Source organism: Trichosurus vulpecula, chromosome 4 (genome assembly GCF_011100635.1).
Source record: "Trichosurus vulpecula isolate mTriVul1 chromosome 4, mTriVul1.pri, whole genome shotgun sequence".
Taxonomy (NCBI): Eukaryota; Metazoa; Chordata; class Mammalia; order Diprotodontia; family Phalangeridae; genus Trichosurus; species Trichosurus vulpecula.
The window spans coordinates 192,941,253-193,063,148 of NC_050576.1; the positions used below are offsets into that span (position 1 = coordinate 192,941,253).

The 121,896-nt window shown below is 42.1% G+C and overlaps 1 protein-coding gene across 2 annotated transcripts; it reads left to right on the forward strand.

Moving 5' to 3' along the window:
* The first annotated feature begins 32,850 nt into the window (after window positions 1-32,850).
* On the forward strand, window positions 32,851-121,631 carry WNT3 (Wnt family member 3). 2 transcript variants are annotated; one of them, XM_036758210.1, is made up of 5 exons: window positions 97,678-97,809; window positions 100,667-100,908; window positions 108,374-108,639; window positions 109,255-109,743; window positions 121,416-121,631. In XM_036758210.1, the coding sequence occupies exons 1-4, from the start codon at window positions 97,796-97,798 to the stop codon at window positions 109,732-109,734; spliced, it is 1,002 nt and encodes a 333-aa protein (XP_036614105.1). In that variant the 5' UTR covers window positions 97,678-97,795; the 3' UTR covers window positions 109,735-109,743; window positions 121,416-121,631. The 2 variants fall into 2 exon arrangements, with proteins under 2 accessions (XP_036614104.1, XP_036614105.1); XM_036758209.1 differs by lacking the exons at window positions 97,678-97,809; window positions 121,416-121,631 and adding an exon at window positions 32,851-32,930 and having other exon boundaries at window positions 109,255-109,734.
* Window positions 121,632-121,896: the final 265 nt, after the last annotated feature.

Sequence of the window (121,896 nt, forward strand, 5' to 3'; positions counted from 1 at the left end):
AGACTAAGTTTTGGGTCTCTAACAGGAATGTGGAGTTGGAAGTGTTGTTAGCAGGAAACAAGCTATTCCTCGTCCCTCCGGATGTTCCTCCCTCCACCTTGGTGGGGCAGGGCCACCCATTCCCAACTCCTCCCTTCAGCTGACCCCGGAGGTCTGTCAATTCCTTTCTTTCCACCCCCGCCTTTTTTTATTTCACTCCCTCCCTCAGGGTTAGATGGAGCTTGTGATTCTGCCAGGAGAGAACAATGTGAAGAGCAAAGGTCCTGAGGAGCCCTTTCTTCTCCTGATCTCACTGTTTTAACTTGTTTGTACCCAGAGAGGAATTATGAGGTCTGGGTTTACCTGCTTTGTTTGACTTACATAGGGAGTTTATAAAAATATGAAAAATCAACATGATTCTCTCTCTTATAGCTCCTGAGCCCCCAGTCAATATAGAACTTTTCTACAAATTAGATTAGTGTTTTGAAGCCTCTCTCTCCTTTTCACTTTTATTTTGTATACTTATTCCTCACCCTTGGCTTCCCTTTCACAACATTTGAAGCACATGGATCAGGAGTTATGATCAATCATTTCATATAGTCAGCAAGCTCCAAATTAATTAAACAAAAATTATAAATGTAATTTTAAGGAATAGAGCTAAATTTTGGAATGGGAGGGGAGAGAGGGTTATGGAAGGAAAGAAGGCAGCAGAATAAGAGGGAAGTTTGACATTGATGGGACAAGCCTCTTCAACTTCAGGCTATCAAATCTGGCCATGGTGGACAAAGGTAGTGGTGGCAATGGAGGAGCTGGAAATCTTTAAACACCAGGCATGCCACCTGTCTTCTGACTCTCATCTGTCTCTCCAGCCTCCATACCACCTCCTTGCTCTCTCACCTGACTTCCAATCAAATTGGATGTTCAGCAGCTCTGTTCACTCTTGAGTCTCACATCCATCTTCTCACAAGATTTCTATCCTTCAAGTCAAGGGAAGAAAAGACTGGATTTTTCCCGGAGACAGCGATAGTCTTTATAGTTTCCAAAAGCTCCTACAGACAAGCACTAGAAACCTTTCCCCGCACCGCCCCCCGCCCAAGAATTGGCCTTCAATGCCTTCCATAGAGGTCTTAGGGCTGATACATATATACATACATACACACACATACTTTTTCAAAGCACTTTCACATGAACTCATTCGTTTTTTCTTCATGAATGGCCTTTTATGAATGGCTTATGTTCTTTATGAACCATGAATGGTTCTGGAGAAGGAAATGAAAGAGACTATATAGAAGATTTGTACCTCTCTGTTACGAACACTTTCTTAAAAAAAATTGTGGGGGGGCAGTGTGTGTAATGGCATGTAAAACATCAACTAACACTACCAAGAACAAAATCGACTCTTTTAACAGAGAGGAAAAGACATTAATTAATGTGGGAGTTACCCCTGAGTTAGCTGTCTGTGTATAGTCAAACTATCAATTCATCAGAGTTGTATTGAAGCTCTGGCACACATGCAATCTGTCAGCTTGTTCAGATGACTGACTTTCTGACATGTAGAACCTAGGAAGCTTACTTCCTTGAGAGTTGTGATGATGCATAAGGCAAATGCCTTAGAGAGACTGGTGTAGATATTCTGTAACTGGTTCTGATCAGCTAACCACTTGGTAGACTTTTTAGCCCTTAAAGGCACTTTTAGGGTCTCCCGTTCATGCAACAAGATCATTCAGAATTCCTTGGAAGATGTAACAACAGAAATAATGATCTTCTGGTAAAACAAAAAACAAATGTCAGATGAAACCGAAAACAGGGAGATGTTTTGCTTGCCAAAGGTATCCACCACTGTACTAGAGGAGACCTAGTTTGAGGAGGGATTCCTTGTGGATGGCAAGGTCCTCTAAATTCTCTTTTTTTTTTTTAATTTTTATTTTTAGTTTACAACACACGGTTCTACATAATTTCGAGTTCCAGATTTTCTCCCCTCCCTCCCTGCTCCCTCCCCAAGATGGCATGGAATCTCATATAACTACCACGTATAACTTCGCATTGAATTCATTTATACACTAGTCAAGTTGTGGAGAAGAATTATCACCAATGGAATGAATCATGAGGAAGAAGAAACAGAACCAAAAAAAAAAAAACCCTAAAAACAAAAACAAAAGAGAAGAAAAAAATGCGAGCATGAAGTGTGCCTCAATCTGCATTCAAACTTCATAGTTCTTTCTCTGGATGTAGATAGCATTCTCCATCGTGAGTCCTTTGGAGTTGTTGTCCTTGCACCTTGTGTTGCTGAGAAGAGCGAAGTTTGTCAGGGTTGGTCCTCATGGAATCCATATATCTATGGTTGTGTACAATGTTCTAAATTCTCTTAGTTGTGCATGACAATATGCCAATTTCGCCAAGCTCCAAGATATTATAGAGCTTCCTGGAAGAAATCTGTAATAACTCAAAGGAGCTTGGTCTGTCCATCCACACAGGAAAGATCAAATGGACAAAGAGTAGCTATTGCCCAGATTTCAACATGCATTTGGATGGACATTCAATGGAGCTTGTTCAAAGGTATGTATATATCTGGGACCAACAGTGCAGATTGACAATGAGTTGGACGAGTGGAAAAGGAGGAAACTTTTTGGAAACCACAAAGTTCTTTTGCTGACCCCAAACTTCCCATGAAAACAAAGTGCCTGTTGCTTCAATATTGACATCCTACCAGTGTTGCTGTAGGAAAGTGAAATATGTTAATACTACCTTCTCCAAAATAGAAAGATGAGCATCACCCAGATGGCATAGTGGATAGAACTCTGGGCCCAGAGTCAGGAAGACCTGAGTTCAAATCCAGCCTCAGACACTTACTAGCTATGTGACCCTGGGCAAGTCACCTAAGGTCTGTCAGCCTCAGTTTCCTGGGGATTATAATAACACCTAGCACTAAGAGTTGTGGTGAATTCCAAATGAGATAACATTGGAAGAGCTCTTAGTGTAGTGCCTAGGACATAATAGACACTTGATAAAGGCTGTTTTCCTCACCTCTGTTCATTCTACTTTTCAGGGCTCTATTTGCTTAGCAGATCTCCCAGCTGGAAAGAGAAGATGTCAAGGACCTAAACCCCCTTTCCTGGTTTAGGCTGGGGGGAGGGGAGAGGGAGATATGTTGGAGGATTTTTGTTGTTTAGTGACAATCAACCCCATCGCTACTCTGCTTCACCCTCTTTCTTTTGACCTCAGTGGCCAAGGTACTCAAAACTATTCATGTTATGTTGGCTTATGTAGCTGTCATTGACGTAGCACTTTACAAGTGTTCTCATTTTATACATAGTATCTCTGGGAGGTAGATGCTACTGTTATTGGCTGGCTCTCTTTACAGATGAGGAAACTGAGGCACGGAGAGGTTATGTGACTGGCTTAGGGCCACACAAGCTAGTAAGTGACTGATGTTGGATTTGAAATCAGGACTTCCTGACTCTGAAGTTCTATCTGCTGCACCACCTAGCTGCCATGGCTACCTTGATATAGAAGACCATAATGACTTTCTCCTTTGAAGCATTCATTGTGGTTACTGTTAATGGTCTGAGCCAGGATAGGTCTACTTCCATAGGGGAAAGGGAGGAGGCATAAGCATTTATATAGTGCCTACTATATATGCCAGTCACAGTACTAAATGCTTTACAAATTTACAGATCTCATTTGATCTTTACAACAATCTTGCAAGGTAGGTGCTGTTAGGATCTCCATTTTACAGTTGAGGAAACTGAGGCAAACACTGGTTAAGTGACTTGTCCAGGGTCATGAGTACAGATTTGAACTCAGGTCTTCTTGACTCTGCACCCAGCACTCTATCCGCTGTGCCACCTATCTGTTCCCACCACAGAATGATCTGTTTGTCTTTTTTCCATCTGGCCCCAACCTACCTTTCCAGCTTTATTACCCATTGCTCTGTGGTCCAATTAAAACTGGCATTGTTAAAGTTCTTCACACATGCTATTCCATCTCCCAGACTTTTCCCTGACTGCTCCCATGCCTAGAAGGCTCTCGATGCTCATCTCCATCTCTAAGAATATAAGCTCCCTGAGGACAGGAATTGTTTCATTCTTTGTATTTGTAGCCCCATAGCTTAGCATAGTGCCTGGCACATCAAAGGTATTTGATACATGCTTATTGGTTGTTTATTTGATAAAACTCTTTGTTTCATTCAAAGATCTTACATAAGAAGGCCTTTTCTGATCTCCCCAGCTGCAAATGCTTCCCTCACCAAATAATTTGGGCCCTTTGCATAAATTTTACATATACTTGCATAAATGTGCAGCTATGTGGTATAGTGGACAAAGCATTGGAACTGGAGTCAGGAAGACTTTTCTTCCTGAGTTCAAATTTGGACTCAGACACTTGCTAGCTATGAGACCCTGAGCCAGTCATTTAACCCTGTTTGCTTCAGTTTCCTCAAATGAGCTAGAGAAGGAAATGGTAAATGACTCCAGTATCTCTGCCAAGAAGACTCCAAATGTGGTTACAAAGAGTCATGACTGAACAACAAAGTATAAATATGCAGCTGTTGTCTTCCATGATTGATGGCATGCTCCTCGAGGGCAGGGATTGTTTCACTTTTGTCTTTGTGTCTCCAGAACCTACTACAATCTGGCCACATAATAAGTGCTTTAAAATGATTGGTGACTGACTGATTTCTTGAGCCAATGAGGAACCACTGAGAAGTCAGACTAGAGCCTTTGGACAGCTCCCTAACTCTGCCAGTGTTGAGTCTGTAACACTGCTTCATTGCTTTGTCATCATACAGGAAAGGGGGAAGGGAAGGGAATAAACATTTATATAGTACCTCCTATGTGCCAGGCACCGTGCTAAGTGCTTTACAAAGTGTCCCAACGTTTTAGTGCAGTTTTAAAGCAATCATCCACTTCCACCCCAACTAATATTATCATGGCTTGGAGGGGCATAAAGTGACTTCCCTGAGTAAGTTACAGAGCCTTAAGGAGCCCAGGAAATCAATTCAGTTCAACATTCAATTATTAAGCACCTACTATGTGCTCAGCAATGTGATAAATATATTTTGTGAGATAATATTTGTAAAGTGTATTTAGCACAGTGCCTGGCACATAATAGGTGCTTAACAAATGTTTATTCCCTTCCTTTCCCATTTCCATTAGACCCTGGGGAAAACAAAAATATAAATGAAAGAATCCTTGTCTTTAAGGAGCTCATTTAGTACTGACTGAGGGAGAAGAGAAATATGTGCACAAATGCAAAAATACATTTTTTAAAGCTTAAAATCATTTTTGGGATATCCCAATACACAAAGTCCTGAGACAGAGAGGTGATAAAGTGCATCGATCAAGTGCTACACTTGGGGTGTCAAGAATTTGAATCTTGCCTCAGACACTAGCTCCCTGTTGACCAAGTCACTTAACCTCTCTGTACCTCAGTTTCTTCATCTGTAAAACAGGGCTACAAGGCACCTACCTTCCAGGGTCATTGAGAGGATCACATGAGATCACATTTGTAAAGTGCTTTATGCACCTAAAAGCACTATGTAAATGTTAGTTATTATTATTATTATTACAAAGATATTTCCATGAGGTGGAAGGAGGGCGCCAGCAGATCAACTGACTCTAAGAAAGGCTCTTTGCACTGTACCAAGGATTCTCTCAGAATATCAGGCAATCCATGGTCCAGAAGAAGCCTGCCAATCCATCTCCAAGCCAAAAGGAAATGATTTGTGCATCAGCTGCTTGCAGTTTCTGTGTGCCTCAGCCTTCTTCCATTAGCACAGGAAAGTGAGGGGATCTTATAGGCGTCTTCCCCTGCCTCCCTCTGGTGGCAGTTGGCTGCAGCTCCTCCAAGCTTCATCCTAAACTTGGCTACATTTCAGTGACTGTTCCTCCTCCTCCTCCTCCTCTTCACCCTCCTCCTCTTCCTCTTCCTTCTCCTCTTCTTCCTCTTCCTCCTCCTCCTTTTCATCCTCTTCCTTCTCCTCCTCCTCTTCCTCCTTTTCCTCCTACACACCCCCTCCCTTTCCTTTCCAGTTGCTTTCCACTCAGATCTCATTCATCCCTAACCCCCCTGGAGGCAGAGGGGAGACAGGGGATGAGGTGGAGCGAGGGGTTCTCTGGCCCTAACTGCAGGGGGGTTGGGGGCCAGGGGGCTCTCTCTAACTGCCGAGGATAGCCCTTACACACCCAGCAACACATGTCCCCCTTTATGGCGGCGGCTTTCTCTCTCTTGATGCTTAAAGGCGACTGTGAAAAGAGCAGGGCTGATTCAGGCCGCCTTGCCCGTCTCCCTGGCAACGGGCCTGGCAGGAGGTCTTTCTTCCTCACACCCCTCCCTCCTTGGCTTTTTTTCCCCCTCTCTCCTTTTTTCTTTTTTCCCCCTTGTGTGTTGTGTTGTGTTTCGTTAAAACTTCCCTCCCAGCCACTTTGCAGGCAGTGGCCAGTCTTCTCTCTGCCTTTCCCCACCTCCTCTCTGGGCAGCTCTACCCAGCCTCCAATTGGGAGGTGAGGGGGGTGGGGAGACTAAGGGAAAGTAGATTCAAAGGTCAAGAACCCAGAGGTAAGGCATCAAGGGTTGGAACCAAAGTTTAAAGAGGGGTTGACAATCTATGGTACAACCACCAGGACCACTGTTGGTGGTCTTCCCCACAGTAGGCATCACTCTTTCTTCCTTCTCCATCTTTCTCTTCCCTCTCCCTCTTTCCCTCCTTTAGAATGCAAGCTCCTTGTAAGTAGGGAGGGTTGGCTCCTTTGTACTTTTATCCCTAGTGCCTAGCCCAATCACCCAGACTTCCAACCTCTGGAGGAGAAGGAGGAGCAGCAACAGCAGCAGGAGGAGGAGGAGGAGGAGGATGTATCTTCCTCCCATAAACACTTACACCACACATTCTGTTTTCAACTCTTGTTTCTTTTACCTTCACATCTATAGTACAGGTCTCCTCTCTACTCAGTCAACCACCATCCTAGTTCAGGCCCCCATCACCCCTTACCTGGACTATCGCAAAAGCTTCCAAACTGGTTTCCCTTCCTTAAGTCTCTCCCCACTCCAGTTCATCCTCCACTCCACAAGGTGCTCTTCCTAAAGTACAGATCTGACCCTGTCATCTCTCTATTTAATAAACTCCAGTGGCTCCCTATTTAACCTTCATTACCTATAAAAACCTCTGGCGTTTAAAGCCATTTATAGAGTGGCCCCTTTCTCAAACTTTACCTATGCTGAGGAACTTGCTGTTCCTCACACGTAACACTCAGTCTTTCATAGGTTGTTCCCTTGCCTGGAAGGCATGTTCTACTCACCACCTTAGAAACTGGGCCCACTCCAACATTCAGCTCCAGGGCTTCCTTCTGCAGGAGGCCCCACTCCCTCTAGTTGCTAGCTTTCTAATTTTTAGCTTATTAGTTGTGAGCCTTCCCTTCTAAGCTTATTTTCTATATACTCTGCATATATCTTTAATTTTTAAAAATCAGGATAACAGCAAAAAAAAAGAGAAAGTATTTCCTTATGCAAAGGGAAACAGACAAAGAGGGTTACATGTGAAACTGCAAATCTCTGTTATGTAAAGTTCACTTCTAAAAAAAGTTTATAATAAATTCAACATACCATCAAAAGTCTTTTTTTCTTTTGAATTTTTCTGTTCTGCTCTGTGCATTTAAAAAAATCCTTTGATGACCCTCTTTCTTTTCCTTTTCTTTAAAGCAACATTATTGCAGCTCTCCTCTCCCTACCAATCTACCACCCTCCAACGAAAAAAGAAACCCACAATTTTGACAAACAAGCATAATCAAGCAAAACAAATCCATGCATTTGCCATGTCTAAAAATATGTCACACTTTGTACCTTGAATCCAGCACTCCTCTGTCAGAAGGCAGATAGCATACTTCACCATCATTCTGTGGGGTCCTAGTTGGTCAGCTCATCAATCAGAATTCTGAAGCTTTTCAAAGTTGTTTTTCTTTATGACGTCATTGTTACTACATAAACTTCTCTTAGTTCTCCCTTCACTCTGCATCAGTTCTTATTAGTCCTGAGTTTCTGGGAATGTCTCCCTTTCATCATTTGTTATGGCACAAGAATATTCCATTATATACATATGCATAATTTGTTCAGCCGTTCCCACAGGTGATGGATATCCCTTTTGTTTCCAGTCTTTTACTACAATGAAAAAGCTGCTACAAATATGAACAAATATACGAATACGTATAAATATGCATACATATGCGTGTATTTTAACATATGGATCTTTTTCTTCTTTCTTTTTACCTCTTTGGGGGATAGGCCCAGTAGTGGCACTGCTGGGTCAAAAAGTATGTGCATTTTAGTGACTTTTGGGGTATAGTCTTAAATTATTTTTTAGAAAGACAAGACCAAATCTTAGCTCCATCAATAGTGCACTAGTATGCCTGTCTTCTTGTGGCTCCTCCAAAAACTCTCATTTTCCTTTTTTGTCATCTTTGACATTCTAATGGGCATGAGTTATTTTAATTTGCATTTCTTTAATTCCCTATTAGTGATTTGGAAATTTTTTTCATGTGGCTATTGATAACTCAGATTTATTATGGTTCAGGAAAATTATTACAAGTAGAGAAAATAATCATCTTAGGGCAACAGTAAAAAAAACAGTTATGTTTAAAGAGGTAAGCATGGAAGCCACATTATGCTTAAAGCCACCATAAACAATAAAGCAATATCAAAACTAATTACAAGTACACCAAATAGCAGAGCATCTAAACGCTAAAAGGAAAAATTAGCAGAATTATGGGGAGAAAGAAGTAGCAAAATTATAATGGTTGAGAACTTCAATATGTCCCTTTCAGAACTAAACAAATCTCACAAAAGGATAAACAAGAAAAAAAGTTAAGGCCCTGAATACAATTTTAGAAAAGTTAATTGTATAAGATCTCTGATAGTTCTTGGATGTAAATAGAGAGGAATATACATTTTTAAAGTATTATATAGCACCTTTTCAAAATGTGACCATGTACTAGGACAGGGGTGGGGAACCTTCAGCCTCGAGGCTACATGTGGCCTTCTAGGTCCTCAAGTGTGGCTCTTTGACTGAATCCAAACTTCACAGAACAAATCCCCTTAATAAAAATGATGTCCTAGAAGCAAGGACATTAAAAACCTGATTAATAAATGAATGACCATAGAGGCAGTTAGGTGGTACAATGGACATAATGGTGGACCTCGGAGATATGAGTTCAAATCTAGCTTCAGACATTTACTCTCTGTGTAACTCTACGGAAGCCATTTAACATCTTTATGCCTCAGTTTCCTCATTATGGTACCTGCCTCCCAGGGTTATTGTGAGGATAAAGTAAAATTGTATTTGTAGTTCTAGATAAATGCTATCTATGATGATGATGATGATGATTCATGTATGAATCATTTATTATGACACATTTATTATGCGTCAGGCACTGTGTTAAACACTGGGGATACAAATACGAGCAATCATATTCCCTGGCTTTAAGAAGTTTAAATTCTTTTTTTCAGTAAATTTTTTGTGCCTCTTTTTCCATTTTGGCCAAGTCTGCTTTTTCAGGTGTTCTCTTCAGTGGATTTATGTGCCTCTTTTACCATTTGGCCAACTCTGTTTTTTTAAGGTGTTATTTTCTTCAGTAATTTTTTTGGGCTTCTTTTATCAAACTGTTGACTCTTTTCACAATTTTCTTGCATCACTCTCATTTCTTTCACCATTTTTTTTCTTGCTCTATTGTATTTGATTTTTAAAATCCTTTCTAAGCTCTCCCAAGAATTCTTGTTTGGCTTGTAACCAATTTACATTTTTCTTTGAGGCTTTGCTTATAGCTGCTTTGACATTATTGTCTTTTTCCAGGTTTGTGTCTTGATCTTCTCTGTCTCCACACTAACTTGCTATGATCTTTTTAAAAATTGTTTGCTCATTTTCCAACCTATTTCTTGACTTTTAATTTTATGTTAAAGTTGGGTTCTACTCCCAGAATGGAGGGGACAGTGTCCTAACCTTAAGGCTTTTTGTGCTGCTGTTTTCAGATCTACCTTTAGGGGTCTGTAGGTTTTCAGTGCTCCTATGGTGGCATGATTTAAGAAGTAGTGTGGTCACTGCTCTCCTGGCCTGCTCTCTGGTCTTTACCTTGGAAAGGACCTTGTTCCCCCATAGCCACCAGCACTAGCACTCTTCCTGGCCCTGGGACTGTGACCAGGTCCCCCACTCTCCTGCAGCCATGATTGCTAGTGCTTCTCTCTGTCTTGGAATTTAGAGACCTCTGTGAGTGATACTCCTCTCCATCAGGGCCCCTGGTCCACTGCTGCCACACGTGCTATTGATCCTTTTGGCCCAATCCAGAACTGCATATGGGCAATGCAACAGGGTTCTGAACTCAGTATCAGCAAAGGTTCCCCTGCAATCTTCATCCAACTAGTCATCCAATCCCCCACCCCCACCCCCCTGCCACCAGGGTCTGTGGGCTGAGAGCTTCCCAAGCTGCTGCTGCCAGCTCCTCAGCATGTCTCGGCTCCAGGCCCAACCACCACTCTGGTGAGACAGACCCCTCCTGCTGACCTCCTAAATTGTCTTGGGCCGGAAAATTGTTTCACCTAACCTCTTGTTGGTTCTACCACCCTAGAATTTGATTTGAGGCATTAGTTTAGAGTTTAGGAGGGGAATTTGGGAGATCTCTGCAATGTTCCTCTCTATTCCACCATCTTGGCTCCAGAGAGCCCCTCAGAAACATATTCTAGTAGAAGATGACATATACAAGAGCGCTAAATTTGAAAAGTAGGGGGAAGAGAAGTATATTGTGCAGTGCGGCATAGTTTGGAGATGTCCTGGAAGTGGCATGGTGGTCTAGTTTCAGGTAAGAATAAGTTCATCTCTCAGGGCCCAGAGTCCCAGGAGTAGATATTTATTTTCTTGTGCAAGGAGTAGGGCCAGAATCTAGGCAGCATGATGTGAAGCAATGCAGAGAAACAGAAAAATTAAATATAGTATTTACTTGACCACAATACAATTTAAAATCAATAAGAAGCATTTGAAGAAAAAGTTGAAGTTTAAATGGAGATTAAATTTAAACCTATAAAATGAGTAGGTCAAAAAACTCAATCACAGAAATAACAGAAAGAAAATAACCACAAAGAGACAACATAACAAAATCTTTAGGATGTAGCCAAAGTCGTCTTTAGGTGAAAATTTATTTCACTAAACACTCTATCACACAAAAGAGAAAATTTCTTAATGAATTAGTTATGTCACTTTAAAAAAAAAGTTAGGAAAATAGCAAATGAAAATACCCCAAATAAACACAAAAATCAAAATTCTGAAAATCAAAGAGGGGATAAAATTGAGGCAAAAAAGAATTAAATTGATAAATAAAAGTAGGAACTTCAAAAAAAACTAATAAAATAAATAAATCATTGGTTAATCTGATTCCTAAATAAGAGCAAAATCAAATTTCCATTTTTAAAAAAAGAGAATTCACAGCAAATGAAAGGGAAATAAAAGTAATGATTAGAAACGAGTTTGTTTATAAGCCAACAAAACTGATAATTTAATTTAAATGAAGTCACAAAACTGCAAAATGCCCAAATTAACAGTACAAAAAAAGAGAAAACTCAAACCAATCTTAGAAAAGAAAGTTGAACAAGCAATAAAAAAAATTTCCAAAGGGGGAAAAAGACTCTAGGATGGCTTCGGAGAAACCTGGGAAGGCTTGTATGATGTAGACTGGAATGAACAAAAATAGGAGAATAATTTATATGATAAAAATAATATTGTAAGTACAAACAACTTTTTAAGACTTAAGATGTCTGATCAATTTAATGACTAACCATGATTCCAGAGGACTCATGAAGAAACATGCTATCCATTTCCTGATAGACAGGTGAGGGATTCAGAGTACAGATTAAGACATATATATTATATACACACAAGTGTGTCTGTATATACAAATACACATATACATGTATGATTTTGTACACATATGCATATATACATGTGTGTATGTGTGTGTACAGAGAGAAAGAAAGAGGAAAGAGAGAGCATCAGGACCTTTGAGGGATAGGACTTCTATCTGCTCCCAGGAAGAATCCTACATTCATATAAATATACATATATACATATAAATGTGTATATATATATACATAGATATATGGACATATGTATACACATTTACATACATACATACACATATACACATATCACGCCTCAGGCACTCCTGCCATTTGGAATAATGAGATCAGAACTAGGAAGAAGAGGTTCTTTAATATTCATTATTCAACATTATATTATTCATAGATGATTCTTTCTGGGAGCAGAAGTCTTATCTCTCAAAGGTCCTGACCATATCTCCAACAATCCCCCAGTGTCGTTTTTACTGTAACCATTTTGCTATATTATTTTCTCCCTTTCATCTTTTTCTTACCTCTTTCCATGACTTCTTTCCCTTGAAACAACTTTGACTTACAGATCAAACCATTGTTCAAATGGCCTGCTGTTCTATAAAAGCTAAGTGTTGGACAACAAAAAGGACAAATTAGGTAAACTTATCTAGATATCATATGTCTATGATGCAGAAAAGGATCCTTGGGTTCAGAGTAGATCTTAGGCTAAGCATGTGGTATGTGGAGAACCCTCGACTTGTAGTCTTGATTCAAGTCTTGATTCCAATTCAACCCAATCTAACAAACATTTAAGGGCTTACTACCATATATACAAAGCCTTGGACATACAAAGGAAAAAAAGTTTCCGTCATCTGGGAGCTTTCTTTCTGCTGAAGAGATACACCTATAATTACCAGGTGAAAAGCACCTCCTACGTAATATTTATACATATAAATACATACATGATAATTTTCTTTTGGGGGTGGGTGGAAGAACACTGATGCCTAAAGGGATGAAGAAAAGCTTCCTGCTGGAGATGGCACATGAGCTGAGCTTTGAAGGAAGTGAGAGATTCTAAGAAGTAAAACTGATGAAGAAATATATCTTAAGACTAGAATGGACAGCTTGTGGAAAAAAAGGTCAGAGGTAGATGGAGTTTTGTGTTTAGGAAACAATAAAAAGTATAGGGCAGTTAGATGGTGCAGTAGATAGTGCACTGGAGTCTGGAGGATCTGATTTCAAATCCAACCTCAGACACTTACTAGGGTGTGTGACCCTAGAGAAGTCAACCCTGTTTGCCTTGAAAAAAAAATCACAAGAAGCAATAAGAAGTCCATCTTGGCTGGATCTTACAGTGAATGGGGACTGATGTATAAAGAGCTTAGAGACACAGGCTAGGCCTGGGTGGTGTAAAGCTTTCTTTCTTTTTCTTTTGGAAGGGGGAAGGCAGGGCAATTGGGGTTAAGTGACTTGCCCATAAGTGTGTCAAGTGTCTGAGGTCACATTTGAACTCAGGTCCTCCTAACTCCAGGGTCTGTGCTCTACTCGCTGTGCCACCTAGCTGCCCCAGTGTAAAGCTTTCAATTCCAGGCGGAAGAATTTATATTTTATTTTAGAGGCTACAAGAAGTCACTGAAAGTTCTTGAGTAGGAAAATGATGCAGTTGATAGCTATATGGCCATACCTAATCAAATGAGATAACCAATGTAAAGTGCTTTGCAAACCTTAAAGCTATAATTAAATTCTGTGACTATTATGAAAGTAATTTCATTTCCTCGAGTCTTAGTTTCCTAATCTGTAAATTGTTGTTATTCAGTCATTTCAGTCATGTCTGACTCTTGATGACCTCTTTTTGTCATGGCAAATGTACTAGAGTGGTTTGCCATTTCTTTCTCCAGCTTATTTGACAGATGAGGAAACTGAGGCAAATAGGGTTGAGTGACTTGCCCAGGGTCATACAGCCAGTAACTGTCTGAGGTGGGATTTGAACTCAAGAAGGTAAGTCTTTCTGACTCCAGGTTTAGTGCTCTATTTACTTCCCCATGTAGCTGCCTCTAATCTCTATATTGGAAGGGATGATACTTGTATCCAAAAAAAAAGGGATTTCGAGGCTCAGATGATAACATATAAGTATCTTGAAACCATATGGAATAAAGTCTGGATTTGTGATTTCATCAGTATTGGGAATTCCCTCTATCAGCTTCTTCTGGTCCATCTGGGTGGAGGCTCCCAGGATCCAGGAGTTTATCCTCAGCATACTAAAACTGTACCACAGAAGAGATAGGCAGTCAGGCCCTTTAAGAGAGGAGATTCAAGCTGGATTTAGCCCCAGAAGACCTGGGACTCCAATTCTACTACTTCCTACCAATATGACCTTGGATAAGTCACTCCAGCTCTCTGGGCCTCAGTTTCCTCATCTGTGAGACTGGACTAGATAATTGCTATCTGAGCTCCAGATCTGTGATCCTATCAGTCTTCTGTGAGCACCTCTCTACCCAATCCTGACCAATCACATATACTATGACATGCGAACCGTCATCACGTCCCGCCTCAGTTGCTGTAATAGGCTGCGGGTGGGTGTGCCAGCTTCAGTCTCTCTCCACTTGAATCCACCTTTCATTCAGCCACTAAAGCGATTTTCCTAAAGTACAAGTCCGATCATACCACCCTCCTCCTTAATAAACTCCAGTGGCTCCCTATTGCCCCCAAGAGCAAATACAAAATGCATATTTGGCATTCAAAGCCCTTCATAATCTGGCCCCCTCCTACCTTTCCAGTCTGCTTGCACATCACTCCCTGACATGTACTTGTCAGTCCAGAGGCACTGGCCTCCTGGCTGTTCCACTCTGGGCCTTCTCTCTGGCTGTCCCCCAGGCCTGGAATGCTCTGCCTCCTCCATTCCAACTGCTGACCCCCCTGGCTTCCTTTAAGTCCTGATTAAATTCCCACCTTCTACAGGAAGCCTTCCCTAATTCCTCTTAACTCCATTTTAATTATTTCCTATAACATATACCCTGTGCACAGCTTGCTTTGCACATATTTGTTTGCATGCTGTTGCCCTCATTAGACTGTAAGCTCCTTGAGGGCAGGGACTGTCTTTTGTCATGCCTGGCATGTAGTATGTGCCTGCTAAATCTTGATTAAATGAATCGAATGAATGATGCTGGCCCTTTTATAGCTTGGGCTGCTGAGGAGGAATGATGCTCATTTCACTTTGGTATCAAGCATTGCCCTGGCCAAGGCTGCCCCAGCACCTTACATGCATTGCACACAGCCACAGTCAGCCACACCGTACACTGACCTCCAACACTGTGATATCATTTTGGTATGAGGAACAAACAGCAATGACGTGCATTAATTGAACATCACATGAACTTCATCGGTGGATAGAACAGGTATCTACTTTTTATTTTATTTTATTTTTGCAGGGAGGAAGGCAGGGCAATTGGGGTTAAGTGACTCACCCAAGGTCACACAACTAGTCAAGTGTCTGAGGCTGGATTTGAACTCAGGTCCTCCTGACTCCAGGGCTGGTGCTGTACTCACTGCACCACCTAGCTGCCCCTGGTATCTACTCTTTAAAAAGATAAAACTGAGGCTCCTGGAGATTAAGTGACTTGTCCAAGGTTACACTACTAGTAAGTGGCGGAGGTCAGATTTGAACCCAGATCTTGTGACTCAAAATCCAGTGCTCTTTCTACCAAACCATAGGAGTTATGGCATCATCATCATCATCATCATCATCATCATCATCATCATCATCACCACCACCACCACCACCACCATCGCCATTATCATCCACTTATATAGTGTCCACTACTGTGCCTGGCACTTTACAATTATCCCATTTAATCCTCACAACCCTGAGAGGTAGGTGCTATCATGGTCCCCATTTTATAGCTGAGGAAACTGAGGCAAACGGAGATGAAGTGACTTGTAGAGGGTCACACATCTAGTAAGTGTCTAAGGTCAAATTTGAACCCAGGACTTTCTGACTCCAGGCCCGTCTATCTACTGTGCCACCTATCTGCCTTAATTCTTCAGAAATGGTTTCATTTCAGTGTCATTAGAACATGAGGCCCCTTCAACAATTCCCCCCTCCACCTCTACCCTAGGGTCCCTCTCTCTCTGGCAACACCTGCACTCTTGCAGGCTCTTTCTCCTATTGCAGAGTTCCTTCCTAGTATCTCCATTTGAAGAAGTACCCATGCTAACCCTGCTTGCTTTTAACCCAGATCAACTCTTCAGACAACTCTTCCACATGGTCCTTGTGCAGGCACTTCCCACTTTTCTAGTTCTCTTCTATCTATTGTCTTCCTCCATTAGTATGTAAGCTGCTTGAGGGATTTTTTTGGCTTATATTTGTATTTCCTATGCTTAACACAGTGCCTGACACAGTAAGTGCTTAACAAATGCTCCCATGCTCTTCAGCATGATGTTTTCCATGTTGTTGGCAGACCCCTTCAAGGAGGATGAAAACGGTGTCAAGATCAGCTTCCACATTGATGGTAAACTATTTAACTTGAAAAGGCTACAAGCCAAGACCAAAGTGAAAGGGAAGTTGGTGCATGACTTTTTGTTCACAGATGATTGTGCACTCAATGCAGCCTCTGAGGCTGAGATGCAACCCATTATGGATTGAGTCTCTGCCTCCTGTGCAAATTTTGGCCTGACAATTAACATCAAGAAAGCAGAGGTCTTCCACTAGGCAGCAGAGCACCATTCATGCAGGGAACTATTGGTCACAGTAAATGAAGAAATTTTTAATGCTGTGGATAGTTTTATTTACCTTGGCAGTACATCCTCCATGGCTGTCCACATAGATGATGAGGTTGATACATGTATTGCCAGAGCTAGCTCAGTGTTTGGGAGTCTCCAAAAGAAAGTGTGGGAGAGAAGAGATATCAATCAGGCTGTGTACTAAACTGAAGGTCTACAAAGTCATCACGCTGACTACACTGTTATATGCCTGTGAGACCTAGACAGTCTATCAGTGCCGTGGCATTAAACTGAACTGCTGCCACTTGAACTGCCTCAGGAAGATCACCTGGCAAGATAAGGTACTGGATACTGAGGTCCTCTCTCCAGCTGAACTTCCAAGCACTCAAATATTGCAGAGAGTGTAACTTTGATGGGCTGGACATGTATTTTGAATGCCAAATGCATACTTCCTCAAAAGAGGAAGAATTTGAACAAGGTAAGTGCTCACACGGTGGTCAGAAGAAGCGATATAAGGACACTCTCAAGGTATCTCTAAAGAATTTTAGCATTGACTGTGAGTTACGGGAAATGTTGGCATAGGTCCACCCAGTATGGTGTGCCCTCATCTATGATCTATCAGCAAAGGATCACAGAAGCACAAAGTTCACACGAGCTGCACAAATCCAGAGCCACCTCCACTCTCAATGTTCTAATGGACCACTTGTGCCTGATCTGTGCTACTGCCTTCCAGACTCATGCTGGTCTGATCAGCCACAGCTGAGCACACCATATCCTGCCTCCAACATTGTGATGACACTGGTCTTCTTCAGAAATGAAGACGAACAACAACAAATGTCTCATCTAGTTCCAAGCTCTCCCTGGTAAAGAATTCTCTGAACAATCTCGGGAAAAAGGAGACATGAATTATTTTCCCTATGGTGTATAGAGCCCTCCGAGGAGGCAGGATCCTCGAGGCCCGGTCAGCTCTGCACAGAGAACAAATAAGGAAAAGCAAGCAAGGGTCAATTGGATTTACTTCTAAAAGCAGTATGTCCTTGTCAGGTGTCCTCCAGGAGGGCAGATGCAAGACATCACTCAACTGGAGAACCCTTCCCTTTCCTAGTTGGGTGCTAATTTTTCATACACGTGGCTTCTGAAAGGTGGGACACCCAACTACGATAGCCAGAGGCATGATGACAAAGTTGTCATTTAGCAGGGACAAAACTCTTGACCTAAATTGGAGGCAGTGAGTTAATATAATCAATTTTTCAGCTGGAGGCAGATTGGGAACCATGCAGAAAGCATAAGGGTCCCAGTAGACACCAGGGTACCACTGGGCAGAATAAGCTGCCTGACATTTGAATAGAAGGCTCATCTGGTCCTGCACCCAGTGCACTATGATGTCATGGCCCTTATGTCTTCATAGGCAGTGGACTCTCTCCCCAACCTCCTCCATTCTCTTAAGGGCACCAGCCTGGTTGTTCAGTTCAACAGGAGGTGTGTGTGAGTGAGTTATCTCTGAAGGGATCCAATACGTCCCATACGAAGAACCATATCCTGGGAGAATAATGGGCAAAAATTATCCATTGGTTCTCACCCCAAAAGGGAAAGCTTTTGATTGTCCAGTCCCGTTCTTTGCAGGTCCAATACTATTCAGCTGCATCCATGACCACCAAACATTTGTTAGTATAGGTAAGATATTCTTAACCTTTTTTTCTTTCATGGACCCCTTTATCATCTGGTGAAGATTATGATCCCCTTCTCCAAATAATGTATTAAATGCATAAAATAAAATACCCAGGATTACAAAGGAAGCCAAATACTGTGAAAAGAAAGATGTATTTTTTCCCATCCAACTTCACAGACCCTCTGAAATCTATTCATGGTCCCCTTGGGTACCCATGGACCCCAGCTTAAGAATCTCCAGTATTGATGAAGGATCTTATTCTCCCAGTACCAGCCTCTCACATGCAGGTGAAGCTGCTCACAGCTCAGCCTTCTGAGAGGACTTTTCAAGGTCCCCATTATTAAATTGAGAGCCTCTGAGATCCAGTTACACATGCCTCAGTTGATGGTGGGGGGGTGGTAGAGTCATTGGTGAAAGGTAAAATGAGATTCAGGACACAGGACCTTTGCAGGCGGACCCCATCATAAGACTAGGGAAGACAGGGCTTTAGGCCTGTGACTGGAAATCTCAGAATCATAACCTGTAGTGGGTTCAGAATCACTGGGATAACACCGACGACAATAACTGCTAACATTTATATAGTGCCTACTGTGTGCCAGGGACCATGCTAAGTGCTTCACAATTGTTATCTCATTTGACCCTCACCCATGACACCATGCCATTATTATCTCTATCTTACAGATAAAGAAACTGAGGCAAACAGAAAACTTTTCTGTTTCAAATACCTAAAAGTTATCCCCCCAGGATCACATAGTTGAGGCTGGATTTGTACTCAAGTCTTCCTGAACTCTACTCCCAGCACTTTGTCCATTGTGACACTTAGTTGCCTCTAGGTGCCGCTATTCTTCCCATCCACTATATTCCTCAAAATTTAATGATGTCGGTTGGATCCTGGATTTCCTTAGGATTGGTCTCCCACGCTTTGTCCCTCATATGGACAACCATCTAATCTAAGATGTCTGACAGAGTGGCCTTGCCTGATCCTGTCGACATGACATCCGTCACTGCAGCCGTAGACATCGATGTTCTTAAGAAGCACTCCTTCAGACGTCTGCCTATCAGACCATTGCAGTGTGAGGGAGAGTTCAAAATGTCCTGGGGAAGGATGAGGCAGGCACAGTAGGTACCTTCCCAGGTAAAAGTAGATTGATTCTGACTAGTCTCAGTCATAAGAATAGAAAAAATTAGCAGGTTTCACAACTCCATACCACTCACTTGGACTGCCTGGTCCACCCCATTGATAAAGTCAGGAATGAATGCAGTAATCAACATGGCAAACTTGGTCAGCTCCCTATGGTCTACTGTAAGCTGCCAGGTGCCAGCCACCTTCCTTAAAATCGCATAGGGTTGTTGTAAAGGGAAGTTGCTATATCCAAGCTCTCTGGCCTCCTCCATCTCCATTACCAGGGAGAAAATAGCTTTCATCTCTCCTAGAACCTGGAACTATTTGGTGTTAACTACACTGTCTCAAGCAACTTCAAAGGTTTCCATTTCACCCTACCGATAATAACCAACATAGGAGTTGCCATAAGCACCCATACAAGTATTGAGTCCCAAGAGCTTGTGATGCCCATCCCCTCAATTGTAAGATTCTCTAAAACTTCCCCTTGAAACTGGTGTCTTCCAATGAACCTGTCATGGGTCATCTGGCATTATAATAATCTGGATGCCCTTGTCCAGAAGCACCTCCAGGGGTGGGGAACCTTCAGCCTTGAGGCCACATGTGACTTTCTAGGTCCTTGGGTGCAGCCTTTGGACTGAGTCCAAGTTTTACAGAACAAATTCTTTTATTAAGGAGATTTGTTCCGTGAAGTTTGGATTCAGTCAAAGGGCCACATTTGAGGACCTAGAGGGCCACATGTGGCCTTGAGGCTGCAGGTCCCCCACCGTTGTCCTATACCTAAGTGGGGCTGGGGCTTTAGGGATACCTTTCTTTGAGAGTAAAGTGCCCTTACTGCCTTGGTTCTGGAAATGCAGTATAGTTTTACTAGTCCACTTCTTAGACTGGCCATCCATCCCCTCCTTGTCTATCACATAGTTTTAGGAGCCACACTTAAAGTCCTTTACCTGAGAATATTGTCATCCTCTACCCACCCAACAAAGCAGTGACTGCCAATTGCATTGCATGGAAAGACTAACTTTTGAAGACAGCCTTAAAGACAGTGATTGTCGTGTTGTTCTGCTGGATTACACGAATTGGCTTTCCTATTCCTGGATAGTGTTTGCTGAGGGATCCCTATGCCTAAAGCCTGAAGATATTTGGGTGGGGCTCTGCCTGGATGAGGGATTTAATTACTCTTATGCAGGCTGGTCCATAGGGCTTGGGGGATGTGGTAGGGAGTCATAGAATTAGTCTACCAGACCCATTTCAGGATTTTCACCTCGTCCCTTGCTGGCCCCCATCAAGAAAATGGCTACAAAAGGAATTCATCTTTATTAAGTCAGCCAGCTATGTACAACTCTCCATCCGAGTCACCTAAAAAAGGACCGAGGATAGTCCCCATCCTGGGTCTCTAAGTGCTAACTAGCTTTGCAAAGGTGGGATCAGTGAGACTGTCAAGTTCATAGAACTCTACCAGTATTTCACTTTGGCCCCATTGAACCATCCCTCTTCAACCCCTTATGCTAGTGACTCATCCTTGGTGATGGAAGCTCTCCAGCTTTTGGACACCTGTGTGAAGGAAGTCACACCCAGGGGGCAGTAATAGAGTAAATTGAGGCTCTTATCTCCAGGGTGGGTTCTCAGTTTACATCCTCCCTCCTACTCCCTTTTCGCTTGCAGCTGTGCTCTATATTTTGAACCTGGTATCTGGTAGACATCTTAAACTCAACATGTCCCAAATTGAACTCATTATCCCCACCCTGCCCCCAACCCTTCCCCTTTTCTTTATTTATTCTGTCCTTCTTCATCTCCAACTCCTGGTTTCCTGCAAGTTCTGGCTAAAATCCCATCATTTACAAGAAGCTTTTGCTAATCTCTCTAAATTCTAGCATATTCTTTCTGAGAGTACTTCTAATTTGTCCTGTATATATCTTGTCTGTCTATAGTTGTTTGCAGTTGTCTCTCCCATTAGACTGCAAGCTTCTTGAGAGCAAGGGGAGTCTTCTGTCTTTTTTTTTGTATCCTCAGCCTTTAGCATAGTGCCTGGCACATAGTAGGCATTTAACAAATGCTTGTTGACAGACTAACTGCACTTGTTGGGGTTCAACACATCTTCTACCAGGACCTCTGGATCAGAGACTGTTTGTCAAATGAAGCTTATCTGTACCTCCCTTAAACTTGTGTTGCTACTAAATCCATGAGTTGTCTCTGTACTTTCTGGGCAAAGTCCTTAAAGACTAAGGGAATGTACACAACCTTTTCTAGCTGCTATATAAATGGAGATGGATTACTTTCTTATTACTTTCACTTACTTTCATTTTCCATTAGATTGTGAGTTCCTTGAAGAAGGTAGGGGTTGTTTTCACTTTTCTTTGTATCCCCAGCCCTTAGCACAGTGCCTGGTACATAATAAGCATTTAATAAATGCTTGTTGATTTGATTTGGCTTATGCTAGAGATCCAACTTTTCTGAGGTCATGAGCAACAGTCAGGGAATGTGGACCCTGGTCATAATATCCTTCTTCTTCCTCTTAACCTCCTTAAATACCAGCAGGTTAATCCTACCAGGTGAGTGGGGACTCCCTCCCTGTCTCACTGAGAGGACTTTATGAGGTACTACTCCAATATCAGATCATCCAATCTCTAAGTCTCCCTTCTCTCTGCATTGCCTTTTCTCCGTCTCAGCCATGAAGTCAACCACAAACCTATTTGAAACCCATCCTATAGATTACAACAAATATAATAGACATGGTCTGATGCTGGCAGGTCCAATGGTACAAGCTTGGGACTGGAAAAAAAATGAGACACTTGAGGAGGGGAAAGGAATGAGCATTTATGTAGCACCTACTATGTGCTGGGTATTGTGCTAAGCATTTCGCATGGATTATCTCATTTGATCCTTAACAACAATCCTGTGAGCTGTTATCATCCCCATTTTTACAGTTGATAAAACTGAGGCAAATGGAGGTTAAGTGACTTGCCTAGGATCACACAGTTAGGAAATGTCTGAGGCTGGATTTGAACTCAGGTCTTCCCGATTCCAGCTCCAGTGCCCTCTCAATTGTGCCATCTAGATACTTATATATCTACTTAACAAAAGGAGACACTTTATAATAGCATGAACAAGAAAGTCGGCAAAGATACGGCACTGGTTCAATGGGTCCTACTCCCCTTGCCTCCCAGCTCCCGGCGGAAAGGGGTGTTGACTAGGAAGACAGTGGGAAATCTGTCAAGCTTAAGAAGCGTCAGCTGGTGATACACTATAGTGTTACGCCTTAGGCACCCATGACACTGCATTGGTTCCCTGGACCAATTAAAACCTGAGAATAGATCCATCCACAGCACATCTTGTTATGGAAACACTAGCTTATATGGCAGGGACTTGCTAGATCTTCTAGTGAATTTCTAGCTGCACAATGGAATTTACCTGCTGCCATGGGTTCTAGCCAGATTAGTAGCAGATAATGTTTTTACTACAGAGGGGAACCATCAGAAGAAGCATATTAACATCCAGCTTGTGGTTGGTGATTACTTTCGTCTTTTTGCCTTCTTGAGGACCATGATTAAATTCTTTCAAAAGACTGTTATGTCCTCATGGGCAAAGACCATTTCTTCTACCCCTTCATTCATCTATCCACAGTCCCTACCCATAGTCTTTGCATATAGGAGAAACTCAATAAATATTTATAAAGATAAGAACTTTCTTTCTGAAGTGAACCTTAGGTATTGTCTAATCTTTATTTTGCAGGTAAATAAGTTGAATCCCAGAGAATGATTGGTGACTTGCAGAAGGTCATGAGTTAGTAGTACAATTGATAAGCCATGTCAGATCTCCTCATTCCTTTCGTTGTTTGTTGCTGTTGTTTAGTCAAGTGGTAGTGTCTGACTCTTTGTGACCCCTTTTGGGATTTTCTTGGCAAAGATAGTGTAGTGGTTTGCTATTTCCTTTTCCAGTTCATTTTACAGATGAGGAACTGAGGCAAACAGGATTAAGCAACTTGCCCAGTGTCACATAGATAATAATTATCTGAGACCAGATTTGAACTCAGTTTCTTCTGACTGCAGGGTTGGCACCATATCCACTGTGCCACCTAGCTATCCCTTCCTTACACCTGTGCCAAGGTTTTTTATTTGTTCAGTGAATAAATCTAACTAGAACACTTGAGTGGGAGAGTGAAGGAGCTTATGGAACCCCTTCTTTGGCAATTTTTTTTAAACTGGAAGAGATTCTCCATGTACTTTCAATCTAAATTCTCTGTCCTCTTGTGGCCTCTCAAGGATCCCTCTTTTACCGTTGAGTCTTTGCTCAAGTTATGCCCATCATCACAGAAGTAGAGCTGGAAGGGGTCTAGTCTAATCCACTCACTTTATTAATAAAGAAACTAACACCTGGAGAGGAGAAATTGCTTCCCCATGATCATGCAGGTAGTTAGTAGCAGAGTGGGAATTTCATATGTATATTGTTTTCCTCCAATCTTGTCCCCCACATCCCATCCCTCTTTTTTTTGTAAGGCTGGTTGAGAGGTGGTTGATTGAATCAATGAATCAGTCTTCCTAGTCCTACTTTAAGTAACATATGTGACACCCTAATACCAATATTTTTTTTCTCAGGTAAGAATATCTCTACATAATTAATTTATAAATCAAAGGCATCAAACTAGTTTGAAAAGCCCTTAGTTAATTTGGAAGAAGAAATATTGCTTCCATCCATTAGATAAAATGAAATGAGACAACGTAGGAAGTGTATTGGGATTGTCTGAATAAACTTGATCATACCATGTGGGTCTTGGATAAAATAGCAAGTGAGTTCAGAATCTGAGCATTCCAGAGTCAGGACAGCTAGGAGATGGAGTAGTTTCAGCAAGATCACTGATAGTGAATTTCTTGGTGGGGGAGAAAAACTCTCTTTTTCCTTCCTCTTCCCCTGCCTCAACCAGAGAATTCAAAAGATAGGGAAACTTTTTTTTGGTGGGGAGGGGACTTTCCATTTGTATCTTAGTAGTGCTCCCTAGAGCAACTGTTTTGGTAATTGAGGACAAACAAGACACGGAGGAAAAGCAACTTCAGAACTGTACAATGAACCCAACAGAAAGCTATACCATGCCCAAGAAGAGCTTCGTGATGATTTTACAAAGGGAGAAAAGAAATTCCATCTAACCAGTGAGCATCCCTTTTGCACATAATCTCTATAAACTTGAACCTACTTTCCCCTGGATTCTTTATGTACTTGAGGCAGAGTGAGCCCCAGACTTTTGGGAGATGGTTCATGCCACCTGTACTTAATATACTAGTATAGTATATCCCTAACTAAAAGCTAATTAACTCTGACTGGTTAGTTGATAATAACTGATAATCATTTAGGGAAGCACACTAGTAGGGGCTCATGAGCAATAGCATTTGAAAGGAACCTCCAACCCCCTTACAGTTACATCTAAGATCCGGAGAGGAGCAATAGCCAGCTGCCCTTTGGGAAAGCAGCCTTTCAGTACAAATGAGGGTTTGAAATAGTGGTTCCAGAGACTGTCCTACATGCTCATACTCTAGGAAACTTTGTGTACTTCTTTTCTACCCCCTGTCATTCTCTAACCCATTGACAAAAATCTCTGTCCCATCCATCTCCTTGTTGACTTTCAGCAATCATAGAATTCACATACTTGGGAGCCCAGAGAAATAATACAATTATTTTGACTATTATAAATACCCAAATTAACTACAAGGGACCCTATAAAGGATGATGCTATCTGTATCCAGAGAAAGAACTGATAAATAGAAATATGTATAGAATGATTTTGCACACACACACACACACACACACACACACACACACACATTTGTGTCTAATGGTAGCCACCTCTAGAACGAGAGGGTTGAAGAAAAGAAAAAAAGAAAATAAATTTATATGACAACTAGTATATATTTAAAAGGAATAGCAAGTTGTGCTTAATACATTTGCAGTTTCATGTACAATCTTTTTTATCATATTATGTTATGGAAATGCTTGTTTTATTCCATAAATTAAAACTAAAACAAATAAAAATTTAAAAATAATACATAATAATCATAGTTTTAGAGCCTAAGTTCATCTTAGTCCAGAGAGGGTTGCCCAAGATTATAGCATCTTAGAGCTGCAAGGGACCAGAGAACAATGTGTATGTAATCCTTTCTACAACAACTCTGTAAGGCAGTGATCACATAACCTCTGTTGGAACACTTGTGGTAAGGGGAAGCAAACCTCTCCCCAAACATCCCATTGCATTGTTGGACAGCTTTAATTGGTAGGAAACTTTTCCTTACATGAAAAGAGTCATGTCATGCAAAGAGAACTGGACTTAGAGGCAAAAGAGACCTCGCTAGCTATTGACTTTTGGCGTCTCACTAATGATGAGACATCATCTCATTTTCTCATCCAAGGTCCTTTCTAGTTCTTAGTTTGATGATCCTATGAAATCTGCTTCTTTGTAACTTACACCTATTGGTCCTCTTGTGGGACAGAGTAAATCTATTCTGTCTAGACTGCTTCTAATTAGTGGGTAAGTAAATGAAAACTCACCTAACTCACTCCATCTATCTAGCCCCACATTATGCTTCTCCTCTCAACCAGCTATCCACTAGGAAAACAAAGTCCAGTCAAATTAATGGTACCATAGCTACTGAGAAGAATATGCTGATTGAGTGCTCCAGGGGTATATTGGTAAAGAGTTAACAACTATAGTACGCAGGAAGTGGAGATTGTACTCACAACACACTCTCAGGTTTAATCAACATTATTAACATTTTCTCTATTGCTTTTTAAATTTGAGACAATCAACAAAATAATAAACCAAATCCTGATTTGTAGCAATTGCCCATTATTGAGGTATAGAGCTGGTTCCAGCACACCCCTAAGGCTCAACTCAAAAAGCCTATGACTACTCACATCAAGACTTCCTTTCCAAGTCCCCTCTCCCCTATTGTTGTGTCTCTCCATTGAAATGGAAGCTTGACTATTATAAATACCCAAATTAACTACAAAGGACATATGAAGGAAGGTGCTATCTGCATCCAGGGAAAGAACTGATCAATAGAAATATGTACAGAATGATTTCACATATAAATGCATGCACACATACATATACATATTTGTATCTATGGGGGAGAAAAGGGGAAAAAAAGAAATTTACATGGTAACCTTATTATATATTCAAAAGGAATAGTCATATATAAAGTCATATATAATAGATTTGTAGTTTAATGTGCAATCAATTTTTTAATTTTACTATGTTATGGAAATGCTTGTTTTATTCCATAAATTAAAAATAAAGAAAAAGGAATGTAAGCTCCTTGAAGGCAAACACTATCTCAATTTGTATTTATATCCCTAGGGCCTAGCACCTGGTAGACAGTAAATGCTTATTCATGGATTCATTTATTCATTAATTTCTTCCACATAGAGAGTCATCCCCAGTCATCCTGTTCTATATCTGGCCACTGGACCCAGATGACTCCAGAGGAGAGAGTAAGACTGGTGACCTTGCACAGCCCTGCTTCACTTAAATCCAATTCGCTTGCAAGTCACGGCACCATCTTCCTGAAGTCATGGTCTTCTTTGAGAACAGAAGGACAAACAACAAAAATCTTCCACATCATAGGCCTTCAAATATTTAAAGACAAGGATCAGATCACTCTTCCATTTTCCATATTTATGTCTTCTCTCCACTAGTAGTCAGTAAGCACTTGAGGTCAGTATACCCCAATCTGTGTTTCTTAAACGTGTCCCTACAGTACTCCATAAGTAGCAGCTAACCTGATTGACTCCCCAAAACTAAGTCCCTGGGGATCCCTAGGGTTCCTGATGCCCCTGCTCGATGTTTCTTCTTAGGAAGACAGGCCCCTACCTGTCTTTGTGAAAAGAGGAACAATCCTTGTTCCCCCTAACATGCCACTCACTGTTGTGTTTGATCCCTCATGGGGTGCAAGAACTGCATAATAGACTCAGTTCTGCTGATGGGAAGCAATGGGAAGAGCATTAGATTTGGAGTTAGCAGTTTGTTTTGCTACCTGTATTGTCTTAGACAAATCTCTCTGGACCCCAGTCTCCTCAAATGAGGGGGCTTGAACCAGATAACTTCTATGGTTCCCTCCAGGTATGCATGTGCTGGAGCCAGCCCTAACCAGATGATTGTTAAATTTTCAGCATAAGCATTTTCACCTCAGAAACCAACTAAAAATCAGGGCTTTATTGTTTGGTTAATTGCCTGAACTTAAGAAAGTGATGGAGAAAATATTAATATTGCAGATTAAACTTAAAATATTCCAATGATTTTGGAGAGCTTGTTTGTTAAAAATTTACCAGCACCTTACTGCTCCCAGGTGTAAAACCATGATCTTAATTAATGGTGTGATCTTGGGTAAGTCAGATGGGTTATCTGTTACAGCTGGAAAGTCCTGTATCTATGGAACCATAGAACTGAGACTCAGTTTACTCATTTCTAGAGTAAGGGGTTAGACTAAACCCTTTCAGCTCTGGCTCTCAAAGGTTTTATATTTTTAGGCCCTTATCCTTGTTTTCTAACCTGCATTTTTCTGCCTAGTACAGTGCCTTAGGATTAGGCAATCATAAATTTAGAGTCAGAAGGGAACTTAGAAGCCATTTATCCTTGTAAATGACTTGTAAATAGTGCCTACATTATTCATGGTGGCCACTCAGTTCAGATTTGCTAACAAAATCAATTCTCCAGTTTTTTCTTTTGTCATTATCTTGGGGTGGGGGTCAGGGGAAGATTGTTAGATCTGAAAACATGGGAGTTGGAGTAGGTTGGGGACAATCAGGGGACATGACAGGGCCAGAATAAAAGCAATTCCTGAATCCCAATGAACTTTCTCTGAACCCTTGTGACCTGTCCCTACTCCCAGGTCAGTAGAGCAGCCCTGTTCTGAAAATACCTATCTCTTCTTTGACTCTACCACCTTCCTAGGCTGGTCCCTCTTATTCTAATGTCCCTAGCTTGCCTGTAGAGCCCATTGCCCTCCCTTCAGACCAACCAATCCAAAAATCTCCGAGCTTCCATGAGAGTTATCACATAAGCTCTGGGGTTCTGACCTTCTCTTCTGAAAAATATTCCAATCTGGGCATGATGGTAATTAGTTTCCTGTCTCATAGCTCCAAGTGTGTTTCCCTTCCAGAGTAGTCCAACTCCACACAGTCAACATCCTAGTTTGGTCTTCCATAACCTCTCACTGGGATTATTGCAATACCATCCTTTATCAGTCTCCTTATATTGGGGCTCCTCCCACTCCACTCCATCTTCCCCAGTTTCCAAATTGATATCCCTAAAGCATAAGTCTGGCCATGTCATTGCCCTGCTCCTTATTGCCTTTAGGACAAAATTCAAACACCTCCTTTTGGCATTTAAATCATACTCTAGCTCCTTTCTTTTCAGACTGATTTTGTATTACTGCTGTCTCCCATACTATGCTTCAGCCAAATTTAATTACTTGCTGTTTCCTATGCCCAGCAAACCATCTCCTACCTCCGAGCATTTGCTTAGTCTCTCTCTCAAACCTAGAATGTTTCTTGGCATTCCTGGCTTCCAGCCCTGACTCAGGTCAAATGCTACCTTCTTTGAGATTCTCCAAGTTGTGAGTACCCCTCCCCACTGCTTTAAATTTTTTCTCTCTCTCTCTCTCTCTCTCTCTCTCTCTCTCTCTCTCTCACACACACACACACACACACACACACGTATATTTGTATAGCTTTTGAATGGACATATTTGTGTATATGTTGTTCCTCCCTCCCCCAGTAGAACATATGCTCCTTTAGGGCAAGAAACACCTTTTGTCTTCGTAAACTTAGCATCTTGCTCCGATACTAAGGAACACAGTATAAGGAACTTGCCTGGAACATCAGAGTTCAATAAACGTTTGTTGAATTGAATTGAGTTGTCCTAATATGGTCGGACTCCTCTTCCTCCCTGCCTCTCACCACCCCCCCCCCAACCTCACACATATACCATGAATATATCCATGAATACATAGAAAAGGTCATCCTTCTAAATTTTAGTGTAAGGAGACTTTAATTCCCATGCCTGAACTCTGCCTTTACATCTCTAGAATCATGGACTCATAGGAGATAGAGGGTTTTAAAGAGTTCAGATAGTTCATTCCTCAGCCCAGACCAGTGTGGATGAATGCGGACTGGCTGTTTGTTCTCCATATTCTTAACATTTCCATGGAAGGACTCTCAGTAATGACTGGCACCTGGACTCTGATGTCTGAAACTGCCTTCCTTTGGACCACCTCTCAGAGACATCTCTCATCCTGAGCTGACAATCAGTGAGCAAAAGAATGGAGGGGGTGGGGGAAGGGAGAAGAACAAGGTGCTTTGGGGTCAGTACCCGGGCTTTGCACACCTTGAATCCATATCAGGGAGAGGATATCAATACCATTAACTTCTTGGACCTGGGACTCTGGTTTTCTTCCATGAAAAAAATAGAAGGTACAATTGTGGATAACCTTCCAGGTGAATTTTTTTTAAAAAGTCTTTTATAAAAACACTTGGGTTGGGGCTATTAAAAATGTTCAAGAACCATGACTTCTAATGCCCCCCTACTCACACTGGCTCTTTGGGTAACTCCTTAATCCAGCACCTCATTAACTAGCTCTTTCTTTTTCTCTTTTCTCTCCCCTACTTCTCTCTCTCCTTCATCTCTCAGGCTCCTCCTCCCTTCCCCATCTCCCCTTCCTCTTCTTTCATCTCCCCCTCCTCTTACTCTTCCCTTCATCTCTCCCCTTTCCTTTCTCTTTCCCTCATCTCTGCCCCACCTCCTTCTCTGTCCTCTATTCTCCTCCTTTCTTTCTCTTCCTTACATCTCTCTCCTTTCTTTCTCTCTCCCTTTCCCTCCTCTTTCTTTCATCTTTCTCCCCCATCCACCCCCACCAGACGTGCACCTTGGCTAAGAACATTGCAGAAGGCAGGACAAGCCCAGGCAGCTACCCAACCCCCCCACCCCCACCGACCCCTTCATTTGCCCCAAGGGGCCAATTCAGGAGCTGCTGAGCCTCTGCCAGAAGGACTTGGTGTGGGGAAGGATCCCCATGCAGAGAATGCAGAAAGGGCAGGAGGTTTGAAGATGGGGAATCACAAAGCTTTGGTAGCTGAGGGGGCAAGGATCAGAGGTTAGGGAGTCTGTCTGGGGTTCAAGGAATTTCTGAATCCTGTGTGGGTTCTAAGAACTGCACCTCCCCCTTGCCCTTGTCCCTTCCCTAAGGACAGGGCTCCTAAGCAGGGCCAGGATGAGCCTCAGGGGTTTGATTTCCTTCCAACTGGCAGTGAGCCTCCTGCCAATCTTATCGGGGGACGGCAAACCTTGTGCCCCCTTATTGGGCTGCTCCCCTGTACCTGTTGTGGTATATCCCTGCATTGCTCGTGATGATAGCGTGGAAGCTCATACCTTCTGGGAATCTTAGGGAGACTAAGGTCTGGAATGTGGCCAGCCCAGGAGAGGCAGGGAAGGAGAGAGTAAAGAGAATGAGGTGGGCTTTAAGTGGGGAAGGAGAAAGAGAGCAAAGTGGGAGCTCATTGCCAGACCCTGGACTTTTTGCTGAGATAGGCCTTTGGGAGGAATGGGGTTAGTGAGTCAAGTCCCCAGGTGTTGTGGGACTTCCATGGGACAACACACCCTTATGTACTTCCTCTCCCTTCCTGCACAGTTTTTCCATTATGGAATGCTACTTCTTTGTAGGAAGGCAGGTTGTAAGAATTCCCTACTGGGTGTCTGAAGGTGCTTAGAAATCCTTAAAAATATCATCAGCTTTATGACTTTTCCTGGGGAGTGAAAGAAGGCAGACAGGTTTTGGGAGGTAACTGAATGTGAACAGAGGAAGAGACCAGGGATTTGGAGGTGCTTCCAAGGCTGCTCAGACCCTGAGATTAGTCCCCACGGTAGGGAAGGTCTAGAGGTGAAAGAGAGAAAGCTTAAACTGCCTGGATCCTGGGTAGAGAAGCTGAGGTCGGTGGATAGAAAGCTAGCCAACATTTATATAGTGTTAAGGTTTGCAAAGCACTTTACATTTGTTAACTCATTCGATCCTCACAAGAAGCCTATGAAGTACTATTATCACCTCCATTTTACAGATGAGGAAACTGAGGCTGAGAGGGCATGAGCGATTTGCCCAGAGTCACACAGCTAGGCAGTTGTCTGAGACAGAATTCGAATTCAGTTCTTCCTGACTCCAGGTCCCAGGTTCTATCCACAAGGGCATATCCAGAGGCTCAGGCATCCCTCTAGAGAAGGGTGAACTTGTTTCTTTCTTGGATTGGGCCCCAAGGAAATGAAGACACAGTCCTAGGGCAAGGCTTTCAGTCAGCAATTCCCTTCCCTTGTACCCCAAAAGAAATTCTAAAGTCCACTCAAATACTTCCCTCCGGAATGGGTGGGTTTGGAAGGTTTTTCTAATTTGCCTAGGGGAAGGGGTAGAGACCTAGATCCAAGAGGCATTGGATAATTGGGGGAGTGGGGAAGGAAAGAGCCCCTTAAGGAAAAAGTGAAACTGACTGCAAGCAGGAAATGCAACTGACCCAGTGTGGTGTCAGTTGCAGGAAATGCAAAGGCAGCAGGAGGTCCCGATACTGATCTGATCCCTGACAAAATAATCCAATAACGAAGGGCACTTTCCCCTGGTGCCTTTCATCCCAAGATCTCAAAGCACTCCCCAGATCCTTCTTTAAGATTCCCAATACCCCTGGAGGAGAGTTTTATTTAGCAAGTTTTACTGGGCAATGGAAAGATAATAGGGTAGATCTGAGGCGGTAAGACGGGCTGGGGGGTTTTCGAGACCATCTTCCCATGCAGACACCCATTACTGCTTTGAAAAACCTTGGCGTTTTAAACAACATAAAAACAGAGGCTTTGGGTTCTTCCAGATCTTTCCTTGGGCTCAGGGCGCCAGAAATTAGTAGTTACCCCCAGAAGAAAAACCATCTACCATTCCCCCAACCTACCCTCACCCCATCTTCACCTCCCCCCACCCACACCACCCAAAATAAATAAATAAACAAACCCCAGCCCCACCCAATGGTCAGTCGGTCAAACCATATCAAAGTAGAGCTCTCCCTCCGGGGCCAGATGCTGGGACTGGCCATTGGTGTCCGTGCCCCCCCGCAAATGAACTTGGGGAGAAATCTAATTATCCCCAGAGGAAAGGGTTTTTCACAAGTTTGGTAGGGCTGTGCCCTTCCTAGCCCGAGACCAAGTTGTGGGGCCGGGGAGGGAGGGGAGGGAGGGGAGGCATGATTGACAGCTCTGAACTATAGACTCATCTCTTACCTTAGGCCGAGCGTTCTGATTGGTTGCCTGCTGACATCCTCAAACCCTGTTTCTCTGAGCTCTTGGAAAGGGGGGGTGGGGGGGGGAGAGGCTGGTGAAGGTGCGTTTCTGACAAACCCGAAAGTCATTTCCAATTTCAAGTGGACTTTGTTCCAACTATTGGGGGCGTTCGCTTCCCCTCTTCATGTTTGCCTGCAAACTTCCTCCTCCAACCCAGGACTAATGGATCACCACCTGCTTGGATTTCTCTTCTCCTTCCTGTTCAGTGGCACCAAGGTCTTAGCCGGTTACCCAATTTGGTGGTAAGAGTCGCCTTTCCCCCTGCTCCTCATTTTCTCTTTCATATTCTGGAGGGAAGGGGGAGGGGAGGTGATACTGGTGTTGGGGGTAAGGGTGGGAGACTAGTTCGTTGCTTCTCCTTTCTCCTCTCCTCCTTCCAGTCCCCCCCCCCCCCATGAGAAAGAAATAGGTTGCTTGAATTCCAATGCTGCTATTGCCTTCAATTTCAGAATCAAAGTCCTAGGTTCTGTGATAATCACCATTTTCTTTTCCATTAATTGTAAAGGTTGGAGAGTCCCCCCTCTCCTGTTTATGGAGGACTCTTTTTTTCATTCCTTAAATCCAACAGAACCACCCCCCCCCCCAGCCATGGTCCCCGGAATCCCTTCCTTCAATTGCAACTGAAAAAAAAATAGAAGGAATCTATCTCTGAATGCCTAGACAGACACACGCTCCCATCTCCATATCTGGGTTATTCTGGCTGAATTTGGGGCTTTGTGCAGAATTCTTATGTTCTGTCACCCCCACTCTAGCTCATCCTCTAGAAAGGGATCCACCTCCCCCCAAGAATCAATACCATTTACCTTTTTTTTTTTCCTTTTTCAAATAGCTAAGGGCTTTAAGGGACTTTTGGATAGGGGGTAGGAGGGTGGGGGAGCGGTGTGGTTTTAAAAAAAAAATCATCATATTCTCCTATGTAAGCTGTGATAATCCAGACCCTCCAAAGTGAGCGTGGCCGGCTTGAGCCGCTAACGAAGGTGCCATTTAATTTCGAGTTCGTTCATTTCTTCCTTTCTCATACTGGGGGTGAATGGGAGGGGTGTAGAGGGGAAAATAAGGTTTGTTTTATATGGAGTTGTCAAGGTTTTTTTAATTAAATAATTCTCCATTTCAAATTAATTTCTTTTCTAAAGAGAAAGAAAAGTGAAAAAGGAACAAGAAAGCCGGGGAGAAAGGGACAGTTCCCTCTCAGAGAAAGGAAAATACAAAACAAATTTTAGAAAATGAAGATGGGAAAATGAGGAGTGGGAGGCAGGTTGAGTAACATTACATTGTGGCTCTCTGGTATAGGGAGCTGTTTCTTGTTTACCGAATGACAGTCTCCCTCCCTTTGGCAGGTACAGGGAGTCGGGAGAGAGAAGGAGACTAAAACCAGCTTCTTTAAATCACTCTGGGTCTCCCCACCACCCCCCAACCCCCTACATTCCAGAAAACTTCAATTAATGAATCTTCCCCCAAGATGATGATGAAGGGCATAAAGGGGAGGGGGACGGGAGGAGGAGATTGGGGTGGAAAGGGCTGAAGAGGAATTTGGGCTGGTTGAATTTCCAAAAATATTAGGAGTGTGATTGCTTGTCCCTTCAGGAGAACCCAAGTGAAAAGTATTCATTGGGCTCTGCTGCAAAGAATACAGTTCAAAAGAACTCGAACCCTCTTTTTTCATCATCCATCTCAGAAAATTCATCCGCTTCCATCCAGTTCCCACCCTGGTTGCTTTGGAAAGGGGAAAATGACGATTTGGGCCAATATGAAGCATTGTCTTGCGGCACCCTCCCCGCCCCCTCCCCCCCCCCAAAAAAATTAAAAACAAACAAACAAGAAAAAGAAAAGGAGAATAGCCAAATTTCAAATGTGGTTGCCTATGTTCTTGTGTGTTCGTTCTCTCTCTCTCTCTCTCTCTCTCTTTCTCTCTCTCTCTCTCTCTCTCTCCCTCCCTCTCTCCCTCTCTCATTTTTTTCTTCTCTCTTTACTGGAAAAGTAGCAATATTTATGCTTGAGGGGAACAAGGGCCTGGAAGGGGGATTTGGGGGGTGAGAGAAAGGAGGGCACATGGGTTATAGACAGTAAGGACTATGCAGTCAGGAGAGACTCAAATTATATAGTCAGAAGGTCGCTGGGAAGTCATCTCTGCAGGATAGCTTGAGAGTCTTTCTTTGGACTGGCTCAGCATGGGATGCAGCCCTGCATTTGACTGAGTTGAGTGGTTAAAGGAAGAGAAGGGCTGGGGAGATGTCTTCCCTGGGAGAAGAGGCAAAGATAATAGAATCTTGTTTTCTAGGGGGTGGGCTTTTCTTGGGTGATGGAGGTTTCCGCAGTTTGTAGCAGAGGGTTGAGGGGGTAAGTAGCCTTTGAGACCTACCCTCTACAGCCATTCTTCAGACCCAAGGATGAGTTCAGTTCTTTGCACAGGCAGAGCCCCCAGACAAGGGAAGGCATGAAGGAGGGGAACCTGTGGGAAAGAGGCAAAATTAGCTCCGAAAGGCAGAAGGCGGGAGCGGGGAGGCCAATCTTGTCCTGTCCCTGTCAAAGGTACCTGGCAGACAGACCCGAGAGAGTGCTGTCAGTAATGGACAAAGCCAGCTGGGGAGGCATCAGTTGGCTAAGGAAAGGAGTGTTGGGTTTGGAGGTAGATTTTTTTAAATGGTGGTTTGAAAAGCTTCCAGTTAGAGGTTGCCACGAGAGGGAGAATTAGGCCAAGGAAAGGGCCATTTGAAAGGCTATCTATCTGTGAGTCTGCCAGGCCAGGTCCACCCTCAGTGCCGTATTCATGGTGTCAGACAAATCAGAGTAGAGAAGGGAAGCAGGGTTGCTTTGTCTGGGTGTGGAGGAGAAAGGTTCATGTGTCTCTGTGTTTTATCATGTTTGTGTATGTGGAGGGGGGTGGTGGTGTCCGTGCTCGTGTCTGTGTGTTTCTATGAGGGTCAGCCAGTGCCCCTGGGGGGAGGGGCACCTGTGTTCATGTCAGTGACTGCCAGTGTTGGTAACGGTGGGTCTGCCTATGTCCATTTGTCTGTGTCTGTATCTGTGTGTCTGTTTATACAAGATCAGTGTGTGTTGCATGTATGTGTGTGTGTGAGGGTCAGTGCCTCTGGGTGTTCTATGTCTGTATGAGTCTGACCAGTGCTTCTGTATGCCTATGCCTCTGTGAGGTGGTCAGTCCCTCTGCGTGTCTATCTATGCCCAGAGGAGAATCAGTCTCTCTTTATCTGTGGGTCAGTGCCTTTGTATATACATGTGTATATGTGTGTGACCATGTCAGTAATGTGTGTCTGCACCTGTCTGCCGGTCAGTGTCTCTGGTTCTACATCAGTGTTTGCGCCTGTTTTTGTGTCTGTATCCATATGTGACTGTGTCAATGCTATGGGTCTGTGCTTGTGCCTGTGGGGGGGGTTGGTGATTCTGTTTCTGTCTCTGTGTCCATGACAATATCGATATTATGTACCTGCATGAGGGTCAGTGCCCTGCATTGCTGTTTAGGTTGTTGTCTGTGTCTATGTCTGGGCTTGTGTCTGGACTGTGTATGTCCATGCCAATGTTATTCACCTGTGCCTGTATGAGCATCAGTGGCCCCATATGTGTTGTGTCTCTGAATGAGGAACAGTGCCTGTGATTGCATCTGGGAACACGTATGTCAATGCTTTGTGACTGTCTATGTGAATGATTCTTCTTGGGGGGAGCTTCAAACAGGAATATGTACGTGTGGATGGATGGGTTGTCTCAGCTATGAAACGCTTTTTACTGCAGTAGTCAATTCCCCTGGGAGATTCTACTGCTTCAAGGGGTATAGCTACAATTGTATCCTGGGCCCTCCTTCACTCCTTCCTCCCCAGGTCTGTGGTCAATCACCAACTTCATGAGCTATTTGGGCATAGTTGTGCGGGCAGAGAGAGGAAAAACATCATTCCCCCATGGCTGGCTCTTAGAATTTGGGTAGAGGCTGATTAGAAGAGGGAGATGGAATTGGGGGAAAGATACAGAGATCCCCAATTCCACCCCTGGCTCCCTACAGTTCTGGACAGGCAACTTCAAGTTGTTAATGACACTCTGGCCCACGTAGCCCACACATATGCCCTTGGGCGAGATTTGGAAGGGAAATTATTCAGTCAGTAGTTTGCCCACTCTCACCTCCCCCCCAAAAAAGTCAGTCCTCTTAAGACCTAAGGTTTCCCCCGCTTCTCTTCTTGACACTGAACTTCAAATCTTGCAGTGTATGCACTAGCTTGGATTTAGAATCATGAAATCAAGGAATGTCAAAGCTAGATGGCATATCTAATTCTATCCCCTCATTTACAGATAAGGCCCAGAGAGGGGAAAAGTGTCGCTTAAAGTCACACAGCAAACTAATGGCAAATCTCCCATTTCCAAGGCCAGGGCTCTTTCAGCTGCACAATGGCAGCTGTTGTCCAGTCTCCTGAGAGACTCCTGGAGTATCCTGGATCATGCAATTCACTCTTTCAGTTCCCACCCACAGCTGGTAGAGGATATTGTCTCCTCTTCCTTGGAAGAAAATGAGACCATTTTCTTAGAGTATATCCTCTAAGACCCTCCTCAAAAGACAATCAGATGAATGAACACTGACTCAGGAGTCAGAAGACCGAACTGGATGCCTGACCTTAAGCATCAAGTCATTTCATTTTTCTTGGACTGTTTTTTCATCTGTAAAATGAGAGCTGATAATCCCTTGCCTACCTCACAGGAGCATTCTGTGATTACAGTGAGGTAATAGGTTTGAATATGATTTTTAAAGGTTGTTGGAATGAGAACGAGGATTCCCAAATGAGCTTCTCAGGGTCCTATGTTAACACTGAAAGGATTGGGCCAATTGCTTGCCCTGTGGCCAACCTCAGTTTTCCTTATTGTAGAAATGGCACGGTCTCGACCCCTCCTATCCTGACTGAGACAGAAAAACATGTTCAGTCAAACCCTGTGGAGGTCAGTGAACTCAGATGTGCCAAGCACCTGGAGACTGTGGGGGAGGAAGGCCTGGGGCCAGGTGTTAACACTTGTAGCAGGCAGGAATTACAGATGGCTTGCAGTGTCCCTCAGCTCCCTGGGCTGAGGCTGCTGATCAGAAAGATAGACAGACAGACAGAGATGGACAGATACCAGATCGGATGCCCAGGTTTCCGCTGGGTGGTCTCCCAGCTAGGTTAGATCTCTCCCTAGGGGGATAGAATGTTGAAGTTAATCCAAGTTACTTGGAAGTGGGGTGAAGTCGCTTCTTCTTCTCAAACTCCATTTAACCCTTAGTACTCTAAGAAATCACGTCACTGATAGGATTTTGATTTCCTAACTGAATAGTCTGGATACTCAGAGAAACATTCTATATTTTGGGAGTATTTGAGACAAGCATTTAAGAAATGATTATTGGTCTTATGAAGTACTTGCTCATATTTTAAAAATAAAATAAAATGTAAAAAGCAAGCATCTTAAAGCCCTTTCCAAAAAAGGATGCCAAAACAACTCATCGACAACCTCAAATGGCACCCCACCCCCACCATCATCAGATCTCAAAGATGAACTTCAAGACCACGAGGGGTATTTTTTGGAGTAGATAGTGACTACCCACTGTTTAGGGAACTAGATAATTCCCTGGAAAGAACAGGATTTCAAGGAGGGGCAAGGGTTACATTAAGGCTCTGAGAGATGAGATTGTGCTTCCTATCCCAGACGTCCTATACATCTCTCCCCTCCTCCCCAGCCCCCCTGCTTCCTCATCCATAGATCCAGGTAAATGGCCAAATCTACCCATTCTTGAGCCAAGGTAGATAAGGACACAGCCATCCCAGCTTGTCCTGTCTATTCCAGGGCATCTGATCATGCTTACCTACTACCTCCCTTTCCCTCTGACACCATTGGGGAAACTGAGACAAAGGATGATGGGGCAAATCCCCAAAGTACAAGAGCTCTGTAGGAGGTGGAGGTGGGGAAGCACTGAAGACTAGGACCTGCTTTAAGCTGTTCTAGCCAGTGCTGGCCCATCAGTACTAATGAGTTTCCTCATACCTTATACCTGTTTGTGTCTGGCTTGTATACTTCTCATCGTCCATTACAATCATCTTAGTATGGTAAACTGTGAGTTCCATCAAGGCCGGGACTAGTACGCAGTAGATACTCAATAAAGATTTTGTTGAATAGCTTTGACTTGATGCCTTGGGCTGACACAGACTAGAGTAGATAAGAGTAGGCCCCAGGGGGGTGAGCTTCCGCCTGGTCTTGTTCTAGGGAGTGAGTTTTTAAAGAAACTGAAGCACCATTTCCTTTTACACGCTAGAGATAAGAGGACCAAGTTTGGTGGCTGTGTTGTGATGGTGGTGACATGGTGTCCCGGAGTGGAAAAAAAAAAGAGGGAAATACATATCTCCGGAAAGAGGATTGGCTGGAGTGGGGCAGTGCTTAAACTCTCAGGATAGGTTTATTGTAGCTCAAGCCCTGTCCATTAGGCCCTGCCACCACAGTATTGTCAGAGAAGCCACATTGGAAGGGAACACTGTCTCCATTTGCTGCCCCTGAGGGGAGGGAGTAGAGTGATAACCAAATGGCCTCCCAGCAAAACCTTCCCTCAGAAGGTTTCTGCCATTCTGCAACTTAATCAGTGGATCTCTGAATTTGGCTGGTTATTTACCAAAATGTTCTCATGTCTGTTATCTCATTTTATAGTCACATTATCTCTGTACTGGAGTGGAAAGAGCCCTGGGCTGGAAATCAGGAGATCTGAGTTCTCATCTTGGCTTGGCCACAGATTTGCTTGTGTGACTTCGGGGTGAGGTTTGGCTACAATGTAATTTGGGGTGTTGTTAGCTAGGGGTGACATGATAAGAGTGGATAGGGTAGTGATAGAGCTGGCATCAGGAAGACAAGGGCTCAAAATCTGCCTCTGATATTTACTGGCTATGTGACCTTGGTCAAGTCACTGACCCCCTCTGAGCCACAGACAACTGTCAGAAGCTATTCTGGTTGTGATAAGCCTTCTCCATGGAAGGAGCTCCCACGCCAAGGATCTCACAGGTTTTTTGACATGTTGAATTGTTTTTCCCCTACCTAGGATTCTCCAACCTTTTTTGATAACCAATCAATAAAAAATTTCTGAGCATATATCACAAAACTATGCAAATTTAGTTATTAATTATATACATGTACTACTACACTAATATATTACCATATATTCTGAAACACATGTAAAATAGACATTTAAAAAATTAGGGTAGATAATGATATTTTAAAAATAATTCCATCATATTTATTAATGGTACAAAAGCCCTTTTTGTTCTGGCTGAAGAAATCACAGTGTTTTTAGTGAGATCAGGGTAAATGGATATGCTTTTTTTAAATTTCGGTTTAACATTTTGTGATGCAGTGAATCAAAGGTCTGCTTCTAAGTTCAGTTGATTTTGATGCTTGGTTTTAATGGATGTCATAGTTGAAAAAAGAAATCTCTCAAAGAAACAGATCCAAATGGAAGAAAGTGCTTTGCTGATTGTGCTAACTAAATGACGATATTCATTTTCAGTCTTTTCCATCAATTATGTAAAGATTTTTGTTGAACTGCACTTATTCAATTACTCTCTTCCCCGATAAAAGGGGAATGTGGTCTCTGGAGTTCACATCTCAAGTCCAGAGGGTGACTGTTGCTGGGGATGTGGGGGAGATGCAGGCAAATGGCAAGATCTTCTGTGGGGCTCTGGATTCCTGATGATGGTTGGGTTTGGGAGGGTCTTGGGAGCCAGGTTTCTCATGTGAGAAAGTTCTGCGCTTGCCTGCCTGTGAGCCCCAAACCTAATGGCGGTAAAAACCAGCCCCTGCCTCTCCCTTCTTGCTTGCTGCTGCCGCCTGTTGCCTTAGCTCTGCCTCTCCTTACTGTTACTTGCCTGGGGCCCCAGCCTTTCATGTTTTCCTGGGGGTCAAGGGAAAAAGAAGAACCCTGGTGAGCAGAAACAGCTCACCTTGCAAGTAAGCATTTCCCCACCAGGTCAGCCTGACTGAATGGGGCCAGAGAGGGCCCCATTCCTGTCTTGGGATTTTGAGTCGTATATCCCCAGACCACACATCCCAACCATCCTTCCTGAGAGTGAAGCCCTGCAATACTTTCCATTCTAGGGAAACAGGGTCTGTCTGTCCCGGTTGCAGTCAGGATTCCTTGGGCAGTGTTACCTCTCTGGGATATGGAGGCTCAAGGGAAGCACACAAGCCATGCACACACACTTTAGGGTAAGGCCCTGGAAGGGGTCCACACCTCCAGGGAAATAGGATCTGTTTGTCCTCTTAGTAGCCTAGGGCCCCGGGGGGGTTTCAGCAATGTGAAGAGTACTGTCCAGGGCTCCTAGGAGGTATATACTGCTACTGTGGTGGAGCAGAAGGGAAGACAGGGGCATTAGGCAGCCAGATAGAGAATAACTCACTGCCTGCCCACCTGTATGCTTTCCTGCACAGGAAGGGGGGTGCAGCTGACCATCCAGCGTGGTGGGTGATGACAGCAGCCAAGGGAAGGGTAGCAGCGGATGCACGCAACAGCTGGGAGCTGGCTGCACAGTGGTGTTGTTTTCTGATCTCAAATATTCTTCATGCACCCCAAGGGATGATTTTTCACATCTCTGGGTACATGTACCCCCACTTTGTATACCTGTATTTGAATCTAGCACTTCTCATTTTTCAGCTGAGGAAATAGAAGCCTGGATGTAAAAAACCTCTATCAGTCACCGATCTCCCGTTTATAACGTTCTTCCAGTTGCTCTGCCTATCCTGTATTATGCTATTTCTTCTAAAGTCATATTGTGATAGAACCACTTGGTGATGTTTGGTGGTTTCTGCCTGTACACCTCTCCAGCTAAATGGGAAACTCTGACATTCTATTGTCTATTGGTGTCACCAACCTTTCTTTCCCCACCTGCTCCCCATCAGAGCCTGTAACTAACTCTGTCTCTGTCTCTGTCTCTCTCTCTTTGTCTCTGTCTCTCTCTGTCTCTGTCTCTCTCTTTTCTGCTTCTGTCTCTCTCCCTCTCTCCTTCTCTGTCTGCCTGTCTCTATTTCCTTGTCTCTGTCTTTCCCTGTCATCTTTTCACTTCTCCTGTTTCTGACTCAGTCCTTTTTGGGGAGGAATTGTTTGGCCCAGATAGGGACCCTCAAGGTTAGAAATAAGGCTGACTAGACTTTGCTGTCCATGCTGCCCACCCCCTTTCCAGGCCTAAGGTTAAACTATTCCATATTTGACTGAACAGGGAAGAAGACAAGAGGTAACAGTGGAACTAGGGAGACAAAAGCTCCGTTTCTTCTTCCCAGGCAGTGCTGCTCTCTTGGGCCTTTACTCTTTCCAGCTGAGAACTCAAGTCATTCTAGCCAGGCTCCATGCAGCTGCAGGGATTGGGGGGTGGGAGCGTGGGGGGGCTGGCTAGGCAGGGGGAGTGGCATTGGCAGCCATCTGGAGCAGCCCAAATAGCAGTTGCTCCTCTCAGGGCTAAGAGATGATTCAGAAGGTGATTTATAGATGGAAGGCAAAAAGCTTGGCTCCTGCCAGAGGCCTGCTCCTTAATTACATTCTTTGGGGGAAGTGGGTGGGAGGGGTATGGGACTCACACCTCCTCCCCCCATCCCTTACCACCACAGTCCCTTTAGGGCCTGGTCCAACCCACCCCAGTATCTTCCTTCTTCATACCCTGCCCAGGAAGGAATCCCCTTTTCTCTGAAGCAAACCCTATTGGGGTGGGAGACATCAGAAGAACAGGAGTAGTCACTGGTGAGGAAAAAGAGAATGCAGGAGTTCTAACTTAGTACAGCTCCCTCAAGGGTCTCTGGGATTTGAGAGCAGCCTGAGCCCAGAGTGCTCCATCCCTCTTTCCCTGCCCTCTCCTAATGGGGTCAACAATCTAGCACCAGAAGGAAGCTGGGGAGGCCATTTGGTCCAGCCTCCTGCCTTCTGCAGGGGAATGTTTAGGGACAGCTGACTATTCTTCCCACAGGGCACAGACTGTCCACTTTCTCTCTGGCTCCCCTTTTAAGGTTTGATTCTTCTGATGATAAGGAAATTCTGATTTTAAATGAAATCCCCTCTCAGGGCAGACTACAAACTCTCCTGCTTTGACATATATGTCTTTCCTATTGTCTGGCTCTGAGTGTGTATATTCACCTCAGGTATATTTGCCAAACATTTAACCCCCTCCCCCACCTCCCAAGAGTCAAAGAGACAAACAGGTAGATAACTGTTAGTAGAAGAACCAAGATATGAACTCAAGACATCTGACTCCAAATCGAATGATTTTAGGACCTTTGGTATCAGGGTGAAAAGAATAAGATTCTGGGAAGGGTCACTAAAGGTCATCTTTAGGAGTTTTTAATCTGGTCTTGTTATTGTCAGGTAGTTTCAGTCATGTCCAACTCTCCATGAGACTAGTTGGGGTTTTCTTGGCAAAGAGACTGGAGTGGTTTGCCATTTCCTTCTACAGATGAGGAAACTGAGGCAAACAGGGTTAAGTGACTTGCCCAGGGTCACACAGCTGGTAAGTGTCTGAGGCCAGATATGAATTTAGGAAGATAAGTCTTCCCGACTGTAGGCCTGTACACTGCGCCACCTAGCTGCACCTAGCCTGGTCTATGAACATGTATTTAAAAATATTTTATATATCTGTACATGTAAATATGTATATATGTATAATATATAATGTGCAAATGTATTTTATATATTTAAAATATAACTACATTTCACTATCATTTAAAAACATGATTCTGAGAAGGGGTCCTTAGGCTTCACCAGAGTGCCAAAGGGATCCAGGACACAAAAAAGGTTAAGAACTGCTGGAGTTCAACCTCCTCATTTTATAGGTGAGGAGTGGCTTGTTCAAGGTCAGGCAAATAGCAAGTGGCAGAACTGGGATTTGAACCCTGGTCCCCTTATTTTCCTCAGTTTCCTCATCTGTAAAATGAGCTGGAGAAGGAAATGGCAAACCATTTCAGTATCTTTGCCAAGAAAACCCTAAATGGGGTCACCAAGAGTAGGACTTGACTGAAACAACCAAGCAACCTCGGATTCTAAATCTCACGATTGTTTCCCAGCTGCTGATCAGAGCACCAAGCTGTTTTATTGAACAACTTCTTGGAGATGTTCTGGCTTTCAATTCCTTTAAGAAAATACTATTTTCAGGTTTACTGAAAGGGAGCACCTATTCAACTTAATTATTGGCTTTGCTGACATTTGAACCTCTGCTTCTAACTGTCAGCACATCCTCACTCACTTGCTCTGGTGACAATCTTATTTGGCATACAGCCTGCACCCCAGAAGGAAGGCGCTTTGAAACCTAACTACTTAGCTGCCTGTCCCTGCTCTAAAGGTGAGAGAGAAAGGAAGCAACTCTACTTATGGGGCTACTGCCTATTTCTAGCAAAATGTGTTGTGGGGAGGAGTTGGCGAGGGGTCAGGAAAGGGACACTGGACAGCTCCCCAACTCTCCCTCAGGCAGGTACTCACAAAGTGGCTTCATTATTTTCTTTGAAGTGAATTCCGGAAACATTAGACACACCTATATATCCAGTGTAAGGTCAGAAACACATTCCAGAGTCAAATAAAGAGTCCATTGCCTCTCACAGCAGCCTATTCTAATTTTTAGAAAGTTTTCCCCCTGACATCAGAGCTAAAGTTGCTCCTCTTGGACCAGACAGAACCGATCTATTCTCCCTTCCACAGGACAGGCCTTCAAAAACTAAAGGCAGCTATCATGCTTCCTTCCCCTGAGTCTTCTTTTCTCCAGATTAAATATTTGAAGTTTCTTTAATCATTACTCATATGACATGAACTCAAGGCCCTTTACCAGTCTGATTATCCTCCCTTGGACTTATTAATGATAATCATTATTATTAACCATCCCTAGCTTATTAATATCCTTATTAACATAACACCAGCAATAATTGAATGGATGGATGGATGGATGGATGAATGAAAATACTTCTGACGCGATCTGACCAGGACATGGTACAAAGAAATCATTAGCCTTGACTTTTCTCAATGCAGAATACAATTTCACTAGCTTTATTGGCTATACTCTCACACCATTGACTCATATTGACCTTGCCATCCATTAAAACCCCTGGATGTTTTTCAAACAAACTTATGTCTAGCCACATTTTCCCCCATCTAGTGCTTGTGCAACTGACTTTGAACCAAGTATAAGACTTTGCATTTTTCCCAATTAAATTACATTGCAAACCTTAAAGCACCATATAAATGTAGGCTATTATACTTTGAACATAATAAGGGCTTTATTCATTCATTCAGTTTTATCTCATAAGATTCAGCCCAGTGGCCTAACTTGTCACGATCCTTTGAATCTTGAATAGGTTATACTGTGCATTAGCTATCCTTCCCAGCATCATGTCATCTGCAAATTTGCCAAGCATGCTATTTATACCTTTTTCCAAGTCACTGGTAAAAATATTGAATGGTCCAGGGACAAACCAAATGAACAGAGCCCTACTGGATGATCTCTAAGGTTACTTCTAACCAAGTCATGTCTGGGGAAGTAATTTCCTAATTAAGCACTGTGTTGTATTATTCGAGATTTGGCTTATTGACCATCCTTAGAGTATGCAGCACTGTACTATGTGTGCCCACGGGGTCATATTTTTTGTTCTCAAGGATCTTTAAGTAGAATGTGGAGAGCAACTGTGGTAACTTTGGAGATCACATGGAAGAAAAAATGATGTGGCTTCACCAAGTAAATGATGGAGGCAGCTCCATCATTTCTGCTCTGACTTGAGCAGAAGAGCGATGGTAAGAGAAGGAAGGATATGGGATATGGGGAGAACCCAATGGGGGTTTCATCTACCCCTTTAAGAACAGCTGATCAGCAAGACCAATAAAGGAAGCCTACCCATTTGCAAATACTTTCATATTATTTGATTATAGATTAAAAGACAGAAGAGACCTTCTTAGGGGTGGGAAACCTGCCTCCTTGAGGCCATGTGTGGCCTTCTAGGTCCTTGGGTATGGCCTTTTGACTGAGTCCAAGTTTTACAGAACAAATCCTTTTAATAAGGGGATTTGTTCTGTGAAGTTTGGGTTCAGTCAAAGGGCCGCACTTGAGGACCTAGCGGGCCACATGTGGCCTCAAAGCCACGCCCCTATATCTAGTCCAACATCTCTCATCTTAAAGTTCATAGAAGTTGTGACCTTCCCAAGGTCACACAGGTAAGTGAGAGAGTTAAGATTTGAACCTCTGACTCCAAATCCATTGGTTCCCACCCTCCCACCATGATGATTCATCTGCAATGGTCACATGGGATCTGTTACTCAAAATTAATCTTCAACACATTTTGAAAGCAGTCTACTAGCACTGCAAATGTTTGACTTTTGATGTACAAGACAACTATAGACAAATGTTGCAAAAGCTTATCCCATAATTCATAGTAACATTGTTAATACATTATAAACTAAACTCATAGTGAAGTCACAAGATTGCTACTGTAATGTCACATGGCCTATTACCCATTTATAACATTGTTTCTACGGAACCAACTGCCCCCTGCAATGGAGTTTTGTCTGGTGTTGCATTTTAATAGACCCAATTAACAACATGCCAGTTGGGCAAAACAATGACCCCATTAGAAGGTAGGGGTGAGCTTTTGAAGCTTTGATGGCAGAGTAAGGCAGCAGAACCAGTTTCCACTTGAGTTGGAATTTGTTTTTATTGCTTAGCTCAAGAAGGAGCTAACAGTCCTAGTCAGGTTGAGTGGCTTCAAATGGTTCTCCAAATTGGTACAGGCCCATTGGGCCATTTGTAGATGGACAAATACGGAATTGGAGACCTTTTCCTTTACATATACAAGGGCCAATGCATCATCAATAGGATGTCTTATTTAAGTGATTTGGCAGGGTCACCCAGGTAGTAAGTGTGAGGCACGCTTTAAACCCAGGTCTTCCTGACTCCAAGCCCAGCCTTTATCCCTTAGCCACCCAGCTACCTATTTACTAGTAAGAAGTGTGATCTCAGGCAAATCCTATAACCTCTCTGAGCTTTTGCAAAGTGGGGAAATAAAAGCACTTACCTTAAAATATCGCTATGAAAAATTAAGTGAGTTCATGTCCATCAAATGGCTTGCAGGCCTTAAAGACTCCAATCGCTTTTTGGACCAGGACTTCTTAGCTTGGGGGTCCACAGAAGGGATCTGTAGATATATTTCAGAGGGTAAATTAACTTGCATGGTGGAAATATGTCTTTTTCGATGTAATTTGTTTCCTTTGTAATATATTTTATACATTAAAAACGTCATTCTTAGAAGGAATCCATAGGCTTCATTTGACTGCCAAAGGTATCTAAGGCGCAGGAATAGTTAAGAACCTCTGTAAACTTAGATTTCAGTTATCCCTTCCACATTGCAGGGGTTAGAGGCACGGTGTCTCCACAATCTAGAAAATCCAAATAAAATTTTTTGGCCCTCCCTTTGTACCAGAGAAGTCTGAATTTTTTCTTTTTCTTTAATGGGACGTTCACAGTACCTTGCTGTAAGATTTGGATTAAGTATTTGGTCACAGGCTCTGTGTCATTTGTTGGGCTTAAGGTGTCATTTATGGCTTCCACAAAACTCTCCCCCCAAAATTCCCATTTAATTTCTTAGGCTGACCCGTGATATATGGGGAAAAGTCTCATTGTGGAAAGGATAACTGTAATTTCAAACTACTCCCCTTCATCCCATCCCTGGATTGTAAACTGTTATTATTACTGGCTGATGGCACACAATCTAATCTTTTCTTTGAGGGAATTGGTTAGTAAGACCTTCTCAAATCTTTTCCATTAGATTATGAGCAGCGTTTTGGGAGAGAGGGCTGACTTTTGTCTTTGTATCCTTGACACTCAGCACAGTGCCTGGTGTATGGTAAGTGCTTAATAAATGCTTGTTGACTCACTGACTTTTCTGTTTTTATAAATCCCGATAAGCTGCATGGAGTAAATGTATCAGAATTTTGTTGTACATAACTACCTGGCCATTAGCTACTTCTCAGTCAACAAGTATTTATAAAACACTGTGTTTCAGTCACAGTGTTAAATAAAGGAATAAAAAAAGAGTAAAACCGTCCCCTACTCTCATGGAGCATGAGTTTTAATAGGGTGTTTAGATGCAGAGTAGATGGAAGAGAATTTGAAAGGGAAAGATATTAGCAGCTAGGGACTGGAGTGAGGGCGGGACACCACAAAAGGCCTCCTGCAGAAAGTGGCCTTTAAGCTTAATTGTAAAAGGAGCAAGGGAAGCTAAGAAACAGAGGAGGGGGGAAGAAAATTCCAGATATCGGGAACACCCAGTGTAGAAGTACAGAGGTAGGAAATGGTACTTCCATGTTCAAGGAACTGGAAGTAAACCAGTCAGAGAGTATGTGGAGGGGAGAAAGGTATGAGGAGGCTGGGAAGGTAGGAAATATCTGGTTATGAAGGGTTTTAAAAGCTAAGTACAGTAGTTTCTATTTTATCCTAAAGGTAATAGGGAGCCACTGGAGATCATTGAGTGGGAATGTGGCATGCCCAGGCCTGGCACAAGAAAAATCACCCTGGCACAATGAATGGAAGGTAGATTGGAATGAGGAAAGACTTGGGTGAAGGAGGCTATTGTAATAGTCTAGGTGAGAAGTGATGTTGCAGGACTGTTGCAGTATAAGTAGAGAGATACTCTCAAGATCTCTCTGAAGAACTCTGGAATTGCCTGTGAGACATGGGGGGCACTGGCACAGGACCACCCCCATGGTATACCTCCATCAAAGAAGGCACTGTACTCAGTGAGAGAAGAATTGCAGTAGCTCAAAATAAATGGTAGATATGCAAATTTAAAGACATCCCCATTCCAAATGTTCATGTGGAGTATTTGTGTCTGACCCAAGGTAGAGCTTGTATTGCTCTGATCAGCCACAGTTGGACACAGAGTATATTGACCCTAACATCATTTTGGTCTTCTTTGAGTACAAAGGACAATAATCAATAGTGGAGAGAAGGGCTCGTATATGAGAGATGCTGTAAAGATAGAAAGGATAAGATTTGACACCAAAAAATGGATATATTGGGTGTGTTTGAGTGTGAGGAATCAAAGATGAGAACAAAGTTGTGAGCCTGGGTGACTGGGAGAATAGGGGCACCCTTCAAAGAAATGGGGAACTTTGGAAATGGAGAAGGTTTAGAGGTAAAGAAATGATCTCTGTTTTGGACCTGTTGGGTTTGATATCTGTCCATGGCACATCTAGATGGAGATATCTAAGAGGCAGCTAGACATACATCACTGTAGCTCAGGAGAGAGACCAGGGCTGGATATATAGATCCAGGAATCATCTTCATAGGTATATAGATAAGTGAACCCATAGGGCTGATGAAATCATCAAGTGAGATAAAGAATGAAAAGAGAAAGAAGCCTATGACAGAATCTTAGGAGGCCAGACATGGGCAAAGAACCAGCAAAGGAGACCTAGGAGTGAGCAGACGGGTAGGAGAACCAGTACGGAGCAGTGTCGTGAAAACCTTGAGAGGACAGAGTATCTAGGGGGAGGAAGTGATTAAATGCCAAATGCTGCAGAGAGGACAAGGAAGATCTCAGATTGAGAAAAGACCATTTGATTTAGCAATTGAGTTCACAGATAACTTTGGAGAGCAGTTTGGAAGCCAGATTGCAGAGGGTTTAAAAGAGAGTGAGGGGAGAATTGAAGCATTGTTTGTACTTTCTTAAGGAGTTTAGCCACACAGAAGAGAAGAGATATAGGATGACAGATAGTGGGATGGTTGGGTCCCACTGAGGATTTTTTAAGGATAGGAAAGGCATGAGCATGTTTTTAGGCAGCAGGAGTAGATAGGGAGAGCGAAGATTAGAGAAAGAGAAGGGAGATAAGGGAGAAGGCAATTTGCTGGAGAAATAGGGGGGCAATGGGGTCAAGGGCACATATCAGAGGGCAAAGAGAAGGACCACTTCTTCATCTGAGATCAGAATGAAGGATGAGATAGTAGAGAAAGGTGTTTGAATAATGTGACTTGAGAAGGAGAGAAGAATGGGGAGCTTTCATCAAATATCCTCAGCTTTTTTGGTGAAGTATTCAATTGAGAGGTTAAAAAGAGGGGGTGTTCTGGGGCAGCTAGGTGGAGCAGTGAGAGCGCCAGCCCTGGAGTCAGGAGGACCGGAGTTCAAATTCGGCCTCAGACACTTGACACACTTACCAGCTGTGTGACCTTGGGCAAGTCACTTAACCCCAATTGCCCTGCCTTCCCTTCTCCAAAAAAAGAGGGGGTGTTCTAGGGAGGTTGAAGAGATGAGAAATCTTGGATCAGTTGCTGGGAGAGTGGAATAGTGAATCAACTCAGGAGGAATAGAATATTTGCCTTGCTTGACTAAAGACCCAGGGGAGATTAGACACCATTGTGGGCTCAGTCAGTGCAATTTCATGATCTCCTCTACTTCTATTCAGCAGTTTGTGAATAGGAATAGAGGAGGTGGATAGTGGGAGTATTCCATGCTTGGGGCTTGGCAAGGTGTGATCAGTGATAAAACAAGGGAATAAGAGAATCAAAGATGAAGGACAGTGGAGCGTTGAGTTGGTTCACCAAGGCATCAAGATAGGGAAAGGAAGAGAGGGTAGCCAGTCCAAGAGTGATGTCCTGGGAAAGAACTGAGAGGTGAAACAGATGCAAGTCATAGTCAGGATGAAGCACAGAGTTAGGGGGCAAAAGATTCTGTTTATATAAAATAATCTTGAAGTTCATGGGTATGGAAGTATAATACTTGTGGATTAAGTGGCAGGATTAACAATTTGACCATCTCTTTGTGTAACTGAAGAGGAATGGAGCCAAATTGAATAGACTGAGAAGCCAGAAAGTTAGGGTATTTGTTGTTGTTGAGTCATTTCAGTCGTGTCTAACTCTGTGTGACCCCACTTGGGATTTTCTTGGCAAAGAGACTGGAGTGCTTTGCCATTTCCTTCTCTAGCTCATTTTACAATGAAGAAACTGAAGCAAGAAGGTTAAATGATCATATATCTAGTAAGTGTCTGAGACCAGATTTGAACTCAGGAAGTTAGGTCTTCCTGACTCTAGGCTTGGTACTCTATCCACTGTGCCAGCTAGCTGCCCTAGGGTATTTGAGGTGGCATCAATGTGAATGTTGACATCCCCAATTGTGAGAGGAGAAGATAGGAGGTCAGAAATACTGTGAGTCAAGAACTGAACTCATTTTGTGGAGGGAGAATGTCCTGGGATGGGGAGGTCAAGTGGTAATAGTCACCGGAATCTGGATGGGGTGATAAATGTCGATAGCTTGAATCTCAAAAGGAGGAGAAGTTGCTTTAGTGAAGGTGTGATCAGGGAAGGTCTGGAAATGGCAATGGGGAGTAAAGTGTATTTTGACTCTCCCACCATGGGCAGTGAGTGTGAGGCGCATGAGAGAAAGTGTAGCCAATCCTGCAAAGGCCTTTAGCAATTGGTTGTGGCCTCACTTTAGGCAGGCGAATAACTAAGCTGTTTGGTAGGTAGGTTCTTCTCTTTCTAAAGATTTCTGCACTTTCCCTTTGACCTCCCACAAATTTCAAAGTTTGGTCCCTCAGGTGGTGGAGGAATTCTTCCTCTCCCAGAGGAATCTCTCCAGATTAAATCTAAGGCTATTTTCTTCAACTCCTTGGAACCAAACAACCACTAATGATCTCCTTTCCCCAATAAAAACAGAACCATCAAAACCCTAGAGTCTGGTTGTTTTGTTTTATTTTGGGGACATTAGAAATCAAATAATTCAACTTCCTCATTTTATGGAGGAGGAAACTGAGTCCCTGGGAAGAAAATTGTCTAGTTGACAGTTACATAATGAGTTGGTGGCCAGACAAGGTTTAGCCAGGTCTCCTGATTCCTACTCCAAGGCTTTTTCTACCACCCCATTTCACTGATTACACTGAATTACATTGGTCTTTTTTGATTACATTGATTTACACTGGCTACATTGACCCTTTTATCCCATTCAGCAAGCTTTTGTTGGCATACTCTATACCAGTTGCTATGACTAAGCCTTGGGGATTATAAAAGACAAAAACAAAGTAGTTCTTGCCTTTGAGGAGTTATAGTCTACTGAGGAAAAACAACATGTACAGAGATAAGCAAAATATTTGCGGGGCAGATAATGGTAAATTTCTGGAGGATAAAGGGGAGGAATGGGATAGCCAGGTGGTACAGTGGATAGACCACCAGGCCTGGAGTCAGGAGGACTTGAGTTCAAATGTGGCCTCAGACACTTACTAGCTGTGTGACCCTGGGCAAGTGACTTCAGCCTCTTTCCCTCCATTTCCTCATCTGTAAAATGATCTGGGAAGGAAATGGCTTTACCAAGAAAACCCCAAGTGGGGTCACAAAGAGTTGGACATGACTGAACAACAAGCAATGAGGGGGAGGAATGGGGAGCACAAATAACTCAGAGGATCAGGAGGTGGTCCCTGAGCTGTGCTTTGAAGGAAGCAATGGATTCTAGAAAGTAGAGGTGAAGGGAGCGCATTCCAGGCAGGGGGAACAGCTTGGGCAAAGGTACAAAGGTGGGATATTTGATGTTGCATACAGGGAGCAACAAGGAGGGCATTTTTTTTCAGGAAAACAGAATTTGAGGAAAGGTACATGTGATCAGTATGGAAAGATGGTTTAGAGTCAGATTAAAGACAGCAACTACATCACCCCTGATCCTTCCCTTCTCTAGGCTAAATAGCTAAGATCCCTGAAAGCTTTCCCCATAGGACCCAGTCTCCAACACCTTGATCCTCTTGGCTGCTCCTTTCTGGATTCCCTCCATTTTCTCTGCATCTGTTCTAAACTTTGGAGGTTTTTATGAGACACAGTGCTCAAATGAGGGTCTGACTATGGAGATCGTTGCCATCCAGCCCTTTGCTCATATATTTTTTAAAAATGCCTTTTCACTTGGTAATTTTTTTTCTTCTCAAACCAGTAGTTCTCTGCTTTCTCTGCCTATGATTAGGTATGATCTTCTTGGATATTTCTGTTCATGTTGTTTAGTTGTTTTCAGTCATGTCCCACTCTTCCTGACCCCATTTGGAGTTTTCTTGGCAAAGATCCTGGAGTAGTTTGCCATTTCCTTCTCCAGCTCATTTTACAGATGAGGAAACTGAGGCAGACAGGGTTAAGTGACTTGTCCAGGGTCACACAGCCAGTAAGTGTCTGAGGCCAGTTTTGAACTCAGGAAGACCCAGCACTCTATGCACTTTACCACTTAGCTGCCTTTCTTTCTATTCTCCATTGGCCTTTCTCAGCCAGTCTTGTTATTGTGTTGAGATTCCCCAGAGGCACTCCTGCTTTTGCATGGATACCTCTGGAGCTTCCTCTTGGTTTGATCAGAACTTTGTTCTTTCAAAAAGCTTGATCAGAAAGAGGTCTCCATCTGTAGGCAGCAGTGCTAAGTTACCTGTCAATCGCCAGGCCCACTCTTCCAGGCCCAGTTCAAATCTCCATCTGCCCTTGGTAGCACAATGTTCTCTCCTGCCTACGGAGAAGGAGTCTGCTGAAGCAGGTAGAATGCTGGACTTGGAGTCAGAAAGACCCATGTTCAAATTTTGTATCAGACTCTTACTAGGTGTATGACCCTGTGTAAGTCTTTAACTTGCTCTGGGCCTCAGTTTCCTCATCTGTAAAATGAGTGTTGGACTCCACAGTCTCGAAGGTCCCTTCTGGCTGTAAAACTATGACCCTATGGTAGCACCCCTCATTTGTGAATTCCTCCCTTGGAATATTATCTTATAGATGTATGCCTTGTCTTGCTAGTAAGCCTATCAACTGCATGAGGGCAGAGTCTGGGGGCCTAGAGCTCCTACGTATCCTCCAGGGGATTGTCTTTAGCAAGATACTGGGCACATCTTAAGTGCTCCGAAAACACTTGCCAGCTAACAGTGAAGGGTCAGTGATTAAACAAGGTCCCCTCCAGCCTGGTTAACCACTTACATTGGGCCTGCCTGGTTCCCTGGAAGTGTAGTGTTAAAACTACGCAGCAAAGTATTTAACCTATTAAAATATCATATTAGTATATTATATAGTACATAAATGAATAAATTAATATAGTATATACATTAATAAATATTAATATATTATGTAGTATATAAAATAGTATATTACCCTATTAAAACTCTATCTCTAAATGAAACAAGACAAAAAACTCCATAGGTATATCTAGTCCAACCTCTTTATTTTCCGAGGGGGAAACCGAGACCCATCTTTATTCCATTGACAGACATTGCTCAACTCCCACTGTGTGCAGAGAACACAGTGTCACCATGTGCTAAGAGGAAGGGCTTGTTTCAAAGAATCCTAGGAGCCCAAATATAGAGCCAGAAGCGATGCCAGTGGCCATTTATTCCAAGCCCTTCATTTTATAGATCAGGAACTGAAGACCTAGGTAAAGTAGCTTTCTCAAAAGAGCTCAATATAGTCGGTAGGGCCTTGCTCCAAAGCACTGTGAGTTTAGAGGCAAAACTAGCCTTTGCCTGAAAGTTAGTGTGGGGTAGTAAGTGGGTAGAGAGCTGGCCTTGGAGTCAGGAAGACAGGTTCGAGTCCAGGCTCTGACACATACTGACTTTGTAACCTTGAACAAGTTATTTCTTGACTTGAAAACTCTCTGAGACTACATTTTGTAGAAAAACATGCCATCCTGTGTTGGTAGAGGGAGTTTCTTTACCTATGCGTTCCCCATCTCAATGAAATCACAGATCTCATCCCTATCCCATAGACTGGAATAATCTAAGTTCCAAGAGCAGTACCACGTACTTCAAGAGATCTGAGGAAGGAAGGCCCGTTTCCAACATTGGGAAGTTAAGGCGGCTTGGTCCAACTGTCCCCTGAACATGTGCTGCTGGTTCTAGCCTCTGAATTTGTGCCCCACCTGAGTCATCTTTCCCTTCCTCCACTCATCTATCTCAGCTCAAAGCTCTCCTTCCCAGCAGTGGAAGGTCTTTACTGATGATCCACCCACTGTCCCACTGAGTTCCCTTTTCCCTGGGTCCCTGAGGTGCTGATGTACCCAGTTCATGTTACAACATGGGCCCTTTGCTTCCTTGAATGTGGTTCCGATATTGCTTTGTTCTGCCTCTCCAAACAGACTGGAAGGCCCCTGAGGGACTGTCTCAGATTTCTTTGGCATTCTTCTCCTCCCCTAACACCTAGCCCCACTGCACCCAGTGCTGTTCAGAGTTTGGGTACACATCAGGGGCTGGGCAGAGGCCATGCCCAGGAAGAAAATGTGAGATCCTAGTGCTAAAGGAGGGGGAGGAAGAAGAGGGTGGCAGACTCCTGGGAGACTGTCAGCTGGCAGAGTTTGGAATCTGGCTCCGGCTAGAGTTCTCTGCTGTGCTCTCCCAGTAGGAATCTCAGCAGGTTCTTCTGCTCTCCCTGGGTTAAATTACACATGGGAGTTAAGCAAAGTGTTTGGGAAGTGTGGCATACTTGAAAGAGGAGTGGATTTGGAGACGGGCTTGGATTCAAATCCTACTTGTGCTTTTATCATATGTGCTTTAAGGTTTGCAGAATGCTTTATACATGTTAATTCACTTGATCCTTACAGCAACTCTGGGAGGTGGGTGTTATTTATTGTTGTCTCCATTTTACAGATGGGGAAACTGAGGCTGAGAGAGTTTGAGTGGCCTGTCCAGGGTCACACAGCCAGTAAAAGTCTGAGGCAGGATTTACTATTTGTGTGACTTCTGTTTCCTCACCTCTAAAATGAGGGGGTTGGACTACCTGAGTTTTGACATTGGAAGAGTGGAAAGAACACTCTGGAGTCAGAAGACTTGGGTTCAGATTTCACCTTTAATGCCTACTGTGTGGGGCACATTGGACAACTGTCCTAACTTCCCTGTGTCTCAGTTTCCTCATCTGTAAAATTAAAGAATTGGACAGGATGAAGTTGAGGATTCTTCCAGGTCTAAATCTACAATCCCATGATCCTCTGGCTGTCAGAGAGTCAGAGCTCCCCACCTTAGCCAAATGAGAAGGGAGTCCCTTTAAGTTTGTGTAGTCTCAATGGCCCTCTGCCATCCCAATTTGCCCTTGAGGATTTTTCTATATAAAGAGATAGGAAGATCCAACTGAAACATTCCCCTTCCAAATTCTTAAAAGCTCTGTGTAACTTTGGATAAGACTTTGCTTCCCTCTGAGTCTTAGTTTTTTTCCTTTTTATTAAATTGTCTATTTCATTAGCTCTTTCAAAAAGTTCTCCTAATTTTATTTTGTAATTTAATGTGTTTTTGTTTTCAATTTTATCTCCTTTTTGATTTTCAGAATTTCTATTTTTATATTTCATTGAATTTTTTATTTGTTGCTTTTCTAAGCTTTTTTTAGTTGTAGGCCAAGTTCATTGATTTTTTTCTTTTTCGCTTTTATTGATGAAGGTATTTAGAGATGTTTTCCCCTGAAGAAATTTTGACTGTTTTCCCAAAGCTTGTCTTATTGTTGCAATTTTCCTTGACAAATTTTCTATGTGTTTATGATTTTTTCTTTGACCCACCAATTCTTTAGGAATTATTTAGTCTACATTTAAGCTTGAATCATTTCTTCAAGGGCTATTTATTGTGTTGTGATCAGTCAAGGTATGTTTAGTATTTCCAATTTTCTATATTTTAATCAGGTTCTCATGCCCAAGCATAGCCAGTTTTTACAAAAGTGCCATGCACAGCTGAGAAATATATATTTTTATTCTTACTCAGAGATATGCCATATCTAACTTTTTAAAAATTCTATCCTTAATGTTCTATTGTTTTATTATTAGACTTGTCTACACCTGAAAGGGACACATTGGGGTCTCCAATTATTATAATTTTGCTGTTATTTTTCCCCTATAACCATTGCAATAACTTCCTAACTGGTCTTCCTGCTTCCAGTCTCTCCCTTTTTCAGCTGTCTTCCACATAACTGACTAGCTGAATCCTAAAAGAGAGATCTGACCACTACCATGTCACTCCTTCTTACTCAAAAATCTTCAACGACTCCTTAATATCTCTAGGGTCAAATATTAGTATTTAAAGCCTCCCTAGTCTGGCTCCCACCTACTTTCTAAATTTATTTCATATGCAGATTCCAGATATTCCAGATATATATATATCCAGATATTCCAGATATATTCCAGATAATCTTCCCTACCTAAATTTAATATTTCATCTCCTGGATCCATGCCTTTTCCAGGTTATCCTTCATGCCTGGAATGGACTCCCTCCTTTCTCTGCCTCACAGGGGCTCTGCCTTCCTTCAAAGTTCAGCTGAGGGTCCATCTTCTACAGGAAGCCTTTACTGATTTCCCCCAACCCCCATTTGTAATGCCCTCTTTCTCAAACTCTCTTGTATTTTCTTTACTTTGCACATATTTTCTTTACTTATATGTGTACATTTTGTTCCACCTTCCTCCTTCTCTCTAATAGAACAGAAGCTCTTTGAGGGCAGAAATAATTTCATTTTCATCTTTGTATCTTATCACCTACTTCCTTGGGCATTCCTCCAAATTTCTTGCGTAGTTCATTTTCAGTTCCTTGAATATTTATTGTTGTTGTTGTTTGGTTATTTCAGTCATATCTGATTCTTTGTGACTCCATTTGAGGTTTTCTTGGTAACGATAGTGGAGTGGTTTGCCATTTCCTTCTCCAGCTCCTTTGTACAGATAAGGAAACCGAGGCTAAGGTTAAGTGACTTGCTCAGGGTCACACAGTTAGTAAGTGTCTGAGGCCAGATTTGAACTTAGGGAAATGAGTCTTCCTGACCCCAGGCTGGACATTCTATCTAACACACCACCTCATTGCCCCTAGCAGCACCTAGCTGCAATTTATATAGTCTTAGAGTATTTGTTGCCTTGAGCGCCTAGAGATTATCATCATAGCTCTGTGTGAACTAGTTTTGAGGATGGGATATCATGTATCCCTCACTCTTGCCACATTCTATCTTCTTTTTCAAATATGTATTTCTTGGATAACCTCCTTTCCTCTGATTCTTTTGAATAGTTCCTTTCAAAAAAAATGTGCTACAGCCTACTCACAGCCATTATGTACCTCTTCCATTGACCTACGAGTGACACTCCTTTTTAAAATTCTTCATAGATAGGGCAGCTAGGTGATATAGTGAGTAGAGCACTGGCCCTGGAGTCAGGAGGACCTGAGTTCAAATCCAGCTTCAGATACTTGACATACTAGCTGTGTGACCTTGGGCTTAACCCCAACTGCCTTGCTGTCACCCCTCGAAAAAAATTCTTCGTAGACCATGGAGGTCCATGTCTCAAAACCTTATGAAAACATTGATACAAAATCGGAATTTAAAAGATAAGCCTTTGTGGGGTCATTAGAGGAGCTTTGCAATCCCCCAAAGGAAACTAGTCTTTTTTCTTCCCACTTAATTATTGGCCCAACTCATTGCCTATTTATAATATCTATCTAAAATATGTGTATGTGTGTATATATACAGAGTATCCCAAAAGTCTTTAAGCTTTAATAACTTATATATAACTTTATATGCAAAGAGCCATAAACCTATAAATAGATACATATATGTAAACAAAGATACATAGATATCCTCTCTCTCTAAGTTATGTATATTAGGTGTTTAATAAGTGTAGGGTTATTGGATTAGAAGTCATCCATATTGGAAGTATAGAATAAACTTCAGAAGATTAAATAAGCTTTAATAACTTAAAACCCTATATACATATGTGAATATATGTAGATTGGTGCACACACACACCATATATATATATATATATCCATATGTGGGTAGATATACACATGTATATTTAGATTGACATATATGTGGATAAATATACATATGTGTATGTGGGTCGATAAATACATAGATATGAATATGTATGTTGAAATAGATACCCATAGGTAGATGTAGGTAGGCATGTATATGTATAAACAGGTAGATAGATAGCCATATATATAGAGAGAGATAGATACACATGGGTGCAGATGAGTAGATACATAGTTAGAGAGACAATGTATATATAGATCGACACATGCACATGTAGATGGCTATTCATATGTAACTATATAGATGTATGCATGTAGAGATACACATATATAGATATAAGCAGGTAAATTTACATATTTGTATGTAAGTACATGTATCTATAGATAAATAGATATATATTTATATGTAGATGGATAGACGGATATCTATATAACTATCTCCTGTATGTTGTAAATATTGCTGTTTAATCATTTTTCATTCGTGTCCAATTCTACGTGACCCCATTTGGCAAAGATACTGGAGGGGTTTGCCATTTCCTTCTCCGGCTCATCTTACAGATGAAGAAACTGAAACAAACAGGACGAAGTAACTTGCCAGGTTCACACAGCTAGGAAGTGTCTGAGGGCAGGTTTGAACTCAGGTCTGACTCCAGACCTGGCACTCTAAGCCATCTAGCTGCTCCAGGTTGTAGATAGTTGGTTCTTAATATAGGGTTACTGAATGTGAAGTTATGCAAATCAAAAGTATAGAATATGTTTCAGAAGATGAAAGCCAAACTAATAGTTAATATGTTAATAAGAATTAGGGGATGTCATGATGTAGCAGAAAGATTGCTGGATGTGATGGCAGAGGAAATGAGTGCGAATCTTGGCTGTGCTTCTTATTACCCATGTGCAAGTCATTTGACCTCTCAGGGTCTCCATTTCCTTTTCTGCAAAATGGAGGCACTGGATCCAGATTAATTGACCTCTGAGGTCCCTTCCAGCTCTAGATCAGTATGATCCTGGGTTCAGGGCTCATCCCCATGCTTTGGGGATCACATTAGGACCATCTCTCACCAGATGTCTATTTGAGTTTCTATCAGAGACAAGACAGCTGGCTGGGTGAATCATCGATCGCTTTGGCATTTCTTACCCTCTCATGGAAATAGGAGGGCCCACCAAAAATCACTAGCTCTTCCTCCCTGTATAACCATCATAGGCCAAGTCTTTATGCTTATGGTATTTCTGCTTCTGATCCCCACCATACAATTGAGACACGAAGAACTTGGGAGAAGTTCCTGAAGGAGCAGAACACACATCCATTGTCCAGTTGTTGCTTATGTTCTTTCCCCCAACTAGAGCAAGCCACTTCCCTTCTCTATCCCTCAGGGTCTTCATCTGCAAAACGAGAGGATTAGACTAAAGCAGGAGTGCTTAACCCCTTTTGTGTCATGGACCTTTGGGCAGTGTGGTGAAGCCTATAGACTTCTTATAACATTTTAAATGCATAAAATAAAACACATAGGATAACAAAGAAAACCAATTATGGGGAAATACAGTTCTCGAAATATTTTAAACAACACATTTAAGGACCCCAGGTTAAGACCAGAGATCTCTAAGTTCCTTCCTTGGTTATTAATTGATTATCTAACTTTTTGGTCTCAGGACCACTTTACATTCTTTAAAATTATTGAGGATCCCCAAAGAATTTTTGTTTTTGTGGGTTATATCTATTGATAGATATTAGAAATTAAAATGTTTTAGTGTTATTACGACAATAGCTTTGATCTTGTGGATCTCCTGAAAGGGTCCCTTGACTATACTCTGAGAACTGTTGCTCTAAGGTAAGGAATATGCCTTCTATTTCTTGGGTTTTTTTTCCTATCAGTGTTTAGCAGAAAGCTAATCATACAGTAATGCAGGAAATGCTGTCCTTTGGTGGAAAGGAAAGGGAATAAGTATTTCTGTAGTACCTACTATGGGCCGGGCAAAAGGGCATGATCCAGGGCTAAGCACTTTTATAAATATCTCATTTTATCCTTAGACAGCCCTGCAAAATTGGCACTATAAATGAAATAATTTCAATGTTTGCTTATGGGATCAGAAGTGAGGGTCAACCCCTGTCCCAGGCATCCAACTTCCCTAAAAGTTGTCAGTCACTGCTGAGGTTGGCATCTACTGAATGGGCGGCATTAGCCATCTTACTAACAAATTGCTGTGGATTCCGGTCCTACTGGAAGAGGCCTTGAGAACAGTGAGTTAATGAGAAGCAATGTCTTGCAATGGAAATAATACTAATTCTGGCTCCTGAGTATTTGGTGTCAGATCCTGGGTTTTTAAAATTAATCAGTTAATGAATTTTTAGTTTTCAACATTCACTTCCACAAGATTTGGAGTTCCAAATTTTCTCCCCGTCTCTCCCTTCCCCCAACCCCAAGATGTCATGCATTCTGATTACCCCTTCTCCTAGTCTGCCCTCCCTCCAACACCTTCCCTTCTCTTATCCCTTTCCCTTCCTATTTTCCTATAGGACAAGATAGATGTCTATACCCCATTGCCTATATATCTTATTTCCCAGTCGCATGTAACAAAAATTTTTAACATTCGTTTTTAAAACTTTGAGTTCCAAATTCTCTCCCTTCCTCCCTCTCCACCCACCCTCATTGAGAAGGCAAGGAATAGATCCTGGTTTTAATATTTACTATGTCAAACTAGGCAAGTTACTTTGTCTTTTGGGACTTCACTTTCTTCAGTTAGACTAAATTATCTCTAGTCTCTTCCAGTTCCTAGGATCATGGATTGGGAGTCTGTTGGATGGAATTAGAAGCAAGATGGGGAAGAGAAAGGACAGGGTTAGCACAAGATGTAGAAGACAGTTCATTTCTACCTTGGAGTAACTTACAGTTAATCTGGGGAGAAAATCCATGTACCTCTGAAATGAATGAAAAAGAACTCTAGCACCCAAAAGAGTACAAACCGATACAAAGGTAAAGATGGATACTGGACCTGTGATTTCATTGATGTAGGGAAATCCTGGTTGAGGAGATTCCCTCTATCAATGTAGGAGGATACATTCCATGCAACTTCCCTTAGTTCCCTAGAGCACTGAGTGTTTAAGTGACTTGTCCAGAGTCACTCAGCCTGGATGTGTCAGAGAAAGGACTTGAATCCAGGTCTTCCTACCTGGTTCTCTACTACTCCATGCTGCCTCTCTAACTATGTGGATGTAGAGAAACTTAGACATACAGTTGCAGGGGCATATCCTAAGGAGTTCTGGACTTGAAGTCAGGAAAACGTAAGCTCCTTGAGGGCATAGTCTACTTCATTTCTGTCTTTGTATCCCTAGTGCCTTGTACATGGGTGATTAGTAAGCTTTGAGTTGAATCGGAATGTCAGAAGATTCCAGGCCTGGCTCTGCCACTGAAGAGCCATGGGACAATCAGTGAGCCACTTAACCATTTTCTTAGCCTCAGTCCTCTCATCTGTAAAATGGGCATAGTAATAGCACTTACCTCACAGGGTTATTGGGAAGATGCTTTGCAAACTTTAACGTGCTATAAACACTATATAAACACTATAAACACTATATAAACACGTGCTAGCCATTATTATTATGGGTCTTAGAATTTCAAAATTTTCCCATATAGGTTTGGTATTAAGTCAGCACATTCCCCTTTCACTGTGCTGTTTCCATAAAAGTGTTTCCCCACTGCCTCATTTCCGGCTACATCTTGAATCATTCTCTGTGCTGGGTCTCTTTGCTTCCCCTCTTCAACCACGGGCAAGCCGTTCTTACTGAAAAGCAGTACTTCTGTCAGAATACTAGGGAAAAAGAGCTGAGGCACCAAATGGAATTGTAAGTTACTGTGCGTTACCTGGGTAGCACCCTAGCAGGGGCAGGAAAAGGCAGAAACTCAAAGAACTTTCTAGTCCAATGTATTCGGCTCACCATTGTGATTATCCCATGATGGAAGGCTTCCCATGATGGGGCTAGTGGAAAGTGAACTGGACCCAGAATCAAAATGACCCATCATGAACTCCTAACTCTGAGGCTCATTAGCAGTAGGATCATGAGCAATTGACTGACCCTCTCAAACCTCAGTTTTCTCCAGTATAAAATGGGGATGATAGTGCCTGTCTCCCAGAGGTGTTCTAAGGATCCAATGAAATAACATATATAAGGTGCTATATAAATGTCACTTTAGATGTGTGATCTGTTAGGTCAAATATAAGAATAACACTAGGTATTCAGAATTAGTAGATCTGAGTTCTATGTATAATCCCAAGAAAGCTATCCTTCTCTGAGCTTCAGTTTCCTTGTCTATAAAATGGGGGTGATAACGCTTGCATTACCTTCCTTACAGGTTGGTTTTGCTATCACACTGGGGATAATAAATGCTACATGCTTTATTAACAAGAAGACTTAGGTAAATACAGAGCCATAGCTAGGAATTTTGGCACCTTGGGCAAGTCTGTTTCAGATTAGATTTCTAGTATACTGCTCCATGTGGAAAAAGACCCAAATCATGGGGCACCATGAGATTGCTGCTAAGAAAGCCAATGGACAGGGAGTGGGGGAGGAGGGTAGATGAGGAAGGGACCACAGGAGAGTCCACCTGGTGTGCAGCCACAGCAGGAAGCTGACAGCTGGTAGCTCCCCAGTTAAATGAATCGTGCTTGCTAACTAGGTGCTAAGCTCAGTGGTCGCTACACAGAAAAACTTCAATTGCTGTCAGGATCCTGGCACAAAGCTCCAGTATCCTGGCCCTAGTTACAGCTCTGTATGAATATGAGCCATTTCCAGAGCTGGGATAAGGCTCAGGGCAGGGTTTTAAATTGTGCTTCAGTCCAGGACTGTCTGCCAGAAGCTTCGAGCCTTTGCTTTAACACCTGCAACTTGCCTTATCACAAAACATATGCCCATATTCCATTGAGAGCAGGATTTGCTGACATTAAACATGTGTGTGTGTGTTTTTAAAGAAGTGTTTAAAATCTCTCATTGTAGCTCCTGTGTATTGAACTCTTCCTGGCTGCCTAAGCTGCCTAAATCTAGTCCAAGGGCTGGCCATTATCAGTGGGCTTAACCCATCTCCTGGATGAACACCTCAACACTCCTGCCTTACTAATGGCAGATTAATACCTTGTGGATTATTTTGAGTATTATTAACATTCAATCCAAAAATTCTCATTCTTTTCCTCTAAAAAACTGGCTTCAAAACTTTGCTGTGTTCTTAGGTTTAATCTTTACTACATTTCGAAGCCAAAGTTTGTGCTTTTTTTTTTTAACCCCACCAGAGGAAGCTCTCTCCAGATTTATTGCCACTCCCTCTATCAATGCAGAGCAGCAATTATTCTGCTATTTATAATCTTAGAGAATGGTCTGGGCATCATTGATTCATTAAGTGACTTGACCAGGGCCAAGTATATCAGAGGCAAGACTCGAATCCAGGTTTTCTTCTATCAACTATACCATTTTTGTCTCTTGTCTAGTCTTATAATAAAAGTAAATAGAGAAAGGGTATATATTGTATATAGAAACTTACTCTATTGATGAAACATTACAGGAATACATATATTTTCTCAGTTGTGTACATCCACGCTGAATATAATTATAGTTGAACAAAGAGGTGAGCAGGACATAGTGGGGTTAACCTGGGAAAATTTCTTGGAGGAGGTCAATGGTAGAAGGACACAAAGGAGACATTCTAAGTAGGGAGAATGTGGAAAGAAGGGAGACCTTCACAAGGAATACTTGGAGAGGTTGAATGAAAAGCCTATGTTCATATATAATAAGGAACGAGGTTGGTGCTGATTGATAAAAAGCCTTAAAGGCTGAGCTAAGGAGTTTGTATTCACTATAATGGGGAAATCACTGTCCTTGTTGTGGTTTGTCCTTTGTTCTCCAAGAGGACCAATGACATCACAAAGGTGATGTGTTCACTTGTGTGTGAATTGAATCTAAGTGAAGCAGAGCTGTGCAGTCATCAGCCTCACTCTCTCCACCAGGGTCGTTGGAGTCCAGTGGTAAGAACAAAGTCAATATGACTGGTAATGGCCCTGGATGCAGTGGATGACCTTGGCCTTTTTAAACTAAGCTCTTTCTCAGGTCTCAGTTTGTCTGAGCCAATGCCTATTCAATGATTAAGGGGGTAAGAATTGAGACAAAAGATGGCCTAGTTTGCTATTGAAAAGGAATCAGTCTGAGAGGGGAAGACCCTCAGAATTTCTGGACAGAACAGATAATCACTGTAAGCTATTGGGCAGAGAAGAGACTTGACAGAAATCAGAGTTTGAGCAAGATTATTATGGCACTACCAAAAATAGTTTAGAGTGATAGAAAATGGGAGGTAGAAAGCTAAGAATCACCAAATATCAGTTGGAAATGACCTTAGAGACCACCTATTCCAATACCCTCTTTTTCTAGATAGAGGAAGATATGAAGAAGTTGAAAAGTGAAATTACTTGCTTAAGGCCAGGATTCAGATCTAAACCTTCTAACTCAACATCTGGATAGCTGTTCTTACCATCTAGCAGACTGACCATTGCAGGAGTCCAGGCATGATGGATGAGAACCTTCACTGGGGGGGGTGGGGTGCCAGTGAAAACAGAGGAAGGAAGGAATCTGAGAGTTGTCAAGGGAGAACAAGGCCCTAATTAGATTAGATAGTGGGAGGGAAGAGGTATTTGAAAATACCTTCATTGTTATTTGCCTCAGGAGCAGGGGGAAAGCAGGTAGAGGAAAGGGAGCTGAGATGCTCAGAGATAAGGATTCTTGTAGACCCCAGATAAATGAAGAAGTAAAGACACTAGGCCTATTCATCTGTTTTCACCTGTCTACTTTCAATGATGTGGGAAGAAGAGGTCGAGAAAACCTGAAAAGTTGGTAGAAATACCTAGAGTGAAGAATGGTGCTATTTCCTTCTCCAGCTCATTTTACAGATGAGGAAACTGAGGCAAAAAGGATTAAGTGACTTACCCCAGGGTCACATGGCTAGTAAGTGCCTGAGGCCAGATTTGAACTCAAGAAGATGAGTCTTCCTGACTCCAGGCCTGGAACTAGTACTACTACTACTACTACTACTGTGTATTACCAACTGCTTATTGGACATTTCTAGCTGGCAGTTGTAGGCATTTCAAACTCATCATGTCCAAAACCAAACTCTTCTTTCTTCCAAAATCTACCCCTCTTCTGAACTTCCTTATTTCTGTCAAAGGCACCAGGTCCTTGCACTCACCCAGGCCCTAAACCTTACAGTCATCCTTAACTCCTCACTCTCATTCATTCTACATATCCAAATCGGTTGCCAAATCTTATGATTTCTTTCTCTATTATACGTCTCATATAAGTCCTCTTCTCTCCACTCACACGGCCACCATTTTGTTCAGGTCCTCTTCATCTCTAGCCTAGACTATTACAATAGCCTTCTAGCTGATCTCAGTAGTACAAGCCTCTCCTCTCTCCAATCTGTCTTCCATTTAGCTGCCAAAGTGATGTTTCCAAATGCAGGTCTGACCATATCACCCTCCTATTCAACATACTCCAATGGTTCCCTCCTATCACTAGAATAAAATATAAATTCCTCTTTTGGGGATAGAGTACTCTTCACAAGCCATCCTCAATTTCTATTTCCAGAATTATTACACAATTATTCATGCATTCTCCACTTCTGCCTATCTGGCCTTTTTACCGTTCCTTATACATGGCAGTCCATCTGTCATTCTGTGTCTTATTTCCCCCATGTCGAGAATGTACTACCTCCTCATCTCTCCTTCTTAAAATCCCTGGTTGCCTTCAAAATTTGGCTTGTATCACCTTCTGTATGAAGCCTTTCCTGATCCCCCTCCAAATCACTTTATATCTATTTTGTATGTGCTTACATACGTCCATGTTTGGCTCTCTGAATAGAAGATCCTTGAGGGCGAGGATTTTGTCTTTGTCTCTCCAGCGCCTAGCATACATTTACTGGCCTGTTGTTGTGTTGTTCAGTTATTTTATGGGTTTTCTTGGCAAAGATACTGGAGTGGTTTGCCATTTCCTTCCCCAGCTCATTTTACAGATGAGGAAACTGAGGAGAACAAAGTTAAGTGACTTGCCCAGGGTCATACAGCTAGTACGGTGTGAGGCCAGATTTGAACTCATGAAGATAAGTCTTGCTGATTCCCATCCCAGCACTGTCCACTATACCACCTAGCTGCCCACTACCCCAATTTTTTGTTGTTTGTTGTTTTCAGTTGTGTTTGACTCTTCATTCCCCTTTCAGGATTTTCTTGGCAAATGGGGTCACAAAGAATCAGACACAACAAAAAAAGTGACTGAACACTTGCTGCAGGACAAGAGACTGAGGCTGTAGTATATAGTAGATCTGGGAGTCATTTACATAGAGATTATAATTAACTCCCTGAGAGTTGATGAGATCACCAAGTGAGAGGGAAGAGAGAGAATGGAAGAGTGTCCAGGACAGAGCCTTCCAAGATATCCTCAGTTAAGGAGCATGAGACGATGATAAGCCAGCAAATGAGACTAAGAAGTGGTCAGAAAGATAGGAGGTGAACCAAGAGAGTAATATAGGAAGTAGTAGTGGTGTAGTAGGAAGAAGAGGAATTAGTCAACAGCGTCAGATGCTGCAGAGAGGCAGAGAAGGATGAGGACTGAAAGAAGACCATTGGATTTAGCAATCAAGAGACTATTGGTAGTTGTAGAGGCAGCAGTAGCACTTGGGCAATGAGTCTGGAAGCCAGATGTCAAAGAGTTGAGAAGTGACAATTGATGGTGTAAATATTTTGCTCATACATAGATGTTTTCAATAGACTGAGTCTCTTGAGAGTAGGAATTGTCTTTTGCCTTTCTTTGTATCTAGCTTTTAGCAGAGTTCCTGGTAAACATTAGGTGCTTAATAAATGCTTGTTGACTGACCGACAATAGCTTGAGAGGTTAAAAAAAACCTAACAAAAATGACTTCTAGTGTCCTTATGAGCATGATGGTCTTTTAGAAGATGGTTGTTGTTCAGTCATTTCAGTTATGTCTGACTCCTCGTTACCTCATTTGGGGTTTTCTTGGCAAAGATACTGGAGTGGTTTGCCATCTTCTTCTGCAGCTCATTTTATAGATGAAGAAACTGAGGCAAACAGGTTAAGTGACCGTGCAGCTGAGAGATGGGAGCTACTGTGGGAGAATGGACTTGCTTGATCCTACCCAGGACCTTGGAAATGCCTTGGTTCCCTGTGAAATCAGGAAGAAATTATTTCCTTCATCTGTGTCTTGTGGAAAGTATGGAGAACATTAAAAGCCATCTCCTGTAATATTAGTTGGGTACATATGGATGGAGTTGCCAAGGCTAACCAGTGCTGAGGGGATCATGTGGTCTTTTGCATACAGGAATTACAGAAATGGATTTTCCCAGTCTTGGGAACAGACTACGTTCAAATCATTCATATGCTCTCATCTAGTCATCTTATGCCCAATAATAGACATTTGTTAAAAGGTTATCTCAAGCCAGGCATGTGTGAGGGAATAGAATGTGTCCCTGGGCAGAGCTCATCAGTAAGTCAGTCCCTCAACGGATAATCATAGAGCAGCTATTACATATTAGACTTGATTCTAGGGGCCATAAGAAGATAGTCTTGGGAGATAAAAAAAAAATACAGAAAAAAAGATACCTAACTATAAGACAGATACTAAGCTAGCTAACCAGACAAACCTGGGGGCAAATGCTTTCATCTCTCTCTGAGCCTCAGTTTTCTCATCAGTAAAATGGGGGGCAGTAACACTTTAGTTGTGAGGAAAGTATTTTATAAATCTCAAATGCTGTGCAACTACAGTGATGGTGATATTGCTGATGTGCCATAGCAGTTCAGAGCTGGCAGTGACCCCCATGGGTTACAGACTGAGGTTGGGCAGGATCCCTAGGAATAAAGAGGTAATAGTTCCTCTGAACTCTGCTTTCATCAGGCCACATCTAGAGTCTTGTGTTCAGGGCATCTAAGTTTAGAAAGGACATTGAGAGTATCCAGAGGAGGGCATTTGTGAAGGTAGCCCTCCAGTCCCATGACATATGAGGATCAGATGAAGGAACTGGAGATGTTTCTCTTAAAGAAAAAAAAGCTCAGGGGAAGGAGAGGGGGAGAAAGATGGCACCTGTTTTGATGATTAGATTTGCTTTCTCTGGCCCCAGTGAACAGAACTAAGAACAGTGGGTTGAAGTAGCAGAGAAAAAAATTAGGCTTGATGTTAGGAAAAACTTCCCAGTAAACTTTCCCCAAATTACCCACCCCCACTGAAATCCACCTACTCAGCTGTCAACAATATGATCTTCATAAAGTATAGGTCTGAACATGTTACCACCTTGCTCAGTGATCTCTTGTGGCTCCCTATTACCTCCAGGCTGAAATATAAACTTCTGTCTTTGGCATTTAAAGCTCTTTATAGCCTGGTACCTTTTTCCTTTTCCAGACTTCTTTTCCCTTATTTCCCTCCACACACTGTATGATTTAGCTTTCCTAGCCTTCTTGCTGTTCCTTAAACACAAGACTTCATCTCCCATCACCCTACCTTTCTTTGCACTGGCTGTCCCTCACACCTGGAATGTCCTCCCTCTTATTCCCTCCCGCTTTGCTTCCTTGGATTCTTTCAAGATTCAGTGCAAGTCAGACCTGCTAGAGGCAAGAGTCAGGGAATCTAAGGGGTGTGGGTGAGGAGGGAAAGCATCTCAGGTATGCCTCTTAGCTTCCCCTGTTTCTTTTAAGACTCAGCTCAAAGGCCACTTCCACAGGAGGTCTTTCCCAGTCCCCCCAGGTTCTAGTGCCTTCTCTTTTCAGATTACTTTCCATCTGTATATATCTTGAATGTATCTAGATTTTTAACGTGTTGTCTGCCAACATTAGAATGTGAACTCCTTGAGGGCAGGGACTGTGTTTCTTTCTGCTTATATTTGTATCTCCAATGCTTTGCACAGTGCCCGTCACATAGCAAACACTTGATAAATGCTTGCTGACTGAGTGATGGACTGACCATCCTCTAGTAAAATTGGGCTAACTCAGTGGGTTCTGCCTTCGCTGGTACTCCTCAATAAAATGTTAGGTGACTACTTGTTGGGTGTTATAAAATGGATCTTTCTCCTTTTTCTTTTTTTAGGGGAGGGGTTAATTTTAAGAAATTTTATTTTCAGTTCCAAATTTTCTCCCTGGTTCTGCTCGCTTCACTTTGATCAATTCATCTAAGTCTTCCCAGGTTTTTCTGAAACCATTGCCTTCATCATTTCTTTCTCTTTTTTTGCCTTCATCGTTTCTTACAGCACAAGATTGTGTTGCATTGTATCATAGCATGTCTTGTTTAGTCATTCCTTAACTGATAGGAGGGAGGATCTTTGTTTTGGTGACTCAGACTAGATGGCTGCTGAGGTCCTTTGCTTCCTTGAATTTTGTGATTGCATGGTTCAAACCTGTGAAGAAGGCATTTATTCCAGCTACCTGGCCCATATGAGTAATATGCAGCCTTGACTTTCTTAAATCAGTGTTTTCTTGAGTTGACCAGACAGTCCAGATAATATGACTATAAAATTAATAGTCTTGCACTTAGACCAGGAGGCTCGGCCACACTGAGACTCTCTCAGATCTTAAAACCCATCAGATTGAAACTGTCTATAGTTGAATGACTGATCACAGCTGGACTTTCCAGAATGTCACATAAGGGGCTTATGACGTCACTTTCAAAGAGTGAAGAGAAGGGATGGGAGGCAGAGTTAGACCCCTGGGCTGGTCCCAGGCTTTGCCACTCACAGTGCGATCTTTCCCCTCTGGATTTCTTCCTTCTGTTTCAAATGGGACCAGTCTTGCAAGAGATATGAAAACACTTTGGGAAACCACAATATATTGGGTAGTAATGATAATGACTAGGGCTAGGATCTGGGGGTACATAAGTAGGCTGTCAGACCTGGAGTCAGGAAGACCTGAGTTCAAATTCAGCTTCAGACACTTACTAGTTGTGTGACCCTGGGCAAGTCACTTAATCCTGTTTGCCTCAGTTTCTTCACCTGTAAAATGAGATGGAGAAGGAAATGTAAAGCCACTCTAGTATCTTTGCAGAGAAAACCCCAAAAGGGGTCATGATGATTTGGATGTGACTGAAAAAAAACTCAACAACAGGACTAAGTTCTGCTAATTTCTAGATGAACAAGAAACAGATAATTTTAATTCAATTCAACACAGTTTTTAATGGACAATAGATTTGGAGCAGAAAGAGATCTCAAGGGCCATTTCATCCAACCTCCTCATTTTACATACTGAGGCTGAGAGTTTAAATGACCTACCCATAGTCACTACCCAGATAGTAAGTGGCAGAGACAGAATTTGGACACAGATCCTCTGACTCCAAAGCCAGCACTCTTTCAAGAGGGTTTGATTTAGTGTCAGAGATCATTCATTCAAATCCCAGCTCGCTGCCTGTGTGATTAGGCACACGGTCTCAGTTTCCACATTAGTAAAGTAAGGGAGTTGGACTTAATAACCCCTGAGGTCCCTTCCAGCTTTAAATGTATGATCCTATGAAGTACTATAGAAGATTCTATATATAGGATCCCAAAACTAGAATAGGAGAACTTAGAGGTCACTGAGTCCAGCATGGTCACTTTACAGCTGAGGAAACTGAGACTGAAAGAGACTCGCCTAAGGTCACACTTCATGTTGTTCAGTTGTGTCTGACTCTTCATGACCCCATTTGGAACTTTGTTGGCAGAGATAATGGAGTGGTTTCCTTCTCCAGCTCATTTTATAGATGAGAAAACTGAGGCAAATAGGGTTAAGTGACTTGACCAGGGTCACACAGCTAGGAAGTGTCTGAGGCCAGATTCAAACTCATGAAGAGGAGTCTTCCTGACTCTAGGCCTGGTGCTCTGTCCACTGCTTCACCTAGCTGCCCTAAGGTCACACAAGACTTCATAATTCTCACAGATTTAGAGCTGGAAGGGACTCAGTAGTCCAACGTCCTCACTTTGCAGATGAGGAAACTGAGGTCCATAGCGGCTGTGTGACTTGCCTGATGTCCGAAAGGCAGTAAGTAGCAAAGCCCAGATTCGAATGTAGGTCCTCTGATTTTAAATTCCTGTTGCCCCACATCATCTCCCAAATTGTCTGCCCACAAAGAGGGAACAAATACCAGCCATTTCATATTTCACAGTCATATTTATACTTTCCAGGCTCATAGGATGTTAGAAACAAAAGGAACTACGGGGATCACTTAGCCCCAACCCTTCACTTTACAGATGTCACTGAGGTCTGGAGATGAGAAGTGACCTTCCTTGGGTCCCACAGTAAGCCAATGGAATGCCACGTCTCTCCTGGTGTTACCAAGGAATACCGTTTGTTTAAATTGAGTTTGCTTTTCTTTGCTGCTTTTCCTTTTCACCCTTGGGTGAAAGAGTCATAGAGACAGGAGCCTGGCTTCTAAGCAAACACAAATGAGGCCTGGCTTCTTGCTACTAACTAGCTGTGTGATCTTGGGCAAAATTTTAACCTTTCTGGGCCTTTGTTAAGTGGAAAGAATGCTCCTTTCCTTAAGTTGCACACAGAGGGATAAACCGAGAGAAGGGATGGGAAAGAAAGTCAGAGAAAACCTGCCGGGCCGTCACAAGTTAAACAGAGATTGCATGCCTTTCATTCCTGGCAGGGCCAGACCTTCTCACTGCGTGTGTTTACGTGATGACAGTTGTTATGAAGGCGCAGAGGGTCTTACTTACACCAGCAAATGATTACCCTTCACAACAGAATTGCAAACAGGACCTTAATGATAGGATTTGCTAACCGTCCTTCTCTCATGCCCCGTTAGGCAGGAACTTTATTCCAAGAATGTTGCCTGTATGTATACAGATGGAAAGGGCTGGAATAAATTGGGCCAAAGCAGGGATAGGCTTATCAACGTGCTAATTCAACATGGAGGAAGAAGATGTAGTCCAAAGCAGGATGTAAACTGGGGCTTCCTAACCCTAGGAGAGAAGAGGCTTGGAGCTCAGCAGAAATGAACCGAGCAATGAACCCAGTCTCCTTCCTCTATCCTCTCTTTCTTTCCTTTCCCCTTTTCCTTCTCCTGCGTTATTCTCCTTTATCTCCTTATCTATTTATCTTCTTCCTTTTTCCACCTTCTTCTTCCTTTCTGTCTTCCCTCTTTTCTTTCGCCCTTCCTGCCTGTCTCCTTTCCTCTCTCTTCCTTCTACTCACCATACTCCTCCTTTCCTTTCTCCCTTCTCTTTCTTCTTCCTCCTTTCTTTTTTCATCCCTAAACACTAGACTTGGGTCAAGAGACCAGAGTTGCCACATACTAGCAGTAGGAGCTTATATAAACTGCTTAAGTATCCCTAAATCTCAGTTTGCTTTTCCATAAAGTGGGGATAACAATACTCGCCCCTCCCTTTTCACTGGATTGGTGGGATCACCTAATGAGATGATGAATGTGAAAGGGTTTTGTAAATTGTAAAGTATTATGTCAAGGTAAGGAGTACCTTTCCTTCTCTTTACCTTCACCTCTTCATGCTTCCTTCTCACCCCGCTACATCCTTGCCTTTCTCCTTTTTTCTTTCCTTCCTTCCTGCCCCCAACCTTCTCTTCCTACTCCGATCTGATTTGATTAAAGGGGGTGATCTTTCTCTTTGCTCTCTATTATTTATTACCCCACGCTCCTTTCCTAGGAAATGAAACACACACACACACACACACACACACACACACACACACACCCCCTCCACAAAAACAGGTTTCAACATTTTACAGGTTTCAACATTTTTCAGGCAGTCATGTCACATCTTATCAGATCAGCCCTAAGCCCCAGGCCAGAGCTCAGGAGCAGCTTTTGAGAATTGAAGCTGTAACATTCCAGCAAAACCCCTGCCCCCGCCCCTGTCCTCTCCCCTTCCCCCTGTCCTCTCTCCTTCCCCCTTCCTGCCCCTGCCCCTGTCCTCTCCCCTTTCCCCTGTCTTCTCCCCTTCCCCCTGTCCTCTCCCCTTCCCCCTGTCCTCTCTCCTTCCCCCTTCCTGCCCCTACCCCTGTCCTCTCCCCCTCCCTCTGTCCTCTCCCCCTCCCTCTGTCCTCTCCCCTTCCCCCTGTCCTCTCCCCTTCCCCCTGTCCTCTCTCCTTCCCCCTACCTGCCCCTGCCCCTGTCCTCTCTCCCTCCCTCTGTCCTCTCCCCTTCCCCCTGTCCTCTCTCCTTCCCCTTAGTCTACCTCTCACGTCTCCTTTTCTTTTCTCTCCCTTCAAATCACCCACTAACACGTCTTCTAAGTCAGTGGTGTTAAGCTCAAATAGAAACAGGGAACGCTAAACGGTGGTGTGTTGACTTAAAAAACCCCATATTAACTTTCTGTGTTTTATTGTATTTTTACTTATTTTGTTAAATATTTACCAAGTGCATTTTAATGTGTTTAAGTAGTGCTCGGCATTGCTGCCGGCAGTGCCTGACACCTCTGTTCTGAGTGATGGAGCCTAGGCCATAGTAGGTTTCCCCCTGGATTCCTCTGCCATCCCTTTGGCCCCTCTTCTCTTGAATCAAGGTGCTAGTTCAACAAGGAGGAAGAAAGCAGTCCAAAGCAGGACATAACCTGGGGCTTCCTGACCGTAGGAGAGAAGAGGCTTGGAGCTCTGCAGAAACTTGAACTGAACGATGAACCCAGTACCTCCCTCTATCCTCCCTTTTCTTTCCCTTCCTCTTTTCTTTCTCTTGCATTCATTCTCCGTATCTATTTCTCTTCTTCCTTTTCCCACCTTCTTCTTACTTTCTCTCTTCCCTCTTTTCTTTCGTCCCCCTTTTTTTTTAGAGGGAGGAAGGTGAGGCAATTGGGGTTAAGTGATTTGCCCAAGGTCACACAGCTAGTAAGTGTCCAGTGTCTTGAGATTGGATTTAAACTCAGGTCCTTCTGACTGGTGCTCTATTCGCTGCACCACCTAGCTTCTCCTCTTTCACCTTTCTTAGCAGAAAGAGCTCTGAATTACGAGTCAGGGACCTAGCTTGAATCTCGCCTCCACCATTAAGTAGTGTGCAAATTCTTCACCTTTATGGGCCTCAGTTTCCCCATCTGTAAAATGGGGACAATAATACTTGCTACCTAATTTACTATGTGGTTGTGAGAAAAAGTTCTTTATGAAATGCTATAGAAATGTGGCTGCTTGGTACATCAGCTAAGAAGCTGTCTTTGAAGCCTGGAAGTTGTTGCTGTTGTTGGTCAGTCGTTTCAGTCATGTCCGACTCTTTGTGTCCCCATTTGGGGTTTCCTTGGCAGAGATACTGGAGTGGTTTGCCATTTCCTCCTCTAGTTCATTTTACAGATGAGGAAGCTGAGGCAAACAAGGTGAAGTGACTTGCCCAGGGTCACTGCAGCTGGTAAGTGTCTGAGGTGGCATTTGAACTCATCTTCCTGACTCCATGCCTGACAATCTGTCTATTGTGCTACCTAGCTGCCCCCAAAGCCAGAAGACCTAGGCTCAAATCTGACCGCGGGCACATAATTGCTGTCGTGACTCTGGGAGAGTCACTTATCCTAGTGCTTTTGGCTAGAGGTGTCAAATACCCCCAGAACAAGTGGCTCACTATATTCCCCATTATGGGGGAATACAATTGGGAAATATTTAACAAGATAAAAATACAATAAAACAATGTTAATATGTGGTTGTCTACGTCAGTATGTACTCTCAAGGATCCTTATAAACAGTTTAGTGGCCCCATTTCTATTTGAGTTTGACACCACTGCTCTAGACAACTCTCTAAGACTTTAAGTTACATGGAAGGTATCAACCTGCACTGGCTTAGGGGGGTTCCTTACCTAGGGGTTCCCTGTATCAATGAAATCACAAATCTTTATCCCTATTCCTGTAGGAATATGAAGTAGGAGTAGTAATAGAACCAGCAGCAGTGGTAAAGGGCATATATATATATATATCAAGAAGAGCTAGGCAACTACTCCTTTGCAGAGGGGGGTGGTCCACAGGTGTGCAACATGGCATATATTTTCAGACATTTTTGATGCATTGTTGGTTTTGCTGATTTTTGCCCCTCTTCCTCTTTTTCTCAAAAAAAATTCTGGTTATATGGAATGAAGAAGGGAGGGAAGAAAGGAGGAATTCTGAGAGACATTTTTGCTAAGTGAAACTAAAAGATTTCAATAAAAAATTTTATTTAAAAAAGAGTAGAACCATTAGCTAGGTGTTGCAGTGGTTAGAGGGCTGGATTTGGAGTCAGGAAGACTTGAATTCAAATCCAGTCTCAGATACTTAGCTGTGTAAACCTGAGTAGATCACTTAATCTCTCTCAGTCTCAGTTCCCTTGTCTGTAAAAATGAGGATAATAAAATAAACCTACCTTCCAAGACTGTGGGGATCAAGATAGCACATGTGAAATGCTTTGCACACCCTAAAATGCTATATAAATTCTTGTTATTTTTGTGACTATTATTAGCCACTGCCACCCCCAGCCAACTTCAAGGCAACATAGAAAGAAGAGATAAAAAGAAGGCTGGTAGCTATTAACTCTGTGTGACCTTGCTTCAAGAGGCTACTTGACTAGCTCGAGGACACAGGGTAGTTACAAGTGAATGCCACAGCTACTGTTGTCCTAGTTAAGGAAGACTGGATATGAAGTGGGGCAAGTTGAGTTGCTTTCTCAAGAAGAAGGCAACTCACTGAATGGGCTCTCTCTCAGTGTCCCAAATGTTGACCCTGGTAATCTTGTTGCAGAGTCAGGAAGGAGGTGTCCTTTTGGTGTCCATTTGTGGGAAGTTGATAGAGTGAGGGGTCCAGCAAGAGAAGGCTTGGAGAGGCTTGGAGAGAAATGGAGAGATCCAATATGGAGGAAGACATGGGTCTCACCTCCCTGGAATTCTCTGGAAAGTAGAAAACTACACATGATCTAGTGAGTTATGAGAGGGAAGAAAAGAGGAAAGAAGAGAGAGTCAAAGCTGAGGGGAAGAAAGGGAAAGGAGGGAGAGAGAGAGAAAGAAAAAGAGAAAGAGAGACAGAGAGAAAAGAGAGAGAGAAGACAAGGGAGAGAGACAGACAGAGAGAAACAGAGAGATAGAGAGACACAGCAAGAGAGAGGTGGGAGGAAGAAAAGAAAAGTGAGAAGTAAGGAAAGGGTTAGAAAGAAAGAGGTGGAGGGAAAGACAACTAGGACAGAGAAAGTAGGAGCAAGGAAAAAAGGGAACAGGAAAATGTGTCCATGAATTGTGTTTTTGGCCAGGGGGCGGGGTGGGGAATGTTAAATTTAAATGGATCTGTGGTCTCATTCATGTGGGTATTCCTTCCATTTTTTTTTTTTGCCTTTTTTTTTGGCCGGGCAATTTGGGTTAAATGACTTGCCCAAGGTCACACTGCTAGTAAATGTGTCAGGTGTCTGAAGGCGGATTTGAACTCAGGTCCTCCTGACTCCAGGGCCAGTGCTCTACTCACTGTGCCATCTAGCCGCCCCCCATTCCTTCCGTTATTAATATTCTAACCCAAAGCATAACTAGGATGGGACCACCAGAGCTTCGCTAGGGAGTAGGAATTTTAGAAGACTCCTATAACAATATCACGTGGCATTTTTCCTCTCTTGACTCGTAGGGGCAGCCTCAATCCAGGACTGACTTCCTTCCCCTTTTAAGCACCTGAGAAACTTTGTCATATCCTAGGGACATACTGCCTACTTAAATTTTCTTTTAATTTTTCAATTAAAAGCTGGAAGTGGTTTGCAACCAACAGAGGGAGGAAATAATTGTGATAATAATAATGACTAGCATTTACATAGCATTTAAGGTTCGCAAAGTACTTCATAAATGTAACTTCCTTACAACAACCCTCTGAAGTCGGTAAAGTTATTATTCCCATTTTACAGATGAGGAAACTGAGGTTAAAAGAGGTTTAATGATTTACTCAGGGTCATGCAACCAGTAAGTGTCTGAAGCTGAATTTGAATTCAGGTCTTCCTGACTCTGGCCAGTTCCAGTGCTCTGTCCACTGCTCCACCTAGCTGCATAGTACTATCCATGCCCAGGTCATTTTCCTTCTTTGTTGACGGCATCTCAGGTGGGCTCTCTCTCTCTCTCTCTCACTATCCAGCTATTGTTCTGGATACAATTTTGCTATTTATGATCCTGCTTCAACCAATTCTTGTCTTCTCATCCTATGTGATTTTTCTGTCCATGCCCCCCCCCCTAAATATATTGGGATCCTTTGTCTTTCTTTCTTTCCTTCCTTCCTTCCTTCTTTCTTTCTTCCTTCTTTCCTTTCTCTTCCTTCCTTCCTTCTTTCTTTCTTTCTTTCTTCTTTCCTTTCTCTTCCTTCCTTCCTTCCTTTCCTTCCTTCCTTCCTTCCTTCCTTCCTTCCTTCCTTCCTTCCTTCTTTCTTTTTCTTTCTTTCTTTCTTTCTTTCTTTCTTTCTTTCTTTCTTTCTTTCTTTTTCTTCCTTTCTTCCTTCCTTTCTTTCTTTCTTTCTTTCTTTCTTTCTTTCTTTCTTTCTTTCTTTCTTTCTTTCTTTCTTTCTTTCTTTTTCTTTCTTTCTCTTCCCTCCCTCCTTCCTTTCTCATTTTGTGGGTACAAACAGCACTTCTATCATTCCTTAATCCTTTACATGATTGGCCTACCTTCTTTTCTAATCATTCCTTTCAGAGCTAATATTTTTATGACATTTTTTTTAAAATAAGCAAATCTGTTGGTGATACAGGGTGTCCCAAAAGTTTTAAGCTATTTAAGTGTTAAGTATTAAAGCTTTAAGCTACACCAAGACTATGGGACACCCTGTATTGTGGAGTACTGCTGTCCTGTATCTTGTCTGAGCATGGAATTAAATGGTATATAACTAAGGTGGAACAATAAGGGCAGGAAAAAAGGCCACAGCCTGGAAGAGGGTGAAAGTTTCCCCTTCTGATTTAGAAATCATTCCCTGCTGCTCCAACCCTATGCTCTGGCCAGGGCAGGGTTTGGAGATAGAAAACAAAAAGATTCACCTGAAAAGGGAGGGGCAATACACATAAGTCAGAGTAGGGCCTGGTAAAAGGAGATGAGTGGACAGAGAAGTGTATAGTTATCATTTTCCACATTGTGACTTTCCCCAACATGGTTTCAATATATTGAGGGGCAGCATAAAAAAATTAAATGGGAATTTTTTTGAGAGTTTTGTGGAAGCTGCAGACGACATGCAAAGGCCAGCAGGCAACACAGAAAAAGTATTTTTACTTAACATTGACCTTCATACAGCCTATGACCAAATACTTAACCCACATTTTACAATAAGGTACAGTAAACACCACATAGAATAAAAAGAAAAAATTCAGACTTCTCCGGTACAAAAGGAAGGCTAAATATTTTACATGGATTTTCCAAACCGCCCCCACCCCCCGCCAAACCCTGCGATATGGAACAGATAACTGTAATTCAGTTCAACAAACATTCACAGAGTGGTAGGATCTGGTGTTTGAAGACACTAAGCTTTGTCACATAATGCCTGGGTTGCTTGGGCCGAGTCACTTAACTTTATTTTCCTCAAATATAAATGTAGGGGTTGGATTAGATGACCTTTTACATCTCTATCAGCTCTAAACCCATGGCCCAATTATGTGCAGGGCACTGAGGATATAAAGACATTTAGGCCCTGCTCTCAAGAAGCTTAGGTTTTATCAGGGAGTGTAACAAATAAAAAAATTATTAGGCGAGGGAGAAAGCATTGACTGGGGAATCAGAGAAGGCTTTACAGGGGAGGCGGCAATGATGCTGAACCTCAGGAGAAGTCAAGGATTCTGAAAGGGTGGAGATGGAGTGTATTCCAGGTGTGTATGTGTGTGCATGCGTGCATGTAAGCGTGCGTGCATGTATGTGTGTGCCCGTGTGTGTGTGCGTGTGTGTGCACGCATGTATGTATGCACACGCATGTGCAAACGCAAGATTTGGGGAGGGGAAAAGTGTGGCTCATGAGAATGTAAAAGATACAGTGAGAAGCAAGAGATACATAAGAGAAACATAATGAGAAGCAAGGGTTGTTCAGTCGTGTCCAACTCTCCATGACCCCATTTGGGGTTTTCTTGGCAGAGATACTGGAGTGGTTTGCTATTTCCTTCTCCAGCTCATTTTGCAAATGAGGAAACTGAGGCAAATGGGATTAAATGACTTGCCCAGGTTGTACAACTAGTAACTGTCTCTGGCCAGATTGGAACTCAGGAAGATGAGTCTCCCAGACTCTAGGACCTGCACTCTATCTACTGTGCCACCTGGCTGTGCAGAGGAGTGAGAGAGACAGTGTCAAGTTTGGGAAACAGTGTTTAATTTGGCTGGAACATAGAGATTTTCAAAGAAGTAGGTAATAGGAGAGAAGGCTGAAAAAGTAGACATGGAGATGACTATGAAGGCTTTAAATGCCGGGCTGATGAGTTTATCTTTTGTCCTGGAGGCAATGGGGAGCCACCAAAGTTTTTTGAGCAAGGAGAGTGACGTGGTGAGTATCATAGTTTCCTTAAAATTATTTTGGCAGTCGTGAAAAAGGTGGGTTGGACTATAAGCAAGGGTTAGGTGGCTACTGTAACAGTCTAGGTAAGAGGGGATGGAGGAGAAAAAGGGATGGATATGAGAGATCTTCAGAGCAGCTAGGGGTGCAGTGGAGAGAGGGCCGGGCCTGGAGTCAGGAAGACTCCTCTTCATAAGTTCAAATCCGGCCTCAGACACTTACTAGCTGTATGACCCTGGGCAAGTCACTTAACCCTGTTTGACTCAGTTTCCTCATCTGTAAAATGAGTTGGAGAAGGAAATGGCAAACCACTCCAGTATCTTTGCCAAGAAAACCCCAAGTGGGGTCACAAGGAGTTGGACACAACTGAAAAACGACTGAACAGCAACTAAATGAGAAATCTCTACAAGATGTGGCAACCGATTAGAAGTGAGAGACATGTAGGAAGGAAAAAAGATCAAGAATGGCTTTGAGGTTGTAATTACGAAGCGCTGCTCTCAAGAGAAGCAAAGTTTGGAGAGAGATGGGTTTAAGGGAGAAGATGAGTTCTGTTTTGGCTATGCTGAGTTTTGAGTTGCTGATGGGAATGATAGTAATAATAGCAAGGATGTACGTAGCACTTTAAGGTTTGCAAAGCACTTTACACATGTTATCTTACTCAGAGACAGGTGCTGCTATTATTATCCCCATTTTACAGATAAGGAAACTGAGGCAGGTGGCAGTTATGTTACTTGCCCTGCTTCACCCAGCTACTGAGTGACTGAAGCCATATTTGAACTCAGGTTTTCCTGACTCCAGATGCAGTACTGTGGTAGCTGTTTTACTGCCTCTCCATATGGGTAAACGTATCTAGCAGCAGGGGACACAAGATTAGGTCTTGCTATAAGAAATTATGAGCTTGATGATCTTAGAAAAACATCAAAAGACTTGCACGAATAATAAAGAGTGAAATAAGCAGAACCAAGAGAACACTGTATAAAGTAACAGCAATGTTGTTTTAAGAATGACTTTGAGTGAATAAGTTATTTTGGTTATTATAAATATCCAGATTAACTGTAAAGGACATATGAAGAAAGATGCTATCTGTACCCAGAGAAAGAACTGATGAACGGAAGTATGTATAGAATGATTTTGCATATATATACATATATATATATACACACATATATATTTGTGTCTAATGGTAGTCATCTTTGGGGGGGGGGGAGGAAGGAAAAAAGGGGAAAGGGAAAAAATTTATGTGATAACTTTCAAAGCAATAGCAAGTTGTATGTAATAGGCTTGTAGTTTCATGTGCAATTTTTTAAAAATTATACTGTTATAGAAATGCTTATTTTGTCCCATAAATTAAAAATAAAATAAATTGACATTTTTTAAAAGACTAGATCTCAGGAGAAAGATTACTATAATCAGGTCTAGGGATTCAAGAGACTCCAGAGAACAGCTAGTTCAACCCCCTAATTTTACAAGGGAAGAAACTGAGGACTTTGGGATATATCTACATAGATATGATCATTTAACCCATGGGATGAAGAAATCACCAAAAGAGAAAAGAGGGCCAAAGAAGTCAGAGACTTGGGGAACATCTTTGTTTCTTGGCAGCAGCCAGCAGGATGATGATTTAGCAAAGAAGACTGAGAAGGAATGGTCAGATGGGTAAGAGGAGGATTGAGAGAGGAGAGTGTCATAGGAGCCAAGGAAGGATAGCCAAGGGGAGAGGGTTGTCAGCAGCATCAGTGCTTGTAACTTGCCAAAGGCTTAAAAACAGCCAGTTGGAGGACATAAGGATCATGTGATCAGCAGGATACCAGAGTTTTTTTCAAAGTAACTCTCCCAGTCTAACAACCTCAAAAGAAGATGTGCCAAATCCACAGTAATTGAGCTAATTTGATAAGACAGAAACACCATACAAGGTGAAAACCTTATGAAATGGTATCTAAAGTTGAAATATTTAGAGCTCTTACTCACTTGCTTACTTTCATATCATCTCCTGTCCTAGGCCTGGTCAGTTCAAACAACCTGACAAGCTTGGGCTTCAGAGTGTGCCTATGCAGGCTCCATCCTGGTCTCTCTATGGCAATGGCTCAGTCTGAACCCTTGCCCCCTGCCAACAGACATCCACAGGAGACAGATCTCATTGATCCTTCTTAGACATGTGAAAGAAAAGGCTTATACGTGCTAGGTATAAAGAAGTCATGGCATCTCAGAGTTGGCTGGAGGATAATTTTACTCTGAACATGGACCAAACTGAATATGGTCTCTAGAACCTTCAACTACAGGAGAATTTTGATGCCCTGTCTTGTGGAGTCTCTGAAGAAGAAAATGTGCGTGTGCCAAAGCAGAGCAAGGAGAGGGGCAGAAATAAACAGTGAAGAGGGAAGCTAGAAAACTGTGAAAACAGGAAAAAAGACTGAAAGACAAAAACAAACAAAAACAAGAAAGATTGATTATAAATCTAGTTCCAAAGCAGATAAACAAACAATGAGAATTATGAAGAAAGAAGAAAAATGAGTACAAATATGGAAGGTTAGAACATAATGAACATGTATTATATCTCAAAGGAAATTCAAGTCAAGTCAAGAAGCATCTATTAAATGGCTATTGTGTTCCGGCTACTATGCTGGATATATAAGGAAAGGCAAAAACCAATCCTTGCTCTCAAAGAGTCTGAGTCAAATGAAGGAGAAAACATGAAAACAACTGTACAAACACGCTATATACAGGATAAATTAGAGATAATCTCAGGGAAGAGGCACTAAGGTTAAGGAAAACCAGGAAAGGCAGGAGGGACAAAATGTAGGATTTTAGTTGAGACTGGAAAGACGCCAGGGAAACCAGAGGATGGGGAGAGTTCTAGGTAGGCATGGGGAACAGCCAGTGAAAACACTCAGAACTTGGGGATGGAATATTTTGCTTGAGAAACTGCAAGGAGGCCATTTTCACTGATTTGCAAAGGAGGAGAATGAGAAAGGTAGAAAAGGGACAGGTTATGAAGAGCTTTAAAAGCCAAATAGAAGATTTTCTATTTCATCCTGGAGGTAATAGGGAGCTACCATAGCTTCTTGAATAGGGGAGTGACATGGTCAGATGGGTGCTTTAGAAAGATCAATCTGACAGCTAAGTGGAGGATGAAGTGGAGTTCATGTTAAGAGCCTTAAGGCAGAAAGACCAACCAGCAGGCCATTGCCACAATGCAGGCATGAGGTAATGAAGGCTTGGACCAACTGAATCGAAAACTTCCAATTAAAAAGAAAATTAGACAATATATTATGAAGATTCCGTGGAGATCATAGAATAACAGCAACAAACTCCAAAAGGGTTCAAATGATAAATTAAACTTTAAAAAAAGATATTAAGGTAGAAATTAGATCAGAAATGAGAGCTCTCAAGGCAAAGGTAAATCAGACCAAAGAACAGAGTAAGAAACTTAGAATACAGGATGGTCAGTATCTTCAAAGTAGCAAGAGCTCTGAAAAAAAAAAAGGGAAAATTTAGGATTCGAAATTCAGAAGTAGAAGGAAAAGTAATAGAAAAGGAACAAAAGATAACAACTTTGAAAGAATGCATGAATTCCATTTAAGCCAAGTAACTGATTTTAGGACAGGATGCATAGAGATAAAATCCCTTAGTTAAAACAAAGGTTTGTAGTAGTAAAATTTCAGAATTTCAATGGCAAACAATAAAATATGCAAGCAATCATGAAAAAGGCTGTCAGCTGGGAAGGAAAGTCTACTTGAATAGCTCAAAATTGTATCCATGACAAATCAGAGAAGAGATAAGAGTAGATTATTCCAAAAACAAACAAACAAATAAGAACCTAAAGGAGCTCAAGCCCCAAAATAACATAGCCTCCCAAATAGAGCCCAATCATTAATGAGAAAAGTAGGCTTTTCAACAAGAGAGGTACTGGAGACATTCCTGCAAGACAAACCAAAGGTCAGCGGAGCATTTGATTTAGGAACACTACAGACAAGAGAAATAGGTCAATTAATATAATAGGCCAATAAATACAATTACCAAGAAAAGATTAAGCAGTAAAATAAATTCATATTTCTAGCCTATTGTTTAAAAAAAAGAAATTGAATCAAGGGGTAGAAGAAAGAACAAAGATGGATCATCAAGGGACAAACACATCTAAGGGACTAGAAACTTAAAGAAATCTTAAAGATTTATTTAAAAAAAAAAGAAAGAGCTGAATTAATATCCTAATGACTAAATCTCATCTTTTCCCAAAAGTGAATCAATGTCTTTTTTCTGAAGTTAGGGGAAGATAACACAGTGGGAGGTTGTCTGAGTGGGGAGATGAGATGCCAGAGATAAAAGGGTGTTGGAGATGCATTCCCACTAAGCCTGGATGTAAGCATAAAAGTGATAGTGATGTGTTCATTTTTAGGTGGGGAGCGTAGACAAATAAGCCAATTGCATAGTGTCTAGAGCTGGAAGGGACCTTAAAGAGTTATCTAGTCTAACCTCATCATTTTTCAGATGAAGAAACTGAGGCCCAGAGATATTAATGACTTGCCCAAGGTCACAAAGATAGTAAATGGTGGAAGTGGAATATGAATTCAGGTCCTGGGACTTCAGGTTTTTCATTAATGTCCATGGGCCACTTTATCTCCAGCCGTGGAGAGGAGGGGCTGGACTGGAGGGAGAATGGGAAGTTGGTCTCCTTCTAGAAGGGGTGATAAAGGCATGACATTAAAGCGTGTTCTCATAATAGGTTAGAAAGAGACAAAAGCCTCATAAATGGTTTTGTTTGAAGGGAATTGGGACACTCTTTAAGCAAGTGTTACGTTTCTCAAGATGGTATCCCACTCCAGAAGAAAAGATGTATGGTCTCCAGAAGTGGCCAGCACCCAGGATGCTAGTGAGAGGGATATGAGTTCAGAGATAATATACATTGATCTTAGGAGGAATAAGTGGTCATAGGCAGGATCAGGTTTCATGTCTCAGGATACAGAGTGACTACAGCTGTATCTACCTACTTCATAAATTGATACATCAAGAAGTGAAGACCCACCCAAAAATGTGTAGAAAAGAGTGAGATGTGCAAATTCATAGATGTAGAAATGGGACATAGGAGGGAGTTCAACTTTTGTATTCCAGAAGCCCAACCTGGTGAATGGAAAGAATAAAGAAGAGGAACATGCAAGCGTATAGTCCATGAATGGAGGCATATATTTCTTTTATTTAAATTTTTTTTTTTAGTTTTAGTTTACAACACTCAGTTCTACATAATTTTGAGTTACAGATTTTCTTCCCTCCCTCCTCCCCTCCCTCCCTAAGACGGCATGGAATCCGATATATCTTCTACATATAACTTCACATTGAACTTATTAACACACTAGTCAAGCTGTAAAGAAGAATTATGACCAATGGAATGAATCATGAGAAAGAAGAAACAGAACCAAAAAAAACCCCAAAAACAAAAACAGGAGAGGAAAAAAAGGCAAGCATAAAGTGTGCCTCAATCTGTATTCATACTTCATAGTTCTTTTTCTGGATGTAGATAGCATTCTCCATCGTGAGTCCTTTGGAGTTGTCTTTGCACCTTGTGTTGCTGAGAAGAGCAAAGTCTACCAGGGTTAGTCGTCACAGAATCCATATATCTGTGGTTGGGTATAATGTCCTCCTCGTTCTGCTCTGCTCACTCAGCATTATATCGTGTAGGTTTTTTCCAGGTTGTTATGAAGTCCATATCATCCCCATTTCTTATAGCACAACAGTATTCCATTACCTTCATATACCACAACTTGTTCAGCCATTGCCCAATTGATGTGCACCCCCTTGATTTCCAATTCTTAGCTACTACAAAAAGAGCTGCTATAAATATTTTTGTACATATGGGTCCTTTTCCTGCTTGTGTGATCTCTTTGGGATACAACTCTAGAAGTTGTATTGCTGGGTCAAAGAGTATGAACATTTTTATAGCCCTTTGGGCCTAGTTCCAAATTGCTCTCCAGAATGGCTGGATCAGTTCACAACTCCACCAGCAATGTAACAATGTTCCAATTTTCTCACATCCTCTCCAGCATTTATCATTTTCCTGTTTTGTCATTTTAGCCAATCTGACAGGAGAGATATGGTACCTAAGAGTTGTTTTGATTTGCATTTCTCTAATCAGTAGTGATTTCGAGCCTTTTTTCATAGGATGCATATATTTCAAAGTAGCTTAGAAGGAGATGAAAATAAGAAGGACAAAGTAAATGAATACTTCTTGGAACAGGGCACCACAGAAGAATGTTACTTAAGTTAAGAGATTGGATAAAGCAGTGGAGAGGGGAAGCATAGTCTAAAAGGATCTGCGTTGGAAAAGGAAAGAGGTCAAATGAGATGGGAAACATAAAAAAAAGAGGAAGGAAGAAACATTGTGTTGGACATAAAAATTAATTTTTATAAGCATTGATGCTTAGAAGGAAATATTATTACTAATGATAGTGTTAAGATGTCCACCCCTAGAGATTATCTGCTCCAAGGTGCAATCAAAACCAAATGGAAATCTCCGGTTAACAAATAAACCTTCGTGTCTAATCATAGTTTCAAGGAATCCCGGTATTTCTTTGAATTTGATTGGCTTCTGAAAGGGAAGACTGGTTAGATCTTTGATAAGAATAAAGAAAAAAGGATTTCCATACAAGACCTTTGTCTCTTTAGAATTTTGATTAAGTATAGATGAGAATTGGCAACCAAGAATTTTAACAAAAGATATTGTGTTATTATACAATTAATATCTAAACGCAGAAAGAGGAAATGTTTAGTATTCCTCTATATCCTATTAGATTACAACCTCCATGAGGGCAGGAATGAAGTCTTATATACTTTATTCCAGATATATTTAGTAAATGTTTGTTGAATTATGGCTGGAAGAAGTAAGGATGATTTAGATTCTGTCTCAATTTCCAACTCCTGCTTATTAGGAGCAGTAACTTCTGGATTGGGATTGGGTGTTTCTTAGAGACTCAAGGTGTTTGACATGGCAAAGACTCCCTAAATCCCCAAACCAGTGTGCTTCTTGGCTGAATGCATCATCCTAATCACGTTTCACTTTCTCTTCTTGCCAAGTATGGAGAGAAAAATCTTTAGTTAAAAACAAACATTTCTGTCCATCTGTCCTCCACAGTTTCCTTCCCTTTCCTTTTCTTCTCTGGGGATTTGCCTGTTCACCCCAGGATACTTTAATCCTGGAAAGTAGGAAGGATGCTTCTTCATCTAGTACTATGGTGGTGCCAGCAGGTGGAGCACAAGACATCATTTTGATGTAGGTCCTACATAAGTATCTCAGCCACTTCCAGGTAAATTGTTCCCATCTTCCGTCCACTTTGCATGGGTTAGGGTATGCACATGGGCACACACTAGATGTCAGACATTTTAAGAGCTACCAAGTCTTCAAGTCAGAACACTAAGCAACAAGGAGTCAAAACTTGGGACAAAAGTCTGTATTAGGACAGCCTAGAGAGAATGGGTCTTTCCATCTAGGAACAGAAATGCCAAAGGCTAAGAGGGAGCATGAGCGATAACTTATGAAGAGGCAGCCATGTCCTGGTCTTGGATTTAGAAAGACATGGGTTTCATTCTTATCTCAGATACTTCTTAGCAGTGTGACTCCTGGGAAAGTCACTTAATCTCTCTAAGCCTTTGTTATCTCATCTGTAAAATGGGGATAATAAGAACACCTACCTCCCAGGGTTGTTGTGAGGATCCAATGAGATAATGTGTGTAGAGTGTTTTTGCTAAACAAAGTGTGAGATTAATGTGAGATATGATTACCAAGAGTATAGATGGATAAGTTAAACAAGCACTTGTTGACCACATCTCAGGGTCCCAGAGCTATAATACCACTATCCCTCCCCATTTAGAACTCAAAGAAGCACTAGAAAAAGCACCATTATCCATGCTGTCGTCTCACCATTATAGGGAGGCCACCATATGACTATGTCCTTTTGATGCTACTGAATTAGTTACTAATTAAACTGGAAATAAGTGACTTCTGTACCTCCAATCCATCGAATGAACCCCCTGACAGATTAATTCCACCCAAAAGTTGACTTGACAAACTCTAATAGCTCAATAGCCCTGCCTAATTGGTAGGATAAAGTCTTCATTCCCTGATCTGGTATCCAAGACTCTCTTATATCTAGTCACAACATCTCTCTATCCTACTACTTTCCTTATGGAACCCACAACTCTAGCCAGACAGGTATACTCTCTGTTCTACCTCCTAGAATCATACATTTAGATCTGGAAGGAATCCCTAGAAGTCACCTCATTTTACAGATGAACAAGCAGACCCAGTGAGGTTCAGACACCAAATCCAGAGTCTAATATCTCTTTTAGCTCTCACATACTATAATTCTGAGAAGTTCTGCAGACTGAAACTATAGATAGGTTCAAATAGAGTTTAGATCAATTTGTGGATAATAGATCCTTAACAGAGTATTAGGAGAAGCTAGAAATGCACAGATCAAGAGTTCTTAATGAGGAGTCCAAGGATAGATTTTGGGGGTCCTTGGACTTGGGTGGAGAAAAGTTGTTGTTGAGTTGTGTCTGATTCTTTGTGATCCCATTTGGTATTTTCTTGGCAAAGATATTGGATTGGTATCATTATTTCAATATGATTGGTTTCCTTTGTAATCTTACATTTTTACATATATATATATATATATATATATATATATATATATATATATATATATATATATATATATATATATAAACAATATTCTGAGGAATCTGTAAAGCCACAGGGATCCATGCCACAAAAAGGGTTAAGGACTGCTGGGGTATAGAATGTTTTCTTAACTTCCGATGGGTCAGGAAATGCAACTGCAGGACTTTTCCTAGTAAATATTTTTTGAATCGATGAATGGATGGATAAATAGTTAATATAATCATAGATATAGAACTGGAAGCAATCTTAAAGGTCATCAAGTCCAACCTGCCCCCACCCTCCCTTCCCCATCGCATTTTATGGTTGAGGATGATTGGGCCTGTTGATTTAATCCTATGTGACTTTTTGTGTACTCTTACCATACCTATATTATCAGGCATAAGTTGACCAGATGTATAGGTTGACCCGAATACAAATATTGCCCTATCCTTTGCCATATGGAGTAATCTTCATCCCATTGCCAGGGAAAACTCTGCTACTCAATGTCTATGCTCGACATCTGTGCCATCAATGGTCTGCCAAGACCAGGTTAAGAGGTATCAGCTTTGGGTATAACTGATGGATAAACTGATTTCTATTTGTGAGAAGGTACCCAGCCACACCTCAAGAGGAAGCTTCTTTTATTGGACAGAGAAAGGCTTTGTGAAAAGCACAGATATAGACTCAGTTTCCTGAAAAGAGAACTTTTCATCTATGGGGCCCCTGCAGAGAATAGTGTGTACTGAAGAATTGGTGCTAGAGACATAGAAGGAGCAAAAAGAAGAGAATTACTCCATTGGAAAGGATATTTGAAATTCCAAGAAGTCCTTCTAAGAGAGAAGACACCTAGATGAGAGTTAGAAATGAGTCAAATTGGATGTTCTGAAGGGGAAACCCTGGTTGGGGACATAAGCCAGATACTGATGCCCTCAGGGGAACTCCTGAGTGGGCTCTAAACAGGTCATAGATAATGCTAATTCTTGAGAAGCCCTCAAGACTGAACTGGGATTCATGTGAGACTCACTAAAGAGCCATAGGTTATGCTTATATATTATAACCCTCTACATTCCTTGCTTGTATCTGCTCCCTACTCCAGCTGGTTGTCCACATCAGTCTACAAGGTTTTGTGGGTGGGTGGGAAAGATGGGTCATATGTAGAGAGTGGGATGGAAAATGATCTGTTACTATGGGGGAAGGGTAGCTTGCCTGGGAGTGTATCCTTTCTCAGGGTATAAATAGGGTAAAAATAACTCTAGGGTGGGAAAGGCACTGTGGCCAAGGAGCCCTAGAGGATGCCCTCCTTTGCCCTCACCAGCTGCTGGGTGCCAGGCTGGTCTCTCCCTAGAGAGCCATCTCAGATCTTAAACCCAGGAGCTTACTTGACGGAAATGAAGAACTCTCCACTCCTTTATGAAGGCGGCCACCTCCGGATGCTTCAAGGGCTAATGGGCTGTGGGGGTGGTGTTGGTTGGGGAGGGGCCAACAGAGTATTGGGTCCCATGGCATTGACTAAGATAGGAGGGACTTCAAAGCTGTCCCATTTGGGTCAGGCTCTGGGCAAAATTATTCAGTGAAGGTTATCTTTAGGGTCACACATTCTTTCTCTTTCCCCTCTCTGTGTCCTCTTCCCCCTGCCACCAATACCCTAATATAGTAATGCTCCTCATTTAAAGGCTCTTAAAAGAAGATCTGATGATAACTGCATTCACATTATGATTTCTTTGATACTTTGATATTGGTCTCATCAACATGGGCACTATTCCCTCCTATAATACAGATTGTAAACCATCTCTGCCTCTCTCATCCTATGTGACTGTTTTCCATATCTTTTTCTAAATCTTTCATGGAGGGGGCCCACCCAACATTCCAGAGACTTTCCTTTAGTCCTCTAGAAGATTATAATTTCACCATATTGATTTCTATAAAATTTTCTTCCACTAAAGTCCTTGGGGCTAATGGCTCAACGTCACAAGTGGATATGATTTTGATGAATGGAAATGATGTTAGAGAAGATGCTTTACCATGAACTTTAGGGACCATAGGACTTTCCCTCGGACTTAGAGCTGGAACCTCTTCTATATGTTGTCTCCTCTGTGAGAATATGAGCTCCTCGAGAGCAGGAATTTTGCCTATTATAAGCATGTATTAAATCCTTTTTCATTCATCTGTAGCTTCAAATGTCTCTCAACATTCTCTTCCTTCACAATCACATGCAATCTCATTGCTTCAGCTATTGCCTCTACCCAGGAAACCCCCAAATCTAGCTATATACAAATGGGAATATAGATAGATCTGGCTCTAACTGTAGTTTCAACTTCTCCAATTCTAGTAAGAAGGCTGAGCCCCAAATGGGTTTCCCTAGTGACAGAATTTCAAGAATCAGCGGGGAGGTGGATCCAGGAGATCTTCCTGGTACCTTTAAATCCCACTATGTAAACTAGACCTGTGACCTTGGCCTCTTTAGCACTGCATCTAAGCCATGGAGGTAAATCCTCATTTTCAGATGATTTCTTTAATAGTCGATCACAGCTCTCATTCCCAGATCTGAGATGGAACTTCCCAGTTGATCAGGATTTTTGTGCTTTTTCTGCTGCCATTTCCACATGGCCTTTGCTCTCTAGTTTGCCTCTTGTTCCACCAGGCTTCCCAGGTCTCTGTTCAATTAACCCAGTTAAGCATGGTACTGCCTGGAGGCAGGAGGATAGAAAGGATGATTCCTTGAGGCTTCTTAGCTACAGGAGTCTATGATTCCAATACTTTTTCCTTTTGAAGGAATGAGAAGAGGATTGAAGAGATGGTCCATGTGCATAAGTTGGGAGGAGGAATTTCAGCCAAATGGAAGAGAGGATTTCTTGACTGCCAGCCCCTAAAACACAGGGATAGATGCCAGAGAAAGCTTTGGAGGTTCTAACTACAGTGGAGATTGACAAGAGAATACAGGGCCTTTTCTTAACTAACTCACTGCTTAATCATGGGGAGACTATTTAGAGAGCCTCACAGAAGGAATACAGCAAAGAACTGAGTAATAAACATTTCTTAAGGCTGCAGTTGACCAATAAACATTTATTAAGCACCTATTGAGTGTCAGACACTGTGTACTAAGTGCTGGGGATTCAAAGAAAGGCAAAAGGCAATCGCTGTCCTCAAAGAACTTACAGTCTAATAGGGGAGATACCAGATAAACAATTCTGCACAAACATGATTTATGCCAGATAAGTTGGAAATAATCAACAGAGGGAAGGCACTAGAATTAAGAGAGTTCCTGTAGAAGGTAGGATTTTAGCTGGGATTTGAAAGAAAGGCCAGCTCATTAAACCTGGAGCATTGGACTGAGTAGAAAATGAGTCATTTTTTATTTCTGCCATTTTTTTATGGTGGAGACTGATAATCTTGGCTCTATCTTCCTCTTCCCTGTTTTCAGCTTTACTGGTTCTCTTCCCTGCAGAGAAAGGAATACTAGAATGGGAGGCTAGGGGCTTAGGGATTCTGTTCTGGCTCTGACACTTTTCATGATTCTATTCTATGATTTCATTTCCTTCTTTGAACCTATGCTTTCACCTCTGTAAAATAAGGTTGGACAAGAACTCTTCTAGTTCCCTTACAGGTCTGACATTCTGTGTTCTAAGGTCTCTTCTAGTTGTGACATTGTATGTTCTACATGGAGCCCTGGGTGGGATCCAGAGTTCTTTGGTTTAACAAGAAAGCTAGAACTACTCCCTCTCTCTGGCCTCCACCCTCGTAGGCGTGGAGTCATTCTTCCCCATTTCCTCTCTGACACGTATGGCTTATTTCTGCTCCAGCACTCCACATTCTGTGTTCTAAGGTCCCTGCTAGCTCTGACATTTTATAGTTCAAAGAATAGGACTCAGTGCCTGTCTATAGATATGAAGGCCTCTCATGAAGTTGAACAATGCTTGCGCGGGCCATTGGCAGGTCTAAAGTATAGGTGAGTGAGGAGAAGAATAGGGGAGAGAGTTTGAGAAAGGAAGGGAGAGAGAAAGAGTAAAAGAAAGAAAGGCAAGAGATGACTGTGGTAGTTAGAACTAAAGAGAGCTAAATGTTGCCAACCCCTGTTTAATTTTGGTCGCAAGGGAAACCAGAATTTACACATACTAGTCTGGCTATGTTTCTAAATCTCTGGTCTTTGCCACATGGAATTGATGTCTTCTCACTCTAGAACTTCCTTCATCCATGTCAGCCACCTTCTCCCACTGGAGGGTTTCTTCCAGGGGTCTCCATTTTGGGGACAGGCCCAGGAAGGCCATGCTTCATTCCCCATCCAGCTATGCTTCCAATCCTCCAGATTTTGCCACAATGACCCCATGAGACTACTTTCTCTCCTCCCCATTTCATTTCCCTTTTATACATTGTCACTCCCAATTAGAATGTAAGCTTCTTGAGGGAGGGGCTGTCTTTCTTTTTGTTTGTATTTGAATTCCCTGTGCTTAGCACAGTGCCTGGGACATGGTGAATACTTTAAAAATGGTTGTTGCCTACCTGCTTTGCTTTTGCTAGAAATTCAGGGATTTTCCTACCATATCACACCGACTATTTAAACAATCTGTATGGGTTCTGAAGTGAGGAATTATGGAGGAATCCAGATTTGATGAAATTGTTAGGACACAAAGAGATGTCCTTCCAATGAGTAGGAAAAGTGGGGAGCTGCCTAAAGTACCAAAGTGGCTACACAGAGAATTCATTTACTACCTGTGTAACCTTGAACCTTAACCTGTTGTAAAATTAGGAGAACTGATACCCTCAAAAGGTTAAAAGCCAGAAAGAAAGATCCCATGAAATTTGTAGCAGCATTTTTGGGGGCAATGAGAAGCTGGAAACAAAATGAGTGTCTATTTATTGGGAATGACTAAACAAACTATGGACATGCAATGGGATATTGTTACGCCAGTAAATGACGAAACTGAGGAATTCAGAAAAATATGTTAAGACTCATATGAAATGATGTGAAGTGAAGAAACCAGAAGCAAGAAAATAAAATAATAGCTGGCATTTTTATAACAACACTCTATAGTTTGCAAAGTACTTTATAAACATCTCTGTTGATTCTCAAAATGACCTTGAGAGGTAGATGCTATTATTATTCCCATTTTGCAGATGAGGAAACTGAGGCAGACAGAAATTATTTCCAAGGGTTACACAGCTAGAAAGTGTCCGAATCCTGATTTGAACTCAAGACTTCCTCACTCTGCGTCCAGTACTCTGCTGTTTCACCTAGCTGCTATATCCATAATGCTTATAATGCTATAAATAAAAATGACACTAAAAGGCGGACAAACCATTATTAACTGTGATGACCAAACTCTTTTAATTGTATAACTAATTAATTTATTTTTAGTTTTCAACATTCACTTCCATAAGATTTTGAGTTTTGAATTTTCTCCCCCATCCACTCCTCCTCAAGGTGGTGTGCAATCTGATACAGGTTCTACTTATACATTCATATTAAACATAACTTCACATTAGTCATGATATAAAGAAGAATTAGCACTAATGGGAGGAACCACGAGAAAGAAGAAACAAAACAAAACAACAAAAGAAAACGAGAGCAAATAATATGCTTCAATCTGCATTCAGACTCCAAAGTTCTTTCTCTGGATGTGGATAGCATTTTCCATCATGAGCCTTTTGGAATTGTCTTAGATCCTTGCATTGCTGAGAAGAGCTAAGTCTATCAAAGTCAGTCATCATGCACTGTGGCTGTTACTTTGTACAATGTTCTCCTGGTTCTGCTCATTTCACTCAGCATCAGTTCATGTAAGTCTTTCCAGGTTTTTCTGAATTCTGCCTGCTCATCATTTCTTATGACATAATAGCATTCCATTACATTCATATACCACAACTTGTTCAGCCATTCCCAGTTGATGGACATCCCCTCAATTTCCAATTCTTTGCCACCACAAAAAGAGCTGCTATAAATACTTTTGTACACGTGGGTTCTTTTCCCATTTTTATGATCTCTTTGGGTTACAGCCCTAGAAGTGGTATTGCTGGGTCAAAGGGTATGCACAGTTTTATAGCCCTTTGGGCATAGTTCCAAATTGCTCTCCAGAATGGTTGGATCAACACACAACTCCACAACAATGCATTAGTGTTCCAATTTTCCCACATCTTCTCCAATATTTATAATTTTCCTGTTTTGTCATGTTAGCCAATCTGATAGGTGTGATGTGGTACTTCAGAGTTGTTTTGATTTGCATTTCTCTAATCAATAGTGATTCAGAGCATTTTTCATATGACTATATATAGCTTTAACTTCTTCCTCTGAAGATTACCTGTTCATATCCTTTGACCATTTATGTGATGACCAATCTGGGTCCAAGAGAATAGATGATGAAACACCCTTTCTTCCTCTTCAGAGAGATTTGGTTTATTATGGGTGTGGAATGTTCTATATATTGTCAGATTCAATCAATTTTTTTAACAAGTTAGTTTGGCTTAACTGCCTTCCTTCCTTCCTTCCTTCCTTCCTTCCTTCCTTTCTTCCTTCCTTCCTGCAAGGGAGAATTTGATGGGGGAGCGAGGAATGCATATCAAGAAATAATTATGAGGTAAAAAACAAAACAAAAAGGTTCAACAAAACCATGTTTTTAAGAATAGACTAAATTGATGCCTGGTAGATCATGGGAATGCTTATAGGCCTAGTATACTTAGATTTCAGCAAAGCATTTGGTAAAGTCTCTAATGCTATCTTCGTGGATAAGCAGCCTTGTTCTGGATGCTGTGTTTCTGTTAATTCCCCCTAAGATAGCATAGTCTTCATTGTAATAGGCCCAAATGGTGGGACGAATCCAATAAGATGAAATTTAGTAGAATAAATCTAATTTACTACATTTATGTTAAAAAAATCAACTGAACCCAATAGATAAATGATTAAAGAATGTAAAAATTTTTCAAAAGAATTGTTAACAATTGTAATCAAAAGTCATCATAGAAAAACATGCTTCAAATTTAGAATAATAAAAATATATTCAATAACAGAAATAGAAAGGAAATTCAAATTAAAACAACTCTGAGGTTCTCCTCACACCCTGAAAATAGGCAAAGTTGACCCAAAAAATGGGAATAACTAATGTTGGAGGTGCTGTGGGAAGATAGGCACACTACTATTTTGTTGACAGAAGAGTGAATTGGCTCAAGAGTTCTGCATTACAATTTAGAATTACTCAAGAAAAGTGATTAAACTGCCCCAGCGATCACATTAATAGGCATATTCCTCAACTAAGTAAAAAGAAACAAAAGTCTAATATATTCCAAAATATTCACATTGGCACTCTTTGTTATAGTAAAGCACTGGGTGCCCGTCATTGGGAAGATGCTGAAAAAACTATGGTATATGAATGCCATGGAATTGTACTGTGCTATTTTTTTAAAAGACAAAAAGAGGAATTCAGAGAAACAAGAAAATGGCCATGCACAGATGTAAAGCAAAATAAGCAGAACCAAAAGAACAATATACATAATGACAATGACAATGTAAATGAAAGGATTACTACCAGTGAGTCAAACATTTAGGAAAAAAATCATTTCAGTCTCAGAGGAGAGAAAATGAAACATGTCTCTAGACTCACAGTAAAGACAGGAGTCTTAGCTAGAACAAATCTTCCTTTGCCTGCCTTCCTTTGCCTTTAATTCCCTTACCTTGCCTTCTCTTTGAGGTACAGACCTAGTAGTGGTATTACTGGGTCAAAGGGTATCCACAGTTTTACTGCTCTTTGGGCATAGTTTCAAATTGTTCTCCAGCATTGTTGGACCAGTTTACAACTCCGCCAATAGTGCATTAGTGTCCCTATTTTTCCATATCCCCTCCAACAGTTATCATTTTCCTTTTCTGTCATGTTAGTCAATCTGTTGGGTGTGAGGTGAAACCTCAGAGTTGTTTTAATTTTCATTTCTCTAATTAACAATGATTTAGAGAATTTCTTCACATGACTATAAATACCTTTGATATCTCCTGAAAACTGCCTCTTCATATCCTTTGAGCACTTATCAATTGATGAATGGCTCTTATCTTTATGAGTTTGACTTAATTCCCTATATTTTTGAGAAATGAGGCCTTTATTAGAGAAACTTGCTGTAAAAAACTATCCTCCCCCCCCCCCCAGTTTCCTGCTTTCCTTTTAATTTTGACTGCATTGGTTTTGTTTGTGCAAAAACTGACAACCTGGAAAAGGTCCAAAGGAAGGCATGGTTAGGATAATAAGCTCTGGGGTCTGAGAATTCTTCTTTTTCCCTAACCCTCCAGGGTTACAGAAATTCTCTTTCATGCTGCCTGTCTCCATGTCCATGTCCATGTCCATGTCCATGTCCATGTCCATGATTAGCAGAGCTGTCACACTGCTTTGGAGGCCCCCAGTATGCTGTCCCTCTGGGACTTTTAAGTACCTCCTTGAGCAATGAAAAGCATGGAAGACTTGACCCTCAATCAATGCAGCACCCTCCCCCCTATTGCTATGTCACCATCAGGTCCCTCTTATGTCCTATCTGAATAAGTAAGACATTTAACTAATGGTTCATACCCCTCATCTGACTTCCCTCACGTTTTCTGTTGGTTCTTAGCATATTATAACAAGCAAAACATCTGCACAAGGACCTATAGTAAGCAATTTAATTGTATTTGATGATACATAGTATGATAATAGTAGCAAGAACTATACTAAGCAATTTAATTGTATTTAATACAATTATAGTAAGCAAGAACCAGAGTAATTTAATATATAATATGGTAATAGTAGTAATATATAAAATAGCAAGAACTATAGTAAACACTTTTATTATTTTTGAAAAAAGTATAATAAAAGAAAAGCAAAATACATGTCACAAATATAGAGTAGCATTTGCCTTATGTCTCAGTTCTAAACCTTCCTAAGGCAGAAAGAACTGTATTTGGACTGGTTTCCATTTTCCTACCCTCCCTAGCCAAGGTTTGTATTAGAGAACCATAGGAGGCTAATATCTCATCATAAACATCCTGATTCTCAGCTGTAGAATGGGACATAGGGACAAACAGTCTAAACTCATAATAGGTGCAATGACTTGATGTCTGAAAATTCCCTTTCACCCTCACGGGAGTACATCTCCTACTTCCTTTCTCATCAACTCAAAATTTCCTTTTGTTTTTGCTGTGGTCAGTTCTGGACACTTGCCTTTGTGACTCAAGCAGCTACCTGTTCGTAAAGCTCACATTCACTGAAAAGGGTTGATGCTTAAAGGCTCCCTAGGACCATTACAGTCCTTTATCCTAGCCACCATTTCTGCCTGCCTTTTCATTCAAAGATCTGATCTGATAACACCTCCCATAAGGTGTATGCGGGAGTAAATGAGTCTGGAAAGGTAGGTTGGAACCAGATTGAGAAGAACCCTAAATGGTAGGCCTTGGATATTTCATTTAACCCACCTTGGTTTTTTTCTGGGCGGACTGCTTTAGAGTCACTATCACCTGACAATGTCACTCTTCTACTCTATAAACTCCGGTGGTTCCCTATTGCCTTCAGGATAAAATATAAACTTCCCTGCTTTTTAAAACCCTTCACAACTTGGCATCATTATATATTACTCTCTTTCCTATACTTTAAAGTCCAGAAAAAGTGGATTTCACTCTGTTTCTCATACACTATACTCCGTATCTCCTATCCCCATGCCTGGGAGGTACTTCCTTCTCACTTCTGCCTCAAAGAATCCCTGACTTTCTTCTAGATGTAGTTAAAGCATCTCCTTCTATATGAAGTCTTCCCTGATTTCCCCCCAAATATTAATGTCTCCCCTTTCAAACTCCTTTCCTTTTAACTACCTTAAATTTATCCTGTCTTTATTTCTACATGTATTTATTCTGTTGTTATTGTTTAGTTGTTCAGTCCCGTCTGCCTCTTTATGACCCCACCGACCATAGCACACCAGACCCTCCTGTCCTCCTCTATCTCTTAGAATCTATCCAAGCTCATGTTCATTGTTTCCATGACACTCCCATCTCATCCTCTGCCATCCCCCTTTCCTTTTGCCTTCAATCTTTCCCAACATATATTGTATGCATGTAAACATATACATATTATGTAAATATATAATACATAATAAATATATAATGAACATAACAATAGATTTATATACAAGATATTTATTATTAATATCATTATAATATAGAATAATATATTGTGTAATATGCTGTTATAATATTCAATATGATAAAATGTAAAATATAATATTTAATGTTATGGTAATATTATTAATAATTTCTATATAACAAGATATAATACAACATACAATAACATATAATACATTTATATACTATATACAAATTTTATATATGTACAATATACAACATATTTATATTATATGCCAATATTTATGTATTATATATACTATATAATCATATTATAATAAATACTATATAACATAGAATATATTATTAATAGAGAATATAATAATTAATGCTAATAATAAATGCTTGGTGATTGATATAAGAAGCTTTCCTATGGGCAAAGTCATGGGCAATGTAGAGTTGAAGATTTTATCTAATCATCCTCCAGGCTGCCTTTGCCATCTTTCTCGGTGTGGTTTAGAGCTGGACTCTGGGTAAGGTCATTAAGACCTTCAAAGACTCTAGAGATTCTTGGTGGACCCTTAAAGCCACCTTGCCCTTTAGAATGTCAGGACTATAGGAGGGTTCCCAGTCCAACTCTTTTACCTCACAGTGGCTCAGACAATGAAAATGACTTTCCTGAGGCCACATGGATAGCAGGAGGCAGAGCCTGGCCTGAATCCACATCTGTCCATCATCAGACTCTATAGCTGAACTAGTCTAGAAAAATAGCTGCCAACTTTTTTTTTTCTTAAAACCTTCCCCATAACATCCTCTGGCAATATATTCCATCACCTTCACCCCTCTGGGCCTCAGTTTCTTTCTCTGTAAAACTGATGGTCTCCAAAGTTGCCTCTGGCTCTAAACCCGGTGAATCCTGGATCCTTGGCAGGAAGATTTTTCTACCTCACTTCAGTCTTTTTGGTTGAATTTTTGACTTGGGCCATTTTGTTCTTACCAGTAAGACCAAACCACTGGTATCTGTGCGCTTCCGCACATGTCTGGGTGTATTCTTTCTCCAAGGAGAAGGAAGGGGACTCCGGTGACAGCATGGAGTAGGGGATAAGAGCGTTAGGTTTGTAGTTCAATAAGAGCTGGGTCAAAATTTCTCCTTTAGACACTTCCCAACTGTGTCACTCTAGCCAAGTCATTTAACTTCTCTGTGCCTCAGTTTCCTTATCTGTAAAATGAGTGGGTTGATCTAGAGGGCTTCTTAGGTCCCTTCCAGCTCTAAATCTATGATCCTAGGATCTTAGTCACAGAAATCCTAAAATGTAAGGGCTAGAAGAGACCTTGGAGACCCTAGAATGTAAGGAAGGGCTAGAAGTGACCTTGGAAATCATTGAATCCAGGGGTTCTCAGTCTTTTTTGTGTCATGGCTCCCCTTTGTAAATCTGATGAAGCCTACGGACCTCTTCTCAGAATAAATTTTTTAAATGCATAAAATACCATTCACATGATTACAAAGGAAGCCAATATATTTCACTTTCTTTCTTTCATTCTTTTTCTTTTATTTGAGTCTTCTTGTACAAAATGACTAATATGGAAATGTTTTAAATGACTGCACATGCATAACCTACATCTGATTGCTTACCATCTCAGGGAGGGGGGATAGGAGGGAGGGAGGAAGGGATAGAATTTAGAACTCAAAATGTGAAAAAATGCCAAAATTGTTTTACCATGTAATTGGGGAAAAATAAAATATATTTAAAAAAAGAAATACAGCTATCAAATTAGTTTTAAAAACCAAACCAAATTCAAGCACTCTGGGTAAAGAATCCTTGATCTAATCCATTGATTAGATTAATCCATTATTAATATCATATATATATATATATATATATATAAATCCAATCATTAATCCAATGATTAAATCCATTCAGGTTATAGAGGGGGGAAACTGAGAGACCTGGAGAGTGGCAGAGACTCCCTTAAGGCTTCCTAGAGAAGAACCAAGAGGAAAGCTCAAGTGTCTTGGCTCCCAGTTCAATGCTCTTTGTTTCTATTGTACCTGTTATCTTTCTGTCTGGTGCCCAAAGCATGGCGGACAATGGGTAAGTACTTGGTAGTGGGCATGGTGACTATGCTTCTATAACTCTCCACTCTCTATTCCAGGTCCCTGGCCCTGGGGCAGCAGTATACATCATTGGGGTCCCAGCCTCTGCTCTGTGGCTCCATTCCCGGTCTGGTCCCCAAGCAGCTTCGTTTCTGCCGCAACTACATTGAGATCATGCCCAGCGTGGCAGAGGGAGTGAAGCTGGGCATCCAAGAATGTCAGCATCAGTTCCGGGGTCGACGCTGGAACTGTACTACCATTGATGACAGCTTGGCCATCTTTGGACCTGTTCTTGACAAAGGTGAGCTCACAAGGTACTGCCTGGCAAGGGAGAAAGTCAGGATCTGTGGTTGGTTCAGGTTGCCGCCATAGGTCACCTTATCCATTCCTCAACCTCCCTGGAAGACTGGCAGCCCAGGTACTCCGAACCCAGGTATCTCAAGGTATCTGAATATGATGCTAGCCTTCAGACTGTGAATTCTGCCATTTTCTCTTTCTCTTTAGATTTCACCCTGTGTTGAAGGTGGGTTGGGGAAGGGGGAAAAGGGGACAACGAGATTTCAGGAAAGGCAAATCCAATCATTATGCTTGGGAAAATAAACATTTTTGCTGATAGTGAAGGGGACTCTTAGGTAAGCTGGGAATGTAGGTGGATGAAAATGTGACTCTGGTCCTTGCCATCAGCATCTGTTACTTCTAAGTCATTTTCACTTTAGGAGGCTAGTCAGAGCTCAGACACTTGCTTACCTCGTCATTGTGATACTCCTAGGCCATTCCTAGGGAACTCAGCATGCATGCATGTGTACAGATTCCCCATAGCAGCTGGTACTGGCAGTGAAGTGTGGAAGGATGGGGAGAGGCGTGGTGTGATTGTTAATTAGTGTGACATCTTCCAATGGTTTGTTGCAAATTGGGCATCAAATTGGGGTCTTCTGGATTCAGGATTCAAGGAGGTCTCTTTGGCTGTTCTTCAAATGAATAATAAGGCAGATATTGCCCACCAGTCAGTCAGTCAGTCAATAAGCATTTATGAAGTCCATTATTTGCCAAGCACTGTACTAAGCACTGGGTGGGGATACAAAGAAAAACAAAAGATTTTCCTAACTCCAAGCCCCAAACTCTAACCACTACTCCACCTAGTATCTTTTAATAAGATTGTTGTGAGGATCAAATTAAATGTTGCAGATAAAGCACTTTATATTAATGTCAGCTTTTATCATTATTCCTTTCACCATTTTTGCTTCTTATATAACACTGGACTAAGTTGTTTCTTCCTTCAATTTATTAGTGGCAAAGTAGAATTTGGCAGCTGGTGAGGCTTTACTTACCCTTCTCTACTTGATGCTCTTGGGGAGCAATAGGTTCTCTGTTTACAGGTAGGGAAGGAGATGGACCTATGAAAATCCATTAGGATCTAAAGCTCCTTGGTCCTCTTCTGTTCTCTGTCATATGGCTGCAATGCAACTCTTCCCCAGCTTTGAATGCACTCTTGATCAATGCATGAAGTCTTTTGTGAACAATAGCCAGCACTGGGCTTTAGCCTTATTAAATATGTGTGTGTATATGTATGCATATATACATATAAACATATGTATTCACATAAATATATATGCTAGCTAATGACCAAATGCTGGTTATTGTCATAGAGAGAAATAAAGATATTTCATATATATTTATATATACACACATACCTATTCATAAAATATATATTATACCTAAATAGTAGCTGTTGTCATAGAGGGAGAAATATAGATATATTTCATATACACACATACATACACACACTCATGCCTATTCTTAAAATATATATGCTAGCCAAAGACCAAATGCTGGCTATTGTCATAGAGAAATATAGATATATTTCATACATATTTATCTATACATACCCACTTATGCCTATTCACAAAATATATATTTTAGCTAAAGACTAGATACAGATATATTTCATAAATCTATATATATACATACTTACACACATATATCTACACACTCATGCCTATTCATAAAATATATGATAGCAAAAAACCAAATCCTGGCTATTACACACACACACACACACACACACACACATACACACACACACACATCTTGAATAAGGCTAAAGACCATATGCTGGCTATTATCTACAAAAGGGAATAGAAAAGATATTTTTATGGTTCTCATTACACTTTTACCAGAGCTCATTGGTTACATAAAAGGTTCTACTTTATGTGCCCAGAGTGAAGATTATTTGTATTTCAGAAGTATGTTTGAATATATGCAGGCAGTTTCAAGGAGTGCTTTCATAGCGACATGTCCGATTCAATTCAATTTAACAGCAATTATCAAGCACCTACTGTGTGCAGTGTCCTGGGACGGATGCCCTGAACTACAAAGATTGATAAGAGAACCCCTGTCCTCAAGGAGTTTACCCACTAATACGTGTATATGTCTCTCTGTGTGTGCATGTGGGGGAGTTGTTAAGACATATACACAAATAACCACAATTAATTTTAACTAAACAGTTTGGACTTCCATTGGGCCACATATACCACAGCATCCATCCATAATTTTTCAAATGTTCTGTTTCCTGCACTCCTTACATGTATTTCTTGTTAGTTTTGCCTTTCATAGGTTCTCTAATTCCCTTGGTTCAGAACTCAACCCACTCCCACCCCGCCATACACACACACTGCTGCTAGAAATTGTTCTTTGTTATAATGTCTTCCTCCGGTCGCCCTTCTACCAGCACCCGCAATCTCACCTACCTACACACAGTGGGCTAATCATTGATCAAGGCTTTGAGATTCCAGAAGGCAAGGGCATGGCCTGCCTCATGAAGCACTTTCTAGGACCAAGGCTGTCAGCAAAGGACAGAGCCCCCGGAAGAAGAGAGGACAGGATGAAAGGCTGGCCCCAGAGCACTGTTCAGCCAGAGGCAAGGCTGGTAATGAGGGTCTTCACTGCTAGCGGGATGGAGACCAAGAGGTAGGGAGGGAAGGATACGTTGAAAGTGGAGAGGGCATCAGACCATAGGGCTGAGATCAAGTGGGGATGTCTGAGAGATCCCGGAGGCTGCGTTGGGCTGGTGGCCTGTGACTGAGGGTATCACCAGGTAGCTGAAAAGCAATGACAGATGAAATGGAAGCGAAGAGACATTAATCTGCAGGGCTGAGACTTAGGAGTGTTTGAGAGATTCAGATGCCCAGGGGGCTGAGGTGGGCCGGAGCAAGGGTCAGGTGCCAAGGAACCGAGACAGGAAAGGAGAGAGGCCGGAGGTCTGGTGGGGGTGGCAGGGGGCAAGGGTAGGGGCAGGGGTAAGCCAAGGAGCTGAGCAGGAGGGGCCAGGGTAGGAAACAGGGCGGGTGGTCATGTTACAAACTCCGGATTTTTTTTCTCTCCCCCTTTCCAGGGAGGAGCTGGGGGAGGATAGAGCAAAATGAGCTTATATTGATTGAAAAAGGGCTAAGCCTTGTCCCCCACTGTGAGGCTGGGGCTGCGGGCCCGGCCCCCGCCACACTCATTTCACATCGCTGCGCCATTCACACGCCCTTTCCCCCATTCTGCCCGGGGAGCGGCGGGGGGGCGGGAGCCCCATCAATAGGGATTTCCCGGCCCCGCGCGGCCCGGGAGGGGGAGGCCCGGCTGGGGGGAGCTGCCCGTTGCTACGCGGTGGCGGCAGGGAATGCCGGGCCCTGGCGCCCTGGGCGCAGTGGCCAGAGGAAGCCTGCCACATTAGGCGGATAATACAGTGTGACACGCGGGGAACAAAGGGAGATTGAGTGGCCCAGCAGGTAACGGCCGGCCGGATGGGGGCTAGGCACAGCGGCTCACTGTCAGCCGCAGTTCTCAGGCTCTCTAATCCCTCCCGCCCCGCGGCCCCCTTCCTGCCCCTCCCCAGGGCTGGGAACCCAAGAAGGCTCTGGGAAATTCCTCCCTGGGCCCAGCATGGACCCGCTGGGGGGATGAGGGCGGGGGCGGGTTGCGAGGTTCAGGGTTTTGGTGAAGTTTTTCGGGTTCCTCCCCCCAGCCGAAGAACGGTTGCTTTTCTTTCCAATTTGCGGACTCTGGCTTGCTTTCTCCTCCACATCCCACAGGTCGAGACCAGAAGAGAGGGCGCTTAGATTTCGGGGCGTCATGAGACAGAAGGGGGAGAGAATGGCTGGGGATCCCTGCTCCAAACCATGGGGATTGTTAATTAGAGCTACCTGAACTTCATTCCTTGGCCCCTCCCTGTTTTACTCCACAGCTTCTGAACATATAGAGAGAACACAGAGGTATTCAGTGGGCTGTGTAAGCTTGGATGGATACGAGTTCTTCCTCTTCTTCAAAAAAATTTTTATTTAATTAAGAAAAATCAATTTTCCTTCCACACCATCCCCTTGCGAAAAGAAAAAGGATACACAATACCCTTGTAACACTCATATTACAGCAAAAAGAAAATTACATTCCATATTTCCAAAAAATAAATGTCATGTTCTGCACCCTGAGAAAAATCGAAAATTGCTTCTCTTCATCATCGTTCGTGGTTGGTCATTGCAGTCATCAGAGATCTTAAGTCTTTCAAAGTTGCTTATTTCACTGCTGCTACTGCATAAATTGTTCTCTTAGTTACTTCCTCTCCTGTTTGAGGGGGAGCATTGCTGAAGAGGCTCCCATGCCAATGAGTCTGCCTGTTTGGGCAAGGCCTTGGCCTTTCTGCAGGATGGTGAACTCTACAAGAGGGAGGAGGAGCAAGAGGTGAGGGCAGTGACTTGATAGCATATTGATCTTGGCATATAAAGAGAAGTCACCTCTTCTCCTTAGTCAGGTCACAGACAACCATCCTACCCTAGGTGAGGGAACCGGTGGAGGGTCCGTGAGGTAGTGGTGGGAAGAGGGAAGAAGGGAGGAATTAAAGACAAGTTCGCTTGTTTCCCTATCCCAATAGCTAGGGAGATGATGCTTCCCCAGCCCTGTCCCTGGGCTTTGTTTAATAATCAGTTTGTCAGTCGATCAGTCAACAAGGATTTATAAATCACTTACTATGTGACAGGCACTTTGCTAAGTGCTGGAAATACACAAAATAGTCCCTTTCCTCAAGAATGTCCATTCTAAAGGGGAGGGGGTAGACCACATAGAGATAACTGGGTAGAGGCAAGACACAGCTAGAAGGTAACTTTAGAGCAGAAGGCTCTAGCACCTGAGGGCACCAGGAAAGATCTCTTACGGAAGGTGGTGTTTGAGCTGAGTTTTGAAGGAAGCCAGGGATCCAAGAGGTGCTAGTCAGGATGGAGAGCATTCCAATTCTGGCATAGGAGACAGTGCAAAGGAACAGAGAGTATGTGGAAGTGAGGAAACAGGCAAGAGGAGTGGAAAGGTAGAAAGAGGTCAAGTTGGGAAAAGCTTTGAATATGAAATAAAGGACTTTGGTCCCGGAGGTAATAGCAAGCCACTAGAGTTTATTGAAGCAAGTTGGAGGGAAGCCACACTCACATTTTAGAAAAATTATTTTGGCAGCTGTGTAGAAGATGGCGTAGAGTTGGTGGGCATTTGAGACAGGTAGACCAATTAGAAAGCTATTGCAACAATCTAAGGGAGAGGTCACGAGGAGCTGGATTAGGGTAGGAATGGAGAGAAGGGATGGAAGAAAAAATGGGAAATGGAAGAAAAAATGCCCTTGGCAACTGAGTGGATACACGGGATAAGAGAGAATGAAGTGTCAAGGGTGCTGTCAAAGCTGAGACTGGGAAGATAGTAGTGCTCTCAAAAGAAAGAGAAGTGCCGAAGGGGATTGGAAATGAGTTCTGTTTTGGACATGTTTGAGATGCCTAGAGAACATCCAGTTCAAGATGTCCAATGGGCATTTTGTGATGTGAGACTGGCACTCAGGAGGAAGACTAGGGCTTGATATATAGATCTGGGAATTATTTGCATAGAGGTGATCATTGGACCCATGGGAGCTGATGAGATTGCCAAGTTGAGAGAATATAGACAGAAAACAGAATACCAAGGCCACTGCCTTCCACTACTTGACTTGTTTCAAAGAGGAGGGCTTCCAACAGCTCCAGGAAGGAGCTTGGTCCCTGCAACTCAAGAGCCTGGAATTGTCTGGGTCAGCAGGGGTGAGGAAGGCTGCCTCTTCCTTGAGACCTTCATGCATTCCCCCACCAACTCTGCTTAATAATTTCTTTTCATTTTTTTACAATTTTCTCATCTCTCTTTTACAATGTTTCTGAATTCCTGTGGATGTATCAAAGGAATTCCATGAGGACAGAGACAGTGTTTTATCAAAACTTCCTATATCTCCCTGTGTAATGAGCTTGTACTAAAGGTTTTGTTAAATTGAATTGAATTGGATGTTAACCTCCTCTGATTTTAAATACAGGGTTTCTGATTTGCCTGAGAGGCAAAACATGCTCCCCCATATTGAATATAGTGTGTCCTAAAAGTATTAGTGCAAATACAACTTAAAACTGTGAGCGCTCCTTCCCTGGTGGGAGCTGGTGGCACAGTCTTTGTGGAGTCTTCTTGTCCATGTGGTGGATCATTTTGAGAGGTAGTGTGGCATTGGACATGATGCCAAAAGACTCAGGTTTGAGGCATGAATCTGATACTTATTAGTTATCACTAACTCCCTTGAGACTCATTACTTATTTGTAAAGTGGTGATAAAAATACTTGCGACTACCTACTTTCTGGATTGTTATTAAGAGAATGTCTATCAGTATGAGCTCTTATTATTACTCCACTCCAATGGGAGAGGGGCCCTATGGGGAGCTGGGCTTGGGAGTCTGCTGGACCCTTATGTCTACAACGTGGGTGCCATAGTGTGAGATCTTTACCATTTCCCATTCCCCATTCCCATTCTCTTCTCTCTCTCCTTTATTTCCTCTCTTCTCACTCATTTCTCTCTCTCTCTCTCTCTCTCTCTCTCTCTCTCTCTCTCTCTCTCTCTCTCTCTTTCTCTTTCTCTATCTGTCTTTCTCTGTCTCTCTTTGTCCCCCCCTCTCTCTCTCTCTCTCTCTCTCTCTCTCTCTCTCTCTCTCTCTCTGTCTCCTCTCTCTCTCTCTGTTTCTCTCTGTCTCCTCTGTCTCTGTCTCTGTCTCCTGTCTCCCTACCTCTCTGTCTGTCTCCCCCCCCCCATTTTTCTCTCTGTCTCCTCTCTCTGTCTCTCTTTTTCCCTCTCCCTGTGTCTCTGTTTTTCTCTCTGTCTCTGTCTCTCTTTATCTCCCTCTCTGTCTCTATCTGTTTCTCTCCATCTCCTTTCTCTGTCTCTCTCTCTCTCTGTCTCTGTCTCTCTGTCTCTGTCTCTCTGTCTCTGTCTGTCTGTCTGTCTCTCTCTCTCTTTCTCTCTCTCTCTCTCTCTCTCTCTCTCTGTCTCTATGTGGCAACGTGCTTTTTAGCCTTAGGGAAGGCAGGCAGGAAACATTTATGAAGTGCCTACTATGTTCTAGGCACTGTGCTAAATACTTTGTAAATACTATCTCAATTGACCTTTACAACGTCAACCCCAGGAAGTAGGTGCTATCATTATCCCCATTTTACAGTTGAGGAAACTGAGACAGAGTTTAAATGACTTGGCCAGGGTCAGACAGCTAGTAAGTGTCTGAGGCCAGATTTTGCCTCTGGGCATCTACAGGGGTTTTTGATGTTGGAATGAGCTTGCAAACTCACTCCCTTCTCACTTTCTTCCCAATCTCTTCTCTACCTACTGTATACACTAAGAAGTGTGGTCCACCTGAGTCAAGGAGCAGGGCCTAGGTCAGCTTTCCCTCACTCCATCCTGCATGCTTTCTTCCCCCACAGCCACTCGGGAATCGGCCTTTGTGCACGCTATCGCCTCTGCTGGTGTGGCTTTTGCTGTCACCCGTTCTTGTGCCGAGGGTACCTCTACAATCTGCGGCTGTGACTCCCATCACAAGGGGCCTCCTGGGGATGGCTGGAAGTGGGGGGGCTGCAGCGAAGATGCCGACTTTGGGGTGCTGGTCTCCAGGGAGTTTGCTGATGCCAGGGAGAACCGTCCAGATGCCCGCTCAGCCATGAACAAACATAACAATGAGGCCGGCAGGACGGTGAGTAAGACCCCCACCCCCACCCCAACCCCACCCTTGCTTTCTCTAACCTTCATTCTTCTTCTGGTCCCATTCCCTTCCACTCCCATTCCTCTACTCAAGTTCTTCCTTTCAGGTCTTAAGGCCTTCAATTTATGTTCCCAGACCACCTTCCAAACAGCTCCCAGCTCCAAATTGCCCCTTCCCCATTGGCTGGACCATTTTCAGCCCAGGGGACCTTGTCTTTCAAGAACACCGATCTAGTTGTTTGTGAGTAAGAGGGGGAGTCAACAGAGAATTTGGGTCTCTTCTCCAGCTTTGCCATTTTACTTGTTTCAGGCATTGGCTCAGTCCTTTCCCAATTCTGGATGTCAGTTTCCCCATCTGTTCACTTTCCTAGACAAAAAAGGAGAGGGTCAAAGGAGTGAGGGAGGGAAGAGAGAATGGGGTATTGAGTTAGAAAGAACCCAGAATGATGATTGTGGGGGGAGATGAATTTCTGTCTGGCTTGAGGCCTAAGAAATAAACCTTGCCCAACCCGCCTAAGAATGGTCCATAGTTATAGATAGCCTTAAAAAGAAGGAATGGGAGTCCTAAGATATACTGTGGCTGCTTTGGTCCCTCTCCTTCCCACAGACTATCCTGGACCATATGCACCTCAAATGTAAGTGCCATGGGCTCTCAGGGAGCTGCGAAGTGAAGACCTGTTGGTGGGCCCAGCCCGACTTCCGGGCCATTGGTGACTTCCTCAAGGACAAGTATGACAGTGCCTCTGAGATGGTGGTAGAGAAACACCGAGAGTCAAGGGGATGGGTAGAGACCCTCCGGGCCAAGTACGCACTCTTCAAACCACCTACTGAACGAGACCTGGTCTATTATGAGAACTCCCCCAATTTCTGTGAACCCAATCCTGAGACTGGGTCCTTTGGAACCAGGGACCGGACTTGTAATGTCACCTCCCATGGGATAGATGGCTGTGACCTGCTGTGCTGCGGCCGAGGCCACAACACACGGACAGAGAAGCGAAAGGAGAAATGTCATTGCATCTTTCATTGGTGTTGCTATGTCAGCTGTCAAGAGTGTATCCGTATCTATGACGTCCACACCTGCAAGTAAAGACCAGAGGTAAGGGGCAGACCAGAAGAAGAGGTCAGGGCTTGGGTTAAAAGTAGAGGGAGAAGGGAAGGATAGGTGGAAATTGGGTAGCAAGAGCTATTTATCCTCCTTCCCATGACATCTCTGTTCAGCTTCTAGGTTGTCCAGGTATTTGGGTTCCTAGGTAATAGAACCAAGCCTTCCAGGCCTAAATGAGTGATCTTGGACTAATGACCTTAAGGCTACAGATAACCAGCAGGGAACAAAGAGGCGGAGACAGAATGGTCAGAGGTTCAATAACTTATTGAAATTCTTATTCAAACTTCTAGTAGATAATGAGCCAGATCACTTGGAGTGGGGTGGGGGTGAGGGGAATTGGGGATTCTAAGAGGCAGAGGTGAGGATGGATGATGTTTCATGAATGGGAAGGACAGTGTGTGCAGTCACAGAGGGCTTCATTAAGCATGCGGATACTACTAAACTTTTCCACTTTGAAGAAAAAAGAGGCTATATTGTAGCTTGATTACCAAGCAAAAGACCAGTTGAAAAGAGGAGACAGGGCCGATTTGAACAGATGTTTAACTTCTATACTTGGGATTAAGTTAATATATGAAACCCTTGAAGACATCAGGCTATAGAGAGATATCCTGCATGGTTCTACAAAGAACCTGGGGGGCATCTCCTGTTGTCCTGATATATATTTTGCCACTGGACCCAGATGGCTCTGGAGGAGAAAGTGAGGCTGGTGACTTTGCACATTCCTCCCTCGCTTAAATCTAATTGATTTGCAAGTCATGGCATCACTTTCCTGATGTCATGTTCCTCTTTGAGAATGAAGGACAAACAACAACCTGTGAGTAGTAGTAGCTGCTTCATTGGGGACCCAACTGGCCAGTTCCAGTTGGGCAATGCAACTTCTTCCTTCCTTCCTTCCTTCCTTCCTTCCTTCCTTCCTTCCTTCCCTCCCTCCTTCTTTCCCTCCCTCCCTTCGTCCTCTCCCTCTGTCCACATAGGGAATCATACCCTTACCTGAGGGTGCTCTGTCCAAAGCAAGATATCTTAAGGTTTACAAGCTAGATTTCTTTTTTATGGACCATACCTTAACCCCAAATCACTCTGGCTGTCTTTGATTGGTCAATAATGGGCCCCAGCCCAAGCCTCACTTGGTCATTGTTTGGATTCTAATGGCTCAGAGTGAGTGTAAATAGCAATTGTTTCTTTTTGACCAGAAACCCTGAGGTTCTTCTTCTCCCCAGTTGATTTTCTTTCTTTCTTTCTTTTTTTTTGACTGGGTAAAAGAGGCCATTCTTTGCCTCATTTTTAACTATACTTAATCACTGAATAGGCATTGCCTCAGACAAACTGAGACCTGGGAAAGACTTTAGCTTAAAAAGACCAAAACGCCTCCCACTGCGTCTGGGGCCATCTCCAGTCATCCCGATATCCAGCATGGTTCTACAAAGAACCTGGGGGCCATCTGCAGTTGTTCTGATTTATATCTTGCCACTGGACCCAGATGGCTCTGGAGGAGAAAGTGAGGCTGGTGACTTTGCACAGCCCTGCCTCACTTAAATCCAATTTATGGCAAGTCATGACATCGTAGCAGTACAACAACAAGAACCTATAAAAAGCCCCATAGAAGTTATCTCATGCTCACCTGTGAAAGTCCCCACACCTCACTGTAGAACGAGAAGGAATTAAAAAAATCTTTTCAATTAAAAATGGAAACATTTCTCTTCTTCCTACTGCCCCATTGAAATTTTTTAAAAATAAAATACTAGAAATCCTAGCAATAGCAATAAGATAAGAAAAAGAAATTGAAGGAATAAGAATAGGCAATGAAGAAGCAAAACTATCAATCTTTGCAGATGATATGAAGGTATGCTTAGAGAAACTTAGAGAATCAAGTAAAAAAATGGCTGAAAGAGTTAACAATAAAAGATCACACATTATGACCAGGACTTTATTTATTATTATTTATACCAGGACTGCAGGTTTGGCTCAATATTAGGAAAAGTATCAGCATAATTGACCGTATCAATAACAAAACAACAAAATCATGTAATTATTTCAATAGATATAGGAAAAGTTTTAGACAAAATACAATACTCATTCCTATTTTTAAAATGCTAGAAAGCACAGAAATAAATGGAGCTTTCTTGAAAATGATAATTAGTATCTATCTAAAACTATTAGCATGTATTATCTGTAATGTAGATAAGCTAGAAGCCTTCCCAATAAGATCAGAGGTGAAGTAAGGATGCCCATTATCACCACTATTATTCAAAACTGTACTAGAAATGTTAGTTATAATAAAAAATAAGAAAAATAAATTGAAGGAATAAAAACAGGCAATGAAGAAACAAAACCATTGCTCTTTGCTGATGATAGGATGGTATACTTAGGGAACTTTAAGGAGTTCTAACTAAAAACTAAAAAGCTAATTGAAATGATTAACTTTGACAAAGTTGTAAGATAGAAAGTAAATCCACATAAACTATCAGCATTTCTATATATTACCAATAAAATCTAGCAGGAAGAGATAGAAAGAGAAATTCCATTGAAAATAATTGCAGACAATATAAAATACTTCGGAGTCTATCTGACAAGATAAACCCAGTAACTATGTGAACACAAGTATAGAACACTTTTCATGCAAAGACAGATCTAAACAACAACTCACCTGTCAAACCTATGGATAAGGAAAGAGTCTGCGATCAAACTAAGAGAGGATCACAGGAGGTAAAATGGGTAACTTTGATTACATGAAATTAAAAAGTTTTACAGAAACAAAACCAATGGAGTCAAGATTAAAAGGGAAGCAGGAAACTGAGGAAAACGTTTTACAGCAAGTTTCTCTAATAAAGGCCTCATTTCTCAAAAATATAGGGAACTGAGTCAAACGTATAAAGATAAGAGCCATTCTCCAATTGATAAATGGTCAAAGGCTATGAAGAGGCAGTTTTCAGAAGGAGAAATCAAAGCTGTGGATTTTTTTGACATGTGAAAAATGCTCTATTGATTAGGGAAATGAAAATTAAAATCACTCTGAGGTTTTACTTCACACCTATCAGATTGGCTAACATGACAGGAAAGGAAAATGACAACTGTTGGAGGGAATGTGGAAAAATAGGGACATTAATACACCAGTGGTAGAGTTGTGAACTGGTCCAACCATGTGGGAGAACAATTTGAAACTATGCCCAAAGTGCTGTAAAACTGTGGATACCCTTGACCCAGCACTGCCACTACTAGGTATGTACCCCAAAGAGATCAAAGAAAAAGTAAAAGGACTTATGTGTACAAAAAGCTATTTATAGCAGTTCTTTTTGTGGTGGCAAAGAATTGTAAATGGAGGGAATGCCCAACAATTAGGGAATGGCTGAACAAGCTTCAGTATATGATTGTATTGGAATACTACTGTGCTATAAGAAATGATGAAGGAGTTAGTTTCAGAAAAACCTGGAAGACCTTTGTGAATTGATGCGGAGTAAAGTGAGGAGAACCAAGAGATCATTGTACACAGTAATAGCAATATTGTAACAATGATCCACTGTGAAAGACTTAGATACTCTGATCAGTACAATGATTCCTGGCAATTCCAAAAGATTCATGATAAAAAAAATGCCACTTACCTCCAGAGAGAGAATGGATGAAGTCTGAATGCAAATTGAAGCATAATTTTTTCATTATATTTTTCTTTTTTTGCAACATGGCTAATATGGAAATATACTTTGCATGATTTCATAAGTATAACTGACATCATAGCATAGCAAGGCTTTGGATAAAATAGTGGGCATGATCTAATCCAATCCAATCTGCTCTAGTCCAATATAGGATGCATTTATTAAACACCTACTGTGTGCAAGGTACTGTACTAGGTACTGAGAATATGAAGACCAAAAACAAATAAAACCCCTCCAAATCCACTAGTCCTTGCCCTTGGGGAATTTACATTTTACACTGGGGGATGCAACATGTAAAGAGATAAGTATATGGATAGTTATTAGAGGAGAAAAAGAACTTAATACCAAGGGGGTGGGAGAGGGACCAGGAAAGGCTTCCCCTAAGGGGTGGCACTTAAACTGGATTTTGAAGTAACTGAATTTAGAGATTCTAAGAGACTGAAACAAGGAGGGATGATGACATTTCAGGAATGGTGGGGTGAGTTACGAGGTGTACACAGGCAGAAGTGGTCACTAGGTCTGCTGATGCTTCCAAACTGGGGTTAGGAAAAAGATCTTATCCACCTAAGAGAACACAGATTGAGTTATTCAAGATGGCTATGGTCAATTAAGACAGTAAAAATGAATAATACAACCAAAACAGGGCTTGTACTCTTGGGTACCCAGAAGAGTCAAACACTGCCTACTTCTTCCACTCCCAATCCTAATGTAATAGCACTGTGCCTGCAGGTGTTGATTGAGCTTTTACTCCCTCTTTTTTCACTTGGGGAGACGAGTTCAAATGTGACTTTAGAGACTTACTAACTGTGTGACCCTGGGCAAGTCACTTAAACTTTGCCTCAGTTTCCTCAACTATAAATGGGAATAATATCTCTGTTGGCATCATTTGTTCTTTGTGCTATGTCTCTGGCTGTATCGTTTATTCTTATTCTCTTAATTTACTATAGCCATCTTGAATAAACTTTGTTCCCTTAGGTGGATGAGATCCTTTTCCCAAGCCCAGTTTAGAAGCACCTACCTCCCAGGGTCATGATGAGGATCAAATGAGATAATATTAGTAAAGTGCTTCGCACAGTGCCTGGCACATAGTAGGCACTTAAATGTTTTCTCCCTCCCTTCCTCCTTCCCTTTATCCCTCCCATCCCTTCCCTCCTTTTAATCCCTTCCTTTTCCTTCCTCCCTCCTTCCTTCCTCTCTCCCTCCCTCTTTCCTTCCTCCCTCCCTTTTTTCTTCCCTCCCTTCCTTCCTTCCTTCCTTCCTTCCTTCTTACTGTCCTCCTTCCTTCCTTCTTCCCTCTCTCCCTCCTTCTCTTCCTTCTTTCCTTTCTTCCTTCTTTCCTTCATGCCTTCTTTCCTTCCTTCCTTCCTTCCTTCTTACTGCCCTCCTTCCTTCTTTCCTTTCTTCTTTCCTCCTGAATCACCAAGTTCACTCCCAGATGCCTGGACTAGTTCTGATGAGTCTGGGTTGGACTGGCCACTTGCTGTAAAAACAATATAAGGATGCTATGGACTTGAAATTTGAAGTCAGAGTTTGGATATTGAGGCTTTATTGTCCGTCCATAAGGATTGCAATGAAGTAAAAGAGGACTCCTCTCTTTGGGATTTCTTCTTTTTCCATATACAAATAAAATCATATGAGAGGCAACATAACTGAGTGGATAGCAAAATGAGTTGAGAGGTGATTAGGTAGCAAAATGAATACAGCATCAGGCTTGGCATCAGAGATATATAAATTCATTCTGTCTCAGACATTGACTAGCTGTGTGATCCTGGGCAAGTGACATAAAAAACCTCTGTGCCTTAGTTTCCCCATCTGTAAAATAAGGATAATAACAGCACCCACCTCTCAGGGTTGTTGTGAGGATCAAATGAGATATTTGTAAAGTTCTTTGAAAAGCACTTTATAAATGTTAGCTATTGTTATTCATATCCAGTCTCTGGCACTGTTTCTGGCATAGCACCACACTTAATAAATACTGGTTAATTGATTGATTACTAGCTGTTTAAGTATGAGTAGGTCACTCAATATACATCAATAGAGGGAGTTGTGACACAGCCATGAAATCACAGGCCCTTTACATAAAGAACTGTATAGATGCCCTGACAAAACCAGCCTGATAACCTTGGCAACCTGTGGAGGGTTTTTTCTGGTGGGTGGAGTAATCATAGAAGGCTCTTGTTCTCTTAGCTAGCCAAGAACTGGATTTTAAAGGTTGCCACATCAATACCTACTTGGGTCTAAGTGTTTTTGGTGGAAACCATGTTCTGTACCTTCTCTGTGTCCCTTCCCTAGCCATGGATCCTGGTCCACAAAGTGTAGGGGCAGAATGATGTTGAGACTAGACTAGAAATATAGAATCTTGAGTTCAGGTCCTACCTTTTCCACAAGCTTACTGTATGATTTTTGGCAAGCCATTTTTCCCCTGTGGCACTCAGTTTCCTCATTTGTAAAATAAAAAGGATTGGCCCAGATGCCATCTGGTTTCCTTCCTGCCCTAGGACTTACGATTCTGGGTCCAAATTTCTAACAAGGGTTCCTATCAATCAATAAGTAAACATTTATTAAACACCTTTGTGCTAGGTACTGTGCTGAGTGCTGGGAATTAAAAAAAAAAAAGACAAAAGACAGTCCCTGCCCTCGAGGAGTTTATAATCTATTGGCTCCTATCTGATAGGAAAAAAAAATCCTTTCCAATCTTCACAGAGGATTTCATTTGTGCAAATCAAGAAGGTACTGTAATGAAAGAAAATCCTATCATAAGATTCACTGATTGACCTTTGCCAGATACCCCAGGACTAATGCTCCATGTATAGCATAGATCTACTCTGTGAATGTTGGCCAAAGAGGGGGCATTCATTTAATAGAACTTCAGTGTTCTATTGGGAACATTCCCAGAGGCCATTGGGTCCAACTGATACCAGAAAAAAAACATTTCCTTCTAGAACATATAAGTGAATGAGACCACAGATTGAGAGCTAGAAGGGACCTTAGAAGTTGAGTTCAAACCCATAATTTTACAGATGAAAAAAACTGAGGCTCACAGGAATTGTGACTGGCCCAAGGTCACACCTGTAGTACGCCAGCATTTGAACCCAGGTTAGGTCATCCAGCCTCTGTTTGAAGACCTCCTGAAAGGGGGAACATACTATCTACCTTCTGAGACCCATCCATTCCACTTTTGCATAGCTCTAATTGTTAGGAAGTTTCCCCTTATTTCTAGCCCCTTTGCAACGCCCACCTGTTGCTCCCAGATCTGCCCCCTGAGGCCAAATAGAATCAGTCTAATCCTTCTTCCAGGTGACTGGCTTTCAAATACTTGAAGACAGATATCATGTCCCTCTCCCTCTCCCCCTCCCTCTTCCCTAGGTATTCTCTTCTCCAGGCTAAGCATGCCCGGTCCTGTCAGTTCATCTTCCTGTGGCGTGAACTTGAGGCCCTTCAGCACCTGCTCATCCTCTTTGGACAAGCTTGTCCTCTCAGGCTTGTTAATGTCCTTCCTAAAGTGTGATGCACAGAACACAATATGGATAACGTGTTCTGTGCGGGCCAGAGTAGAGCAGGGTGAACACCTCCTCCCTCTTGGAAGCCAAAGACTGCATCAGGTTTTTTTTTTTTTTTTTTTTTTTTTTTTTGCCATCTCATAAAGTTGACTTGCAGTCCACTATGAACAACTTCTAGATCTTCTTGGGGCCTCGGGTTCTCTGGACACATCATTCCCATCTGGTACTTGTGAGGTTGATTTTTTGAACCAAGATGTAAGACTTTTACATTTATTCCTGTTATGTTTCAGCTTATTTGATTCAGCCCAGTGTTCTAATCTGTCTTTTTAAATCTCGCTTTAGTTGTCCAGTGTGTTGCCTCTCTCCTGGCTTCATCCTATCTAAAAAATCTGATCAGCATACCATCTGTTCCTTTAGCCGTGGAATTGTTAACAATGTTAAATAGCATAGGATCAAGAAGGACAGCTAGGTGGTGCAGTGGATAGAATGCCTGGGGCCTGGAGTCAGGAAGACCCGAGTTCAAATCCAGCCTCAGACACTTAATAGCTGTATGACCTTGGCCAAAGGACTTGACCCTATTTGCCTCAGTTTCCTCATCTGTCAAATAAGTTGGAGAAGGAACTGGCAAACTGCTCTAGTATCTTTGCCAAGAAAACCCCAAATGGGGCCATGACGAGTAGGACATAACTGAGCAATGACAATGGGACCAAGAGCCCTAGGACACTCTGTGGCTTCTATCTTCTATACTAATAGTTCACAAACTTTTTGGTCTCAGGATCTCTTAAACTCTTAAAAATTACTGAAAACCTCCGAAGAGCTTTCGTTTATGTGAGTTATAGCTATCAATATTTACTATATTAGAGAAAATGTCAATCAAAAAAAAAAGAAAATGTCATTATTATTACAAAAATAGTTTTGACTTTGTGGATTGTCTGAAAGGGTCTCGGGGAGCTATCAAGGTCCCTGGCCTACACTTTGAGAATTTCTATTTTATACCAGGTCTGTCAATATTCTTAGCTGGTTGGTGAGTTTCCTGTGTATTGATTTCTTTGGACAATAGCTTTTTCCTTCACATCAGAATGGTTTCTCTTTGTGACATTTTTGGGAGTTTCCTGTCCCTCCTGGGCTGGAATAATTCTTCTGTGGTAATAAATCTGAATGTATTGGGCTTAGCCTTTGAAAAATCTGTTCTCCTCAAATGCCTGATAGAGAATCCATCAAAATGGCTGCAGCTTATCCTTTCCTCTATCACAAACACCAAGAAGGACTGATCACTTTCTCCCAAGGTTTCCCTCATTTCCATGTCAGCAACCAATTTCTTTCCATTGATTAGAGTCAAATCAAGAATAGAATTTCTCTTTGTTGGCTCCTGGGTAGTTGACCAGTGTTTCTTTACTCACTCCAAGTCATGAAGACAGGCAATCTAATGAGACAGGGAAAGCTATGCCAGAGGGAGGATCACAAGATGAGACTAGCAAAGACAGGTCTATAAACTCGTTTACCAGCTGTCCTCACTGCAATTACTCCTGTCTAGAGTTCAGAGAAGTGGTGGTGTTGTTCAGTCGTGTCCGACTCTTTGTGACCCCATTTGGGTTTTCTTTTTTGACAAAGATACTGGGGTGGTTTGCCATTTCCTTCTCTAGCTCATTTTACAGATGAGCAAACTGAGGCAAATGGGGCCATGTGGCTTACTAGAGTCACACAGCTAGTAAGTGTCTGAGGCTGGATTTAATCTCATAAAGATGAGTCTCCCTGACTCCAGGCCTGGTACTCAGCCCTTCAGAGAGGTAAGAACAATGGAGAGGAAAGAATTAGATGCCACTTGTGAAGAATGGACCTTGGTGAAAATGGCTGCAGGAGATTATAAATAGAGTAGTATACAGAAACTCAAGCCTGGGGTCTTTCTGGGAGGGAAAAATTAGTAGCCATGCTTTCCAGTACATCTAGTACATTCCGGTGTCTTGTGTGAATTATGGACCTTACTCTCCTTCAAGTAGACAAAGGTGTAAGCCCTTTGCTAAAAGGGCTAAGCCCAGTTATTTATATGGAACAGTTAAATGAGCTATTGACAAGGTTTCATGGACCTAATTTCTAGTCTCCAGGCTATAATCCAGATAGTGATAGTTATCTATCACTATGCAGGAGACCTTGGGCAAGTAGATTAATATCTCTGAACCTCAGTTTCTGATCCTTAAAGGGTGAGGTTCACATCATACAGTCTACGCAAAACATGATATGAATGTAAGATACTCTTATAGTGTTCTCATATAAGTGGAATTAAGTAGAATCTTTTTCTTCAGGTTAGGGTTGCTCACAGCAGAAAAGTTAACTCTCATACTTTTAATGACCTTTTACCACATCACCTTTTAAGGTTGGCTTTAAGGCATGTTTTGGAGGCACAGCATCAAATCAGCCAGGTTGGTTGTTAGGTCCCCATCTAAGATAATTCATTATGGAAACATTGATTGATCTTTTCCTGTCCTAGGAGAATGAGACATTCCTGTTTGGAAGATGGGCCAGATAACTCCTCAGGCAGCCTTATCAGCATAGCCCCCATGGAAAGAGCTTTTTGATTTGAAAATCAAAAGCCCAGAGAAGGCTGAGAAACATGACCCCACAGACCACTGGGCTCAAGATTGAAAGACAGAAGTGGTCTGAGCACAGATAACCCTCAACTTTAATGTTGGTTGAATGAATACATGAACTTTAAACCAGTGCCGAGCTATCTATCATGACCAGTGATGAATTACAGGCCAGTTCCAAATCAGCCTTGCAAAGAATTATAAAGCATTTTATTAGCTCACAAATCTTCCTTAAAAGTGCAGAGACAGTAAAGTGAATCAAATCATTGCTCTGTAATACACATCCTGTAAAACTTCTACTTGTCCAGGGCAAGTAGTTATTTGCTTCTCACCCTCATTCCCATTCTATTTTTGAATCATTATTTATTTAATATTTTTAGTTTTTAGCATTGATTTCCACAAGAGTTTGAATTACAAATTTTCTCCCCATTTCTACCCTCCTCCCCACTCCAAGATAGCATATATTCTGATTGCGCCATTCCCCAGTCAGCCCTCACTTCTGTCACCCCACTCCCCCCATCCCCTTTTCCCTTACTTTCTTGTAGGGCAAGATAAATTTCTGTGCCCCATCGCCTGTATATCTTATTTCCTAGTTGCATGCAAAAACTTTTTTTTTGAACATCTGATTTTAAAACTTTGAGTTCCAAATTCTCTCCCCTCTTCCCTCCCCACCCACCATCCCTAAGAAGGCAAGCAATTCAACATAGGCCACATGTGTATCATTATGCAAAACCCTTCCACAATACTCATGTTGTGAAAGACTAACTATATTTTGCTCCTTCCTATCCTATCCCCCTTTATTCAATTTTCTCCCTTGACCCTGTCCCTTTTCAAAAGTGTTTGCTTTTGATTACCTCCTCCTCCTATCTGCCCTTCCTTCTACCATCCCCCCTTTTTAATCTCCTTCCTCCTTTCCTGTGGGGTAAGATAACCAATTGAGTGTGTATGTTATTCCCTCCTCAGGTCAAATCCGATGAGAGCAAGATTCACTCATTTCCCCTCACCTGCCCCCTCTTCCCTTCCAACAGAACTGCTTTTTCTTGCCACTTTTATGCAAGATAGTTTACCCCATTCTATCTCTCCCTTTCCCCCCTCTCAACCCTTAATTTGATTTTATTTTTTTAGATATCATCCCTTCATATTCAACTCACCCTGTGCCCTCTGTCTATATATATATACATATACATAAATGTGTGTGTATATATATATATATATATATATATATATATATATATATATATATTCCCTTCAGCTACCCTAATACTGAGGTCTCATGAATTATACACATAATCTTTCCATGTAGGAATGTAAACAAAACAGTTCAACTTTAGTAAGTCCCTTATGATTTCTCTTTCTTGTTTACCTTTTCATGCTTCTCTTGATTCTTGTGTCTCAAAGTCAAATTCATTCCCATTCTTGCATCAGTGACTAGGGATTTCACTGACACACTACCAGGCTTTGGAGAGAGAAGAGTCTGACTGCTCGTACGGATGAGTGGCTGTTGCAAAGACGATGGCTGTCCTCTAGTCACTATAAACTGTGCACTGGAATTCTCCCTCTTAATATTCAACCAACCCAATACCCACATACAGACTGCTTACTAGGCTGGCCAGCAATGATCCCTTCTGTACCTGGCCTTAAGGGTGTTTTAGTTGTTAGACTGTCTATAAAACTCTATATATTTGTTGAATTTTGCAAAATGACAAGTGAAGATCTTTTACTCTTTTGTCTCTAAGGCTACCAGATTTTGCAAGTATCTTTTGCATAGTGCTAAGAACCCTTAATGAGTGAAGATAAAACCCCTATTAATTAAGATGGGAATCCTAGTGTAACAGAAAGATCAAACAAGTCTGCATTATTTTTTCACCCAGAAGGGTGGTCTCCCAGGGGCAAGAGATTCTTCCTTTTCAATCTTTCTCTTTATTTTTTCAAAGGGCTCTGGGAGCAGGTGAAGCATGTGGCTGGGAGGATTGACCACAGTCCCACGGGAAGCCAGGATCTACAGCCAGGACCCATGCTCACAGCATCAGAGAGCATTGAACAAAACAGACTAATGCCAGATGCATGTGTGGTAAATTACCTGGACCTAACCCACCCAATGAATGGGACTTTTTCCTCCTTCCTTTTCCTCAAGATTTTCACCCTACTCTGGATGCTTTGTGTGTGTGTGTGTGTGTTTTTTTGTTTTTGTTTTTTTAAAGAAGGGGCTCTCTCTTTGGTTCTCTAGGGTCTGACAGGCACAGACCCCAGAGCTAATCTTTGCACATGTTATGAGAAAACAAAAAAATTTTTAAAAATGTCAACTCCAGCAGGACAGGCTGGGCTGATCCAAGCTCTCTGCCTGATAACAGCAATCACTGTTTCCAAACTGTTACTTACGATGGGATTCCTCAGTGTCTATGAGGTGGGAATTAT

Bases quoted from the DNA above. Each gene is read 5' to 3' on its own strand.
- WNT3 (XM_036758209.1), top strand. From the start codon at position 32,851: ATGGATCACCACCTGCTTGGATTTCTCTTCTCCTTCCTGTTCAGTGGC. The intron at 32,931-100,666 runs GTAAGAGTCGCC...TCTCTATTCCAG, and splicing joins GCCGGTTACCCAATTTGGTG to GTCCCTGGCCCTGGGGCAGC. The intron at 108,640-109,254 runs GTGAGTAAGACC...TCCTTCCCACAG, and splicing joins ACAATGAGGCCGGCAGGACG to ACTATCCTGGACCATATGCA.